This window comes from Pan paniscus, chromosome 11, assembly GCF_029289425.2.
Source record: "Pan paniscus chromosome 11, NHGRI_mPanPan1-v2.0_pri, whole genome shotgun sequence".
Classification (NCBI taxonomy): Eukaryota; Metazoa; Chordata; class Mammalia; order Primates; family Hominidae; genus Pan; species Pan paniscus.
In genome coordinates this window covers 24,854,003-24,978,260 of record NC_073260.2, presented here as the reverse complement: position 1 = coordinate 24,978,260, position 124,258 = coordinate 24,854,003, and the positions used below count along the sequence as shown (strand labels likewise).

Here is a 124,258-nt window from a genome sequence, read left to right as displayed (position 1 = left end):
GGCGTGGTGGCGCATATCTGTAATCCCAGCTACTTGGGAGGCTGAGGCACGAGAATCGCTTGAACTTGGGAGGCGGAGGTTGCAGTGAGCCAAGATTGCGTCACTGCACTCCAGCCTGGGCGACAGAGCAAGGCGCCATCAAAAAAAAAAAAAAAAAGAAGATCGCACAGAGCCACAGTGAGGAGGAAATCACAAACTTCCATGGCTGAAACGGCCTGCTTAGTAACAGTAATAATAAACTTTTCTTGATCACTAATTATGGGTCAGACCTGTTGGAAGCTCTTCTGCTGTTCAGTCGTCTCCTATGAGGTAGGTAGGTATTATCACCACCGCCCCCAAGTATATTCTTGTCCAACTCCCCATCAGGCAAGCATGGAAACCCAGCCCGAAGACGGACAAGAACTTTTCCAAGGTCCCGCTGTGAGTGCAGCACAGACATCATACCTTGTCCACCACACACACACCTTGAAGGATGCACGGTGTCCAACTCACCTGGGCTCTTTGCCCCAGCTCTGCCACTTGCTGCCAGTGAGCCTCAGGCAAATGGGATTCATACCCACATCTTATGCGGTTGTTGAGAGTAAATAAATAAACATAATGGCAGGCCCGTCAGAAATAAATCAGTGGTACTAATTTAAAGAGCACCTTGACCGACCCTATTAACACAAGAGGGTTAATAAGTCCTGATGCAAGAAGAGACTTGCCCAAGGTCCCTCATCCAGCTGCATCCAAAGTTGAATGCTTTGGAGTTTTTCCTCCAGGTAGAAAGCACTTGCCAGTTCCCCAGGTTGCCTGCTACTCCCTAGACACATATTTAGTAGTAAGTTTAGCAGCAGCTTCTACCCACTAAGGGCCTGCTCTGTGAAAGGGGCAAACATTTTAGCTAATCCTTCTGGGCTCTGGCCCTGGAATGTCAGTGTAGGAAGGGCCCAAGGTGTTTTTCCACACAGGTCATGGAAGTGAAGTGTTTTTCTGGGTTTGAGCAGCATGGCGGTCCTGACTCTTGAACAGAATGGGGAAACTGAGGCTTGGTGCATTGTGTAACCTGCCCAGCATTCTCCAGCAAGGGAGAAGCAGACCCTGAGACTCCATTCCCCCCAACCCCCACTTTGGCATCATGAGTAAAAATGTCAGGGTCACAGGTACATGTGGCCAGGATGGACCTCTGACAACCCTCCCCCCACTCTCCCAGTACTTGAAGCTGCCTTAGCCCACCACATTGGGCCCTTCAAAAGACACCAGGACAGGTGCAGGAAAGAGCAGACCCAGGCTTAAGGCAGCTGTGGGTCCAAACTTGTCCTCCTTAGCTGTGTGACTTTGGACAACTAACTGGACCTTTCTAAGACCACTTGCAAAGGAATGTTTTTAGGTTAAAAGTTCTACTGGGAGGGGAACCCACACACTTAATGGGCTACAGCCTCAGAGTCAGGCCCAGGAATTCCAGAAGCAACAAGTCCAGAAACTCATTCCTGTCCTACTCCTTCCAAGTACAGACATGGGGCTGTGACTAACAGCTGCTGGGGGTGGCAGCTCCATTGTTAGTTTCCTATGGCTACTGTAACAAATTAAAACTGCACAAATACCTTCTCTTACAGAGGGCAGAAGTCTGAAATGAGTCTCTCTGGGCTTCAGGTCCAGGTGACAGTAGGGCAGCTTTCTTCTGGAGGCTCTTGAGGGGAGAACCCACTGCCTTGCCTTTCTCTGCTTCTAGTGGCTGTCTACATTCCTCAGCTCGTGGTCCCTTCCTTCATCGTCAAAGCACATCACTGCAGCAACCTGTTTCCATCATCACACCTTGTCCTCTTCTGTTACATCTTTCTCTGCTTCCCATTTATAAGAGCCTGGTGATTATACTAGGTCCACCCCATGTCAAGACTATAATCATGTCCGCAAAATCCCATTTGCCATATAAAGTAACATTCCAAAGTTCCAGGGATTTGAATCTGGGTATCTTTGGGGGCCATTATTTAGCCCACCAAACCCATTTTACAGATGGGAAACTTGAGGCTCAGAGAGGTAAAATTACTCGCCCATGACCACACAAGCTTTGGAGTTGAATGCCAGGAGATCTGAGGCCTAACGAAGCCCTCCTGCTGCTAGGTGGGGGGGTCATTCCCTGCAAAGGGTCAACAGCACCCTGTCAGGGGATGGCAGGGGTGCCTTCTGAAACACCAGCTGCCTCAGGGGAATCCATGGCTCAGGTCTCAGGTGGTCTGCCCAGGCTGGAAAGAGAACAAGGACAGCCAAGAACAGGATCTGGGACAAGAGCATGGAACCAACTGTCCCTAACCCACCTCTGGCAGAACTCTGGACACAGGACTGGACAAAGCAGGATTTCTCAAACTCTTCCATCTTCCAGACAAATATTGAGGACAGAAGGAATGAGCACTGGGGCCGGGACTGAGGCCGTACAGTAGACCATGTTTGCAACCTTTTCCTCCGAGCCCATCCCATATGTTTTGCTCTGACACCCGCTGTCCTAGGCTACTGGAACAGCTTGACCCACATAGGTAGAGAGCAGGAAGTGATTGGGAATTTATGGCCTCTCTCTGTAGGCTTTGTCTAAAGACTGACAGGCATCAAAGTCCAGCCCTCTGGCCTTGAGTGGAGACAACTCTAGGCCTAGTGTACGCCCTGGGATCCTCCTGGGATCAGGCTGAAGCTGCCTTCTGCAGACTTTGCCTGAAATCTCACCTTCGCTTGGCTTCCTCCCCTTCCCTGTCCTGCTTCCCCACTTCCTTGCTGGTCTGCCCTGAGGGCACTTCTTGACGATTGATTGGGTACAAATCCTTATCTCCAAGGCAGCTTCTGGAAAGGAATGGGCTGCATATGAGATTTAAAACATTCATGCACATTGTGCATTCTGCCTCATAATATACTTGTGGGTTTTAATCTAAAAATATTATCTGTAAATACTCAAGTTTTGCCTTCAAGCCTTCAATTACGAGGCTCCAAGATGTGAGTGTGGCTCAAGCACCCCTGCATGCCCCACCGTGTATCCCAATTGGAGCCATGCGGGCAGTCAGGGTGGTGGTCTGTGGTGCTCTGACTGCCCCCACCTGTCCTGCCCACCCCTCCCCACATGGAAACCCCAGCCACACAGGTAAACCACACAGCACGCTGGCCTCTAACCTTGTTCAGATTTCTTTATTGAAAAATTAAAGTCATAAGCTCTGTATATAAATACAATGACACTGCTGGTCACCTGCAAGGCCTCTGGGATAGGCTGGGGGTACAGAGGGAAGCTGGGGCCTTGGAGTCCCCAGGGGCATGGGGAGGGAAATAAATAATAAACACCATGGGGGATAAGGAGCCAGGAGGAATGGGGGTGTGAATGGGGAGGTGCTCGATGCTTATTTGTGGCACTAAAGGTCTTGCAAGATGCCCCCGACTGGGGGCCGTGTCCATGAATTCTCAAGTGACCTCACTTTGGACAAAGGCTCAGGCATCTGGGGATGGGCTGGATCCTAGCTGGAGGGGGGACAGCAGTGCCCCCAACCCAACCTGGAGAAACCAGCACTCTGCCCTTCCTTTTCCTTTCTTCCTGTCTTGCAACCCACTTGTCCTGGGCACCTACTGTGTACCCAGTACAGCACCAGTTCCTGACCTGACCTTCTGTCTGCCTTGTCCTGCTCTCTTCCTCTCCCAGTTCTGTCCAGTGGGCTGGGATGGAGGGGGGATGTCTTCCTGCTACCCTGGCCATGCAGCCCCAACCCCGCAAGGAGCTTGATGAAGCCAACAGTGGGAAGGGACTGGGACCAGGGGCTGGGCAGTGGTGGGAGGCCCTCAGGCCTTGGCCTCTAGAGCATCACATTGAACTCAGTGACCAGAAAGTCAATGTAGTCACGGTCCTTAGTCTTGAAGGCCTCGGCGATAATGCGGGCGGCCTCCCGGTGCTCCTTGCCCCGAAGCGTCAGCCCATTCACTTCCAGGATCACGTGGCCCACCTTGAGCTGCCCACAGTTGTGAGCTGAGCCGCCTCTCTGCAGGGAGGAGACACAGGGCATGGGGTGCCCAAGGGTTAGACGGGCCTGGCTTTGACCACCAACTGGGTCAGTCCCAACACTGCCAAGCAGGCAGCTACAATCTGAGTGTCCACTTCTCGGATTAGGAAAGCTGAGGCCCGGAAGAGCAAAGGTGACATAAGCCTAGGTCTGCCCCTGAGTGCCGTGTTACCCATGGGAGTCACAAAACCCTGGAGATGCTGAGAAAGGGCCTTTCGGGGGTAGGGAGAGATGGCAAGTGGGGCCCCTGGGGACATACCTGAATAGTGACAATCCTAGGCAGGGGCTGGCGGGTGTTGGCGCCACCCTCGATGGCGATGCCCAGGGTGGCCGCACTTTTCTTCACACGGACCAGAGTGGACGTGGGCTCCAGAAGTCCAGGCTGTGGGTATTAGGAAGGACACCACTGAGGCCTTCGCAGTTGGCAGGCCTGGCCAGGGGGCTGGGCCGGGCCGTGACACCACCCTGGGTCAGCAGAGCTCAGGCTCCAGCCCTGTGTCGGGAGCCTCAGGTGTGCCACGCACTAAGCCAAGCACTTGTGTTCTTGGCTCTTTAATCCTCACCAAAATCCCCGAGGCTCAGGAGGTTAAGGAGCTTGCCTAAGGCTGTCTGGTGGTGGCATCAGGACTTGAATCGAAGCCTGACTCCGAAGACTGTCTCAGCCACCTGGCCATGTCAAAACTGAGAGGAGCTTAAAGATTCCCAAGACCAATCTCAGCCTCAGCCCCTAGTGTCAGTGCAAAGGCAGAGCTGAAACTGGGCCTCCAGATTCCTAATCCAGTGCTCCTCCAGGACGTCCAAATCCCTCCAGTTATAGGGAGCTCACTACCTCCCTTTGTGGTCACTTGCCAAGCTGAGCCCTGGTCCCGGGACCTCCCATTCTGTACCTGGGGCCCGTGTTCCTCTCAGCCCTCTGCATCCTCCTCCTCCTGGCTCACCGGTTTGTTGGCCCCATCTGTGGGCCTCTCGTTCCGAGGCAGCTCCTTGCTACTCCTGCTCTTGGTGGACGCCGACTGCCTTCCTCGGCCTGGGGCGCTGGCCTCTGCCTCGCCAGCATCCACACCACTGTCCTCGCTTAGAGTCTGCCCGCTGTCCGAGAGCTGGGAGAGCGTAGAGGCTGCTGGAGAGGGGAAAAGGAAGAGAGAAGCAGCTTATATAGCTGGGGTCAGGGAGGGCTGCCTGGAGGCAGTGATGGAGATGGAGGCTGGAAGGCTGGGGGAATTCCCCAGGCAAAGATGGGGGAAGGAATGAAGAGATCGTGGGGCCAGAGGGCAGGTCCACTCCCTGCCACCCTCTCCACCTACTCAAGACCTGTCCTTTCAACCAGACCTGGTCTGAAGGCTGTGACTTCCAGGACATCTGCCTGGATCTCCCAGTTCCCAGCCACTGGCATAATGATAAAACAGAGGTCAGGAGGCAAACCTAGCCCACAGATGTGGGTGTTTCCTTTGTTTTAAAACTCACATAATGCTATCAATTTTTAATGATGAACCAACACATTCAAATTAGAAGATTTCATATAAGTAATTTCTAGTTTCCCAAGAATAAAAGAGAAATTCCACCACACCTGGCCTGAACCCCTGCACGGCCCCTGCCTGAGCCGAGTGGTGGGCACATGCCCTCCAGCCACCAGTCAACTTCACTATGTGTGTAACAGCCTGGCCCCTGAGTTTGAGACCCTAACTTAAGAACACACACTCTGGAGTCTGGCAGGTCAGGTTTGAATTCCCACTGACCAGCTGTGCAAGCCTGGGCAAGTAACAGAGCCTCTTTAAGCCTCCTAAGTTCTCCTTCTAATACAGAAATGATGGTGCCTAACCACTGGGGTGATTGTAAAAACTCACAGATCTGATGCATAGAATGGAGCAGTCCAGGGAATAGACTTGTGCTAGACTGCCTGGCTCCAGGGTGTGGGTTCTTAACCTAGGGTTTCAAACTCAGGGGCCCGGCTGTTATACACATAGTGAAGCAGCGTGGGTTGACTGGTGGGCTGGAGGGCATGTGCCCACCACTCAGCTCAGGCAGGGGCCATGCAGAGGTTCAGATCAGGTGTGGTGGAATTTCTCTTTTTCTCTTGGTAAGCTAGAAATTACTACTTTCTCTCTCTCTCTTTTTTTTTTTTTTTGAGACAGGTTCTCACTCTGTCATCTAGGCTGGAGTGCAGTGGTGCAATCTTGGCTCACTGCAACCTCTGCCTCCTGGGTTCAAGTGGTCCTCCCACCTCAGCCTTCTGAGTAGCTGGGACTACAGGTGCCCACCACACCTGGCTAATTATCGTATCTTTAGTAGAAATGGGGCTTTTAGCAAGTTGCCCAGGCTCCTGAGGTCGAAATCCTGACCTCAAATGACCTGCCCATCTCCGCCTCCCAAAGTGCTTGGATTACAGGCATGAGCCACTGCACCCAGCCAGAAATTACTACTTTGTATGTCTCAGTTTGTTCATTTGTAAAATGGAGATAATAATAGTACCAACCTCATAGGGCTATTGGGAGGATTAAACGAGTTAATACTATAGGCAAGGCCCTTTGAACACTGGCACAAAGTGCTTATTGTTAGTATGGCTGTTAGCTCTTATTATCCCTGCATGTCCAGCTCAGCGCCAGCTCTAGAGACAGCAGTGATCCATCTGTGACAGCCCTGGGTCTTCTCACCACGTCTGCCTGCTCTCCCTCAGCTGCCTCCCCTCACTAGGCTGTGAGCGCCAGAGCCCTGCATTTTGCATCTTGGTCTGTGCAGGCGCTCAGGGAATGTCCTACGGGGCCTATGTATCACTGTAGCCGCAAGATGGCAGCAGAATCCAACAAAATGCTCCCAACTCACTCACAGGCGGGAGCTCCACAGCTTTCAGGGTGGGGAGGCAGGCTCTGCCCTTCCCTCTACCCCACAGCCCATGTCCTCTAGCAAACCGGGGCACAGCGTCAGCTGGCCTCCCCAAGATCCTTCCTGCACCCTGACCCTAGACCTGCCAGGGGTCCAGAGACTGCCACTTCAGTTTCCACCTTTCCCCCCAGCATCTACTCCAGGCCAGGCCATGGGGGACAGGAAGGGAAGCCACCCCTGCCCTCCACGAGTTCAGTCCTCCTGGTGAACACAGGGTGGCCAGGGTAGGGGGAGCTGGAGAAGGCACCCCGACGCTCGCAGCAACCTGGCAGGACTGTCACTGTTATCTCCATTTTATGATGGGGAAAGCAAGGTGTAGACGGCAGCTTGTCCACAGTCACACAGCCAGTCAGTGGCAGAGCCGGGATTCAAACTGGGGTCTCCAACTCCCTTCGCCACTCTGGCCCTGAGCCCCCTCAACAAGTAGCTGGTCCCACCCTTCACTGTGTCATCAGGTAGACTGACCTGGAGAGGACAGGGACCCCCAAGGACCACAGAGCCTGGCCTTGCTGTACTCACTGCGCGTCTGGGGCAGCGCCCTCACTTCATTGACGTCTGGCTCGCTGTCGGGGCGGTGGACCTCCACCATGACAAAGTGCTGGTTTGTGCCTGTCTGGTCTGGGTGGCCAGAGGGCGATGGGGGCGGAAGGCAGCCCCCAGCCACTGTGGCCTCTGCAGAGGGGCTTTTCAGGTGCGGGGGTGACTGGACCCGCGGGAAGGGGCCGATGGGGTGTTGGTTGACCAGGGCCAGATGGGCGTCCAGCGGCCTCTTGGAGCTGGGGTTGGCAGGGGAGACGGAGGCATAGATGGGGGAAGAGGGCAAGTCCTGTGCACAGGAGGTCCCTGGGGTGGGTGCGGTGCCCGCTGGCGGGCTGCGGTTCTGTGGAGCCGAGAAGACAGTGCCCGAGCAGGAAGGCGTGGAGGAAGGTGGCTGGAGGTCCTCTCTCCCCAGCTTCCTTGGCTGGCCTAGTGGGCGGTCGTTGCCTTGGGCCAGAGGTGGTGGGGGAGGCAGTGGCTTGAAGCTTGACAGCCCCTGGGAGGTGGATCTGACATCATCCTGCCAAAAGACCCAACAGGCGGAGAAGGAGTCAGACCCCATCACGCCTGGAAGAGGGGAGGCCGAGCAGCTGAGTGGTGCCAGGCCCAGCTGGAATTCTGTCCCCACTCTAACTGCTCTTGGCCACGCTGCTCTGAATAATGCAACACCTGAGTGGAAAACTTCTCCCCTGCATCTCGGCAGCTGATAAGCGTTGGGATCTTGGCGGGTGTCTCTGGGGACAGCATCATTACCTTTGGGAACTGAAGTTCTTGGCATCGGCCAGAGCTTGTCACAGGGAACAAGACTTCATTAGAGACACGATGAAGAGGATGGAAATACAAAAAATGCATTTATTTGGCTTTTCTTTTTAGGGGGTGATCTTGAGTACTAGAGGCAAGAGGTATGAAAGGACTGGAGAGAGAATGGACAGGAGGAGATGGATACATGGGCTGGGGTGCTATGTGGCCCCAGGCAAGGCACAACACCTCTCTGAGTGCACCTCTGGGCAATGGGGAAAAGCACACCTACCCAGCAGAGGTGGCGTGGTGATGTCAAAAGCCACGTGAATACTGTTAGCACAGTGTCCGCGCCACAGCAGGTGCACAGTGAGGGGCAGCTATGGACACTGTGACTACCATTCCCCTCTGCCTAGGCCAACACCGGACACCTGCACAGCTCCAACAACCTTCCAGTCACCATCCTAAAGGCTTTACTTAATTAATTTACTCCGTGCCACGAACTTATGGGGTAGGTATGCTATGATCATCATCCCCACTTTACCGACGGGGAAACTGAGGCACAGAGAGGCTAAGAAACTTGGTCAAAGTCATACTGTGGCCAGCCAGCCTGAAGGCCCCGCCTGAAGTCACCAGAGGCAAGTGATCCTGGTGCCTGCTAGAGATACTAGAATGGTGAGCTTGTGCACAGACCTGTAGCTGGGTGTGAGAGCTCATGGCAGAGGCCTCTGTCTCCTTCGCCACCCTGTGCCCTTTCTCCGTGGCTGTCATGGAGAGGAGAGAGCCACCAGGACCTGAGCACACCAGGGAGAGCAGAACCAAAGGGCCAGCCAGGGCCTTACCACGGACACATCTGGGAGGGCGTTGATATTGCCCTGGACAGCCTCGCCAGTTTCCTCCAGGTCCAGAGTGTTCTAGAAATGGACGAGAAAGCAAAGTGAGCAAACAGAAGCTGACAAGGGAACACTGGTTTGTTCTCCAGCACACCAAAATTGAGGAAGTCTTAGGACACCTCCACGTGGTTCATGTGAGCCCTGACATACCTCACTTCATCGAAATTCACTTTACCCATTAAAATGAAGGTCAATTTGCCTGCTGGTCACTTTGAAGTTAAGTTTTCTTTGGGACTTTCTGATCATTTTCAGGCATCCCCTGAACTGCCAGAGATGCTGGGGCATCTCTAGCCTGGGCTGGGAATTCCTGGGTTTGGCCACGAGCGCTGTGCTCCACAGTCATGCCTCCAAAAGCCAAGGCCTCTCTCCACCACTTGCTGATGAATCCCAGGAAGGTGTGAAAATGGCAAGAGAGAAGTGGATGGGGAAAGTCTCTCCCTTTTTAAAATTCTAATGGTTTTAATCCCAAGGTGGTGGTTTAAGGTTTAAATGGGCCTTATTTTGCAAAAAACGTCTATTTCTTTCTTCCCTTCCCAATTCACAAGAAGAAACCCAATGCCTCCTTAAGTGACACTGGGCTGCCAAAAGGCCATTTGTGGGCCGTCTATGGGGGGCCCATCGGAGCTCCTCTCTGAGCTGGGCTCTCTTGAGGGCTAAGGGGGCCAGTTCTCTCGGCCCTAGAGCCCAGAATGGAAAAGAGCTTCCACCACTGTGATGATTAGCTTCGCGTGTCAACTTGACTGGGCTAAGGGATGCTGAGATAGCTGGTAAAACATTATTTCTGGGTGTGTCTGTGAGGGTGTTTCCAGGAGAGATCAGCATCTGCATGGGTGGACTGGGCAAAACTCACCCTCCCCAATGTGGGTGGGCCTCATCCAATCCACTAAGCGCCTGAACAGAACAGAAAGGCAGAGGAAGGGCAAATTTGCGCGCTCTTCTAGAGCGGAGACATCCATCTCCTCCTCCCTCAGACACCGGAGCTCATGGTTATTGGGCCTTTGGACTTGGACTAAAACAAAACCACCAGCTTCCCTGGGCCTCCGACTTGCAGATGGCAGATCAGGGGACTTCTCAACCTCCATCATTGCGTTGGCCAATCCCACACAATATAGTATATCTGATTGCTTCTCTTTCTCTGGAGAACCCTGCTGGCTACATCAACACTTGGCTGAGGTCTCAACTGCAGTGCTCATCAGTACTGAGCAGTCTCTGAAGCTCCAGGCTGATAAGGGGCTGGGGACACAGAGGAGGTGGGACACCAACCCTGCCATTGGTAGCTCAGAGACAATGGGGTCAGTCGACAAGCAAACAAGCAACAGGGAGACTGCAGAGAGAGCATCCAATGGGCAAACACAGGCATATAATGCAATCGGGGGAGGGGTTACCACGGAAGGCTTCCTGGAGGACGGGGCACAACTCAAAGCTAGGTCTTATGAGTGAGCAGAGCAAAGAAGGGAACGATAGGTGTTTCAGACAGAGGAAAGGGTGTAAAGCAGGAATGGAGATAGGATGTTTGAGAACCCCCGAGCAGCTCCACAGAAGTCAAGCATGGAGCTCTTGCACTTAAGCCTGAGGGCAGTGGGTTGCCATGGAGATGTGGTCAAGTTTGCCTTCTACGAAGATCCCCTTTGCTCACATCCTCTCCAGCCAGGCTGGAACACCACGGATGTGTCAGCCTTCACACTGGCTGTTGTCTCTGTCTGCGACTCTTCTGCTTGGCTATCCATCCACAAGGCATGCTGTCGCTCACCTCCAAAACCTAACCCACCTGTCACCTGCTCGACAAGGTGTACCCTCACCACCTCAGCTAAAATCGTAACCTTCCCCTCACCCCACTCCACCTTGCTTTATTTTTCTCCTTCTCATTGATCACCATCTCCACCCAGCAGCTAGGGAGTCATGCCAGAAACACATGTCAGGTCTCTCTGCAGCTCAGGACCCCCAAGGGCCTCTTCATCTCAGTTGGAGGAAGTTCCAAACCCTACTCATTGTGCCTACATGACCGGGCCCTTTCCTGCTACTCCAACATCACAAGCTCATTATTGCCCCAGGGCCTTTGCACCTGCCGCTCTCACTCTGCACCACACTGTGGTTCATTCCCTCACTTTGTTTAGTTCAGACCTCAGCAAGGCCCTCCCAGAGAAGCCCTGTCTAAAACAGTACTGCCCCACCCCCATCCCTGTCTATCCCGTTCCTGCTTTGGTTTTCTGTGTAACACCTATCACCATCTGACTTTATACTCTTTGCATACTGTCTGTCTCTCCCAATAGGATATAAACTCTGAGAAGGCAGGACATGCAACTGCTCGGTCCTCACTCTCTCCTCACTGTTCAGAACAGTGGCTGCTGGATAAATGTTTATGAAGCAAACTGATGAATCCATGAATGAATGGCAGGATGGATGAATGAATGAATCAATCACTCTAGCCATCACTGGAGGAGGCCAGAGCAGGCAGGGAGTTGAGGGGGGTGGTGCTGCAGGTCACTGCAGTGAGCAGTAATGAATGTCTGAGTGTGAAGGCAGCAGGTGGGGACAGAAGGCACTCCTGACGCCATACCCCTAAGACAGCGAGAGGCCAGTCATGCCACACATATCCCCATCTCGACCCACAAGATGCTGGCTCGGGCATTCCGGGTCAGAGCCCTGCAAACCCAGAGCTCCTCATCTGGTCCCATGATGCTTCAGGGGCATAGTCAGGCAGGGGCAACTGCCCCCATTTCCCCACAAAGTTGAGGTTTACATGCAAACCTTGGTCCTGACCTGTTAACTGCACAACTGCCTCACAGGAATCTGCTGCTGACAGCCCCTGTGATGCAAGCGCGGTATGTGGTGGTTGGGGGGATTCTTTCAAAAGGGGGAGGGTGATTGGGCTGCTCTCTCACTCACTGATTAGTGACACTGGTTCTGGCTCTGCCAACTCTGAGGCTTCTTTGAGCTCACACCCAGTTCTGCCGCTTGCAGCTGAGTGATGGTAGGTAAATCCTTCCTCTGTAAAATAGGTTAACAGCAATACCTGCCTTAGGCAGTGGACATGTTAACACTTACAAAGCACTCAGAATAGGGCCTGGCACAATGTACGAGGAAGGTGACTGTTACGTGCATTGGGAGACTGGGAGGCCTTGCAATCTGCCCCAGCAAGAGAATGAACCGCGAGACGTGTCCTGGCCCATATGACAACTAGGATGGAAAGGAATGGCAGCCCTCTCACACCACCTCCCTCCTCCAAGACCATAATGAGTCCAATGCTCCCTGGAAGTAGTCCAGCCAGGCGCGTTAAGGTGAACAGTGAGGCAGTGATTGACATGCATTCACTTCCTCAGGCTCAATATTCATAGTCCTGGTGTCAGCAGGAGGCACAGAGACGGGTCAGAGCCTCAGAGGTATCTACAGCAAAGACAAGGGGAGCCTCTGCCACATTCAGGTGGAGCCACTGCCCCCTACCCCAGGAATTCGACCTGCAGCTGATCCTGGGGGAAGCTGGGGTTGGACTCAGATGACAGTACATGGTAGGACCAATGCCGTGGGATCCTGCCCTGCTCTGGCGCATCAGGGGCTTTGCACATTCAGCTGTGCAGGAAGCTCTTATCAGGCAGCCATGACTTTCCAGGGAAGCTCAGGGAGGGTGTGACTTTTTCCCAGAAAGGGTATTAGAGAACTACAAAGGACCTACTGTGTGCCAGGCCCCGTGCTGGGTGTTTTACTTATATTATCTCATTTGATCCTCCCAATGACCCTGTGAGGCAGGCACTAGGACTGTCCCTTGTCACATCGATTACACCTGAAGTTCAGAGAGGGAAGAGACTTGTCCAAGGTCATCTGACCGTTCTACAGAAGGTGAGGTTTCTAACCCGGGTCTGGGTCACCCCAACGCCCATACTACACTGTCCCAACCCCAGAAATGAACAGGGCCTTGATGTCATAGGAACCTGAGGCCCCCATGACCAACCCTCTTGGAAATGAGAGAGAAGGCAGCCATAGCTGGCCCTGTCCTCAGCCTCATTCCCTGCTACTAACTGCATCCTGGGGACATGGCAGGTGGAGGTGGAGGGTTGGGAAGGTGAGGGGTAGACGAGGGATGAATATCCAGCCCTGTCGGGGAGGCCTGAAGTGGAGCAAATGGCAGACGGGTCGGAGCCCAGCCCTCTGAGCCCAGCCCTGCCAGACTCCATCTGCTGAATCCAGACGCTCAGGAGTCCCAAGTCCCCAAGCCATGTTCCTTATGCATCTGAAATAGCTGCAGACAGCCGGCTAAGAACCTGGGGGATGCGTCAGCAGAAACGCCTGCGGAACGGGCTTCCAGAGGAGGCTCAAGGTCAGAGCTCATGCAGGAGCTGGGCCTGTTCACTTTCACCACCACCCACACACAATCACAGCCACCTGGGCCCCCTCCCCCTGTACCCACTGAGGCCAGAGCCTCAGTGAGGGCATAGACCTGGCGGCTCCATTAATCCTGCCAGATGGGACCCTTCACCCACTCTACAGCTGAGGTGACTGAAGATCAGAGAGGGAAGGTCATCTGTCCAAGGTCACACAGCAAGGACAGGGCAGAAAGCTGAACTCTATTCAAGGCCCGACTCCATATCCCCGACAAAAACCTGCTTCCCATAAGAGCCAAGATGACCTGCTGCCATTGTTCTTCCACCTCCTTCCTCAAACCTGTGGCAGTTCAGCAAATTCCCTTTTTTTCAGAGAAAAGAACCCCTTATTTCCTGAGTTGGCCCAATCAGGGCCCAGGTATCACAGAAGTGTGGTCTTGGGGAACTGTAAGGGGATGAAATGAAGAGGGGCAACCTTTGCGGGGTGGACTCAGGGGCAGGTAAGGCTCCCCTGCATGATGTCAAAGCCTGAGGCTGCCTGGGCACCGCGGGGCCACCTCAGCAAAATGCAGCTTCTCCCTCCTAGCCCTTCTCCTCCCCTCAGCCCAATTCCGGGTTTCTAGGCCTCCTTCCCCTCATTACAATGGGAGGGCTGTTACATAAAGGTGCTATTTCCAGCTCTTTGTTCGTCGGGCTTCTGTACTTCTGTCAAGCCAACAGGGTCCCCCAACTCCCATCCCAAAATGCACCAGAGGCCTAAGGCTGAGTGGTTCTTTCTTCATTCTGTATGTGGGGAAACTGAGGCACTGAGTCACAAAGGCCTCTGGATATTCGCCAGTGGGGGCCTAGATTTTGCCTGAAGGGGCTGCTGACAGGAAGGGAGATAAAGGCAGAGGGAGAAAGAGATTAGAGGGAGAATAACAGAAAAGAGAGAAAACAGAAGATTCAGCAGAAAAGGCACAGGCGGAGAGCAATGTAGAGAAACTGAAGAAGCAAAGAAAAGAGCAGGGCAAGGCCGGTGGCACGGCCAGAGCTGGGCTGGGAAGAGGAGCTTGTAATCCCAGGAAAGGCTACGGGGGTAGGGAGATGGAGGGACAGGGATGTGAGCCAGGAAGTCCTGGCATTCCTGGGGGGCAGCGGGGCTCCCCAGAGTGAAGGGTCAGGGGCCAGGGAGCCAGAGATTTGTGGGACAAGACCCTGGAAGTGTCAGTCATGCAGGTGGCGACGGGGAATCATTGGACCCGCAATCTCTCCAAGCACAGGGTAGGGGTGTAAGTCTGTGGGCCAAAGGGAAAGGTCAGAGGTGCAGAATGGGAGAGAAATAATCCTGAAAGCAGCTAACTGGGCCCCGCACTGGCTGGTGTGGCTGAGATCACAAGAACAACCTCAACACTGGGCCAGCACTGTGCTTTTCTACCAGCCTGTCTATTCTGGCTATCATATTTGACCGCCAAATCACAACATTAGGGAGCTCTCTGGGAAGCTTCTGCATGAAGCCTTCCTGAGATGGGGCAGAAGTCACTGCCTCCTTGTAACCAGGCCTGTGCCCTGCTGAACAGACCAGGCTTCCTCCTGCTAAGCTGAAACCTGCTCCACGCCTCCCTCCCTGTGGTCTTAAGAAAAGGACGTCAGTGGAAAGAGAGAGTGACCCAGAATCTCTAGAAGGTTAAGGCAAGCAGAGCCCTCAGGATAAGGCTGGAAACCAGCGCTCCTGGGAGGGAATGCAGGCACCCGAGAACTTGGCTGGGGGAACTGTTACATCTTCATTTCCATTAACCTCTAACTGAAAGGCCACGTTTCCTTTCATTGCTAACAGAAGCAACAAAGCCTCAGAGGAACTGGTCATGGTCACCCACAGAGAGCACTGATCTTTCACGTCACATTCCAGCTGCTGCAGATGTCACAAAATCCCATTTATGCACTTCTTGGCTTCACAGTTACAGCAGTTACTGACTCACTGCTCAACCCTGTTATTGCTGTCCTAAAGTAGCATGTTTTACGTTGTGTTTTCATATTCTGAAAATTATATCAGGTATTTCCTGATGTAATTTGTCATCCTATGTATTGTGTTTTATTTTAAACATTTAAAGCTTTATTCTAAGAAGGGATCCCAGCACTTCACCAGCCTGCCAGAGGGGTCTATGGCACAGAAATGAGGAAGACCCCCAGTCCTAAGTCAGTGCTTTGTCCAAGTTCCCCTTTGATAGCTTGGGAAGTCCTCACTCAGAGGGCAGCTGGGGCCAGCCCATGTTCAAACAGGCTCTGACCTCCATGGGCTTGGCTCTGTTTGGTGGAAAGAGCTTCCAGCAATCCCAAGTTGTCACAGGGGAAGGCAGGTGTTCCATAAACTGCTACAGAGACAGCAAAGCACTGGCTGAGAGGAATGGTCCTATTCAGGCTCCAGGTAAAGCTGTGGCCGGCCTGAGAGGCTTTAATGCCTCTGGGCAAACTGATGATTCTGGAAGGTGCAGGGGGCACATGCTGAGGCCTCCCTGGGATGGAGTGGGCTCTTCTACTTAAGGAGAAGACACCTATCATCCTCGATATGCCCTCTCTGGGCACTCAGCAGCTTCCTGGGGTGGGGGATAGGAGGTCATCTGGACAGGAGCAACAGCCTCTCCTGGTCACCCGCATCCACCTTGCACCTCTGGGCTCTCTCCACACAGAAGAGGCAGCTTAAAAAAATGTAAACAGAGGGCTGGGTGCTGTGGCTCACACCTGTAATCCTAGCACTTTGAGAGGCCAAGGCGGGAGGATCCCTTGAGGCCAGAAGTTTGAGACCAGCTTGGGCAACATAATGAGACCCCCATCACTACAAAAAAATGTAAAAATTAGCTGTGCATGGGAGCATGTGCGCCTGTGGCCCCAGCTACTCAGGAGGCTGAGGTGGGAGGACCACTTAAGCCCAGGAGTTCAAGGCTGTAGTGAGCTACCCCAACAGAGACCCTATCTCTTAAAAAAAAAAAAAACACAAACAGGATCACATCACATCCTTACTCAAGATTCTCCAGAGTATCCCATGGTTTTAGGGTTAAACACAAACACCTCCCGCTCCTGACCCTCGCCCCTCTACCCCTCACTCCTGACACTCCAGCCCTACTGGTCTCCTTCCATTCTTCTGAGTGGCCATGTGCCAACCTGCTCAGGGCCCTCAGACATGCCCGGCCAGCTCCTCAGCTGTCTCACCTCATCTATTGCCTGGCTGTAGCCAACAACTTCAGATCTTAGCTTCAACCTCTCTCCCCAAGTACCCCAGACTGGTCGGGGCCCATGTATGTTCTCACACCACCCTTCAGCCCGCTTTATCAGAGTGTGAGTTATGGAGATGATTTGAGTTGAGGTACCCTCCTCCACTGGACTTGATCAGCTTCAAGAGCACAGGCTCAGCCCCTGGCAGGCAGGAGATGCTCCACAAAGGCTGCTGCATAGAAGAAGGAGTGGCTGAACGCATGACTGAAGGAATACATGGAGTTCCTCTCTTACCCCGCTCATGGATGGAGAAGGATTCTCTAAACCATCCAGGCTGGACCAAAGTCAGGATGCAGGAGGAAAAATAAGGCCCTTTGACAGTTTTCTACTTGTTTCTGGAAAAAAAAAGCTGGTTTGACAGTGAGGGGTCCCTGCAGCTGGAGGGGCCTGAGACAGGCCTGAGCTTCTCCCAGTTCACTGTGCTGCAGACAAGGAGGGAGGCACAGAGGCCATGGAAGGAGGCCAATGCAGAGAAGCACTGACAGCCACATCTACTGCCCCCTATTCACCTTCTTTTTGGGGGACAAGAGGAGGGAAGAAGGACAGTAAGGCCTTCAGGGGCAGGGATCCTGTCCCCAGCATCCTTGGGCAGGGGCTGGGAGCCTCCTTCCAGGCATATGACAGGGCTGGAGCACAAACTCTCTCAAATCCAGGTGGAAAAAGCCTGAGGTCAAGTCCAGGGCAAATTCCAGCTGCTGCCACCTGACCTCAAGGGCATTTGCTCCTTGAGTACAAGGCTGGCCTTGACCTCTCCAATCTCCTTTTCTCTACAATGCTCTGCAGTGCCTGAAATGCTTTGGCTATGTATCCTCACCCAAATCTCATGTTGAATTGTAATCCCCAGTGTTGGGGGAGGAGCCTGGTGGGAGGTGATTGGATCATGCGGGCAGATTTCCCTTTTGCTGTTCTCGTGATAGTGAGTAAGTTCTCATGTGATCTGCTTGCTTAAAAGTGTACAGGACTTCCCCCTTCTCTTCCTCCTCCTCCAGCCATGTAAGATGTGCCTGCTTCCCCTTCACCTTCCACCATAATTTTAAGTTTCCCGAGGCCTCCCCAGCCATGCTTCCTGTACAGCCTACAGAACTGTGGTTCAATTAAACCTCTTTTCTTCATAAATTTCCCAGTCTCAGGCGGTTTCTTACAGTAGTGTGAGAACGGATTAATACAGGGCCCTTTTCCAACCTTTGGAGTAGAAACAGAATGGGCTCCTCCACACTCCACACCTGCATATCCACTCCTGATCTCACTGAATCTTCAGAACAACCCAGACAGCTGGTCTTATCAGCCCACCGTACAGATGCAGAAATGGAGGCCCAGAAGACACAAGTCATCTGCCCAAGGTGACAAAGCTACTACTCTGGAAAGCAGAACCCGGCTGGTAGGATCCCAGAATCTGTGCAATTAAGCCCCTCTGCCACAGGCATGCTGGCACTAGATGAAGAATTCAAGAAATAACAGGCAGGCCTTTCTTCTTTCACTCTGCTCTCCCGGCCAACATCTTTATGGGGGAAATAATATTGTGTGAAGGCAGCATAAAATGCTCAGGGCTGGCTCTCTGTTAGACAAATGGAAAATCAACACAGTTTGTGAATGGGGGAAAGCTGGATCTGATTTCCTTTGATTGACTGTGTCTGCTTTGAGGGCAAATGGCTGCAGAGTGAGCCACATTTCACCTGGGATCAATAACCACACAGCATGATCCGAGGAATTCAGGCTAAATGGAAACTGGCTCCATTTGGGGCCAGTGTCTGGGGCATCTCGGTCATCGATAGCCAGCCACTTGATGTCATCTTGCCCAACTGAACACTAGAACAAAGAACATTTTCCTACCATGTGGGAGGCGAATGTTTAGAAGGCCGCATAGTAGAAGATAATCCTGCAAGTGGCCGGGGAGTGTGTGCTTTCCTTCCAGTTTCTGTTCCACACTTTCTGGGCCTCCATTTTGTACCAGCTCTCGCTGTTTATTGGGGAAGGGAAACCCACGAAGAGGTTAAAGCAATGTGACAAGTGATTTAGCAGAGGTATGAGGAGTGTGTGAGCTCCATGCAGGAAGGGATTTTGGCCATGTTATGTTTTGGGTTGTTGTCCACATTTTAGGGTTATTACTCAGCATTACTGCAGCAAAAGCTTACTAATATGTGGTGTTGTAGACCACATAGTGGCACTTAGTGGTGAATAAAGGTGATTATTTCAAGCTCTTTCTCTCTCTGGAGGAATGCTGCAGTCCTTGTTCAAATATACACAGAAGAGGTGGGAATATAGAGCTGTCATTCCTTGCTGTGCCTCCCCCAAATATTTTCCAGCACCTCCTGATGCAGAGAAGACTCTCAGAACTGGAGGAGCCATGGGGGTCTTCCGTGGTTGTACAGATGGGGAGACTGAGGCCAAGAGTGAGTGAGGGGCTTTCTTGAGAGCACACTGCCTGGGAGAGACAGAGTGGAGTACCGGTGTGGGGGTCCAGACTCCTAGGATGGGTCCCGGTGCCCTGTGTACTCTGCAGGAGGGCTTCCACGTGGAGGAGGTTTGTCCTGTGGCCACACATGCAGCCAACATGGGTGTGCATGGCTAAGGGACTCCCACAGTCCCCACCGGCAGGAAGGGTGGTACCTCCATCAGGTCTATAAACCACAGCAGTCACTCCTGAGGAAGGGTGAGCAAAAGGGCCTCCAACGTGAGACCTGCTGTGTGTGGGGGTGGGGAGAAGAGGGGTTCCCAGGAGACAACAGGGCAGGGGCTGACCCAGCCACAGGAGGAGCTGGTGCCTGCAGAACCCATCATCACATCTTTAGCAACTCAGGCTGCATGACCTTCCCAGGCCCTTCGTGGCCCACAGACCTCTGGGTGTGGCTGGTTCCTAGGAATTAACCAGTTCACCTTGGTACAAACCCACTCTTACCTATTCTCAATAATCAGGGGGATCCTGTTAAATCGAAGTCAGACCACATCAGTTCCCTGCTCTTACCTGCCAAGGACTCCCATCTCACTCAGAGTCAAAGTCCTCAGCACGTCTGCCCCCGTACTCCCTCTGCTCTGGCCTTATTGGCCGCCTGGAATTCTCTGACACTCCAGGTACACTCTTACGTCAGGGCCTTTGCACATGCAGCTGCTTCTGTTGGAAATGCTCTTCTCCCAGATGTTGGCATGGCTCTCTCCCTCACCACCTGCAGGTCTTGACTCAAGGGTCACTCCCTAACCACCCCACCCCTCTCCAGTCTCCCTTGCCTGCTTTATTTTTCTCCCTAGCACTTGTCATCATTTAACTTACTGTGTATTTCAGTTATCTATATCCTGTGTTATTGCCTGGCATTCCTGCTGTCTGCTCAACTCCATCGTGGAAAGGATTTCTTTGGTGTTCACCACTGTATCCCCAGAACCTCAAAATGTACATAGCACACAGTAAATGCTCAATATTTGTTAACAGAAAGGAAGGACAAGAAGAAGGAAGGGAGGAGAGAGGCAGATAGATGACGAAATGATGCTTAACAGGGAGCTGGTGAGATCCTTCAGGGAAGAATCACAGCCAGATGGCAGGGGTAACAACAGAGCTCAGAGTCAAGCAGGCCTGGGTTTGAATCCTGGCTCCATCACTCACTAGCCGTGCAACCTTGGGCAAGTTGCTTCTCCTCTCTGAGCTTTGGTTTTCTTCTTTGTAAAATGGGGATCACAGCAGTACTCACAACTCCTAGCTCCTGGGATGGTCAAAGAAGATACGAATGGAAAGCACTACCACAGTGCCATAGAGAACATTCAACAAATCTCAGCCACTATTGTTATTAATAAAGGCCCAAATTATGGGCTAGGGTCTGTGCTGAGCACTAGGGATAGGGACTCAATGGTAACCGCACGTGCGATCGCTGCCCTCAAGCAGTCAGCAGTCACATTGGGTAACTGGGAAACCTGTACAGGCTTTTATAATAGGACATATGAGGCAAGAGCTGTGACCAAAGGAAGCCCGGGGGCAAGAGGAGCCGTGGCCTGAAAGTCACTCCCCTTGGGAGGATCAGGGAAGTCTTCTTGGAAGAGGCAGCTTCTGAGCTGAGGGCTGAAGCACACATAGGAGACAGTCAGGTCATATGAAGTGGGGAGAAGAACATTCCAGACAGAAAGCACATGGCATATGCAAAGGCCAAGGGGTCTCTCAACATCACGGCACAGAAATTACCATCCTCATTTTACAGATCCTAAAACTGAGCTCAGAGAGGTGAAACCACTTCCTGAGGTCTCACAGCAAGAAAGTGGCAGAGCTGGGATTTGAATGGACAGGATTCTCACTGCAGAGCTCAGGAAACCTGATGACCTGGAAAGACAGTCAGCACCAATAAGAACCCCTGGTCCCCACCAGGACTGGGTGCAGACATACGGGGGTGGCAGAAAAGGCCACAGCCCCCTACCCCGGCCCCTGGTTAAGGGACTCCCACAGTCCCCACCGGCAGGAAGGACGGTACCTCCATCAGGTCTATAAGCCACAGCAGCCGCTCCTGGGGAGGAAGGATGAGCAAAAGGCAAAAAGAAAAGATACATCAAATAAATATTTAGGGAATGGGTGGGTGCAGCAACAACCCCTTCCCCAAATGCACACGCGCACACACATGCAAAATCCACACATTCTCCAAACCCCTTTTCTATTTACCTTGAATGCTTTGGGCAGGAATAATGGAGAGAGGGGAGGGAAAGACCCCACTGCCATGACCAGCATCCCTTCATTCTGCCTGCCTCCTTGAAGGAAACAGGGGAGTCCCCACTGCTCTAAAGAAAAGACATTTGTCCCTGCTAAAGGGCCTTCAGGAGACAGTCATTTACTTTGGGGCGAGGCTGGGATCCGTATTCCCAGAGAGAGAAACAAGCTCAGAGAAGGGAAGTGAATTGTCTGAGGTCACACCTGCTAATGAAATGCAGAGCTTCAAGGAGGGCCCTGTTTGGAAGCCTCGGTTGGAGAAGGCCTGGACTTCAGGGAGGCCCAAGCCCTGTGATGTCAGAGAAGCTGAATCTGTGGAAGGGAGCTCTGGACTGTGCATGTGGAGGGTACCTGGGTGGGATGAAGGTCAGGGGGGCGGTGGCAGTCCTTCAGCCTAGCACTTTCCAGACCCTCCACGAGTCCCCAAGGCCCTGGGTACAATCTCCAGGTAGTTTTCCCCAGCCAGGTGGGGCTGGGTCCAAAAGAACCGAGGCTTCACCTGCCCTCAGGGTGTGGCCAGCATTTCTGGGATGCTGGTACTAGCAGGTTACTCACCCTGGGCCCACAGGCATCCTCTCATTTAATCCTCCCAACAAGCTGGGGGAAGTAGTATCACTGCCCCTCTGCAAAAGAGGAAATCAAGGCACCGCGAGCTCAAGTGCCCCTTCCACGCTGCCTTTCCTGCTTGCACAATTTTCTCTTAGAATCACTTCCAGGAGCTCACCCTGGTCTAGGTGAGTCCTAATCCTGACATGCATGTGCCACCTGGTGGGCCATGGACTTTCACAGTCACAAATTCTGAGTCCTTCCCACCTCAGAAACTTGGGGAAAACCTTTAGGACCACTCTTTTCATCTGTCCCAAAAAACTCCCTGTATAAAACCACCCTATGGCCTTTCTGAGGCTTGCTTTCCCCAGGGTGCCCCAATTTGCAGTGAGAGCCCCTCTGGCAGAGCAGGGCCAACTTCCACAGCTGGGATCTGGACTGGCCCCAGATGGTGCTTCTCAGGTAGGGGAGAGCCCCCTGAGCTGGGACAAGGTTGCTGTGGGCCAGTGCCAAGCTGGGGGCTCCTGACCCCCGCCCCAGAGCCCTTGCCAGGCAAGATAGTCACCTGACTCCTGGCACTCCAGCCTGATTTGCCCTCAGGGCTTCGGGCTGCTGAAGTCAGAGCCAGCAAGGACCCCAGGCCATTTTATCCAGAAACTGAAGACCAGAAAGGCTGGGGCTCAAACCTAGACCTCCTGCCTCCCAGACCAAAACACATCCCACCCCATTCACTGAATATTTCATCTCTGATTCTAAAGGGACCATTGTAGAAGCACAGTCTGCAGTTTCCCAGGTTTTAGAGCAGTGGCTCATGGCTGCTGAGGCCTGAACATTATCAAGGCCAATCTCAGTGGAGCCTATCTTAGAGAGAAACAGTCATCAGGCCAAGGACCTGCACCCTTAAACCAGATCCTCACCTAAATGCCATATCAAAGTATGTGCTCAGAGCCTGGGGTGAAGGACAGCCTCTTCCCTGCCCCAGAAGTGATCTGCTTGTCCCAGAACATGGAACTGCCTCTGCTGCAGCCATGTCCAGCCCTAGAGGAATGCAGGGCGACTTGTGGGGACATCCCAGGAAGGGGATGAGCACCCTTGGAAATGATGGCAACTCAGGATGGGAGGGATAGGGGTAAAAGAGTATAAAGGAATCACCCCCAGAAACCCAGAATCCCAGGGCTAAAGAAAAGCCACACTAGGAGTTGGAGCTTGCAAAAGAGAAGGGTGCATGCTCCTGGGCCATTTTCTGGTGGCTGCAAGCTCATCCTCACTCATTAACCATCTGTGTTTGTAACCATGGCCATCACTGCACACCTCTGAGCTCCTGCTCTCCCACTTAACAAGACAGCTAATACCGTATCTACCTCCAGTCTGAGATTCCTCCAGAAAGAGCTCTCAGTTCAGCATCTGGGAGCAACCGCCTGCTTAAGAAACATTACTCTCCCCACTCCCTTTCCATAGAAGACTGGTGATGAATGACCTGACGGTGAGAAACAAGGGCATAGAGGAGAGCATGGGGCCAAGGCAGCTCTCCTGACCTCCAGCCCTGACTTTTCCACTGCATGGACCTTAATAACCAGTTGTTTCCCAAGACAGGTAACAATGCATATGCTCCTGCTCCTTCCTTGCAAACGTCTCCTGGGATTCATTTGCCTCCAAGCATCCAGGGGGCAGAACCATACCTTGAGATGGCCAGATGCTTTGCTGGGGGGCTGGTGAGTCTGCAAGAGAGTCACGCTGGGGCCAGGCATGGTGATTCACACCTGTAATCCCAGCACTTTGGGAGGCTGAGGTGGGTGGATCTCCTGATGTCAGGAGTTCGAGACCAGCCTGGCCAACATGGCAAAACCCCGTCTCTACCAAAAAATACAAAAATTAGCTGGTTGTGGTGGTAGGCACCTGTAATCCCAGCTACTCAAGAGGCTGAAGCAGGAGAACTGCTTGAACTGGGGAGGTGGAGGTTGCAGTGAGCCAAGATTGCACCCCTGCACTCCAGCTTGGGTGACAGAGCAAGACGCCATCTCGAAAAACAAAAAGAAAGTCAAACTGGGCTTGGGCTCCAGAGACAAAAGGGTGGCCTCTTGGGGAAAATAAAAATCACAGTCCAAGTTACCATGCCCACTACCATCTACTGAGTGCCCAGCGGGAGTGGGCACCATGCCAGAGGCATTCCCAAGGATTCTAATGATCTTTTTCTATTTGCCTAATTACCTACTTTTTTTTTTTTTAACCTTTCTCCCCCAGCTTCCCAGACTGCAAGCCCCAGGAGGCAGGGCCACATCTCTCCTATTCACCTGTTGTCCCCGAGAGCCCATGCCTAGCATGCAGTAGACATTCAACAACTATTAGGTTTTTACAGAGGAAGAAACTGAGGCTCAGAGAGGCAAGGCACACAGCTGGTAAGTGGTGGTGCTGGGATTCGAACTCAGGCTGGTCTCACTCCAAAGCCAGCATCTTAACTCTGCCCTGGCTACTAAGCCAGGGACAAGGCAGAAGAAGCTCACCCTGGCCGAGCTGACGGTGGTGGAGGTGCCGTGGCTGCCTGTGGATGAACCCGTGTCACTGTAGGAGACCATGGAGTAGGTGTCCCCAGCCCCGGGGCCTGGGGGCTGCCGCGCCTTCATGGACTCAATCTCACGCCTCAGCATCAGGTGGTCGAAGCGTTCTAGGTCTTGCGGGGAAATGGTGCCTCTCACCTCAGAGAGGAGTGAGAACTGGAGGCGGGGACAAAAGGGGCACTCAGCAGGGAGCGCTACTAGAAGGTGGAACAGGGGCCCTGCTACCCCCAAAGGACTGGCATGCAAACTTGACCCTGCCTCCCCTCCTTAACTGTCTGGCTCCCCAGTGCTCTCAAGAGAAAGGCCAAACACCGTCACCTGGACACCAGGCCCAGCATCATCTCACTCCTGCTTCCCTGTCACCTCCTCAGCAAGCACACGTGGCTGTGACTCCCTGGACACACTGCAACATTTCATGCCACAAAGACTCTGGCTGTCTGAAGCTTCCACCCAGAATACCCTTTCCAATACTCATCTCCAAATCCTATTTCCTCTGTTAAGTCTTCCGAAACATAACCCCTCCCAGTGGATTTCACCACCTCTTCCTTTGTACAGTTTCTGGACCTCAAACAGTTTGGAGCAGAGTTCTCAAAGCTGGTGGCACAGCACAGTCACCTGGAGGGCTTGTGAAGATGACTGACAGCTGGCTCCCATCCCCAGATATGAGGCGTTAACCAGCCTGGAACGGGGCCCGAGCACTGCTTTTAAGAGCAAACCAGGTGATTCTGTGCACTCAGCGTTGGAAGCCACTGCGACAGGGACCCAATCACAGGGCGCTTTAAATGTCTGTTTCCCCCAGGAGTCTGTGAGCATCCCGGGGGCGGGAGGCTGCCTCAGTCCCAGGTCTCTGCCCAGTGTTCAGTTCAGGCCTGACCCCTTGTAGGTTCTCAGCAAAGGAGCGGGGGCAGGGCAGGATGCAGAGCCCTGGAAATGCTGAAGCCAGTTGGGAGGCAGGGTGCGGGTCACCTTGGCGTGGGTGTTGAGCAGCTCGAACAGGGCCATGACGAGGGCCTCCACAGAGACGCTGCCGCCACGGTACTCATCCAGGTAGTAGGCCATGGTGGTGCGTTCCTGCTCGTTCAGCAGGTGCCGAGCCTGCTCCTCCAGCAGCACTCGTGTCTGGTTCCCCAGGCTGCTCAGGGTCACCTGGGAGCCGGCTGGGCCCTTGTAAAATCCTGGCTGCAAGACAGAAAGATAGAAGCCCAGGAATTCTGAGCTGCTCTAGAGCTGAGTGGCCATGCCACTCCCCCTCTGCCCTTCCATCCTGTCTAAGTGTGGTGTTTCATCTGTTATTCTCACTCATAACCCCCAGCACCTTGCCTTGATAGTACTATCTTTCTTAATTAGAATTTGTTTTGTCTTTACATCTCCTTCACTGAGTAAAACCCGCATGAGGGCAGGGACCTGGTCTGCTCTGTTTATTGCCATCAACCCTGGTGCCAGAGGTAGTGCCCAGAACCTAGCAGTCAGTCACAGATAAGTGGGCTGGGGGGTGGGCAGATAAGGGGCTGCCCAGTTGGAATGAGGTAGTGTAAGTCACTCGGCACCCTCTGGCTGGCCAGACCTCCTCACTCAGGGAGCTGTGAGGAAGCAGAGAATACCCCTTAGAGGATGTCTTACCTTGTTTATTCCTTCTGTTGTGAGATCGCCAAGAAACCTGTGGGGAAAGACACACATCTCCAGTTGTGCATTTGAGCAGATCAAATGGGCGTGGGCAAGGGACAGGCTGACTTGGGGCAGGAAGAGCAAAGCTTCAAGAGAACCATGCATCGTGGCCTCCACTCGCTGCCAGTTCAGTCTGGGGGCTACTCAGGGGTAAATGAAACTCCGGACAGACTGGCAGCATCCAGCCTCTCAATCAGCAGTGTGCACGGCACCTCCAAAACCACCCGAGGTGGGCTCCTGAGTTGTTGCCAACCCCGCAGGACCAGGCAGGTAACACAAGGAGTGGAGGGAAGAAATGGTGATTGACAGGCAACCTCAGGGTCAGGCCAACCCTCAGGAGCTTAGGGGCCGGTGAACTGGAGATCCCAGATGCAACTCGCAGGTGCGGCTCAGCTCCAGCCGATGTGGGCTCAGGCTGCCAGACTTCCTGATTTTTAAGAAGCATCCAGAAATCCATTTTTTTTTTAATAGAAAACCTGGTATCTTTCTAGATGTTGGCAAGTAACTTTGAAAATGTTTAATACTAAGCAGGTGAAAGGAAGGGAAGGGGGAGACACACACACACACAGAGACACAGACAGACAGACAGACAGACAAGCTCTGCAGTGTATTTGGCCAGGTGGCCACCAGGCTGAAATTTCTGATGAAGATCAAAAGGTGACACATTACACTGTTGGCAACTATGCAGCCACCTGGCAACTGGATCTCAGTTTATGACTTTAAGACCCTCTCACCCAGATTTCTTCATGGGATCCAGCCTGGTGGCCTCTGGCCAAATACACCCCAAAGCATCTCTCTCTTTCCCTCTCCCTCCCTCTCTTTCATCTGCACAGATCTGGGATGAGGGCAGGGTTATGGTCCCCACTTTTTGGATGAAGCAACTAAGATCTATAGAATGAGTTAAGTAATTTGGGGACAAATAAAGAATGAGACAGTTGGATGGTGTATTTCAGCTTTCCATGGGGAAACTGAGGCCAAGAGAGGAGAGGGATGTGTCCAGGTCATGTCCTGCCAATGGAAGGCCTTGGTGTGGGGACTGCAGGCTGAGAGGAGAGCCAGGGAGGTGGAGGGATGGGAGGCGGCTATCACTGGCTTTCAGAAATGGCCCTGGGGTCTGGAGATTGGAGCGAGCAGAGTGGCCAGACCCTGCCGAGTTCGCCATGGTCTCCCCAATCCGGGAACTGGCGATCCACTTGGTCTCGTCCACAGTGGTGCGGGCATGGGGCAGCCTCCCGACGTCCTTCACTGTCAGGATGAGGTGCCGAGATGACTTAAGCAGCCTGACCGCCTCGTCGTGTAGGATGTTGAGAAAGCTCCGCCCATTCACTTCTAGAATCTGGTCCCCAACCTGCCAAGATCACCACACAACACAGTCACCTGGGCTGTTTGCAGGATTCACACTAGGGACTTCACAGCCCAGATCCCAATTCTCCTCTGGGCCAGCCTGTCAAGGAGGTCATCCAGGATCAGAGAGGATGTGAGGATGCCTGAGGGTCACACAGCAAGTCAATAGCAGTGCCAGCCTTCTGATCCTGACCCAGAGTCCATGCTCTTGTCATCAAAAGGGGGCATGTCCCCATGACTCAGCAATGGCTTTGAGGGGTGGGTCTACGATGACATTCCCAAGCATCCCCTTATCTAGAAACAACAGTCATCTCAGGGCCAAGGTGGGCGTGAAGCTGGGGTAGGATGAGGCAAGCCATGAAGGTGGACATCCGTAATTTTCCTCCTACACTTTTACTTTGTTGAGGTTTTTACCTCAACCATGCATTCTTATATTACCTTAAAATGTAAACAACACTTTAATCTACTAAAAGAAACAGCAATAAATGAGAAAATTAGTTTTCCGTTAAAGCAGTACATATGGCTTAGATTCTTACAAGGAGGCAGCTTTATTTTGTAATTAAAAAAATATTTCTGGCAGGTACAGTGGCTCATGCCTGTAATCCCAGAGCTTTGGAGGAATGAGGTGGGAGGACTACTTAAGCCCAGTAGTTGCAGACCAGCCTGGGCAATAGTGAGATTCCATTTCTAAAAATAATAATAATAGCCGGGCACAGTCGTGTGTGCCTGTAGTCCTTAGCTACTTGGGAGTCCGAGGCAGGAGGATTGCTTGAGCCAAAGAGTTTGAGGCTGCTGTGAACTGTGATTGCACCACCATACTCCAGCCTGGACAACTGAGCAAGATCCTCTCTTTTTACAAAAATACTTTTAATGAAGGAATGTAAAAATAGAGGCAAAAAATAAAACTAGCCTTCCAATAAAAACAAATATGTGACAGAAATAGAAGGGGTTGAAAGGGAAGATGCTGCAGGGTATGATGGGACCGCACCTTTAAACTCGGGGTTCCTTTCACAAATGGGTCAACTGAGGTCCAAGGACGGGAAAGGGCTGCCCAGGGTCACGTGCCACTGAGGCCTTGAAGGGCAGCCTCATAATGCTGGTTATTCTTGGCTGTTTTTCCTTTTCCCCAGTTTCCCAGCCTGCTGAGAGCACATGATCAACTCCTGTAGGTTTACCCAGCATTTTTCAAAGATTTGGAAAAGGTAAGACAAATGGGAGCTTGGGAGAAAAGAAGATGGGATTACAAGGCTGAGAACCAAAACCCTGCTCCCCAGTTCCCCGGCTTTTCTTGAATGCCTCACCCCAGTTGGGAGTTTCCAGTATAGAAAGTGGTTACAAAGACAGACTTTACCTCTCCCCTCTGCACCGGCTTTGACACACTCAGGGGAGGCTTGCTGCCTCTGCCTCCATGACCCTAACAGAGTGGGGTCTGTGCTGCATTTCAAGCATTCACCACCATTTACTGCAATGCCTACTGTGTGCTGGGATGTGGCGCTGAGCAGGATAATCTGCTCTTGTTCCATTTAGCTCACGATCAAGGGTGAGCTCAGCTTTGCGTGATGACTGAGTTTCCCCATCAGCCTCTCCACACTGTATCCCCAGGGCCCAGCACACAGTAGGAATTAAAAAAATCATCAGATGAGGCTGGGCATCGTGGCTCACGCCTGTAACCCCAGCACTTTGGGAGGCTGAGGTGGGCGGATCACTTGGTGTCAGGAGTTCAAGACCAGCCTCGCCAACATGGCAAAACGCCGTCTCTACTAAAAGTACAAAAACTAGCCCGGCGAGGTGGTGCGCCTGTAGTCCCAGCTACTCGGGAGGCTGAGGCGGGAGGATTGCTTGAACCCTGGAGGCAGAGATTGCAGTGACCCGACATTGTGCCACTGCACTCCAGCCTGGCTGGGTGACAGAGCAAGACTCTGCTTAAAAAAAAAAATCAGATTAATAAAAAGACACGCATTTCCATCCATTCCAACTCCAGGACCATCTCTGCTGCAGCTCAGAGACGCACATTACACCAGCCTTCTTTGTCTCTTTATATGTTTTCTCCTTAATATCACCAACATCCTATAAAGTAGGTATCATGGCTCTCCATCTCACTAGAGAGGAAACTGAGGCTCAGAAAGGTTAAGCACATAGTTTGTGGTCACAGTGCTAGTGAAAAGGAGTGCTGATTTGCACACCCAAGTCAGGCCAGCACCAAGGCCCCTCTGCTTTCTACTGCTGGGCTGCTGCCCGGAGCGCTGTTTGGGGACCACGTGATATCGCTTCAAATCCAGCGTGTCCAAAGCTACTGTGCTGCCATCCTTTCCCTGACCCTGCCTGCAGCAGCCAGATCTGAAAACTTCATCCCATCATCAACTCTGCCTTTACCCCCCGAGCAGATCCTTCAGCAAATCCCGTCCTCCACCCCCATCAGCCCCCTGACCTCGGTTCCTACCTGCTCCCTCCCACGTTAGTGAGCTAGCATCCTCATCACTGTGCATTTACATCTAAACTGGCCAGACATAGTACCAGATTAATTTCTTTTTTTTTTTTTTTTTCTTGGAGACTGAGTCTCCCTCTGTTGCCCAGGCTAGAGTGTAGTGGCGCAATCTCAGCTCACTGCAACCTCCACCTCCTGGGTTCAAGCAATTCTCATGCCTCAGCTTCCTGAGTAGCTGGGACTACAGGTGCACACCACCACGCCCAGCTAACTTTTTGTATTTTAGTAGAGGTGGGGTTTTGCCATGTTGCCTAGACTGGTCTCAAACTCCTGAGCTCAGGCGATCCACGCGGGTTGGCCTCCCAAAGTGCTGGGATTACAGGCGGGAGCCACCGCGCCCCGCCAGTGTCAGATTAATTTCATCAACTTTTTGCTTTGATGACATCTCTCCCTGCTTAAACACCTCCCATGACCCCTCATAATCTAGGAGGAAGCAAAGCACTATGCCTAATGGTTTCAAAGACAATCAGATCTGGGTTCAAATGCTAACTCTATCACTTCCGTGCCACACGGCCCCTTTACAAAACCCACAATAGCTTTTGTGCCTCACTTTCGTTGGGAGTAAAAAGGGAGTCCTAGCCCAGGATTGTCCTTCTCCAAATATCTATAGTCAGCAGCATCTCAATGCCACATGCTTTCACCATGCCCCCAGCAATATCTGCAATTCTCTTTCTCCCTTTCTATGTCTCTGAGCTCCCCAGTTGAGAAGCCAGGGCCCCTGAGAACTTCGGCGTCTCCCTGTAAAGAGCGCGAGACAAGACCCAACACCTGGCTCAGGGCTTGGTACTCAGCAAGCACTCAATCAGTGCTTATGCATGCAGGTGTGGATACTGCCCTTCCCTATCTCGCCTCTGCAGCTCCCTCCTCCCCTCTCTCTCCCAGCTGGCTTTCTCTGATGTTAAGAGGCAGAGCTGTGCAGCTCTCCCAGGTACTCAGGCCTTACTGAGAGTGGAGGAGAAACTCATTCCTGCTGGGCTCACTGGCACCCAACTTGCTAAACCACCTCCCCACGTGGCAGCTCCACCTCTCATCTCTGCTGGGCAGGAATCTTCTCCGTTTCCACCTGCTGCTCTGAGCTGGAGCTGGCTGCACTCTTCATCGCGGAAGTGCTTTGTTTCCTTAAGTATGCCCCTCAATAGCTTTCGCTTTCATTGCGCTAAGGGCATCAATTTTAATCTTCCCTTTAACACACTTTATTTCATCCCTGCAGTTTAGTTAAAGGAACTGGCATCCAAGAGACCAGCTACGGAAGGGCATCCTTCTGTATGCAAGCCTCTTCCTATGGGTCCAGGCCAGGAGGGCAGTGAGGGGAGGGAACAACTCAATTCTATGAGCATCGACGTGGCCTTCTATGAGGCTGGGGGAAGGTTGCCAGATAAAATATAGGATGCCCAGTTAAACTTGAATTTCAGATAAACAAATGCTTTAAAAATATACGTATGTCCCAAATATTGCATAGGGCATATACATACTAAAAAACGTATTCATTGTTTATCTGCACTCAAATTTAAATGAGCATCCTGTGTTTTTATTACTGAAAATCTAGCCACCCTGGGGTGGAGGTATCAGTCACCTCTGGGACCAGTGGCTCTTGTGGGGGCTGATTTAGTGTTGTGGCTTCCAAACCTAGGTCACTTCCCTCACCCTGAGCCTGGCACCTGGCACTAATGCAACCTGAGTCGCAGGAATTACCCAGCATCCCACTTACTTCAGCCTCATCCTAGGCATTAATATGCGTGAAATCCCAGGTTGGCTGTGCTAGTCACATTGTCCTCATGCCTGTTAAGTAAATATATCCCTACCAGATTTGAAGAGGCAGCATAGATGCCTGTGCAATCTGCCTGGGGAATGGCTGTGAAATGGGAGTCACACTTGGGAAACCCTGACTTACTGGGGACGTGTAAGCCCATCTTCCCAATCTCTTTTCAATCCTCTCCTGTCTCTTCTTCCTCCAGAGCCTGTGTTCAAACCAAAGTGCTAGGTAGGACTGGCTTCAGGGTCTCCACAGGGCCCTCTGCAGCATGTGAGTTGGTTTTGAGTGGTTCCCATTTTTCTGTGTCCAGCTCTCTCCCTTTTCCTCTACTTGTTGGAAAGCTTCCCCAGGTCTAGGAGCCCTGTCAGAAGAGCTGTCTACACGATCACTGCGATGTAGAGTCCACAAACCACTTTCAACCAAGTCTGGTGTCTTCCCTGCTGCTAGTGTCCTAGTGCCACCCCGTGTGGCCAGTGGAGTGTGGAGTCCCATCCCTACATTGCAGCCTCTAGTTTTAAAGCCAGGCAACCGTGACATAGTAGCTGAGTGGCCCCACACAGCTCTCAAGTACAACCTGAGTCTCAGTTTTGTCATCTATAAGATGGGCATGATACTACCACTAGTTCCCAGGTAGCTGTGAGAATCAAATGGAACCACCCTGCACAGAGCCTGAGACACATCAGGCTTTCCATGGCTTCTCATGTGCTTCTCTTCCAGATACAGGAGACAGGTTCAGAGATGTTGAAGGACTTGCTCAAGGTCACTGGTCGTACTGGAAGTAATCAAATGAACCAGCCTTTGAGCCCAATCTTCTCATCTTCTTCCTACCAGCCTATGCCACCTTCACCCCAGCACAGCACTGGCATGCAGGAGATGCTTAGGAAATAGCGAATGGATGGGGGGACCCGGCCTTCCTCCTCTCTTGGTCTCACTTCTGTTTGTTTCCCCTTTCCCGTCAGTTGGTGTGAGTGAATTTGGAGGCAGCATGTTTAAAGACCTTACTCTCACTCTTTCCCAAAGGAAACTAAGAGCTCTGTTTGTTTGTTCATTGCAATGTGGCTTTTTCCTACCCACTGAAACCAACTCAGAGTTAGACGGCACAGGAAAATAAAGCAGAAAATAGAGGCAAAGATGCTGTATCCATCGGGGCCTTCCAAGGCGTCTCTTATAGATGCAGAATCCAAGGCCCAGAAAGGACAGGAACGTGTCTAGGGCCACAGAGCAAGGCAACAGCAAAGCCCAGACCCACAGCTAACCGTGGAAACACTCACATCCCTCCACCAGAGCTCACTGGGACAGGACGTGCTGGAGATAGGAGAGACAGGTGCCAAGTGTGATCGAGTGTCTAATATTGCTCAGCTTGCTTGCAGGGCACTGATGGGGAGGACAAGGAAGGATAAATGAATAAAGGCAGCTTTATTTTATTTGTCACCATGGGAATCCTATTTGTCACCACTGATGGAGGAGTGGAGGGTGGACCATGGAATGCCCTTCATTTTAAGGCAGAGGAAAGACTCCTCCATCATCCACAGCCCACTGAGTGACTGGCTCATGTTCAGACACTCTGAGAAGAGCACGGCGGGGCTTCAATAAGGACAGGATACCGATTTCCCTGAAATTGGCCAACCACCAGTAAGCAGAGAATTCAATTCCCTTAGGTCTGGGGCAGGCGCAGGAGCCCCAGGAGGAGAGGGGACCCTCGTAACAGCGGAAACACTCAGTGGACCTTGCTGGGTTAACGGAGCCCTCTTACTCTCCAAGAGACCTGAGGAAAATAATTTCATTGTTCTAAGCCTTCCTTCCCAAAATGGGAACAAGACCACTAACAGCTAGTGTGTTGTGCAAAGTACACCAGTGGCCATCTGGTGTGTGTTTCTGAGCACAGACCCAGGAGTCTCTGACTAATTCTACACTCTGCCACTTACTTGCTGTGTGACCTTGGGTAATTGACTTCACTTCTCTGTGCCTGTTACCTCCTCTGGAAAATAGAGATCATATCAGTACCTGGTTGACAAATGAGTTAATACATTCCCCAGTGTATCACCAACACTTAAAACAGGGTCTGGCACATAGTAGGTGCTCAATAAATATTTACTGAATGAACAAGTATAAAACACATAAATGAGTAGCTAACATACAGTAACCGCATGGGTCTCCATGGGGCCATAAATGCAATAAATGCATTTTTGAAAGCCATGCTTATCCCTGAATTCACCTGTTGATCACTCACCAACCAAATCTAGCAATTCTACCTCCAGGGTGTCTCTCAGCGCCACCCCCTACCTTTCCACCTACCTTCCCCAGGGCCCTGCCTCTGGCTTCCACTGACCTACACACGTTGACCACACCCATGAAACTCATATTTTAACCCCATTTTACAGATGAGGAAGCCGAGGACGGGAAGTAGAGTCATTAAGAGCTGGGATCTGGCCTTCATTCTACCAGCCAGCAAGGCCCCTGCACGAACCAATACCACCCTCTCCTTTAAGAAAAGCCAGCCTGCCCTTCCTCTACTTCTTACCCCTCCCAGCCCTGGGCTTTAGGCCATGCACTCAGTAGGTGCTGTATTCGTGCCCGATGAAGGGAAATGGCAGGAAGAACCTGTGGTGGAATGGCAGTAGCTTCGAGCTCCCTCGCCAGAAGTTGTTAGGAGAGAAGGCTGCCAACAACCTGATCCCGAGGCTGAGCTGGGAGACGGGAATCCATCCTCTCAGGCCGCGCGTGCACCTGTACCAGCCACGCTGGGAAGGGCCCGAAAGAAGCCGATTTCAGAGTTGCCTTCAGCACCCTCCCAAGCCTGTGTTAAAATGGATCTTGCGGCTTCAAGGGAGGACCCTGTTGGCTGCAGCATTATCACAAGGAAAATTCAAATTCTATTAAAGAGTTTTATTGCAATTATGAATCTTTAATAGTTTTCTATGTCAGGTATAAAACTTTAATGGGCTGGGTTTTTTTCTTTCATTACAAGTAAGCAATACAGTTTTAATGAGACATTAGTTTTTCCCAACAGTTCAAAAGTCAGTAAACCTTGTCCATATTTTGAAAAAGAAAATAAAAAGATGCAGGTAATTGCTAAGACGGTTCCTGGAGCAAGCTCAGGGTATGGGCTGGGTCTGGGTGAGCTCTTCACCCAACCCTCTCTGGTTTAGAGCTCTCACAAGGCAGAACCTAACCAGAAATGCTGTGGATGGACCCGGCAAGGCTAATGCACACTGACTCCCAATATGGTCCATGCTTCCTTCCGGTTCCCTCTTCTGACACTGGCAGATCCATTGTTAGTACCTGCTTACTCTATTCACCACACAGGAAGCCTCAATGAAGGCCTGCTCTAACCCAGCCATCAATCAAAACTGAGGCCAGAAAGGGGAAAGAACTTGCCCAAGGTCGTACTCTGAGTCAAGGTCAAACCTGAGTTCTTCCCACAGGAAAATCTGGCTTCCAAAGTAAACAGAGAAATTACAGAGGTCAAACACAGAAAGAATAACAACTACCAACCCCCAAGTGCCTTGCTTAGGCCAGCTACCTTGTACAGTTTAGCTCTAAACTTAATAGGCACCGCCTGAGACATGGAAGGGTCCGTGTTTCATAGATGACAGCAGTGAGGCTCAGAGAGGTGAAGCTACTTGCCCAAGGACACCCAGCAAGCAAGTAGCAGAGTGGGATTTGAAGCCAAACCAATTGCTATTCTGAGACCCAGACCTGCAATAATGGAAATGTTCTATAACTAGGCTGTCCAACAACTATTATTTACATTTAAATTATAATAAAATTAAAAATTCACTCCCCCAGTCACACAAGTTCCATTTCACTAGCCACATGTGACTAATGGCCACCATCCTAAACAAGCCTAAACACAGCCCCAGATCAAACCCCTGACCTTCTCCGATTCTTTCCTCCAAGCCTGGTCCTTCTCCGGGGCTCCTCATCTCATTGCTCAATCCTAAAATTCCAAACCCACTGGATCCATCATCAAGCCCAATGCATTTTCCTTTCCCTTCCAAAAGGACCCTCCATCTTCTCTAACTCCACTCGGATCCCAGCTGTTCTTGTCTCTCACCTGGACCATTACGACAGCCTCCTAAGTGGCCTCCCTGCTTCTACTTTCACCACCCTGCCCGATACTTTCCTTATGTAGAAGACAGATTCATTTAAACTGCAAACCTGATCTAGTCACACCCTCCTTTAAAATCCCCCAGTAGCTTCCAAGCTCCTCTGCCTAGCCTGAGAGGGGCCTTAGCGTCCGAACCCATCTCGCACCTTCCTCCCCTACTGCTTTTTTTCCGATCCAACGATACTTGCCATCTCTCAGTTCACTCAACAGATGGAGCCCTTTCCCCACTCCAGACCTTGGAGACCAGACCATTGTTCCTCTGCCCAAAACATATTTCCCTTCATTCCTCACCTGGATAACACCTACTGAATGTCCAGGTCTTGGCTCCAATGACACCTCCTCCAAGAAGCCTTCTCCAGCTCCAAGGCAGATATCACTAATCCCCCTCGCCCAGGGCACCCTGCAGCACTCACTCCCCACAGTTTGAGATCTTACTAGACTACAGGCAGAGAGTTCAAAGTCAGTGCGCTGCACCCCCTTGAATGGCACTGGGAAACACCTGACAAATGCCTGACGGAATCCATGAATGAATGAATAAACAATTAAATAAATGGATGAGCAGGCATACAAACAAGCTAGTCCCCTCCCCATTCTGGTTCCTGCAGACAGGCCGGAGACATTTTCCATTTATGTAAAGGTTGCATTTGACAAGGCCAGGGCATGTAGGGAGGCTGGGTACATGCAGCCCAGCTCTACAGGCTGCAGCAGGGAAGGAGCATTTGATTTTTACAATCAAAGGGAAGACAAAGAGGTAAAAACACAAATCAGTTTTGTTTTTGCAGGAATCACACTCTGGGAAATGGTGTACATTTAATCCAGCCCCTCATTCTGAAAGAAAGAAAACTAGGGTGAGAGGTAGAGGAGGGGTGTCACAGGTCCAAGGCTTCCTAGGCAGTTGGGGCAAAGCTGGACCAGAACCCAGTCTACCACCTGCTTCAAGATGCTCTGTAGACCTGCAAGAATCAAGTTCTCAAGCTCAAGTCCACAGCCTTCACAGACACAAACAGTGACCAGCTGGAAGATAAGATGGAAGGAAGGGGAAACCTCATTTATAGTAGCAACAGAAGAGAAAAAACTACCAAGGAATAAACTTAACAAGAAATGTTAACAACACCTATATGAAGAAAACTTCACACACTTCTAAAATACTCAAAATTACTCAACAAATAAAATATCCCCTTTTCTTGGAAAGGGTTCAGCATTATCCAGACATTGGCTCTCTCTCAGCTCACTTACGTATTTAACATTATCCCAACAAAAACATCAACAAGCTTTTGTTAGAAAAGTCAGCAAAAATTCATGGGGAAAAATAAAAATGCACAGGGAAGAGCCTTAAATGCATACTGCTAAGGGGAGGAAGCCAGTCTGAAAAGGCTACACACTGCATAGTTCCAACTATGTGATATTCTGAAACAGGCAAACTGATAGAGACACTGTAAAGATCAGTGGTTGCCTGAGGCTCAGGGAAGGATGAGAAGTAGAGCACAGAGGATTTTTAGAGGGGTGATACTCTTCTGTATTACACTATAATTTTTGATACATGACATTATGTATTGATCAAAATCCAATGAACTGTGAACCCTTATATAAAGTATGGACTAATAAAAATATTATCAATATTTGCTCATCAACTGTAACAAATGTACCTCTTGTACACTAACACAAAATGTTAATAATAGGGGAAAATGTGTTGGGGATGGGTTGGGGCAGAGGAGGTATAATGGGAACTCTGTAGTTCCCACTCAATTTTTCTGTAAACCTAAAGCTGCTCTAAAAAAATAAATCTATTGGCCCGGCATAGTGGCTCACGCCTGTAATCCCAGCACCTTGGGGGGCCGAGGTGGGTGGATCACCTGAGATCAGGTGTTCGAGACCAGCCTGGCCAACATGGTGAAACCCCGTCTCTACCAAAAATACAAAAATTAGCCGGGCATGGTGGTAGGCACCTGTAATCCCAGCTACTTGGGAGGCTGAGGCAGGAGAATGGCTTGAACCTGGGAGGCAGAGGCTGTAGTGAGCCGAGATTGTGCCACTGCACTCGTGTCAGCCTGGGTGACAGAGCAAGACTCCATCTCAAAAAACCAAATAAATAAAATAAATAAATCTATTAATTTTAAAACATAAAATAATTTTATTATTTAAATATAAAAAATAAAAAACTTTTTGCTATTTAAAAATAAAAACAATTTTTAAAATCTAAAAGTATAAAATGCAAGAACGGTTATGAGAAACCCTGATAAAGAAAAGCTACTAGAGAAGCTACCAGACACTAAAGCCTGCTCTAAATCCTCCGTAATTACACCAGGGTAGCACTGACTCAGGAGTAGACAGATAGGCGGTGAAACAGACTAGAAATAGGCCCAAGGACACACAACATTTTAGTGTATGATAAAGGTGGCACTACAAATCACTGTGACAAAGACAGACTTTTTAATATGCAGTAGTAGGATAAATGAGCAGCTATTTAGAAAAAGATAAAATAAATCATGCCCTCTATAAGACTAAATGCCAAACAGATCAGAGGTCTAAAGGAAAAATGTATTTATAGGCATTAAGAGAAAAAATAGATAAGTTCATCTATACCCTGGGCATAAGGAAACATGTAACCTGACTCAAATTCAACAAAAGAAAGGATTAATAATTAAATTAGATTTAAAATGTATAAAACTTTTGTATTAAAAAAACTCTATAAGCAAAGTCAAAAGAAAATGACAACCAGCATGTTATGGGCTGAATGTTTGTGTCCCCCCCCAAATTCCTACCCTAACCCTGAATCTGATTGTATTTGAAGATAGGGCCTGTGAGGAGGTAAATACAGTTACCTTCTAATCCAATGGTGGGGTCCTAATCCAAAAGGGTTGGTGCCCTTTATAAGAAGAAGAAGAGACACCTGAGTCCTCTCTTGGCCATGTGACAACACGGTAAGAAGGCAAGCCATGAAGATAGCCCCTATCAGGAACTGAACTGGCCAACACGTTGACCCTGGCCTTCCCAGCCTACAGAAATGTGAGAAAACAGAGTCCTATTGTTTAAGCCACCTTGTCTTTGGTATTTTAGTCAGCCTAAGCTGACTAAGACACATGGAGAGAACACTTGCAATATATACCACAGATAAAGGGCCAGTTAGCTCTAATATTTAAGGAATTCTTAAGTTTTAGGGGAAAAAAGATCCAAAATCCTGAGAGCAAAAGGATAATAAAAGACATGAACAAGTTACAAAAAAGACATTATAAATGGCCATTAAATATATGAGAAGATGTTCAACTTCACCCATAATAAGAAAATTGCCCAGCCTGGGGAATATGGTGAAACCCCATCTCTACAAAAAATACAAAAAATTAGCCAGGTGTGATGCTGCATGCCTGTAGTCCCAGTTACTTGGGAGGCTGAAATGGGAGGATCACTTTAGCCTGGGAGGCGAAGGTTGCAGTGAGTCGAGATTGTGCCACAGCACTCCAGCCTGGGTGAGTGAGTGAGACAGATTGGGTGCTGGGTGAGTGAGACAGATTGAGATCCTGTCTCAAAAAAGAAAAAAATTGCAAAATAAAGCTACATCAAGATACCATTTCTCATCTATCAGATTGAGAAAAAAATTTAAAACTTTACAGTGACCGTCAGCTATGGAGAAACAGGCACACTTTTACACAGCTGGTGGGAATTCAGGATGGTCCAACACTTAACGGAATCCCACTTTCTTTTTTTTCTTTTTCTTTTTTTTTTTGAGACAGAGTCTCACTCTGTCACCCAGGTTGGAGTGCAGTGGCGCGATCTTGGCTCACTGCAAGCTCTCCCTCCCGGGTTCACGCCATTCTCCTGCCTCAGCCTCCTGAGTAGCTGGGACTACAGGCGCCCGCCACCACGCCCGGCTAATTTTTTGTATTTTTAGTAGAGATGGGGTTTCACCCGTTAGCCAGGATGGTCGCTATCTCCTGACCTTATGATTCGCCCGCCTTGGCCTCCCAAAGTGCTGGGATTACAGGCGTGAGCCACCGCGCCTGGCTAACGGAATCCCACTTTCAAAAATTTACCCTGAAGATATATTTCCCAAAGTGATAAAATACATATGCACACAGTTACTCACTGAAGCACTGTTTGTGACTGTAAAACACTGAAAATAACCTAAATGTCCATACAGACGAGAACGGTTGGATAATATATGGTACAGCCACACAGCAGAGTACACACGGCTGTCGAAAAGAATGACAAAGACCTCTGTGCACTGACATAACAGGATTTCCAGGATACAGTGAAGAAAATTAAGTGCAAAAGAGTATCTACAGCATGCTATCTTTTATAGAAGAAAGCATATAGATATAAATCTGCTTATTTTTACAAAAAGAAACAAAGAGGAATAAACCAAAAACTTATTTGGTTGCCTTTAAGGAGCAGGTGAGAATGGGTAGAAGGGACGTGGGGAGTCGTACTCGGAGTGTACCTTTTTGTATAGTTTTGATGTTTTAGTACTTAGAAAGTAAAATTAAATCAATAAAGATGGGGGAAACCCTATTCAATGCCAGCAAAAACAAATGAACCTTGTTCATATGAATAACATAATTCAGCTGAAGTGGGAAACAAAATAACTAACCCAAGTAACAGACTGCTTTGACCATAAACCCTCAGTTTAAGGACAAAATAAACTGCAAACAAATCAGAAGCTCTACTTCACATGGCAATTCTGAAACTACTTTTGTGTCTTGTAAAATTGGGCAAATGGGTAAACACTTAAGGTAGGTTCTTGATTTCTCACTGTTGAAGAAATGGGAGAAGCTAGGAAGAACCATGTAATGTTGGCCTAGAAGAGGAGGTATCAGTATGAGTGAACTCATGTTTTAGACAAATATTGAAATATCTATATTTCATGTATATCTGTATGTACACACACATACAGATATATGTGTGTACACACATGTAAGAATATGAGTGTGTATTATATGTATACAGTCGACCCTTGAACAATATGGGTTTAAACTGTGTAGGTACACTTATATGCAGATTCTTAAATATACTGGAATTTTTTTGGAGATTTGTGACAATTTGGAAAAACAGATGAGCCATGTAGCCTAGAAATATTGAGAAAATTAAGAAAAAGGTATGTCATGAATGCATAAAATATATGTAGATAGTCTACTTTATAATTTACTATCATAAAACATACACAAATCTATTATATTTATTTATTTATTGAGACGGAGTCTCTCTGTCGCCCAGGCTCCAGTGCAGTGGTGTGATCTCAGCTCATTGCAACCTCCGTCTCCTGGGTTCAAGCGATTCTCCTGCCTCAGCCTCCCAACTAGCTGGGATTACAGGCATGCGCCACCATGCCTAGCTAATTTTTGTATTTTTAGTAGAGACAGGGTTTTACCATGTTGGCCAGGCTGGTCTTGAATTCCTGACCTCAAGTGATCCGCCCACCTTGGTCTCCCAAAGTGCTGGGATTACAGCCGTGAGCCACTGCACCCAGCCACAAATCTATTATTTTTAAAAGTTAAGAAGAAATTTTTTTTTGAGATGGAGTCTCACAGTGTTGCCCAGGCTCAGTGCAGTGATGCAATCTTGGCTTGCTGCAACCTCTGCCTCCTGGTTTCAAGTGATTCTTCTGCCTTAGCGTCTTGAGTAGCTGGGACTACAGGTGTGCACCACCACACCCAGCTAATTTTTTTGTATTTTTAGTGGAGATGGGGTTTCACCATGTTAGCTAGGCTGGTCTCAAACTCCTGACCTCAGGTGATCCGCCCACTTCGGCCTCCCAAAAAGTGCTGAGATTACAGGTGTAAACCATCCTGCCCGACCTAAAAAATTAAGATTTATCAAAACTTACATACACAAACCCTTGCAGATAATACATGGCACCATTCACAGTCAAGAGAAATATAAACAAACATAAAAATGCAGTATTAAATCATAACTGCATAAAATTTACAGAAGTACACACGGTAGTACTGTAATAATTTCATAGCCACTTTCTGTTGCTAGTTCAGTGTGCTCAAGTTTTGAAAGTATCAGCTTAAAACGCCGTGTGCCGCTCATCATCTCTGCATGAGCAGTCTGTCTCTGCAGTAAATTGCATATCATAGTAAAAAGTGGTCTCTCGTGGCTCTCATATATTTTTCAACATATTTTGTGCACTACCATAAAGCTTGAATAACACCATAGGATCCCTATGAAGTGCCACTAGTGATGCTGGAAGTGCTCCCAAGAAGCAGAGAAAGTCATGACATTATAAGAAAAAGTTGCATGGCTTAATATGTGCCACAGATTGAGGTCTGCAGCTACACTCGGGCACCATTTCAGACAGACGATTCATCTGGTAAACAGATGATGTAAACTTACGGAATCAATAAATTCAGTAAGGCACTATAAATGTATTTTCTCTTCCTTATGATTGTCTTCATAACATTCTCTTTTTCTAGCTTTATTGTAAGAATATGGTATATAGATATATAACATACAATATATGTGTTAATTGGCTATTGGTAAGGCTTCAGGTCAATAGTAGGCTATCAATAGTTAAGTTTTTGGAGAATCAAAAGTTATATGTGAATTTCAACTGTGTGGGAAGGTTGGCACCTCTAAGCCCTGCATTGTTTAAGGGGTGACTGTGCGTACAAATGCAGGCATGTATATTTCCTAGCTTTGTCCACTAAAAGCCCTGTTAGTAATGACACCTCAGTAGCAATAAGCCCATCTAGCCCCCAGATCTTGATATCTAAATGCCATTCCCCATTGAGAAATATCATGGCCTAGTGGAGAATGGCTGGTTCCAAGGCTGGGCAGGAAAAGTACAAGATGAGCCTGAACCATCTTCTTGAGTCAGAAAGTAAGGAAATTCTCTAAGAATGACAGATGCATGTCAAATGGACACAGAAGCCAGGCTGAAGGCTCTGCCATATCCAAATCTGGGACACTCTGAATATCAAAGTAAATAATGCCAATCATAAATAACAAAGTAAGAAGGCATGAATCCATATTTGTACTAAATAAATAAATCACAGGATAAAGCTCCTCTCTACAGTAAAATAGCAAGTGAGTTTTTTAAAATTTTGCGAAACAACTGAATCAGGCAAAACTAGTAGGTAAATTTTGACACAGAACAGAATATTTACAGTCTCAAAATATCACCTGCAAATAAGTTATTATAAAAGGAAAAACAGTACAGAAACCTGGCAGACATTACTTATCCAAGTGATCAGTGTTACCCTCACTAATAACGGGACAAACTAACATCACAGGACCCACCAAGGACCTGACATCAAAGCTAGCATGATCCTGCCAAAATGCATAAACTAATCCAATCATAGCAACCATCAGACATCCCAAATAGAGAAACATTCTACAAAATAATGAGCCAGAATGTTTCAAAAATATCAGTGTCATAGGAAGATAAAGAAAGGCTGAGGAACTGTTCCAAATTAAATGAAACTAAACAATCATAAAAACAAAATGCAACACGTGATCCTGGGTTGGCTCCTGCACTGGGAGCAGAAAGAATTGCTACAAGAGGACATTATCGGGACAAATGGCAAATGCTGGGGCTATGCAGATTGGATAACAGCATTGTACTGATGCTAAATGTCCTGATTGTGACCATTGTTCTGTGATTATGTTAAGTGAATGTCCTTGTTCTTAGAGAAAAAAAATATTGAAGTATTTAGGAATAAAGAGGCATGAGATAGACAACTCCAATGCTTTAGACGGGAGAAGAGAAAAATAGATAAAGCAAATGTGGCGAAACATGAAAAACTAGTGAATCTGGGTGAAGGGCTGATATGGTTTGGATATTCGTCCCCTACAAATCTCATGTGATCCCCAGTGTTGCAGGTGGGCCTAGTGGGAGGTGTCTGGATCATGGGGGTGGATCCCTCATAAACGGCTTGGTGCCCTCCCCACAGTAATGAGTTACCAGGAGATCTAGTTGTCAAAAAGAGTCTGGGACCTCCCTGCTCTCTCTCTTGCTCCCTCTCTTACCATGTGACAAGCCTGCTCTCCTTTGCCTTCTGCCATGAGTGGAAGCTTCCTGAGGTCCTCACCTAAAGCAGTTGCTGGCACAGCCTGCAGAACAGTGAGCCAGACAAAACTCTCTTCTTTATAAATTACCCAGGCTCGGATATTCCTTTAGAGCAACGCAAAACGCACAAATACAAGGGTATATGGGAGTTCTTTGCAGTATTCTTGAAATTATTTCAAAATAAAATGATTTAAACAAAACAAAACAAAACAAAACTTCTAGGTCCAGTCCTTTGTGAGGAGTATCAGACATCAGAATCTAGAGGGTGTTTCCATTTCTGTGCTTCATAGCCATAAAGAAGGAAATTGACCTGCTCTTCCAAATACATGGGAATCCTCCAACTCCTACCAAGAAGAAAGCAGTACTGTTGCGGCCAGCACCAGACAATGGAAGAATATTAGACAAGAGCCAAGTGCCTCCCAAGGGGAAGAGCTATAATAGGTGTTGGCAATATTGTACACATCATATGAGTATTCTACACTGCTGGACCAATCACCACAAACTCTGGTTTAAAACAACACGAATTTATTATCTTACAGTTCTGGGGTCAGAAATCTAACATAGATCTCACTGGGCTAAAATCAAGATGTCAGCAGGACAGAGTTCCTTTCTGGAGAGTCTGGGGGACAATCCAATTCCTTGCCCTTTCCAAGCTACCAGAGGCCTCCTACATTCCTACTTTGGTAGCCCCTTCCTCCATCTTCAAAGCCAGCAACCTCGCACCAACAAGGCCTTCTTATATAGCCACCTCTCTGGTTCCCTCCTTCTGATTCCCACCTCTACTTCAACAACCCTTGTGATGACACGCGACCCACCAGGATAATCCAGGATCATCTCCCTACCTCAAGGCCAGCTGAATAGGAGCTTTTATTCCCTCTGCCATATAACCTAACATAGTCACAGGTTCTGAGGATTCGGATGTAGACATTTTGGAGGGTCCATTATTGTGCCTACCATATTTGTGGTAACAAAAACATGGTGGGCATTCATGAATAGCCAAACAGAACAGAATACCAGAAGGTCCCTGTACTAGTCCATTTTCACACTGCTGATAAGGACATACCCAAGACTGCGTAATTTATAAGGAAAGACAGGTTTAATGGACTCACAGTTCCACGTGGCTGGGTAGGCCTCAAATCATGGAGGAAGGTGAAAGGCACGTCTTACATGGCAGCAGGCAAGAGAGAAATGAGAGCCAAGCAAAAGGGGAAACCCCTTATAAAATCATGAGCACTCATGAGACTTACGACCACGAGAGCAGTATGGGGTTTCCCCCCACCACCCGGTTCAATTATCTCCCACTGGGTCCCTCCCACAGCACACAGGAATTATGGGAGTACGATTCAAGACGATATGTGAGTGGGGACACAGCCAATCCATATTAACTCCCCTACCCCAGCTAGATGAGGAAGGGTTAGTGGGGCATCTGGCACTTCACCAGCTGGAGCATAACTTGGTTGAAACTTGCTAAGAAGCATTTGACAAAATGGTGCAAAAACTTTTGCAATTTTACTGCTAGGAATTAACCCCAACCAAATAACCATGGTTATACAGAATTTAAATTTACAAAAAGAATTTGAACCCCCTCCAAAAAGTCTATGAATTAATGTTAGTCAAATACTGCATGGTATGTATATCCATACAGTAATTATTATACTGCCATTAAAAATGATATATAATATTTAATCACATATAATTATTTTTTCCAATTAAACTTAAAAAAATTACAAAACCAATATAATGACATAGTACAAATAGTCAAACAGTAAAAAGGGGGGTATATACAAACTGTAAAAATCTCCCCTCCGAAACCCCCTTCTCTTAAAAACGCATCTCCATTCCTGAAATCTAAAGCCCCAGGATCAGTTTCTTGGTCATTTTCTCAGGGATTCTCTTCACATATACAAGTATGTATAAATAAATATATTCCTCTTTTTAAAAAAGCAAAAATGGAATTACATAACCATACTCTGTAACTTGCTTTTTTTCACTTAATATTTTGCAAAGGTCTTTCTCACATGAAGGATCTGAATGCTATATATATATATATATGCACACCTCTACTGGCAGGATAAATGCTAAAATGTTATGGAAGGTGGGGGAAAGAATACAGTCTGATCCCAGTTTTGCTGAAATATTTTATCCACATTATATTCCATGTAGACATAACACACTGAAAGGTTATACAACAAAATTGTGGCACTAGTTTTCCCTAAGTGTAGGGTTTTCTCTGTTTTCTACAGTGAACATACTTTACTTTTGAATTCAGGTTTTCTAATATTATTATTATTATTATTATTATTATTATTATTATTAGACAGAGTCTCACTCTGTCACCCAGGCTGGAGTGCAGTGGTGTGATCTCGGCTCACTGCAACCTCCACTTCTTGGGTTCAAGCGATTCTTGTGCCTCAGCCTTCCAAGTAGCTGGGATTACAGGCATGCACCACCATGCTCAGCTAATTTTTGTATTTTTAGTAGAGATAGAGTTTCACCATGTTGCCCAGGCTAGTCTCAAACTCTTGACCTCAGGGGATCTGCCCGCCTTGGCCACCCAAAGTTCTGGGATTACAGGCGTAAGCCACCGCACCTGGGCTCTAATGTTATCTTAATATTGCCTATCTAATGTGGTCTTCAACTGTGTTCAAGGGACTGGGAAGAAATATGCCAAACTGTTCATAGGAGTTGCCTCCAAGTGATCAATTCCAGGCAATTTTAATTTCAAGTTCTTTATTCATGTTCTGCACCTCTTCAAATTGTATACAAAGACCAGACTGTCAAGTGTAAAAAGAAAAAATTTCCACAACTAAATGAAAAAATTGTGGGGAGACAAGCCATAGCACAGGCCACCATCATCTCTCCCGCCTTCTCTAACACCTCCCTCTATGTTTGGGGGTCTGGGGTAGAGTGGGTCTAGGCCCTCGGTAGATATGCCGTGCCATGCTGGAGAAGAATCTTCTTTATCTCACCCAGTCTGTTCCATGCCTCTTAGTAATTTGGGATAAATCATTTCTGCCCCACACTGGGCTCTGAAGCCTGCTGGCATAGATAGGCTTGGAGGCGTTTAATCTCCTCTGGAAAGGTCCTCTGAGGTTTCTCTCATTTGTTGCTCCTTTTAAAACCTGATTTCAATTAGAAACAGCTAAATGCCTGACTTCAAGGGAATGGTTAGGTAAATTATAATTTAGCCCCAAGATGGAATATGATTATGCAACTATTACAAGTTGTACCCATAAGTTTTTATTTACATGGGAAAATGCAGATAAGAATGCGAAATGCAAAGCAAGCTATATGATAGAAATCATGTCAAAGAATACAGAGAAGAGAATGACAGAAACTACATCAAGATGCCAACAGATGGAAACAACCCAAACGTCCATCAACTAATGAATGGATAAACAAAATGCGATATCACCATACAACAGAATACTATTGTCATAAGAAGGAATTTCCTGGTAGATGCTACAACATTATGCTAAGTAAAAGAAGGCAGACACAAAGACCACATATTCTATGATTCATTGATATGAAATGCCCAAAATAGGCATATCTAGAGAGACAGAAAGCAGATTAGTAGCAGTTTTCAGGGAGTGAAGGGAGGGAGGAATGGGGAGTGATGACTTCGTGGGTACAGAGAGTTTTTCAGGGGTGATAAAAATGTTCTGAAATTATATAGCAGTGACAGTTGCACAACCCTGTGAATATCCTAAAAACCACTGATTTGCACACTTTAAAAGGGTGAATTTTATAGCATATGAATTGTATCTCAAAAAACAAATGATGGTAATAAAGGCTGGTTTTAGAAGGTAGGATGTCTGGGTCCTTCTACTTTCTGCATGTGTTTGTGTGTATTATGTATTGAACTTATTACTTTAGTAGCTGGAAAAATAAAACTCAAAACAAACAAAGGGTCTGGCTCAAACCTTTTGAGGTTTTTGGGCCAAAAGCTCTAGTGCAGAGCACCACTCAGTTCCCTGGACATCCCAAACTCTGAAAGCTCTTGCCTCCTTCCATCTGCCTTAACTCATAGCTCCTTGACTTTGGAAGGAATACCCTCACTCACTCCTAGTGCCACGTGCATCCCTAGGTGCGTCTAGCCAGCCAGGAGCTCTTGGAAAAGCTGTTGGAGCATGTCTCCTTCCCTACCCCTTCCCCCTCCCTCCCCAACTCTCCTCTCTGTCAGCCCCTCAGTCCCTCTCAGCCCGCCTGCCCGTCCCTGACCCCCATGCTTCTGTGTCTGTGCTCCTGCCAATTCTTCCTGGAAGAGCTAGCTCTTCCTTCACTTCTCTGCCTGGCATAATCTTCCACATTCAATGCCCCAACCAGACCGCACTCTTCACAAGGGCAAAAATCATGTGTTTTCTGGCTCATGTTTACATGTCAGGCACATAGAGAGGCTCAGCAAGAACCTGCTAACCAAGAGAAGTCCAGCTCAAGATCCACTTCCTCTCTGCAGCCACAACCAGCCCCTCTCACCTGGACTGACTGCTCCCACCTGAGGTCCCAGCACAGGAAGGGCCGTGCAGTGGCCACAGGGACTCGGAAGCAGCCTGCCTGGCTCCACAAGCCCTGGCTGTGTCACCTTGGGTAAATCATTTAACCTCTCTGAGCCTCACATCGGTAAACAAGGGATGAGCACCCTTACCACAGGGTTGCTGTGAGGGTAAAAGGACTGATATATACAAAGTGCCCAGAATACTGCCTGTACATCAGAGATGTTAATTGTTATCCAGTTATCAGGTAGTACTCCTATTAAGAGCATGGTACTTCTTCACAGGTCTGACTTTATTACAGTTTGCTATTTCCTCCTCCCTCTTCCTCACTAGACTGTCAGCAATTTGAAAGCAAGACCCCATGTGTTGTTCATGGACCAACTGTGCTGTGGTTTGAATGTGTGTCCTCCACTAAAACTCATGTGGTATTAAGAGATGGGACCCTTAAAAGGTGATTAGGCCACAAGGACTCCACCTTTCCAACTTTCTGTCTCTCTCTGTCACTCACTTTCTCTCTCACACACTTTCTCTCTCTTTGTCTCTGTCTCTCTCTCTCCCCCAGCCTTCAGAACTGTGAGCTAATAAATTTATATGCATTTTAAACTGCCCAATCTCAGGCACTCTCTTATAGCTGCTAAAATGACAAAGATGAGTACTATCAGCAAAACCTAGGAGCCTGTGAGAAACGCAAACTCTCAGGCTCCATCCCAAATCTACTGAGGCAGAGTGTACTTTTCCAAAAATGGCCACAGCAATATTTCGAGTTTCATGTGCCCCCTAGGGCCCTGTCACGCCATCATAAAGAGTAGGTCAAATTGTGTTCCCCCAAAAATATGTCCAAGTCCTAGCCCCCAGTACCTGTGAATGTGACCTAATTTGGAAATGGGGTCTTTGCAGGTGTCATTAAGTTAAGGATCTCAAAAAGAGATCATCTTGGATTTAGGGAGGATTCTAAATCCAATGACTTCTGTCCGTATAAGAGAACGGACAGGGAGATTTGAGCCACAAAGAAACATGCAGGGAAGAACACACGAAGGCAGGGGCAGAGACTGGAGCGACACTGCCACGAGCCGAAGACCACCAGGAACCAGCAAAAACTGGAAGAGCAGTCGGAGGGATGAGTGTGATCCTGCTGTCACCTTGATTTTGGACTTCTGGCCCCCATAACTGAATACATTTCTGTTGTTTTAAGCCACCCAGTGTGTGGTCATTTGGTATAGCAGCCCTAGGACACTCACATAGAAAGAAGGGCCTAGTCCCCTCTCCCCCTTGAAACTGCCTGGAGTTGTGACAGCTTTAAACAAAGAAAGCCCAGCTGAGGGATACTCTGTGCCTTCTGAAACTGGGCCATCAAAAGAACACAGCCTCCACTCACCTCTCTCCCAGCACCTATCCCCTGGAAAGCCCCCCTAAGCCACCATTCTTAAAGGCAGCCCAAACTAGCACTGTGGAAAGATGACAGGGAGAGGCCCATGCAGGAAGCACTAGGGCCTCCAGCCCATAGCCAACATCAACTTCCAGGCACAGGAGGAAACAGGCTTCCAGATGATTCCAGCACCCAGATGTTGAGTGTTCCAGCTGCGGCTGCAGACATCATGGAGCAGAGACACGCCACCCCTGCTGTGCCTTGTCACTTCCTCACCCACAGTACCTGGGAGCATAACTTGTGGTTACTGTACATCCCTAAGTCCTGTGGTGGTTATGCGGCCACAAGAACCACATTTGCTGAATCATAACTGGCACTGGAAAAGGTCCCTTGGGAATCTGTATGCATGGTTAAGTGCCCAAAGCACTGCCCCATATAGTTACCTACCTCTCCCAAAGCCCTTCATGTTTCTATCCCACAGCAGAGGCTGAAGAAATGTTCACTGGTAATCATTTCCCTTATGAAAGAGGGGACCGTGCTGACCTCAGATTCAGTAAACCATATGCACCCACAAGCAGGCATTTAATTTGGCATGACCACATGTAAAGCCAGAAGGGCAACCAATGACATTCCCGGGGCCAGTCAGCTCTTCAAGCCCCTACCCTATTCCAGGACCTTTGTTCAGCCACTTGGGAATGAGATGAGAAGGAAAGCCCACAGCCATCCCCAGCTAGTAGCCTCTCTCTGGTGGACAGAATGGTTCACAGGGACCCTGAGCACACGAACAAATGATCTCACCTTTTCCTGTGGCCAAGCTGCAAGTGAGCTCTGCTCTAATGGGCGTGCCCAGAGAAATTAAGTCTTTTTGGCAGCAGCCTGCCTTGGCGCAATTACCACCCTACCAAGGGCCGCTGTAAAGACCAGGCCAGAGGACTAAGCATCTCGAATTTCTGCAATTGATTAAACACTCATTCAGAGAGGCCATTTCAAAAATCCAACTAAGAGAGTATCATAAGGAAGGACTGAGAAGGTGGCACAGCTGGGGGCGGGTGGGGAGCAGAGGCTACAGCAATCACTCAGCCTGTGGCAGGTTCTTGGGAAATAAATCACCTTCCGGCTCCTTGGGAAAGACGTTCATCATCAATGTCAATTCATCAGCTATCTGAGCATCGCAGATGTAACTGCAGATCAGTCTTGCCACAAGCAAATCGCTTAGACAATTACAGCTACCATTTTTTTTTGGTTGCTTATCATGTGCCAGGCACTGGGCTAGGGATTTTATATGCATTAGCTCACGTTGTCTTCACAATATAGTACCTAGGATATAGGTGGTACTATTATTATCATTATTATCAAAAACTGGAATCTACAGGAGCTTGGGAAGCACTGCTCCTCTATAGTCTCTATGAAGGAAGCAAGAGCCAACTCTGAGGCTTAGGACTTGTGGACCCGCCCAGGAGTGAGAGGTGGCTACTGCACCTCAGGGATAGGCAGTCCCAAGGGCATGGCTCATTAGAAAAAACCCACTCCAGCAAAAGGTGCTGGTGGGGAGGCAAAGCCCAGATATCTGAGCTGAACCTCAGCAAGGACAAGGAAATTGTCATCCTACCTTCTGCTGAAAAAGCCTAGGGATTTTTGAAGCCCCAAAGCAACCAGGTGCTGGAGAGGTTGCTGCTCTGCCACAAGTCCTCGAAAGCAGGGGCTGTGTGGGGCCAGGGCTGGAGTGCCAAAGAGGGACAGGCAGGATTAGCCTCGAGTTTATTCCATCCCAGAGGGACAATACAAGACTGTCCCCTAGCCTGGGAGGAAGGCCCCACTGTGAAACTGCCCTGACCTGGTGTTAGAGGACAGAGCCGAGCCTGCAACCTTGGCCAGCCCCTTCCTGGCAAGTGGCCATGGGCAAATCACTTCCACCTTCTGAGCCTCAAGCAAGACTCATGCGGTTACCTTACAAGGTTATACTGAAAATCAGGAATAATTTTTAAAGCTAATTAAAAAAATACTTTTATCTGCATCAAGTGCTTGCTAGAGATTCTCTGGCTACATCTTCACCATGTCCCAAGAGGTATTATTACCCCAGCTTTACAAATGAGGAAACCGAGTCTCAGGGTGATAAAGTGACAAGACAGGTTTTACACACCATGCAACACCACCAGGGAACGTCATCACCGCCCCGGCACACAGTAGGTGTCAGAAGTAGCTGCTATTGTTATTATTATTAGTTCCCCCCCACCAAAAAAAATACTTTCTGCTGAGATACAGCTTTAGTCATACATTTTCAATTAAATAATTTTAAAAATTGAGCTAGGCCCATGCTCTCATGTGGGAATGACAGACATTGAATCATCTGGGCCACGGGTCCCCCTTTTCTGCCCCATGGCAGACACAGCGCTAAGTGACTCTTAGCATTAGCTAACTATCCCTTCTGGCAGAGCCCGGCTGCAACCACACAGGTACAAACATGTGTACAGGCGCACTAATGAAATGGCATTGGCATGCAAGAGATCGATGACTTGCTGCCCTTGGGAATGGAAAAAGCACTGGATATGGGGTCAGAAAAACGTGGGCAAAGCCCATCCAAGGTAAAATAGAAAGTCCTTTGCCAGTCTGAGGCACTAAGACTTTGTGCTCAGCTGTCCCTGTTGGCATCAGCACAGAGGTAAGGCACGTGGCCTTGGGGAGCCCTGCCTTTGAATCACAGCTTCTCTGCCAACTAAAAATATGTTTTAGGGCAAGCTGCTTAATCTCATTGAGTCTCGGGTTCTTTATCAGTGAAATAGGCATGATGAAACTCAGGAGATCCTCCTGGGGCTGCCAAGAGGACGGAGCAAGATGATTCCAAGGAATCACCTGGACAGGGCTGGGCCTGCAGCAAATTGTCAATAAATAGTTGCTTTTGTGGCACTGTTATTATGGAGACATCAGAAATATCACTGTGGGGGTGTGTGCGCATGAACACACACACCACACACACAGGAAAACCCCAAGTGAAGACCATTCGCTCCTCCCTAATTTTCACAAAGCAGTAAATTCAAGCTGCCTACAGGGGAAGGCCCTGCCCTGTGTCCCTCCCCCAGTCTGCCTGAGAACCACTTCACAAAGAGAGGACCCATATAAGTTCTGTAAGAACCTCTGGGGTTCACCAGAGAAGGTATGAGGAGAGGGAAGAGATGAGAATGGGACTTCTGTGACTAAGTGCTAGACCCACCTGGGTTTGAATCCCAGCTCTTCTTCCTATTAACTGTGTGACCTTGGGCAAGTTACTTAACCTCTCTGGGCTTCAGCTGCCCATCTGTAAAATAGGGATAATACCAGAGCCTCCTTGCAGGGATGCTGGCAGCATTAAATGATTCACTGTAGGCACAGTACTCACTAAGCACCATGGTGGGACAGAGGGCGGACTCCCAAAATGCTGGCAATTGCTGTTGTTATTCCTGCACGTTAGAAATAACTAGAAGACTGCTCGCCCTAATGACTTATTTCTGTTATTACTATTTCCTCAGCAACATAGGAAAGGTAAAGAATAAAAATTAAAATAAAAAAATGTATCATTACTGTTTCCTGTTATCACCACTACCCTCATGCTGCTGTATCTTCTGCCATTTTCACCATGCTTTTACTTAAACACATCCTGAATGGCCAGAAGAATCCTCCGGGTTCCAAATCTAAAAAGCAGAGTGTGCAGAAACATCGGGCAGGTGTCACCAACATGCTGACGGCAGAGAACCGGGCAGAAGTGGGGAGAGCTGGCTGCCCGGCTGCCAAGGGGCGTCAGCCTGAGTTTCCATCACGCAAATTCAGGGTTATAGGGCTAACAAGGGAGGTTCTGGAGCCAGATCCCCATCCCAGCTCCACCACCTCCTTGTTGTGTGACCTTGGGCAAGTGATGCCCTCTCTGAGCTTCAGTTTACTCATCTTTCAGTGAAGGATGGTATGGCACCTACCACGGAGACTGTTCAGGGATTTGTTATGGTGGAACATAAAAAGTGCTTAGCAGGGTGCCCAGCCTAGAATAATCACTCAGTGGATATTGGCTGCCACCATTTCTCTTACCAGCACAACACCTGGGGCACCAGGATTCTTTGCTGCCTTCTGTCTCCCACTCCCACCCTCCCCATTCAACGTAATTTCCATGCAGAGCATGATGCAGACACAAATCTAGGTGCTGGTGCTCGCTCTGTCCATGGGTTGCCAGCACCTGGTGCCCACCAAAGTGCCTGCAGTGCTCCAAAAACGGGAAAGACTCACTGGGCCCTGGGGCACCCAGGGAGGGACAGGGCCACCCCCTCTGCCGCCATCAAACAGCTCTCTCCAAGCCCCGCTGCTCAAGGAAAATGAAAACACAAGCATGCTCAGGAGACATTTTGTAGTTTCTCCTTCCCGCATTTTTTTCTCTGACAGCAGAAGGGACAACATTATAGATTTTGAATCACAATAGGAAAAAATGATAATACGAAGCCCGCAAAAATACACATTTGCTACATTTTTGTGCTTCTACTTTTGAGAAGGCCCATCTCAATACTCTAAAATGGCAACAACTTAGTCAAAATCTTATAAATTAGAGATGTCAGGTTTTGAAGAAGGGAAGCAACTATCTAAGAACTCGATGGTTGAATCATAAAAGGAACAGAATAAACAAGAAGGATCCCAAGCCACTGTGTACAGTAGGTCAGACCAAAAGAGATCTGGAAGGACATGACACCTGCTGACAGCTGTCACATCCCGGTAAATTATTTCTCTTTTCTACAGCTAGCAAGTATGATTTTTGCAATTGGAAAACACAGTAAAGATTTTAAAAAATATGTATTACGCTCTGCTAAGGGTGACAGCCAGAATCCGCCACTGTAAACTTACTATTTTCCCTTTATAATTATGAAGTACACTGATAGAGATATTTTGAAACCACACACAGAAAATCCTTTTTCTGCTTAAACTCATGCCCACATTTTTTTTTTTTTTTGGACAGAGTCTGGCTCTGTTGCCCAGGCTGGAGTGCAGAGGCACCATCTCGGCTCACTGCAACCTCTGCCTCCTGGGTTCAAGTGATCCTCCTGCCTCAGCCTCCCAAGTAGCTGGGATTACTGGTGCCTGCCACCATGCCTCCATGCCTGGCTAATTTCTGTATTTTTAGTAGAGATGGGGTTTCACCATGTTGGCCAGGCTGGTTTCAAACTCCTAACCTCAAGTGATCCACCCGCCTTGGCCTCCCAAACTGTTGGGATTACAGGCGTGAGCCCCCGCGCCTGGCCAACTGATGCCTACTTTTTAGCATCTACTTATGATTCTTGCCCACAGAAATGATTACCAAAATGTAATGTTCTAAGAAGGGTGATTTTCTATTCCCATGTTCCTTCTATGTTTATTAATGGGAAAGGGAAATTCCCATTCTTCCTTAAGGAAGAATTGTCCCTTCTCCCTCATTTATCTATTTATTCAGTTAATTATGTTATGACACTATTATGGCCTCATGGATGCTTATTTTATTCTCCTTTGCCTATAGGAAGTGCTTTTAGGTTGGCTTCTGTGCACATTTGATATGCTTATTTATTTGTTTGTTTACTTTACAGCATGTCTTTACTTTCTGGCACAAGAAATCCCAGGTTCACCTTGTTTGTTTTCCCTGCCCTAGACCTGGAATCCACCACCCCTACAAAGAGCACTGGTTCCTTTTATTTGAAGAACAGTATTTAGAAACCAAGATCCAGGTGCTAGGTGTACCCATTTTTATTGGGGTGTCCCAGCCTACAGTTCCTTCTCAATGGATAGAGGAACAGTAAATATGTATAATGACTCATGCATGCACACATACCCGTATCTGTATGTATTCATCTCTGTGTATATACATACACAGTATTTTTTTCTTTTGGTAAATGAGTCCACACTGATAAGGCTGATTCTAATCCCAGAATCAAAGGGTTTATTCTATCTTTCCCCTTCCCTTACTTATAGCTTTTTCCCAGAGTAAGAATCACCTAAAACATAGTTACATACTTTCTCCACCCTAAGTCATTTCAGAATTCCTAATCCATATACTTTTTTTTTTTTTTTTGAGATAGTCTTGCTCTGTCACCCAGGCTGGAGTGCAGTGACGCGATCTCGGCTCACTGCAACCTCCACCTCCCGGGTTCAAGCGATTCTCCTGCCTCAGCCTCCAAGGAGCTGACACTACAGACATGCATCACCACACCTAGCTAATTTTTTTCTATTTTTAGTAAAGACTAGGTCTCCTCATGTGGACCAGGCTGGTCTTAAACTCCCCACCTCAAGTGATTCGCCCACCTCAGCCTCCCAAAGTGCTGGGATTACAGACGTGAGCCACCACACCTGGCCCCTAACCCATATACTTTTGAGGAGGGAGAAAAATTCCCAACTGAAGTACAGTGTTTATATACGACTCTTCTTGGTTTCTGTCTTATAAGATCGGTTGAACCAATGTTTCCCAGCTACTTAAGTCGGTTCCTTTCTTCTCTGTCCCCTTGCAGTGTGGTTATGGAAATCATTTGTAAGAGTTCTGCTGTCTTCATTCATCTCAGTCTGCTTTCTATCTTCCTCCCCGTGCCCGACACGTGCCCCCTCCCATACACATCCTGGTTGAGTTTTACAAATTTATATAAACTCACTCTGTGATGTACAGTTCTACGAATTTGACAAATGCAGAGTTATGCGTCCACCACTGCAATTCCAACACAAAAGTTTCCTGGATCTTTTGCCCATTTGGAGATGGTTTTTTTTTTTTAGAGTTTTTTTTTTACACATTCTCAATACAGACAGTCTCTGACTTATGATGGGTCAACTTACGATTTTTCAACTTCATGCATTCAATAAAAACCATACTTCAAGTACCCATACAACCATTCTTTCACTTTTAATATAGTATTCAATAAATTATATGAGATATTCAATACTTCACTATGAAACAGGCTTTGTGTTAGATGATTTTGCCCAACTGTAGACTAATGTAAGTGTTCTGATTTAAGGCAGGCTAGGCTCAGCTGTGATGTCTGGTAGATTAGGTGTATTAAATGCATTTTTGATTTACAATATTTTCAACTTACTATAGGTTTATTGAGATATAACACCATCATAAGTTGAGGAGCAACTTTTCAAGTTCTCTGTTAGAAATGTGATTGGAAAACATTTTCTTTTCTTTTTTTTTTTTTTTTTTTTGAGACAGGGTCTTGCTCTGTTGCCCCAGCTGGAATGCAGTGGCATGATCATAGCTCACTGGAGCCTTGACCTCCTGAGCTCAAGTGATCCTCTCACCTCCGCCTTCCTAGTAGCCAGGACTACAGGCATGCACCACCATATGTGGCTAATTTTTTTTGTATTTTTTGTACAGAAAGAGTTCTGTCATGTTGCCCAGGCTGGTCTTGAACTCCTGGGCTCAAGCAATCTGCCTCCCAAAGTGCTGGGATTACAGGCATGAGCCACTATGCCTGGCTGGAAAATATCTTCATTCTGTGGCTTGTCTTTGTATTCTCTTAAAAGTATCTTTTCATCTTTTCAGGCATGGTGGTGCATGCCTATAGTCCCGGCTACTTGGGAGGCTGAAGTGGATCACCTGAGCTTTGGAAGTAGAGGCTGCTGTGAGCCGAGATCTAGCTGCTGCACTCCAGCCTGGGCAACGGGAGTGAGACCCTGTCTCAAAACAAACAAACAAACAAACAAAAGTATCTTTTGCAGAGCAAGAATTTTTCATTTTAATAAAGTCTATTTTGTCAATCTTTTATTAGCCATGTTTTGTCTAACCCAAGGTCACATAGATTTTGTATTATATATTCCTCTAACAGTATTATAGTTTTGCATTTTACATTTTAGTCTATGATTTATTTTGAGTTTTCATATAAAGTGTGAGATTGAGGTTCATTTGTTTGCATATAGACAGCCAATTGTTCTAGCACCATCTGCTGAAAGGACTACCCTTTCTCCAGTGAATTGCCTTTGCTCTTTTGCCAAAAATCACTTGGGTATATTTGTGTGGGTTTATTTCTGGACTCTATTCTGTTCCACTGATCTACGCACCCAGCCTTTCATTAACACTGCCCTATCTTGTTTACTGTGGCTTTACAGTAAGTCTGGGAGTCAGGTACAGAGTCCTCCAATTTGTTCGTATTTCAGAATTGTTTTGGCTCCTCTGGTTTCTCTGTATTTCCATAAAAAAAATTAGAATCAGCTTGTAAATACCTAAAAAAATATATATAGCTTCCTGGGATTGGAATTGGAATTGTGTTGAATCTAGATCAAATTAGAAGATTTAACATCTTCATACTATTCAGTCTTGCAATCAATGAACACAGATCTCTCCATTTATTTAGGTTTTTTTTTTGTTCTGTAATTGTCAGCCTGCAGAAACTACACATATTTTGTTAGCTATGTATACCTAAGTATTTTCAGCACTATTATAAATGGTACTGTTTTTATTAACTTTGGATTCCAGTTGTTCATTGCTAGAATTGATTTTTATATGTTGGCTTTTGTATCTTTTGACTTTGCTAAACTCATTTATTAGTTCTGGGAGGTTTATTGCAGAGTCTTTGAAATTTTCTAGGCAGATGGTCAGAGTTTTATTTTTTCTTTTTGGATCTGTATGCCTTTTATTTCTTTTTCTTAACTTATTGCACTGACTACAATGTCTAGTATGATACTGAGTAGAACAGTTGAGAGAAAAATTTTGCCTTATTTCTATCTTAAAGGAAAGCGTTAATTTTTCACCATGAAGTATGTTAGCTGTGGGATTTTCTGTGGATACTCTTCATCAGATTTGATTCCTAGTTTGTTTAGAGAGTATCATGAATGTATGTTGAATTTTTAAAGTATTTTTCTGATCATATGGCTTTTCTCTTTTAATCTGTTAATTACATTGATTTTCAAATGTTGAAACAGCCTTGCATTCCTTGTATAAACACTCTTGGTTGTGATAAATTATCCCTTATAGAGATTGCTGGATTTGATTTGCCAATGTTTAGTGGAGGATATTTCCATTTGTGTTCATGAAGGATAGTGGTCTGGGTTTTCTTTTCTTATAATGTATCTAGTCTTAGTATTATATAATGCTGGCTTCATAAAATGAGTTGGGAAGTCATTCATGAAAGTGTCTGGGCTTGAGTTTTTTTGGGGGAGATGATTTAACCATAAACTCCATTTTTTGGACATGTAGTATATAGGATATCTATAGGTTATCTATTTTTCTTTCTTGAGTGTTAGTAGTTTGCGTCTCTCAAGAAATTGGTCCATTCATCCAAGTTGTGGAATTTAAAGGCAGAGAGTTGCTTGTAAGGTGCCCTTATTATGTGAGTTTTTTTTAACTGTCAGGAATTATATAAATGTTAAGACATTATTTTTGTCACCTTCGTTAGGACTACCATAAAATCAGCCATAATCACAGAATGAAATACACTTAAAGGATCCTTATTAAACAAATATTATATAGTAACTGATGTAGTTTGGATGTTTGTCCTCTCCGAATCTCATGTTGAAATGTGATCCCCAGTGTTGGGAGGGGGCCTACTGGGAGGTGTTTGGGTCACGGGGGTGGACCCTTCATGAAGGGCTTGGTGCCCTCCCAGAGGTAATGAGTGAGTTCTTGCTCTGTTAGTTCATGTGAGAGCTGGTTGTTTAAAAGAGCCTGGGACCTCTCTTACTCCTTCTCTCACCTTGTGACACACCTGCTCCCTTTTCACCACCTGCCATGAGTAAAAGCTTCCTGAGGTCTCACCAGAAGCAGATGCCAGCACCATGCTCTTTGTACAGCCTGCAGAACCATGAGCCAAGATAAACCTCTTTTCTTTATAAATTACCCAGCCTCAGGTATTCCTTTATAGCAATGCAAAACAAACACAGTAACCACACCCCTTCCTCCATGAAGAAACAGGAAGCAGGTGTGGAGAGTCTGTCAGGCTTGCTCTCGCCTCCCAGAAGCATCAGGATGGAATCAGCAGACAAAGCCAAACTGCCTGATGGCAACGGGGCTCTATGCTGGGGGCCCAGAGCTCTGGGCCCTTCTCTCAGCCAGTCCTTTCCTTCCTTCTGGCCCTCAGCATCCCCATGTGTGAAATGGAGGGTTGGCAGCTGAGATCTGTGAGTGTAGACTGATTCCGGCCATCTGCCCTCCATCAGGGAAGAGCTGAAGATGGCACCTAATGTCCAGAGAGCATGCGTGATGAGCAAACCTCACTGTGGGCCAGGCTGCTACCCAGCCTCCTTTAGCCCAAAGGCAAGCATCTCTGAGAGACAGGGTCTGATTGCTCAATTCACAACCTAGGTGAGTGGGAAAACCACTCACACTTCTCAAACAAAAATGCCTGCTCTGTGCTGTGTTCAGGCCAGGATGCAAAGGAGATAGTGCTCAAGATAGGAGCTTTGGAGTCAAAGACACCTGGCTCAGGGCCTGCCTTCTCCACAGTCACTTCTTCAAGACAAGAACAATTTCCCGGATACTTACTATGTGCCAGGTGCTGTCTTGGGCAGGGAATATGATGTGTAAAGAACATTCATTCTTTACCTCATGTAGCCATGATCTGGGAGAAGAGACATTCATTAAACAAGTGCTCCCAATTTATAGATGGGTTAAGAGTTTCAGCCAGGCATGGTGGCTCACATCCGTAATCCCAGCACTTTGGGAGGCCAAGGCGGGCGGATCACTTGAGGTCAGGAGTTTGAGACCAGCCTGGCCAACATGGTTAAATCCTGTTTCTACTAAAAATACAAAAAAAAATTAGCCAGGTGTGGTAGCAGGCACCTGTAATCCCAGCTACTCAGGAGGCTGAGGCAGGAGAATTGCTTGAACCTGGGGGTGGAGATTGCAGTGAGCTGAGATCACGCCACTACACTCCAGCCTGGGCAATAGAGCGAGAGTTCATCTAAAAAAAACAGAGTTCCTACCTCCTAGAGCTGGGTAGAGAGAGATGGCACATATAGATCACCTGCTGCTTGGTGCATACTTAGCACAGGGGTGCTGTCCAGAGACTCAGTCCAGAGAAGGCAGGTGGGGAGAACAGACCCTGGCAGAAGCCAGTACGTGGAGGGGGCAGCCCCAGCTTGGCTGGCTTCACCAATGAAGTCGATATGGTCAGGCTCCTGGCAAAGCCCAGCACCCGTGACAGACCTGTAGAGCAGCAGGTCATCCACACAGTCACTGAAACATTGTTTCTGCACCAGACACTGGATGGGCCTTCATTAGGACTGCCATAAAATCAGCCATAATCACAAAACGAAATACATTTAAAGGATCCTTATTAAACAAATATTATATAGTAACTGATGTAGTTTGGATGTTTGTCCCCTCCGAATCTCATGTTGAAATGTGATCCCCAGTGTTGGAGGTGGTGCTGGGAGGCTACCGTAGCCACAAGCATAGCAGTGACCCCAAGATTGGGACATTCATGAGAACAGAGATCCTGTTTCAAGGAGCCTCAGCCAGGATGGCAGTTGGCCCCCAGGAGCAGAAATGAAATGTGCTCCCACCCCTGGGGAAACTCAGGTGTGGAGGCCGTGGGCCAGGCAAGATCCAGGAACCACACTGGGCTTGGGAAGCTTGGTGATTTCTAAGAAGACTCAATGTCCTTTATTTCCTCTCTCTGCAGCCTTTTGATATTTAATCAAGTTAGGGGTGCTAGGAAGGTGGCAGAGCAAAGCGTATGACCTTTGGAGGGCCTTAAAAGGCCAGGTACTAGATCCCTGTGTAATCCCCGGGAAGCTACTGCACCTCTCTGAGCCTCAGTTGTTCATGTATTAAATGATGTTATTAATGTCCGCCACAGGGCTACCGGTAGGATGAAATAAAAGTGTACCTAACATGTTGAGTACAGTGCCTGATTCATAATAACTGGTTAATAAATGGCAACTGCTATCATTATGATTAATTTCAAATGCTAGTCTATCTCCGTTGTCCTTAAAGGAACAAAGGAGGTTTTGTGGTCCATTCTTTGGTGGGGTTTGAAGCTGGGGGGCAGGTGCAAAGAAATAAGAGAGATCCGAAGATAAACTCTCAAAGGGCTGTTAGCCCCCACTGGGGGAGTGGGAAGGTGCCAGGTTCCACGGGGCCTTCCCAGGGCAAATGCTGAGAACCTGCCTGACCCCCCAAGTGCTTCTCCACTTAGGGCAGTGCCGTCCTGACATCCCCCGCCCCAGACTCAAACCAGGCGCTTCAGGAGCTAAGTGGGCTGAGCAGCTGGAAGCAAAGCAAAAGGCACATTTTTTCTCCAGGGAAGCTCTGCACAGCAGCAAGGAGCCCTATTTACAAATAAAACCTTTTCTTGGCTCCACTGCCCACATAGCCAAGCCCCTTTATTCCATTTCAATATGCCTAATTCCACTGAAAGTGCATTGGCAATAAACAGAATTAATCAGTCCTGGATGCCCAAGTGAGTGTAGGCAGGTGTTAGCATATCCAAGGGGCCTTGGAGGGGAAAGTACAATAAACGGCAGGAATATAAAATGCTTTACTGCGGAGGGGATTGAAGATAGAAAGGACTTTACTGAAGGCGGGCATTTTATGAGCAAATAAAGCCTTTGATTGCCTGCAACTGAGAGGCAAACTAAAGTGAGTGGAAACTTCTACGGAATATTTTTTCTCTGCCTTGTTTCCGAATGGAAATTGCTTTATTGTTGCTGTTTTTAAGATTATAAAAGGAATATTTACTCCATTCAGACGCCGCCTAAGGACATAAATAAAGTGAAAATCATCCCTCATCTTACCACCTGAGATAACCAGTGTTGACACTGTGGTGTGTGTCTGGCATAGATGTTTCTCTATGCATATTTTTGCATTCATATAGAATACAGATGAAATCCTGTTAGCTATGTGGTTTTGCAGCCCGCGTTTCCCACTTAATAACAGCCCACGGACATCCTTCCACATTAATAACTGCAGATCTTGATCATCGTCTTTTCACAGCTGCACAGTCTTGGGTGAATTACATCTCCTGTGCGATCAGGCTGTTTCCTCAGCAGCATTGCCCAGGCATCTTCTCCCCACCTGGCTTTCCACGTTCAGCCACATGGGCCTTCCTCTGCACACTGGAACACTTCTTTCCACTTCAGGGACTTGGCATTTGCTGTTCTTTCTGCTTGGAATTCTCACTTCCTCTTTCACATAATTAGTTTTGTTCTCTTTTAAATTTCAACCGAAATGCTTCCTCCTCCAGGAAGTCTTCCCAGATATCCAAGACCAGGGTTGGTCTCCCCTGGCGTACACTCAATTGGTTCCATGTGCTTTGCCATCTTGGTATTATTACAATTGTAACTAAATACACAGTTGTGTAATTTGTTTTTGTTTTTCTTACTAGAATATAAGCTGAGGAGGTCAGAGACTGTGTCTGTCTTGCTCAGAAGCTGCAAAGTACAGTGTTAGCTTAAAAGAGTCATGAGTATATATACTCACAGACTAAATGGAAAGAGGAAAAGCAAGGGAGAGCCACAAACACATGCTTACATGGAATGTCCACATCCTTCCACGCAAAAGAGGGATCTATCAGCTGGTTACTGGTTTTGGCATCTCTTTGTAAATATGAAAACTATAGGTGAAACAGAGTGAAGAACATTCCTGGTGTCTGGGCACCCTCTTTGTGCTGGCTGCCAGGAAGCTCAGAGCCAAGTCTGTGTCCCGCCTGTAGCTGGGTCTGTCCCACAGAGCAGGGTGTTCTGGAATATCACTCATCCAGGCTTCATCTCTTTTCCTGTCCCCCATTTTCCTTCGCCCCAATTTCCTCCACTCATTCAAAATTTTTGCTCTATGTAAAGAGAACTCTCTGCAACTTTTCAGGCCAGGAAACTGTACAGATCTAGGAGAAGTTCTCGGAGATCATCTAGCCCAAGTGTCCAAGCAGGGAGACTGAGGCCCAGGGAGAGGAAGGACATGCCCACCTTCACACAGCCGGTCAGTGGAGGCCCCAGGGCTCCTGTCCTTCCCTGCTCAAGGCAACCCCAGGCTCTGTCAGGCCTCGGTTTAAATAACAGCTCTGATAACAGAAAGAATTTGATCTTGGGCAACTCAGTTTAAATCTATAAGTCTTGGTTTCTTCAGCAGTAAACCGAGGACTGACAGGCACTATACCATAGTAGTTAAGAACGTGGACTCGGAGTTTGCTGGAGTGAGTTAAAATCTCAGCTCTAGCACTTAGCTGGGTGGCCTTGGACAAGTTGCTTAACATTGCTCCTAAATCTATCATCTATAAATTGGCGAGAAGAACATTCTTTTTTAAAATATATCATTGCAAAAATTGTGTAATAATGAATAAGAAGTATTTAGCTCAGTATGTGACATAGTAACTGCTCAATAAAAGGGTAAGAGGATAATAAAAAACACCACTCATCAGTAATCAGAGAGAGAGGGCGAGATGCTCAGTGCTCTCAGGCCAAGACCTAATGTGTTGTCTCTCTGGAATGCTCCCTCTCTCCCTTTCTCTTAATGTGGATTTAATCAGAGGGTACTCACCACCAACAACGTTACGTAAGCTGGTCATGCATTTATGTCACCAAGGACACTATGGCACCACACAACACCTCTCAAGGAGGGACCAGAGGAAAACTGTTCTGAGGCCTCAGAAGGAGGAATAACTAGGCTTTTCAAACACAGCTGGTCTGTTTTCCTCTTACAGACATCACTGACTTGCTTCACTCTCTGTGTTGGCTGCCAGGAAGCTCAGAGCCAAGTCTGTGTCCTGCCTGTAGCTGGGTCTGAACCCCCATGCAGCAGGTGTTCTGGGAAATCACTCATCCTGCTTCATCTCTTTTCCTCTGCCCCCATTTTCCTTCTCCCCAGTCTCCTCCACCTATTCAAAATCTTTACTCTGTGTTTAGAAACTGTCTCTAATCTTTACGTTTTTGGGGAAAATAAATGGCATTTAAACTTCATACAGACTAAATGCAATGTGGTATGCTGGATTCACTGGATCCTGGAACAGAAAAAAGACATGAGTGGAGAAACTGTGAATAAGGCCTGTAGTTTGTTTAACAATATTGTACTGATGTTAGTTTCTCGGTCTTGACAAATATACCACGGTTATACATGATGTCAACATTAGAGGAAGCTGGGTGAAGGATAAACAGGAACTCTCGGCAACTTTTCACTAAGTCTAAAATTATTCCAACATAAATTTATTAAATAAAAATTCCATACAGAATATTGTCAGATTATTTCCCCCTGGAGTCCCAACAAAGCATCACTCCTACCTGCTAAAAGCAAAGCAAGCACCTAGATTCAACACGTTTCAGAATCAACTAGACCTGGCCGACACCGTGGAACATCTCCTACCCATCTGGCTGGCCTGGATATGTGCACAGTTCTAGAACCAGACTCCTCATTCCTGGATGGGAATCCTGACTTTCCCTCTCATTGGCTGTGCAACTCTCCGAGCCTCACCTACTGAGCCTGTAAAATGGTGCTCACCAAAGGGTAAATGCTTGAGGGGATGGATACCCCATTCTCCACAATGTGATTATAACACACTGCATGCCTGTATCTAAACATCTCATGTATCCCACAAATGTACACACCTACTATGCACCCACAAAAATTAAAAATAAAGACATAAAATGGTGCTCACAACAGAACCTACTTTCACGGGAGTATCATGAGGTCAAACAAGTTAATGACAAAGCACTTGGAAGAGCATCTGGGAAAGAAGACACACGATCCATGTAAATTACCATGTCTATAACAATGATGATAATGATGTTTGTCTGAGTCAATCTGGGCTGCTATAACAAAGTACCATAGACTGGGTGGCTTATAAGCAACAGAAATTTACGTCTCACAGTTTTGGAGGTTGGAAGTCCAAGATCAAGACGCCAGCAGGTTCAGTGTCTGGTGAGGGCCCACTTCCTGGTTCATAGACTGTGCCTTCTTACTGTGTCCTCATGTGGTGGAAGGGGCGAGGCAGTTCTTGGAGCCTCTTTTATAAGGGCACTAATCCCATTCGTGGGGCTCCACCCTCATGACCTAATCATCTCCCAAAGGCCCCACCTCCTAATACTATCAGCTTGTGGGTAAGGATTTCAATGCATGAATTTTGGAGGAACACAATCTGTGGCAATGTTTACTATAATAATAAGAATTCCCCATTTGATCTTTGCAATAACCCTGAGAAAGGAATGTTACCTATTATTATTATATAGTAAAGGGAAGCAAGGTTAAACAAGTTAATGATGTAAAACACTTGGAAGAGTAACTGGGAAAGGGGAGACATGGTAGATGTTATGTCCATAATGATGATGATGATGATGATGTCTGTCTGTCCCTTTGGGCTGCTATAACAAAGTACCATAGACTAGGTAGCTTATAAACAACAGAAATTTATGTCTCACAGTTTTAGAGGCTGGGAAATCAAAGATCAAGATGCCAGCAGGTTCAGTGTTTGGTGAGGGCTTACGTAGTGTTATTATACAGGAAAGGGAAGCCCAGACAGGTGGAGGGACTCTCCAAGATCACACAGCTATGAAAGCAAAAGCAGCAAAACTGGGACTTGAACCTAGTCTTCCCTACTGCAAACCCGGAGCTCTTCCCACAATGCCTGTTTCCTAAGAGAACCTGACAGACGTATCGTCTCTGTACTCCAGCCTGTCTGCCATGACGTGGCTTGGTAGCCACATGTGACCTTTTCTTCTTGTCTGCATGGAAAATGAAATCTCCCGATATTAGGGCATGCAAGGAAGGCCCTTTGTTACAAAGATACAACCTCATCATGTGCTTCATTCCCCTGGCTTTGCACACAGACTAGGCATCCATCTAGTCAGTCACCAACAGTCAGACACGCATGGTCCTTTGGCCAGCCACTCCCATCCTTCCCCTTTACCCATCCCTCTCTCTCACACTCCCCATGGCCTGGCTCAAAGGCCACCTGTGCCATGGTCACCACTCCACATCACTGCTGCTGTGGCATCCCTGGCATCAGGATTTAGCCCAAACACATGGTGCTCTTTAATTTGGTGATTGGTGTCCTGGGTCCAGCGTCCCCGTGAGCAGTCTTGTCTCTCTGAGCAAGTTCCCGGGCTACCCTGCAGCGTGCTAAGTGAGGGCTTTGAAATTCAGACTGCTTAAGTTCAAAGTCTGCTCCGCAACCCACCAGTTGTGTGGCCTGGGACAAGTCAGTTTAACCTCTCTATGTCTCAGTTTCCCCAACTGGAAAATGTGGGTAGTAATACCCTACCCCTCAGGGTCACGTGAGGAGTCAACTAGATGACATGTGAAAAGTGGACCACAGACGCTGGGCACACAGTTAGCCCTCTTTAAAATGGGAGCCAGTAATACCATTTCGATAACTGCTGGTTGTCTGGATTGAATGCCAGGCCTGAAGCTGCCCAGGGCACCCCCAACCCAGCTTATCACTTTCTCTCCTCTTCCCTCTCCACGCATCGTAACAAACCCTGAGGTCAGGGCCACCACAGGCCATCAGCAGTGTTTGCAAAACAGCAGCACGACAAGTTCGCGCTGGCCTGCTGCCCACACTGCGTAGGCGGCCACCCCGCTGCTGCTGTGAGCTGTGAATTTAGAGGTACAGCAGCCAGGGAGGGCTCCCCAGCTGGGACCAGTCCTCAAGGTGGGGTGCTGATTGCTCTGCTGGAGGTCTATTTAAAATCAGCAGCAAAGAGCTCCATGCACAGAGTTTTCCCTCCCTCAGGCCCTCCCTCACCTTGAGCCCGCTGCCTTCTGCTTCAGAGCCTGGGTCCACGCCAGTGATGTAAATGCCAAGGCCGTACTCAGCTCCCCCACGGATCGTGAGGCCCAGGGACCGGCCGTCCCCCAGCACCAGGTTCACCTGTCAGAGGGAGAGGATAACATTAGAGGGACTGGAGGAGCCATCCCTTCCGGGGACAGCAGGCTGCAGAGCCCCCTCTCGTACTTTGAAGAGCGCATCTTATCCGGCTGGCAAGGAGGCCCAGGCCAAGGCTTGGAAGATACCCTAGAACATTCCAGTTCCTGCCCCAGCTCTGCCTCTGACTTGATGGGTGACCTTGAGGAAGCCCCTCACCCCCTCTTGGTCACAGTTGCAAGTGTAGTGGGGGGAAGGTGCTGAGTGAGATGGCCTCCGGGATCCCCTCAGGGCCAACACCCGGGACTACTCAGACACTTCGCTCATGTTCTTCACGCCACAGTGGCCACGTTCACCTGAGGCTTCAGTCAGGGGGTGACTGTTTGCGCCCCGGGGTCTCAATTAGGCTCCATCTGCCCTCCTTAGGATCAAGGCTCAGGCCAGGTCAGGGAAGCCACCACCCTGCTTCCCCAGGGGTCTCCTGTCACCTCAGGGGTCTCCTGTCACCTCAGGGGTCTCCCGTCACCTCAGGGGTCTGCCTCCCCAGGGGTCTCCTATCATCTCAGGGGTCTCCTGTCACCCCAGGGGTCTCCTGTCACCTCAGGGGTCTCCTGCCTCCCCAGGGGTCTCCTGTCACCCCAGGGATCTCTTATCACCTCAGGGGTCTCCTGTCACCTCAGGGTTTTCCTGTCACCCCAGGGTTCTCCTGTCACCTCAGGGGTCTCCTGTCACCCCAGGGGTCTCCTGTCACCCCAGGGGTCTCCTGTCACCTAAGGGTCTCCTATCACTTCAGGAGTCTCCTATTTCTCCTGGGGTCTCCTGCCTCCCCAGGAGTCTCCTATCACCTGGGGGGGTCTATTTCTCCTGACGTCTGCTGTCTCCCTGGGGGTCTTCTGCTCTGCCATCCATCCTGAGGGACCATGATGGTCCCTGGCTCTACATACATAGGGTGCACGCACTAAATGCAGTCCCAGTGGGGGGCTTGGAGATGAGACAGACACAGTCCTGCTCCTGAGGGGCCCGCAGTCTAGTGGTACGGACAGTCAACATGCCTTCACAGTACAGTGCGAGCAGTGCATGACAAAGTGGCTCGAGGGCCACATGGGTGCAGAGAAGGGGCAGTGGTCCTGACTGGCGTGGGGGGTGCTTCCTGGAGAAAGTGGCATCTCTGATGAGAAGGGAGAGTGAGCGAGAGTCAGCCGGCGGTGGGGAAGGGAAAATGGAACATTCCAGAATGTGGGACGGCTCAAGTCAGTGCTCAGGAGAGTAAGCCCTGCCCGGAAGGAGGTGAGTCGCAGTGGCCACAGCAGGTGCTGGGGGACAGGGTGGGGCTCGCGAGGACAGGCAAGGGGTGGCTGCGGGCAGATTCTAGAACGGTTCCTAATCCATGAGGGAAGCTGCAGGAACATGCAGGTTAAGTGTGTCTCGGGTATGAAAGAGGGATTCATGGAAAAGAAAGCAGGGGACCAGAATAGCTGAAACCTAGCCCAAAGAGACAAGAAACACCTGGCCACAAGACCCAGTGACAGGTAAGGGATCCAAAGAGAGCAGAGTGTGACTGCCCACGGGACAGGGAGCGGTGGGGGAACCTTCAGGCACCAGGAAAGACACATTTCATTAGGGAAAGCCATCCAACCAGATTTCTATTTCGGAAGTTATTCGTCCAAGAGTTATCAAGTGTTCTGTGCCCTTTAAATGTGTTATCTCATTGAATTCTTCAACCACCTTGGGCAGAGGTGGTGAACAAGAGAGACTCAAGTCCCAGCTTCCCAGGGGAGGGCACAGCTGTGTGACCTTGAGCAAGTTACTTAACCTCTCTGTGCCTCAGCCTCCTCACCTGAAAATGAGGATGACAATAATATCTGCCTGTCTTATAAGGTTACCATGAAGAAGATCAAATTAAGAGACAAGTGAGAGCATGTGGCCACTCTCTGGCCCCCAGCAGATGCTCAATAAGTATTAGCTACTGTTGGTTCTGTTGCACACATGACAAGTCTTCTTGGGAAACCTGACAATGTCACACAGTCGCAGCCAACTCGTGGCCAAGTCAGACCTGGGTTCTGTCCACCTCTGAAACTCCGAACTCTTTAATTTGCTGCTTCTCTCTGGGACCCTATCTGGGACCACTGCTTGGGAACAAAAAGCAGTGGCTTTGCTCCTATTGGTTGCCAAATGATGTCAGGAAAGAGTCCAATAGACAGTGACTCTCCAGGGTTTGGTTCCAAGATGGCAGACTCTGCGGTTTGTCAGGGTGGTCTATCCCATGTGGGACGGTGCCAGGAGGGCACTGCTCTGTGGGATGGGCCCAGCTGCCTTAGTCCAGGACCAGCCCCAGTTTGCTCCTCAGACAGAATGACCACATTAGTAAGGAGGGCCCTGGTGAGGCCCACAGGGCTCTGCAGGGAGCAAGCAGGAGACCCACATGCAGCCACTGGTTAGACAGATGTTCTGGAAACAGCAGGCTCTGCGGACACTTGAGGTCAGACTTGGGAACAGTAACCCAGCCCCCATGATCTGACCCATCCTGCCCCAGTACTGTGCCAGCTCCAAGGCTTGAGCAGATCTGAGGGGACCTGGGTTCAAGGCCCACCCTGGTCCCTTGTCACAGGCAGCTCTGCATATTTGGGAGGAAACCGCATGGTGGTTAATGCATGTTCAGGCTCCGGAGCCAGACTGCCAACTTGCTAGGTGTGTGGCCCCGGCCAAGTTGCTTCACCTCTCTGTGCCTCAGTTTCCTCATCTAGAAAATGGGGAAACCAGTCACGCTCACTTCCTTGGGCTGCTGTGAGGGATGAATGGGTCCATTTGTGTAGAGTGCGTAGGGTCGTGGCTGGCACAGGGAAGCACTAGAAAACAGTGGCTGTCGTTATCCTCACAGTGGCATCTCAGCCAAGCCAGCAGGTGCGACCTGGAAAGCAGGTGTGGCCTTCCTGAGGGGAGATGATGACTGTGGGCTGCTGTGCAGGCCGGGACGACCATGTGGACATGAGCCAGGCTGGAGTTCCATCTAAATGCTTTCGAGCCTGGAGTCTGTGCTAGGCCTTGTGCTGGGTCACTCCAGAAGCTCAGGAGTCACCGGGTGGTAAGAGAATGCTGAGAGGAAAGAACAAGGCCACCCAGGACGGGACACTGCTCCCCCTCCAGGACCAAGGCGCTCCTCCCCAGGGCAGCGAGTCTCTCCTCAAGAACTGCCCTAGGCCAAGGGAGCACCTCACCAGGGTCACAACCCTCCCTGGAGGCAGCTCTGTGGCTAGTGGCTGATGGCGGTGGGTAAAAGCCAGCCCCTGCCTCAATTCTGGACACCTCTGCAGGCCATCCCAGCTCCAGAGCTCCCTGTGGGACCTGCCGAGATCCGTGCTGAGAGGGCACGGCAGCCCTGCCCTGTGTCCCTCACTCCTTTGCCAGTGTTGACCCCAGGGCACTGCCGCCGCTGTAACAAATCACCACAGTCAGAGCCTAAGAGCAACACAGATTTGTTATCTGACAGTTTGGGAGGTTGGAAGTATAAAGTGTGCCAAAAGGACCACACTTCTCCTAGAGGCTCCGGAGGAGAACCCGCTTCCTTGCCTCTTCCAGCTTCTAGGGGCCACCTGCATTCCTTGGTTCATGGCCCCATCCTCCATCTTCAAGGCTGGCAGCACAGCATCTTCCAATCAGTTGCTCTCTGCTTTTTGCATCACGTCTCCCTTTCTCTGACCTCCTGATTACATCTTACAAGGACCCCTGTGATGACACGGGGCCCACCCAGACAATCCCCCATGTCAAGACCATCACATAGTCACATCTGCAACATCCCTTTTGCTATATAAGGGTTCCACTCACAGGTTCCAGAGAGGAGGAGGTGGACACCTTCAGACTTGAGGATACACTTATAATCCTTCTTCAGGCAAATCTTTGTCTCAGAGTCTATTCCCAGGAGCCCAGCCAAAGGCAGAGCTCCCCAGAAATACGACCAATGAGACTTGAAGGCTGGGGCGGGGTGGGGAGGCAGCCAGGGACAGAAGAGGGAAGATGCCATTCCAGGAGCAACAGCATGTGCTAAGCCCACACACAGGACAGCGTGCAGCCCCGAAGAGTCACCACACGGGTCCTGTATGGCCAGAGTGTGGCAGGAGAGTGGGGGAAATGGCTGAGATTCACCTCCCTGGTGAGGGTGCCATGAGCCAGGCTAAGAGGCTGGGCTATGAGCAGGACAGTGACAGGCTCCAAAGTGGACTACAGGAAGACTCCTGGAAACGGGAAGCAGGAGAGGGGTGACTTTGTAGAGATCCCCCATGAGAAGTGGTGGTCTTACGATGGTGGTGATGTAGGAGGAAGGTGGGGTTCAGATCAGGGACAGAACAGAGAGGCTGGCTGAGGACACAGTAGGCAGCTCCTGCCTTGATCCCCATTCCTGCCACGCCTGGCAGAGCCCCCCCTCCATGCTGCACCTTAAGGCCTTGGAACAAGCCAGGCCCGGCCTGGGGTCTACACACCCAGGATCTAGCCCAGCTCCTTGGGTGACCTGCAGTCAGTCCCCCGCCCCACCCCACCCCACCGCCGCCCCCACCCCGGGGCCCTTCCAGCTCCAGGACATGAAGATCCCAGCAGGGAGAGAGCCAAGAGAAGCTTGGGCGTCTTTGCAGTCAAGCCCAGGAACACGCAGATGGCAGCCCATGTCTGCAGCAGCCCACTCTGAATACTAAGGATGAAAACAAACCTCCCCACCTCCCCGCCACCTCCCCATAAATTCTTTACATCAGAATAAAATGAGTCTTTATCACAGAACTGTAATAACAGTTCTATCAAGCACAGGGTAATCTGCCTCCATCACTTGCTGAAAATTCAACCACCATTTGGCATGAATCGGAATTCATCTATGGGAAAGCAAATGACACTGTAAGAAGCAGCCTGGCCCAGTGAAAATAACACCACTACTGCTAATAATATTAATAGAATAATAACTCACAAAATTGGTCACCAAATGTACTGTTTCCTATGTCCCAGGCACCGTACTCAGCACTTTATATGCATTACCTCATTGAATCCTCACTCCTCCTCTATGGTTTTGTTGTTCCCCACTTTCCAGATGAGGAAACTGAGGCTCAACTCTCACTGAGGGGTGAAATGATGGGGCTAAGATTCACATACCCAGCCGCTTGGCCTGCCTGCAGTGCCTGGGCATTTAACCAATGCACCACACTGCCTCTCACCGGCCTGAGTTCAAGTCTTGGTTCTGCCCCTCACTCTTGGGCACCCTTGGGAAAAGCCCTGTTGCTTCTCGGATCTTCAGTTGCCCAGTCTATAAAAAGAATTGTGCAACCTGCCGGGGGCCAGCACTGCCTGTGGCCAAGCCAGCAGCCATCTCCCTTCCTGCCTTGCCACGGAGCCTCGACTAGGTCCAAGAGGCAGCCGGAGCAGCTCCAGGAGATGACACCAGCCTAGGTTATCCATTCCCTTATACCAGGAACTGGAATGCATGTAGGTAATTCTGGGCCAGTTTTGGCCAAGAGGCATGGTGGGGGATGTCTGCTAGGGGATTCTGGGTAAGATTCTCCACTCTGAAAAGACAGGAACACAGGAAGAGAAGGGCCTCCTGCTCCCTCCACCCACTCTGCTTTGGGCACAGTTGTGAGAGGCTGTGATGGCAGGAGCAGTGGCTGCCATCTTGCAGCTGTGAAGCAATGAGCCCAAGGCAAGAGCCAACAACAGGAAGGAGAGACTCACTCCCTAGCAAACCAGAGCTCGGGCTGCCCAGCCCTACACCTCTGAAGAGTACAGTGAACACCTGAATGTGTGTGCTCCTAAAATACAGGCTTTCTGTGATCCACAGCCAAAAGCACCCCTAACTGATAGTGCCATCCAGGGCTGCTGTGAGGATGAGGATGCGTGGGCTCCCAACTTCCACCCTTGCTCCTGCCATCTACCCTCCATCCAGTAGCCTGGACAGTCCGGCTGGAACCTCATATGCACCTGGTCCCTCCTCTGCTCAAAGCTCTGCCATGGCAGCCATCTCACTCAGAGGAAAGTCCCCAGACTCGGCCTGGTTGCCCATGCCTGCTGCCTCACTCCTCTGTAATCTCACAGGTCTTGCTGCTGCTCCTCAAGAGGCCCTGCTCACCTGCCTGAGGCCTCCAGACACCTGGAGCACTCTGCCCAGATAGGATAGATCCGTGTATGATCATTTCCTCGTCAGCTTCAGACCCTTTCTTTTGTCACCTTCTTAGTGAGGCCGTCCCTGCCCCTTCTCTTAACACTGCCCCACGCACACACCACCCTCCCATGCCCTTTCCTTGCTTGGTTCCCCCTCGTTTTACAATAGACTGTATATTGTTTCTTTTCATGCCCGTCACGGTCCCCCCACAACACACTAGAGCGTCAGCCCTTGACAGCGGCCAAGGTGTTGTCTGTTCTTTGTTCACTGCTGTATCCCCAGTACACACAGCAGGCCCATTATAGGTACTTGGTACATATTTTGGGGGAAAATACCAGTACCTAGTCAGCATTTAGTAACTGATGGTTGTTGCTGGAATTCATTACTATGTCCAGGCACTGTGCTCTGTGCTTATAAGCCTTGATTATTAATCCTCGAAACAGCCTCACATGGCTGGCGTGACCATCCTCCAATCATGGATGGGGAAGCTTAAGTGACTCATCCAAGGTTAAGTGGCTTGCCCAAGGTCACACAGTCAGGAAGTTTCAAAAACAAGCTTCAAACCCAGTGCTGCTGAGCCCAAAGCCCCTGCTCCTTGTGTTCCAGGCTTGTAGCAGCCTGAGCCGAAGGGCAAGTCCCATCTTGTTTCTGTGGCTGCTAGAGACACATGAGCTTGGCGGAGCGGCTGCTTCTGCTGCAGCAGGGTCTAACTGCTCACTGCAGAGTAGGGGACCGTGGGACAGGGACACTGCAGTGGAATAAGACTTAGGAGGTTCTCAATAAAGCTCATGGGCAAATGACCGGGGAGGGGTGAAAGGGGCATCTGAGTTCTACAAATAGCTGTTCCTGCCCGCATCATTCCTCCGAGCAGATTCCAGATGCTGACCAAGATGACTGGTGCTGTGTGCAGGCAGGCTCTGCTGTCTCTCCTGGATGGAGCCACCACTGTGGCTGTGCGAGGGCCAGACCCAAAGAGCCAGAGCCAGGGGACACTGAAGGGACCAGGCATAAGCCTGAGATATGAGCCTGACCTGTCCCAGCCACTCTCTAGCTGTATGACCTGGGATAATTCATGCAGGCTCTCCAGGCCTCCATTTTCATCTCTGGAAAATCAGAATAATGACACTATCTGTAAGTATTTTATAGGACTTGCCTGCCAGTCAAATGATTCTACAAAACCACAGTGAAATCTGAAAACTGCAGTGAAGAGATAAGCCCCTGGGAAGCTGTGCTTCTATCACTCTGGATACTGGTTCATCGCCACATTAACAACCCCATCTCCAATAAATATGGGTGATAGAAGTGTAAGTGTGGTACGTGGAAGCAATAGAAGCAGGAGACGCAGGCCGCCTTCTGAAAGCCCATCTGTGAGTTTCTGTTGGATGCTCTGCAAGGGCCCCAGGCTGAGCCATGACACCTTCACAGTCAGAACTCAAGAACAGGTGATCAGTCCTGCAGCTCAGACTGGATCCTCTAGCCTGCAGAAGGCACGGAGAAGGGAAGGCGCCTGCCTCAGAGGAGGGTCTGGAAACATCATGCTTATTCCCTCCACCCCAAAGACCCCACGGCAACACACTCGCTCTCCCATCCCGATGCAGCCTCCTCCCCTGGGTCTTCCTTCCTTCTCTCCTGCCACCTCTGGCCCTGTAAGCTGATTCAAGCCATCCTCCATTTCAAGCCATTTCAAAGAAATGAGTTCACCCCACTCAACTTAGGAACAATCTCATCCTGAATATGCACACAGGAGAGAGTACTGGAACCTTCCCCCAAGGTTCATTTTCCACCTTTGAAGTTCACTGTGACTAAAACAAGAAACATCATTACTGGCTCCAGAAGTTCTTTGTGTTTTTACTTAGCCACTCTCACCCCTCTTGAAAACGAGCTTTGCACACCTTCTTTTTCATGGTCTTGCTAAAGGTCTTTGCATACCTAGAATTGATTTTGCCTTGCCCTCTTCCCTCACCAGCTAAGAGAATGCCCAGCAAGTCTCTGTTGTCTACAGAAAAAAAGTGTCCCCCACCCACACACATTCCCAGCCCAGCATCTCAGCCTACAGGAGCTAACTCCATTCTACTTCTCCAACCTTGTTTCACAGCCAAAGGAATCGCTTAGGAGCTGTCTTGCTCTCTCTAACCTCTGGATATTGTCATGCTGTTCCCTCTGTCTGGGTCACCCTTCCCTTCCACTGCCACATGTCCAAACCTAAAATGCTGCCTCCTCCAGGAAGCCTTCCCCAATTTCTCTAGTGGGCAGGACCTCCCTTCTCTGCACACTACAGCACTCTCCCTGTCCCTTTCAGAGGACATGTATCACATTTATACCTCATAGAATGTGCCGGAACAAGTCCTGTGCCACAAACTTGCCTCCTCACACTGGGGAGGTGAAATAGGGGAATGGTTAGGATCAAGAGCTTAAAAAGACGCAGAATTGACCCTGCCCCTGGACACCGCCACGTCCCTGCTGTGACCTTCAGCACTGTCATCACGTTGCTAAGGCATCACATAAAGGCCCAAAGTGAAGACAGATCAGGAAAAAACTCATACTACCTCACACCCACGAGGACAGCTACTCTCAAAACAACAGAATAACAGGTGCTGGCCAGGATGTGGAGGAAGAGGAACCCTGGTGCACTGTTGGTGGGAATGTAACATGGTGCAGACACTAGGGAAAACAGTATGGTGGTTCCTCCAAAAATTAAAAATACAACCACCATATGCTCCAGCAAGCCCACTTTGGGGTATGTATCCAAAAAAATTAAAAGTAAGCAGAACCAAGGTTTGAACCCAGGCAGCCTGGGACCCAAGGTCTTACCATCCCTGCCACACTGACGCTATCCCACTTAGCCGCCCCCCATGACAAATTGATTCTAGTTTATGAGAGCGATAGAGGCTGCGGGTTAGAACAACATGGGAAGCCATACAGTGAGCACTCTGCACCCTGCCTCGTTCACTTCTGAGGATTTGACAGTGATTTAAGAGCAGCCACGTCTGACTCCCTGAGCACTACATCTGTTCTTCCCTCTGTACTTTGTCTTCAGCCTCACGGGACAGGTCTCATACCACAGCACAGAGAAGGACACTCCTGAAAAGGGCTATAAAACTATAACCAGCTCCAGGGGATGGCATAAGGATTTTCAGGGGTAACTTGGCTACATGTGTGATTTTTATGCCACTATTGCCCTGAGAACCCACTTCCTGAGAGGTATACTTCCTCTGTGGAGGTTATGGTTACGAGTCCAAGAGTCTGGCCGTGGCTTTTTGGACTATCAGAAGATGGGACCAGGCTGCTGGAGAGAAGAGAATCAGACCCCACCAGGCCCCTTACCCAGGATCCAGCAGCCAGGGATCCAGAGACATCAGCCCATGCCCCTTCCCAATAGGGAAATGGGGTTTCCACACTGCGTCAGGAAGAGGAGGAACAGGGAGGAGGGTAGACGCGCCAGTCTGGGGCTGTGGAATCTGGGACGGCCTCTCTCTGGGATGGTTCAGGGTGTCTCCTGCCTCCTTCGGTATCTGGGTCCTCCCTGGAGAATGATTCATGCAGCCTCCACCTCTGCATTATTTTATTCTTGAGACAGGAGCTCACTCTGTTGCTTAGGATAGGGTACAATGGGGCAATCACAGCTCACTGAAGCCTGAATCTCCTGGGCTCAGGTGATCCTCCCATCTCAGCCTCCCAAGTAGCTGGGACCACAGACACATGCCATCATACCCGGCTAATTTTTTAAAAAATACTTGTAGAGACAAGGTCTCACTACGTTGCCTAGGCTGATCTCAAACTCCTGCGCTCAAGCAACCCTCCTGCCTCAGCCTCCCAAAGAGCTGGGATTACAGGTGTGAGCCACTGTGCCCAGCCCCACATTCTTATATGAGTTATTCTGAGAGTCCCAGAGGCACCTTACCTAACCCCCACCCTCCCATCTGCTCAATCCTTGCAGACACTGGCTTCAGTATTACTTCAGGGCCTTTGCACATGCTGTCCTTGCTGCTTGGGATTTTCAGTCCCCGAATGGCACATGGCAGCTCCTTCTCCCTCTCTAGGTCTCAGCTCGGAAGCCATCTCCTCAGAGAAGTCCTCCCTGATCACCTCATCCAAAACAGCCCGTACCTCTTTGGCACTTTCTACCCGGCTCCTGATTTCACTTCCTCCCATCAGTTTGCACTGTCTTAATTATCTTGCTCACTGGTGCTCATTTTGGGATTATTGTCTCACTCTTCCCACCACCTCCAAACTCTGGATGCTTCCCAAGAGCAGGGCCCCAGTGCTCTTGTCCACTCCCATAACATTGTCAGGCACCCAGGTGCTCAGCAAACACTAGGAGACGTGCTGGCTGGGCTGTGGTTGCCACAGCGCTGAGCCTCAGGTTCCTCATCTGCAAAATGGGGAGGACGACACCTACCTCCCAGTGTGGCTGCGAGGAGGACTCAGGAAGACACTGTGAGCACAGGGCTGGGCACACAAGGGCTCTCCATCAATGATAAGCTCAACTCACCCCATGCCCTGCATAGAAAAGGGGCTGAGAAAAAGATAAAACAAGTTCTGTGCCCAACACTAGACAGCTGCCCTTGATCATGACTCAATAACCACTGGCAGCATTCTCTCAAGATTGTCAGAGAACAAGTTCCCTGGTGGGGAGAGGGTACGAGCCCACCCAGCCCTGGCAACCTTGACGCGGCCCGGGCTGCTGTGGTGCATACCAACAAGCTACCTGCTGCCGCTTGCCTCCAATAGAAGCTGCTGTGATCTCTGCCGCGTCCTGCATATTGACGTTTGAGCAAAGAACACAAAACACATTAAATAAATGTTACAGTCTTATCGACAGGAAAAGGAGAGCTGAGAAAGAGTTTCCAGAGGCATGGCACTTGGCTCGGAGCCCCAAGCCATGTGGCCTCCTGGCAGTCAATGTTAATGTCCTACACACCAGGGAGCTGCCTGCAGGAGCTACGTTCTTGGTTCCAGGAGTAACCAAGGGGTGCAATGCAAACAGCACCCAGAGAGAAGGGTAAGACATCAGGGACCATTTCAGCCTTCCTGTGTTTCAAGAAACAGTCCAGGTCTGGGGTCAGGAGGGCTCCATAGGGGACATCTATTGGTGTCCCTGCCCCCTTCTGCAAGTTAGAACACCCCACAGTGCTTTGGGCAACCGCCCCTCTCCCACTGGCTACAGTCTTGGTGGTCTTGTCAATCAAAGTCCCTAGACATCCCTGCCAGCCCGTGAGGTGCTCCCTCATTGGGAATCTTCAGGGGAAGGACACTGAGAGCAGAATGGTGGACATCCCCCTACTGCAGGCTGCACCCTGAGATTCTCGGCTTCAATTCTGGGACTGCCCCTGTCCTTCCAGTACATCCCTGCTCTGTAAAATGGCCAGGGCTGGTTTCTGTTACTTACGCCCAAGATCCACACTGCACAAGATTCCCTGTGGAGCAGCAATCCTGGCCACATTCCTGGCAGCTATGTGTGGCCATGCATCTGGGTCTAGGCCAGTGGGAAGTTTGGTGATCTTGAAATTAAAGAGATGCCTCTCTTCCCCTTTCCTGGGAGGTAGAAAGGGGACCTGATGTGGCCCAGCTTCAACCACGAGAAGGGGCAACACCCTGGGGAATGGAAGATGGAGGGAATCTGGGTCCCAGGATAAGTCCTGGAGCAGAACTGTCCCCCAGATGAGACTGTCCCTCTATTCTGTTACATGACGGAGAAAAAAAAAACCTCTCATTTAAATCACAGTATTCAGCCGGGCATGGTGGTGCATGCCTGTAATCCCAGCTACTCAGGAGGCTGAGGCACAAGAATTGCTTGAACCCTGGAGGCAGAGGTTGCAGTGAGCCAAGATCTCGTGACCGCATTCCAGCCTGGGCGACAGAGTGAGACTCTGTCTCCAAATAGATAAGTAAACCAATCAATAAATAAATCACAGTATTTAAGCTCTTTTATTGTGGCAGCTTAGCCTGTATTATAACATACACTACACAGGTCAAAAAGAAAAGCAAAGAAAAAACACCACCCTTCAGTACGGACTTGAGGGAAGACAGAGCCTGGACAGAACCAGCCTCTTCTTGCAGCCTCCAAGCAGCTTTGCTGTTCTGGGTTTGGAGGGAGAATATGGTGTCTGAGAGGCTGGTCTCCTTTCCCCACCCCACTCACCTTTTTCTCATCCCTTCCTTGCAGGAGGTGCAGGGTGCTCCTCCGGTCACCCTCCTGCTGTCTCAGGACACCACCGTGGGGCTGGGGCAGGCCCGAGGGTGGGGAGATGCTGCGGCCCTGCGGGTCCACCCAGGTGTAGATGTGGTTGGTGACGTAGCCCCCGGGGATGCGCCCTGCTGAGTACACAGACAGCACCAGCTTCTTGGAGCCCTTCAGAGCCTAGGGAGAGAGGGATACACAGGTTAGAGGAAGGGAGGTGCCGGGGGTGTGGAGGAACACCCTCCCCTGGCCCAGACCTTGGTTTTTCTCAGGAGCCCCACGTGGAAGAAGAGGCCAGCCCTGAAGTCCCTTTCCTTCTCTAGCCCTCGATTTTGTCCTGTGAAAACAAGAACATCTGTCCCACCCCTATCCTGAAGTGGTCCAAATACAAGAAATATGATCTTTTAGGATACCTCTGTGGAGGAGTTCGCATTGCAGGCCTGACACTGTTATCCTCAGGAAGGCTCGTGTACAAGGCCGGCCTTTGGCTGGCATCTCGGAACTTGGATTTGGGGAGTGTCCCACCATTCCCTGACTGAGAAATGTGGCTCATGTGCTTAGACTGTCTGTAAACAGTGTGGTTTATGCTCAGCCTGCTTTCCTCCTGGGAGTCTGGAAGGTGGGTACAAGTAGACAGGGTCTATGTCTACCAGCCCCCAATAAAAACTGTGGGTGCTCTCTAATGAGCTCCCCGATAGACAACATTCCACACCTTTGTCACCATTTGATGCTGGAGGAATTAGTGTGTTCTGTGGAACTCACAGGGAGGGGACCCGTGGAAGCCTGTGCCTGGTCTCCTCTGGACTCTGCCCAATGCACCCTTTCCCCCTGATCATTCTGCTCTGTATCCTTTGGATGTAATAAACCCTAGCCACGGACAACCATATGCTGAATCCTGTTAGCCTTTCTAGAGAATCACTGAACCCAGGTGTCATCTTGGGGACCCTGATAAAATACCAAGCACAGAGTCGACAGATAAAAACAATGGTAATAGCAATCGCTTAACATTTATAAAGGGCTTGTATGTGTCGGCCACTCTGCGCTGCACCTGATATGCATTATCTCATGAAATCCTAATGAAATCCAATGGGGGAGGGGGACTGCAGAGGGGAAGGACGATCTCATTTGTCAGATGAAGAAATGGAGGGAAACTGCCTGCCCACACAGTGAGTAAGAAGTTCCTTTCTCAGCCGGGTGCGGTGGCTCACGCCTGTAATCCCAGCACTTTGGGAGGCCGAGGCAGGCAGAGCACCTGAGACCAGGAGTTCAAAACCACCCTGGCCAACATGGTGAAATGCTGCCTCTACTAAAAATACAAAAATTAACTGGGCGTGGTGGTGGGCACCTGTAATCCCAGCTACTTGGGAGGCTGAGGCAAGAGAATCACTTGAACCCTGGAGGTGGAGGTTGCAGTGAGCCGAGATCGTGCCACTGCACTCCAGCCTGGGCAACAGAATGAGACTCCTTCTCAAAAAAATAGTAATAATTAATTTAAAAAAAAGAAGTTCCTTTTTTATAGCAACTAATTCTGAGTGTGGAACACCATCTTTATTGTACATTTCCCAGTCTTCAGATGGAACCACCGTGAGGAGAGGCAAGCCCAAAACTCTACAGCCTGGGGTGGAAGCTGAGGTCTGCCATATTGCTTCACCACAAGGCGCCTGCAGCTGAGATGAAGACATTGACCCAAGGAGACACTCACTAAGCACTAGGATTAACAATAAACATAGCCTGTGTTAGGGACTGAATGTATTTCCCTCCAGATCCATACGCCGAAGCCCTATCCTCAATGTGATGGTACTTTGGAGATGAGGCCTTTAGGGGGTAACTGGAGTTAGATGAGGCCATGAGGGTAGGAACCTCATGATGGGATCAGTAGCTTTGTAGGAAGAGAGAGAGAGTTCTGGTCTCTCTTCCATGTGGGGACACAATGAGAAGATGGAAGTTTTCAAGTCTGAAAGTGGGCCCTCACCAGAACCCGAGAACAATGGCACCCTGATCTCAGACTTCTGGACTCCAGAACTGTGAGAAATTAAATGTCTATTGCTAAAGCCACCCAGTCTATGGTATTTTGTTGTGGCAGCACCATCTGGCTGTTTGAATAAATTTGAATTCACACACACTGAAATTTTATGCTGCCATTGAAATCCTATTTACAAAGGTTGTAATGCCATGGAAATGTGATATATTTTAATGTTAAGTGGGGTTAAAAGGCTATAAATCATGTCTTATAGTATGAAGTCAGTTATGTTAAGAGAAAAATCATACTGGAAAAACAAAATGAAACAAAACTGAGAAGTAATGTGCCAAGATGCTAGCAGTGCTTCTCTCCGGGTGGTAGGATTATGGGTGATTATTATTTTGCTCTTCCTGTTTCTCAATATTTTCCAAATGTTCCACAATGAGGTCACATTGCTTTCAATATCAGAGAAAAAAAACCAATATGCCTAAGAAGGGGGGTGAACACTTAGCTCTCTGCGTCCCCCAAGCTTGCCCCAATTTGCACATACAGCTCTACCAACTCCCCAACACTCTCAACAGACAAACTAGACCCTGGGCTGAGCTTTCAAAGACAGGAGGGAGCCCTGGCTAGGCAAGGCCTGTGGGAAGAGGCAAGTCCCTGACATTTGAGCCTCTCTCAGCAGAGGAAGGGTGAGCCAGGAGGCACCCAGGCCCTCAATTCTACAGCTAAATCCCAGTCCCCAGTGGAGGGATAACGAGGATGGCGTCTCTCCAAAATTCTGCTTTTAAAAAAGATTTTTGTGAAGATGCGCAGGGTAAGATTTACAGTATTCTTTTAACATTCCCCAGGGCTCCCCTGGCGGAACAGTCGGGAAAATCAAATCCCTGTTAAGGTGAAGAGGCAGGATGGAGAAAGCCTGAGACCAAGTGGGCTTCCCCCAGAGCAAAGTGGAAAGTGGTTCACGGCACAGGAGACGTCAGCAGAAGCCTCTGAGGCCACCACGTCCTCCATGGCCCCTGTCTTCCTGACCTCTCTTTCCTCTCCCTCTCGTCTCTGCCCCCTGCTCCCTCTTCCATGAGGGCACAGCTCCCTGCTCCAGTGCTGTTCCGCCTGGCCTGCCTCCTTCTCTGCTCCTTCCTAGACAGACTGCAACACTACACCACAGCATTCATTCAACAAGGGCTGACCAAATGCCTACTGTGTGCCAAGCCTAGAGGAAACAAAGTGGGTCTATCCTCATGACAGGCTGCAGCCTGGTGAGAAACAAGGAGGCATCACCCAGCACACATCAGGTCCTCATGACACTTATGCCTGGTGAGGAACAAGGCATTGCCTGGCACACAGTAGGTCCTCATGACACTTGAGCCTCGTGAGAGACAAGGCATTGCCTGGTACACAATAGGTTTTCATGACACATGCCTGGTGAGAGACAAGGCATCGCGTGGCACACAGTAGGTCCTTATGACACTTGAGCCTGGTGAGGGATATAGCATTGTCCTGCGCACAGTAGGTATTTGTGAAACTTGTGCGTAGTGAAGAGCAAAGCATAGCCAGGTCCATAGAAGGTCTTCAGGACACATGCCTGGTGAGAGACAAGGCATCATCTGGTGCACAGTAGGTCCTCAATGATGCTTGCAGCCTGGTGAGAGATAAAGAATCATCCGGCACACAGTAGGTCCTGAAAAAAGACTGCCTGATTGATTAAGAAAGTAAATATTGCCCCCAAAAGAAACCGTTAACATCCACAGGCATTCTCCTGCACCCACATCTAGTCTGGAAGGTTATGCTCAGGTCAGGAACAGAGGAGTGCAAGTGGAAAAATCACACGTGGATTGTGGAGACAGAGAAAATGGGATTCCAGTCGCACTTCCACGGCTTACCAGTGGACAGTCCTTGGGCCAGTTGCTTCCCCTTGCAAAGCAGCATGTGTGAACTGGGGAGAAGGACAATGCTCACCTCCCAGGGCAGCGTGGGTTAAATGAGACAATGTGCATAAAGTTCAGAGCCTTCTTGGCCACACAGGAGGAGCTCAGCAAATGGCAGAGCCCACTCCCCTCCCCCTCAGCATGTCTGCATGGAGATCGAAAACCATGCGGTAGCAAAACGTTGACCAAGGAGTTTAAAAAAAAAAAAGTGAAGGAAAGAATAAAGAACAATGCGCAGAGCATCATTTGTATTCTTTATCACCAGCAACAGTAGAATCCTCTTGGTCAGTTCTATAAATAGGCCAGCAGCAACCTTGAGAACGGAGAGGAGGTTAATGCCCTTGATGAGAACACCACGGAGAGCCAGCGCCAGAGAGGGCCTGGGCCAAGTCACTGAGTCTCCCACAGGCTGCCCACCCCCAGTATTTTACAGAAAGGGACCCTGAAGCCCCAAGATGGGAAGGGAAACATAGGGTTCAGGAGTACAAGAGGCACAGCCCAGGACGCAGGAGGCCAGCCCTGGGTCTCCTTCCCCTCTGCGCCTCAGTTTCCCCATCACAGGACTCTGAGATTAGAAACTCAGACAGCCACTCAAGCGTAGACTATTCATCTACCTCTGAAAATGACTATTCTTTAGGGATAAATATGGGCTTTTTCTGGGTCTTGGAGAGCAAGTATATCATCATCCTCTACTGCTTTTTTATATTTCTGGCGAAACTGATGATAAACAAGATTCCTGAGACAGACTTTCAACATCTACGCAGGCTCTTGGGATATGGTCTTGGTGCAGTGGCCATCAGAATCCTGCAGGAACAGCTCCATCCATTGCTGTTTAATGCCACTAAACTGTGTGTGGGTCATGCAGGGAAGGGGAAGAGGACGGTCTCTGCTCCTACTGCCTTCTTGTCTCCATTTCTACAAACCATTGCTTGCTTATTTTAAAGGGCATCATTAAACAGGAGAGTTATTTCCTAAACAAAGCTGGTAATGCTTTCTCCCCTGTAGCCACCCTGCCAGCCTTTCAAACTCACCCACCATTGCTACCTTGATCCCTGAGGCTCAGGCCACCTGGGGGATCGCAAGATCCTCACCCATGGTTACGTGCACCAGACCACTCATTTTACTTCTCTCACCAGAGCAGCCTACAGAGTGAGTAGCCTTAGGCAGCAGAGCTTGAGCCTGTGAGACAGAGACCCAGCAGGTCCCTGTTGTGCCATTAGCTTGATGGGTGTCCTAGGGTTACTTCTCCCCTTGCTAGGTCTTGGTTTTGCCCTCTGGCAATGAGCAGGTTGGACTTGTTTGCTAAGATCCTGTCCCAAGTTAAACTTCTATGTCTTTCTGATTCAGGGCTGTATTTAGAAGGAAAGACTGTATTTGCTCTCATGGTGGTCACAGGTCATTAAAGTAGAGACATTAGGGGCTCTGGGACACTCAGGGATAACTCCAGGCAGGCTGAGGGTTGCACCTATGGGCACCTGACTTCTGGGCCTGGAAAACTGTCCTCAGTTTCTCCCATCCCAGCAGTGAGCACTTGAGCTATGCTGGCTGGTGTTGCTACCAGGTCATTGAACCAGATCCAGAGCCTGGGGGCTCTGAGGTTCCACAGGGTTTAAGAAAACACCAGAAGGACAATTGGAGCATCTCAGTTATGGCGGGATGCACACCCCAACTCGGCACTATCAGCAGCAGCAGGAATTTTGACAGGACTTGAAGGCCAGAGGGCTGCCCCTCCAAGGCCATGGCTGTGTCCTTGCTCTTTGTAGGAAGCTGCCTGCAGGTGGTAAGTCACATCCAACACATCCATCTGCACATTGGTGACTCTCCATCAACCACACCCCTCTCTAGCCATGACAGCTCCACAGGATCCACCAGTCTTCCTGAATCAATGGCATATTAGCTGTGCCACCTCACACAAGTTACCAAACCTCTCTGTTCTTCTGTTTTCTCTCCTACAAAATGAAGATCACCATTCTCCTTTCTCTTTACTTAGAGGAGCCCTATTAGCACAATGCCTATCACTGAGGAATTCAATGAGCTACGGCTGAAAAGGAAAATTGCAAGATCTGGGGAGAGCCCACCGCATGCAGGGATGGTCATTAGAGTGCTGTGTTCCCATACTTGTTATCACGTGTTTACTGGTGAAACTTGACCCTGGGGCATTCCACCAACTCAAATCATAGAGAAATCTCGATCTGACCCAGCAGATGGCACGACTAAGATACTATCCATCACCAGATGACTATTCTGGCAGCACGTTATGATTATGGAAATGTAAATTATATGTGTATGTCTTCAAACTTAATAACTTGCTACTTGGATTAATGCTCTCAGGAGGCAAATTTGCCTCACTCAGCTCTTTGGAGCCAACTCTGAAACCCCAAAATCATAGACAGGCTGACATGATTCTCTGCTTAGCAGAGGAGTGAGAAATAGACTGGAGAGGGTCACAGTGTAGGGGGACTAACGGGATGTGTTAACACGGCAGACGCACACATGCTTCTGTGTTCAAAACCATACACCAAAGGCAAGCATGGGGTGGACCTCAAGGTCACAAGACTATCAGATCACTGTGCTGAGAAGCACGTGCAACAGAGATATTCCAAAAAAGTCTCAAGCAAGGACACGTAATGATGAGTCACCCAGCTTATTTCAGGGTGCAGACCTCAAAGGGCAAGGTTTTCTCTTTTCGGAAACAGAGACTCAACAACAGGAAGGAGAACTGGTCTAAGACCCATCTTAGTGACCCAGAAGGGAAGAAAAAATTATGCATGCCTGCTCTTCGCAGCCGCACCTTGCCTAGCTGGGGCTTTGTGTGTTCAGACACACCGGACAATGGTGTTGGCTCTGTAGATGACTTGCTGTGTGACACTGAGCCAATTGCCTAAACTCTCTGTGCCTGTTTCTATATTTAAAAAGCAATTGCTGGTCAGGCACAGTGGCTCAGGCCTGTAATCCCAGCACTTTGGGAGGCCGAGGCGGGTGGATCACCTGAAGTCAGGAGTTCGAGGCCAGCCTGGCCAACATGGTGAAACCACGTCTCTACTAAAAATACAAAAAATTAGCTGGGCATGGTGGCGGGTGGCTGTAATCCCAGCTACTCAGGAGGCTGAGGCAGAAGAATTGCTTGACCCCAGGAGGCGGAGGTTACCATGAGCCAAGATTGCACCACTGCACTACAGCCTGAGCTACAGAGCGAGACTCCGTCTCTAAATAAATAAGTATATAAATATCAATTGTTGCCTGGGCACAGCAGCTCAGGCCTGCAATCCCAGCACTTTGGGAGACAGAGGCAGGAGGATTACTTGAGGCCAGGAGTTCAAGAGTAGCCTGGACAACATGGTGAGATGCCACAAAAAATTTTTTTTAATTTAAAATTATCCAGGCATAATGGTGCGCACCTGCAGTCCTAGCTACTCAGGAGGCTGACTTGGGAGGTTTGCTTGAGCCCGAAAGATCGAGACTATGGTGAGCTATGATCGAGCCACTGCACTCCAGCTGGGGCAACACCGCGAGATTCTGTCTCAAAATAATAATAAAATTAAAAGCAACTGTTGAAAAGATTTAAGAAACTGTAAACTGCGTATACAGTACCTAGCACATGGTAGGTACTAAATGCATGCTAATTCCCTTCCTGAGGCTGCCAGTTCCTTCTCCCAAACACAGGTCCCAGAAATTCTCTAAACCTCGAATCTATATGGACACAAACACGTGTCCCTCAACTTTCTTCTTTTTAAGAAACATCCTTCTTTAATCCACATTTCCTCGTATCTGCGCTGCCTTCAACACTCAGCTCCTTTCCCACGACCTCCAGAAAAGCTTCCCAGATTGTGGCTGACTCTGTCCTCCAAGAGCATCCAGCACACTTCTGTGACTGTGCTGCCGTCTATACCACAGGCTGTGAGTCACATTCGTGATCTTGTCTTTAAGACTACAAGACAAGTTCCTTGAGGCACATTACATGTTCTGTTTCCTTTAGAACCTCTCCCTGCTCATTTTCACTCGTTTAGCCAACCATCCATTCATTCATCACTGAACAAGATATTTAATGAGTTTTCTATATGCCAGATAGCCTCAGGAATCTGTTCAAATTAGGACACAGAGCAGTGCTCTTTCAGATCAGTAGTCAGGCAGACCACACTTCTCCACTTTAATGTGAGCACAGACACATTAGATACACATGGAATTTGGAGAGACAAGTGAAGAAAGTGTGGTTAAGAGCCACAGCCCTGGAGGTAGGCTGTAGGAATTCCATCCTAGCTCTGCCACCTGCCAACAGTAACCTTGGGCAAGTTACTTACCCAATCTGTGCCCCAGCTTCCCAGGCAAAAAAAAAAAAAAAAAAGAGAGAGAGAGAGAAATAACATAGGTATTATCTCACAGGGTAGTTCTGATGATTAAATTAGTGTGTGTGAGTGTGTAGAGTGTGTGTGTGTGTGTGTGTGTGTGTGTGTATATATATATTATATATAGTGTTTAGCACCTGGAACCTAGGTAAGAGATACCAAAAAAAAAAAAGAGAGAGAGTGAAAGAGATAACAGAGGTATTATCTCACAGGGTAGTTCTGATTATTAAATTAGTCAATATATATACAAAAAGTTTAGCACCTGGAACCTAGGTAAGAGATACCAAAAAAAATTTTTTTTTTTTTTTTTGTCTAACAACAAGAAATTCTGGGTACTGTAGAGAACTCAGTACCCAGAACCCAGAGTGGAAGTCTCAACCCACCACCCATGGTAACAACTGATATGTGTTGATGTCTGCCCTTCCTGACTTGCTCTTGTACTTTATAAACACGTATATATACATATACAAGCTTATCATCTGATTACATAAATCAACTCACAACTGAACATTTTCTGCTCCATCTTTTTTTCCACTAAAAATGTATTTTGAAGATCTTTTCTTACCAGTTCAATGACATAAAGCTCAACTCTTCCAATACTCCATCCCATTCCCTGGAAGGGACTCACCACTACCGAATTCTCATTCTCCTATCAATGGACATTTAGGGTGTTTCTCATTTTTTGCTAGCACCATCACCTGCGATGAACATCCTTGTATGTGCCATCTTGGGGCATACATGCATCTAATTCCCTAAACTAGAGAAAAATGGAATTCCTGAAGCCACAGGCAGTGAGTCTTTATTCACAGACAATCACATTTCTTTGCCAGTGTCCCCTGGGGCATGCCTTATCCCTTTTGTAGTTCCTGTATCTACCTGCAGGGGGAAGCACTATGCCATCTGGGCCTACAGAGGACCTGAATTCCCCTGACAATGTGGACAGGGCTGGGTGGAGGCCTCGCAATGTCCTTCTCCCAAGGCAGTGCTCACTCTGGTGGAGAGATCCACACTCCTTCGTGCTTTCTTCCACAGTTTCCAAAAAGCTCCCAGTTTAGGCAAATCTTGGCTCTATCTTCCAATCATCTGGGGGCTAAATCTTGGGCCCTAAAGCACTGCAAAGCACCAAAATGAAAAGGGTAACCTGGTGGTGTCTTAGCGTGGGAACTCCCTCAAAAGGGTTTTCCAGTGGAAGGTACAGTTGCTAGAAAGCCATTCTCAAACAGTGTTCAACCCCTTCCTAGCTATGAGACTTCAGACAAGTTACTTAACTTCTCTGGCCTCAGTGTTCCCACCTATTAAAAGGGGCCATAACGCCTATGCTCATGGAGCTGTCATGTAAACTGAATGAGGGCCAATGAGAAAATGTGCACAAAGCATCTTGCACTGGGCAGGGCGCACAGGAGGTGCTTGGCAAATAGTGGGTAGCATTAGTAACAGCAAAATTACAGCGATGATGTCACATTTTATTCTTCCCACTGCACAGATGAGGAAAGCGATTCTAGGTGGTGAAGTGTCTATGCACGGTCACAGAAGATAAAAGGCAGGGCTTTTATACCTCTCTCCTCGCTTCTCTCCATTGCCCTCTCACCAGCAGTTTAAGGGGATTCACACCCCCTTAAACACCAGGCCAATCCTACACCTTGGCCCAAGACAGACAGGGGAGGGTTTTTAAAAAGGACATGGGCCTCACAGGATGTAAACAAAAGAAATTCCCTTAGGGTCTTGAACCCCGAGCAGGTGCTGTGTCCAGCCACATGGACTGGAAAGTCCCTTCCCATTTAGCCCTGCTTTGAGGGAGGACAGAAATTGGTGATGCGGACTCTGCCCCAGTAGCATATTTTAATGTCATGAGAAAGTAAAACCCTAATTAGCACTCTGTCTTCCAAGCTCCTTCCATCTGTACCATTTTCATCTGTGTTAATTACCTCTTACAGGGACCACTAACTGCAACAGCTTCCCAGCCTCCTCTCTCAGCCCAGTCACTGCAGAGCAACCAGAGAATCCTTATAAAACATACGTGGATTCTGATCCTTCCCTGCCCCAAACTCTCCCCATTGCTTCTGCTATAAAACTCCCCACAGTGCATCTTGGGCCTGTGCGCCTGGTCCTGACGCCTGGCCAGCCTCATCTCCTGCCCTGGCACCTGAACTTTCTTAAAGGATCAAGTACTCCAAGCTCTTTTCCACTTCAGGCCTTTGCACGTGATGCTCTGTCCCTGAAAGTACATATCTCAACATACTTACTTATGCAAATGATTATTTTATTATCTACACTCTTCTCAGTTGACCAGGAAAGCAAGAAATTGTTGTGGCTTGATCAGAGATGTATCAATAAATAGAAAACATAGGAGATGGTAAGAGATTCCACATAAAGAGACAGTGAAGAAATGAAAGGATGCTTTCTTCTTGGAATTGAACACCAATAAGGAAATTTACCTCTCCTGAAGTTACCAATGATTTCTCTAGTAGAATGGAAATAATCCATTAATTTCTCCTTTTGTCTTGGTTGCTAGGGGGCTCAGAATTCAATTTCAATATAAATACTGTTCCTATCAAAGGCACCACACACACATACACACACACGCACACACACGCGCGCGCACACACACACACTTTCCAAGATCACTTCTGATTCCTCTACCTTTTTAATGAAGTGCTTTTCAGGTTAACTCACTCAATTACTTTTGACTTAAGTAAGAATCTTAATTATAAATGTATTAGCAAATAAGCAAATGAGATATGTAAAGTTTAAAGAGGGGGTTAAACTACACCATTCACATGGTAGATGCTCAATAAAACCACTGCTGAGTGAATAAACACTAAAATCGAAGCACATTTCTAGAATTAGATACCTTTTCTATGCAGCTGGAGATGGAGATCCTTTTTACAGATGTTTGGGCAATCATTCTGCTTTCTCCTCCTACCTCTCTCCCTCCACTCTATAGAAAGGCTCTGCAGCTACTGAGTTTGGTCTAAGAACACATGTCATTTGTAAACATTCTCTTAAACAAAAGTCCAAAAATTGTTATTCTTACATTATTTTGGAATGATGACATAACTGGGCAATGGTGAGGTAAGAATTCTGTTTCTCAAAGAACTGTGGCTTCACAGTAGCATCCTCAGCATCTGTGTGCTCATCGGGGAGCCAGGACCCGCGACACAGCCATGCCACGACATGGTCCATCTGCTCCGGCTCTGTGCGGCCATCTCGCTTCCTTGAGCTGCTGCATCCCAGGGTAAATCGAGTGGACCACAGAGCATTGGTGTGAACTCATCCAAGACCCCATCCCTGAAATGCAGCTCAACATAAGGATCATTAAATGAAATGACAACATACGTCAAAAAGAAATGCAAGGAAGCAGGTGATTCGACAATTGAGGAAATGTGAATACACAAGGATAAAGGCCAGGGGAGATGGCAGAGAAATGTACGATGTCCAGTTAGAAGGATGGGAACGTGGGTGTCTTCTCCCCTTTTCTGGTTTTCTTTAATGCTATTTAAATATGCCTTTAATTTGGGCCTCACGAAGTAGGTTTTTAAAAACCAACGGGCTGGATAGGAGAGTATTTAAGGAAAGAAGAACATTTAAAGAAAAAGTTTTTTTAAAAAAAGATATAAAAACCAACTGTTCATTCCTTCCACCCTCTTTTCTTTAAGAGTTTGACCTTCTCTGAGGGTTCAATGTAAGGATGCAGAAGGAAACCTTTGCTTCCATGCTGGGAATGCCGGGATCTCAGAGGCTGGAAGAAAGACCTGACATTTTAAAGTCCCTGCTCTCCACTGTCATTGCTTCTAAATGTCTGGATGAGTTAAGGCTGTGTGAAAAGAAAAAAACATAAACCTTCAAAGAGAGGGATAAAATCCTGACCTTGGGAAGAATGCTACAAGAAATTTGCAACAAAGTGACAGATAGGCTGTCCACCCCTTTGCAAAACAACTCATAAGGACAGAACAGATTCCAGAAAGATATTGATTCCTCTTTAATGCAATTCTTCAATTATCCTCAAAGCCTGGCTTTTAGTCTGTTATAATTTAAGTAAATTGCTTTATAAATGTTCTTTTAAGTTTTGTCTGTTTATTCTTTTTTTTTCTTTAAGGAAGAACAAGATTCTCAGAGTCATAAATATATTCACTCAAGATGAGCCCCAATGGGTTTGCAATGGCGCATTTTGTTGTCTGGGATCGATGTCCGAAGCACAGAGATCCATCAGGAATATCTGTTTATATCCATATCGTTTTCTCATTCCATGAATAGATACGTTGATGGGATTTAGTCTCCTCCCAGACTCTTGATAGCCCTGTGCCTCATCACTTTCTGACAATTCTCAGTTGAAAAGGTGATGGGCTTCCAATTTAATTCAAGCTCAGATGAAAAATCTGAATTCAAGGTGGATTAATCAGCCATTTCCTAAAAACCTACTCAGCCGATGTCTGAAAAATAATGATAGATTTGATGACACTGAAATGCAAAACTCTTGTGAGAAATGGGCATAGGATATCAGTCAGTTATGCACGAAATATATACGTGTAAATACATGAACACACACACAAACGATAAACATGTAAAAGAGTTTAACTTCACTGCAACATGGGACAGAATGAGGGGATGCAACGGAGGCAGGTCGGAGCCGCTGCCATCACCATGACCTGTGGTAACCAGCAAGAGCTCCTCACCAGAAGAGTATGAAAAAGCAGAGCGCGCCTCGGTTAAGGGAAAGCACCAAGATGACAGGCTTTCTGCCGCCACCCGCAAGCAGAGGGACTTGGAGATCATGCAGCAGAAGGAGAAAAAGGCAAACGAGAAGCAGCGGGAACCCAAGTAGCTTTGTGCTTCGTGTCCAACCCTCCCGCCCTTTGCCTGAGTGCCTGGAGCCAGTCCCACCATGCCCGCGTCTCCTCCTGCAGGGCCCACAAGTCCCAGCCCTGATGGCTTCCCTTTGCCCTGAGTCTGCAGCGGGTCCCTTTTGTGCTTCCTTCCCCCATCAGGTGGCCTCTCTCCTCCTGGGTCACTCCCGGGGTGACAAGGTTACCCCTTCCCAGTGTTTTTTATTCCTGTGGCGCTCACCCCAAAGTATTAAAAGTAGCTTTGTAATTTGAAAAAAAAAAAAGAGCTTAACTTCACTATTTAAGTTATGTAAATTAAAACAGGATACCTTTTTGTCTAACAGATTGATAAAAATGGAAAAGAAATATAATACCCAGTGTCGGCATGGCTGGAGAAAAATGAAGAGCATCAACTGCTGTTAAACGCTGCTGAGAGGGAATATACAAAACAAATTCCGTCCCGGGGCAGTCTGGCAACAGTTAATCAGAAGCTTTAAAATTGTGCCTCTCCCCCGAGCCAATGCCACCTTTAGAAAGACAGCCCAAGGAATTATTAGAAATGTGCTTAAAGATGAATGTGCAGGGATGTCTAAAGCAGCAATATGGATAATATTAAAAAACAAACTAACAAGAAGAAATTAGTTAAATAAATCATGTACCTCTTCACTACGATATATTATGCAATCATTAAAAAATCACAGTGTAGAAACATTTATCAAGGTGGGAACACAGTCATCATACATCGCTTGGTGTAACGAATAGGCTAGATAACGATGCTCAGAATGGCAGCTTTGAGAAGAATTCCCAATATAAATGCATACACAGATGCACACAGGGTATTCTAATTGTCAATAGTGATTATTTCTGGCAGGTGAGTGGGTACAATTATTACTGACTTGGGGAGGGTCTTTTGGCATTTTTCTGAAGTTTTCAAGTTTTAAAAATTAAGTCCAGGCTCAGCGTGGTGACTCACACCTGTAGTCCCAGCAGTTTGGGAGGCGGAGGCGGGTGGATTGCTTGAGCCCAGGAGCTCATGACCAGCCTGCGCAACATGGTGAAACCCCACGTCTACAAAAGAAAAAAAAATAAACACACACACACAAATATATATACACACCACACTGGGCATGGTGGCGCAAGCCTGTAGTCCCAGCTACTCGGGAGGCTGAGGCAGGAGAATTGCTTGAGCTTGGAAAGTTGAGGCTGCAGTGAGCCAGGATCGCACCACAGCACTCCAGCCCGGGTGACTGAGCAAGGCCCTATCTCAAAAAGAGAAAAACAATTAAGTCCATATATGTTAGGTAATTAAAATAAAGAGGCCCGGCACAGTGGCTCACGCCTGTAATCCCAGTGTTTTGAGAGGCCGAGGTAGGAGAATTGCTTGAGCCCAGAAGTTTGAGACCAGCCTGGGCGACACAGTGAGACCTCATCTCTACCAAAAATAAACACAATTAGCCAGGTGTGGTGGTGCACACCTGTAGTCCCAGCTACTTGGGAGGCTGAGGCAAGCAGATCACTTGAGCCCAGGAGTTCAAAGCTGCAGAGGGCTGTTATCGCGCCACTGCACTCCAGCCTGGCCAACAGAATAAGACCCTATCTTTAAAAAAAAAAAAAAAAAAAAAAAAGTGGGGGTTGGGGGGTGGGGAGAAAAAACGTTTTATTTAACAGCCTAGACAAATTCCTCTATTCCATCTGTTTCCTATGACCAAACAAAATGCCCCTTTAACTTGTCCAGTCTGTGACAGCAGAGTTAATGACCACCAGCCTTTCACATGAGGCCCAGGAGAGAGACCCTCCTCTCATCCTTGAAGTGTGCTGATCAGGCAGTGTAGACAAATTCAGAGACTCCACCATTCAATGAGATAATTTCACAAGTCACCAGTTATCTATCAGGGAATTTCCACAGACAACGTACAAAATGAAAACCTGACAAAGGTCAAGGCACGGTGAGAGAGATAAGAGAGAGGAAAAGGGAAAAAAACAAAAAGGAAAAAGTGCCCAACGCCACCTCTGTCCCTGAAATCTAGTCAATAAAATGCATACAGTGTGCCCAGGGGAGAACAGGGAAGCTGCAGCCTAGGTTTTCTCATCAAATAGCTACAAAGCCATTTCCACAAGGAAAAAACTCAGGGAGGAAACGCACATTTACTGAACTCCTGCTCTTGCCAGCACCACGCTGGGCTGTATGCCGTGCTTCTCCGTTAGCAGCCAGCCGAGAGCCCTGGCAATGAGCATGCACTTTGGAGGCCAGAATACCTGGGTTCAAATCCTAGTCCCACCACCCCTGACTGTGTGCCCCTGACTGTGTGCCCGTGATGGGTCACCTCCTCTTCCAATTCTCAGAGTCCTCTCCCGGGGGGGTATGGTGAAGTGTCAGTGGGGGATTTACATGAAACCCACACAGAGCTTGTGATGTCACAGAAGATTCCCAGTGGTGGTGATATTTTTTAGTGCGCTAAGTACTGTAAACATCTTGTGCGTGTTATCTGTTTTGTACCTTCTACATTGCCAGGAAGAGCAGCATCTGGTAGGAAAACAGATCCCAACACAGGAGTTTGAACATGGTAAATGATCATCAAATGTTCAGACCAATAGATGCACCCAGTGCTTTAACACATTGTCTGCATAATCTTCAGTATCCCCATTTTAGAGATGAGGAAACCTGAACAGAGAAGGTAGTAACTTGTCTGCTACTTTACTATTATTCCCATCACAATTTCACTGAAGAGGAATCTGAGAATCAGAGAGGTTAGGAAGCTGGTTCAAGGCCCCACAGCTAGAAAGTGGCAGAGCCAGTCTTGGAAACCCAGGGCTTCGGAGCTCAGGCTCGAGCACTGTGGGGCATCCCTTCTCTCTGCTGTTGGGGCAAAGATGCAATCCCTCAAGTCAACAAAACCTAGGTGTAAATCCTGGCTCTGTCACTTTCCACCTTTGGGATGACTGGCAAGTGACAAACTCTTGGCGATTTTGGAAAACAAAGTGATGAAAATGATACCTACTTTAACTTCACAGGGTGATTATGAGGCTTAAGTGAGTTTATACACATACACTGAAAACAGTGTCTGGCTCATTCTAAGCCCTCTATCAAAGGTTATTATCATACAATGAGCAACAAAGAAAAGAAAACACCAAGAAATGCATTATCTGTGTCGTGACAGAAGTGAGAAAGGCCATGACACTGGGGGCTGGGGGGGGTGGGTTTCAGGAGAGAAGAGCAGGCTCCTCAGGATGGGGACAGCGGCAGAGGTGAGCAGGCAGGTCCTCTGGAGAGGACGTACTGAGGTTGCACCTAACAGGATAAGTGGTGTCAACAGGTGGAGAGAGTGAAAGCCTTGCTTCAGAGGAGGGTATGTTGCTTGCTTGGCCAAGAGTGGACACAACTTGGGGAACAGGACTGCTGGTAAAGATCAGAGCATGGGCAGCCCAAACACCAGGTTGAGGAGCTTGGCGTCTGCCCTGCAGGCTCCCAGCTCAAGAGCAGGGTTGTAGGCAGGGCACAGCTTCATGAGATATGTATTTAGAGAGTGTACCCGGTCACCAGGATGGACATCAGACCGGTGGGCAGACGAGCAAGACAGGAGACAGAAAGGCTGGCCAGGAGGATGCTACAGTTCGGCAGTGCTGGTGGCGATGGTGGTGACGGGGAAGAGGGAGGTGTGGTCTGAGAAGTGCTGGAAAGAAGTAAAGCCTGGAGAGTCCAGCCTCCCTGGGGCTGGTGCAATACTCAAGTGGGAGAAAGTGGGGAACAAGAGCAGGGGAAATATCCACAATTTAAGAGCGAGAGAAAGCACAACGAGAAGGCAATTAAAAAATAGATAAATACACTAAAAGGAGGCACAGATCCCGTGCAGCGACAACAAGGCTAGAAGATGGGTGGAGATGCAGACATTTGGGGAAAGAGGAATTTGAGGGAGAGCTGTACATGTATATGGACCTGAGAAGCAGACTTAAAAATCTCAGGATTGGAAGGACTTGCAGGAGGAGAGGGGCTCAAGAGAGTCAGGGAAAATTTGGGAGAAATGTATGATTCTCTAAAGAGAAAGAGGAGGGAGGCAGAAGGAAAGAGATGAAGAAAAGGAAAAGGGTACACTGGGTCCAAACACTACAAAGGATGCCACCCCTCCGTCCAGGGACAGGAGGATGGACATGGCAGAAGGAAAATCCCTCCCCTGACTTTCAAAGTTTTCCTATCCACATGGGAGGTTAATTTCTGAAAGCTGGACCACGTTTCTTTTCTTAATCAGAAACCTCTTAATGAGACTTTGTACACCTTTTCAGATGTAGCTCAAACAAATTACAGGGTTTTTTTTTTTTAAGTGCAAAAGCCCATGTTAACAAATCACCAATTTCACCTACATTAATTGCTTTAATGGGCTCTAAAAACAGCCACCTCCTCTCCCTCCTCATCAGGGTCCCTGGGGAGGCCATCAGGGAAGGTTGCTGGGAAACGAAGTTATGGATGCAGCTGATCCAGGGGACAATGCTGTCACACTGTGGGTCATGCAACTGTCTGGTATGCCACCCACATTGTTATAAGGCCTCACAGATAATCAGAAGGGACGGTGGGGGGACACAAAATTCTATTCAACCACCAGGCTTTATTACTGCTATAAAGCAAAAATGCCGATGCCAAAAGCCAGATAGGAGCAATTACATTTTTAAAGAAACTCTGTCTATGTGGGGATATTGACTACATTCAGTAAATGACTCTGCAATTCAAACAGCTACAGTGGATCACATGGGCCCTGAGTCCAGTATTTTCTTCCAATGCCACCTAAAAAAATCCAACCAAACAAACAAACAAAAAAACTAAGCAGGCATAACAGAAGACTTTCAAAGACAAGCGAAGGCAGTCCATACCATTTTTCATTACAATGCTTGCAGCGGGACCTCCACTGCCATATTTTCCAGACTTTTGATGTTCAACAGCAACAATGACATGTTTGTGAGGACTATGGGCCAGGTTTGGTGGTAGGATATCTGAGTAACAGAAAGGCAAAGGGACCTGCCCAAGGTCACAGCCAAGTTACACTGTCAGATGAACCCAGGTCCATCTCCAAAACCCATCTCTAACCTCTTGGGTACATACCACCCTTCCTCAGATTTTCCAGTATGTCAGTTGACCTTACACAAGTGGAATCTTGCTGCAAGATAGTTAAGGATGGGGACAGGAAAGGTTCACCTCTCTGGTCAAGTCTTTATGGGGATAAACAGTGTTGGGGATGGAGGAATCCTAAAGGAAGACAGTGTTTCCCAAACTTTAGCATGGTTAAGGCCTGGCTGGGGAGTTTGTTAATTCCTAAGCAAGCTAACATTGTAAATTACCACTTCTAAGGCTCTAACACACAGGTATTTGGGAATATCCTTTTTTACATCATTTTACTCTGTTCTTCCCTGCAGCCTACAGCTTTAGAATCCAGGAAAGAGGACATTTGGGGACCTGTTTATGGAAGGCTGATATATTTGCTTTGCATACAGAGTTGAGAGGATGCTGATATTAGGAAACTCAGGTGGAGAGAAAAAAAATCATGACGAAACTGGCTGCTAACTGAAGCAAAGCCACAGCCAATTTAGCAAAAGGAACACAAATTCTCAAACGGGGAAGGAGCCAAAGGTGCTGGGACTGTAAAGGAAGAAAAAATAAATCCATTTATGCATGCTCAGAGAATAAAGCAGCTTTTAAGCATATGTGTGGTTACTGGAAACTTGGCCTTCACCCAAAATGCTGGGTTTCTAGAAACCTGAACAGTTTTTGTTTTTTGTTTTAAAAAAAAAAAAGAAAGAAAAAGAAAAAAAAAAAGAAAGAAGCCCAAAAGCCAGAAGATATATCTCACCCAAAATTGGTTCATTGATTGCTTCAGAATGCATACATAATTCTATTTTGGAATCAAAGACACAATCAGGCTGCTGAAATAACTCACTTCTGGGGATGCGGTTTGAAAATTAAGAGCAAAGTGACAAATGAACTAGCTGAAAGGGTCTTGTAGAGTGGCTCTGGGCTTCAGGGGAGGAGAAAAGCCATTGAGTATCCAGGCACAGACCACATTTTTTTTTAAAGGTCTTACACTGAAATAGCAGAGGGTTCCAAATGTTGCCACACCTAGTAGTCATTTGCTCCCCACAGCCACCTGGGAAGGAGGCAGGTGGGAGGTAGTTATGCCCATTTCACAGCTCCAAAGACTGAGGTTCAGAGATGTCACGTGAACTGCCCACGGCCACAAAGCCAGCTTGGTGGTAAAGCACACACTAGAGCCTGTGGCTTTTTTCAGTGTTTTTGTCTAGCACCCACAACGCTGCCATACACAGACTTCCTTCAGATCTCACTCTCAGGAGCTGGGGAATTCTGAATTCACTAGCGCTGGATTAGGAGCAAGATCATTCCATTCATTCGGCAAATATTTATTTATATATTAAAGCACCTACTGTGTGCCGGGAGCTGGGGATGCGTGAATGAGCAAGGCAGATCAAATCTTGGTTATCCTGGAGCAAACTTGTAATGGGGGAGGCAGACCATAAAAAGACATAAAGAAATTTCCTTTTAGTAGTGACAAATGGGCTGCAGGACACTAAAGCCAGGCAAAAGGATAGAGGAGTGGGCAGGTAGGGGTACTACTTCAGAGAGGGTGGTAGGGATGCAGAAGCATGAGAATGTCACAGCACTGTAAATGCTGGGTGACCTGTGGCCACGGATGGGTCTCTATCCCCCAAGGACAGAGGTCATGTCCTATTCATCTCTGATGTCTAAGTATCAGCCACAGGCCTGTGTGTGGTAAGCACTGCTCAGAGAATGTATGGATGCATGTCTCCACTCGACGATGGAACAGGCTGAAATACACCACTCTCCCTTGATATGTAGGTCTCAGACCGCCCCCCGACCTTAGTAAGGTGAAGTCTCTGGGTGGTTCTTAAAAGGCCCTCAAATGTCAAGTACAAAATGTGACATCTGCCACACTTTCTAGTAAGGGGACTGGCTGGCATTGTCTTCCAGGAGGCTGACTACAAAATCCTTGGGCTGGGGTCCAAGCAGGGAGGCCACTTGGTTCCTAATCCCAATGGGGACCTTGAGCTCCCCAGTTCCATCTCCTTGAGCATGACCCTCCTCGCCTGCCTGCCTCCCCTGGGGAAGGTTAAAGGGAACAGGAGGGACAAAGCACCCAGCACATAGTAGGTAATCGTTAATGTCAGTCTCCCCTGTTCCCAACAGGCTTCCAATAAAGTAAAGTGCAAGTGCAATGTAAATTACATACTCCAGGTGACAATGATGTGTCAATGTAGGTTCATCAATTGTTGATAATGGGGGCGGCTAGCATGTGTCCACTATATGGGAAATCTCTGTATCTTCTGTTCAATTTTGCTGTGAACCGAAAACTGCTTTAATAAATAGTCTATTGAAAAAATAAATAACCACAAGTGCACTTGCCCCATGATGCTGCTTCCTGCAGCTGACATCAGGAACGCACGGAAAAAGAATGGAGAGAGAGTGATTCCTATTCTCTGCACCCTTTCCGCTTGCCAGGCTTTAACAGTAAAAGGCCAATGTCAGCAGCACAAAATCTTAAAAATCACCCCTACCCTGGGGCATGATTAGAAGTCTGCGTGAGTTCAGAGTTAATATCAGATTCTTCCTCAGGAATTTAAAAAAGAAGTCAGTTTTGAAAGATTTGTATTTCAACCTCCAGATACCTCCAGCCATTTAATGTCATTCTTTCCAATCAGATTCGCTGGTCCTGGCTGAGGATTAGTCTGGGGTCCCTGAGAAGGGTAAACCAAAGGCTTCCCTTCCAGGTCATAAAAGAACCTTGCAAGAAATCACCAGTTGGAGCCTAATCCCCTATGGACACCTGCTTCGGTGCAAAGCCCTTTGCAGGATGGAGGGGGGATTATGACTCCGAGGAGACTGTACATGTGCTTCAAGCTTGAGCAGTCAGGCACATGAGCGAGGGGCTGCAGGCGCTGACAGGTGCAGGCAGGCTGTGTACCGCCGGTGCGGCTGCCGGCAGGCAGAGTTGGAAAGCAGCAACACACGCACAATCCAATTGGTCGGGGGGTTAAAGAATCACACTTATCTTTGCAGCTCCAACCAACTGATGAATTGATGGCAAGTAATAAACAACGCTGGGTTTGTCAGCAGAGGAGAATGACAGGAAAACAAGACACTAGCGCTGGTGTGGTTCTATATCTCTTTCATGTCCAGCTTCAAGTCAGGAGGCAAGAATTTTCTATAAAAATACCGATTTTTTTTAAGGGCATTCTCTTCCATCCTACAAAATGCTTCTTTGATTTAAAGAGTAAATAACCAGATGAAAGAGGATTTTGTCCTACCTAGGCATTAAATTTTCTAAAACCTTGAGCGTCAGCTTGAGCCTACTAAATATACAAGACTAAATTAAAGAAATGGATATGCAGCAGCCACAAATCTACTCAATAATGGGCTTATTAATAAGTGAGCTTTTCTACATGTCATTGCTGGCAGGACTCACAGGACCCAAGAGTGAAAACAGGGCCAGAGGAAGGTCTGTGCACGCCATGGTGCCACGGTTTCCAAACTGGACACAGGAACGAGACCGGGGCAGAAGCTACATTTCAGACATAAAGTTGGAAGAGGTAATAATTTGCAATGGCTTCAGCTAACCATGCACAATGGGAAAAGGACAATTGTGTCATTTAGAACGTGCTGGACTAAATATAATGTCTTATATTAACATGGACAGATTCTTTCCAGGTTATTATGCAAAGGGAGGGAGGGTGCAATCACTCTAATTAAATGAAATTACCGTTTTTAACTTCTGGAATATTTCAATTCTAATACGCTCCTTGAATCCACCCATGGGGGTGCTGAGGCCATAAGGAAGCCGTTTAATTTTTATTGAGATGAAACACACACATATATGCACATATCCCAGCAGTACCCTGCTACCCTGTGTTCTGCTACCCGCATAACCAGGAGATTCAGAAGGCAAGTGAGCAAGTGAATTTGATTTTGAATGCTCCCAGGGCGGTGCTGTTTGTGCCAGAATCCTATTGTTTCCTCATTTGCTCTGAAACAGCACCAGGGTTGGTGTTTGTGGGTCAAGAGACAGCAGTCAAGCTCTCGTCAGTACAGTGTATAACCCATTAATTTCCTGATATAGTAGGATGCTACACAAGAGTGCCAAGATCCTCATCTCCCAATCCTTAGCCAACTTTCCTTATTCTGCCTTAAATGAAAGCAATTTCAAAAGAACAAGAAAACATCAGATTAGACATTCTAAATGCCTTCTGTGTAGCACATACCAAGCAAATCACAGACTGTCCAAGCTGGAAGGGATCTTGGACAGCTCCTGGCCCATCCACCCTGGAACCCAGAGAGGGTCAGTGACTTGCCCAAGGTCACACAGGAAGTATGCAGCAGGGCCTAAGGCAGCATCCCTGGTCTGTGGACTCTCTGGCCAATTTATCAAGCACATTTGGCTAAAAACCTTTGAAAGGTCTACTTTTTTATTATTATTAGTTTGGCTCCTGTTCAAGATATTTTTTCAAAAATCAAACATTTCAACATAATTGCAAATAGTCCATGGCTTGCCTTATCTGGACCTGTCACTGCTGATTTTGCAAATGGGTTTCAAGAGAGGGGTGGAAGCCCCAATGGATATAGGATCAAATCCTCACTGAACTGCTTCAGGTAACAATGGATGCTTGATTAATCAGAAAGAGAAGTGGAAAAAACTTTGCTCGACCCACTCTTTAAAAAGCTGCAACATTCCTTTATTCATAAATTATTAGGTAACTTGATTCCTAAAATTTAATTTAATTTTTATTACACACACACACACACACACACACACACACTGAATCTCTCCGTTTGGGAAGCTCAGAGGATCTCCTCCCCCTCACCCCACCTTCCATCGCAGGAAAAAAATATTGTTAAGACTGAAAACACATCTTCTACTAAATGCAATGTGGTATCCTAGAATAAAATAAGGACACAGGCAGAAAAACTGGTGAAATTTGAATGAAGTCTGAAGTCCAGTTAACAGTAATGTACTTTTACCATAAAATCCCCGACATGGTGACTCGCAGCACTGCAGTTTACAAAGAACGGCTCCCCGTGGAGAAATCCTGGTTAAGGGCAGTCTGTGCCTAGTAGAAAAGCTGGGGCCTCTTTCAGCTTTCAGTTAAGGGGCTTTTCGCTCTTAATTTTGTGGAAATGTGTCAACAGTTCTCCAGGTGTTCTTTTAAACTGTCCCTGAAACTACACGAGGAGTGCCATGGCCTCGGGGAAGAAGTTCCGCCTCCTCCGTTTTAAATTCCACCCACCAAAGAAAAGTCTGTCCTCTTTTCCTCCTGGGGTTAATGTAACACAAAGCAGCCATCATTTTGCCTGTTGCTTCTGAAGGGTCCAAAGGGTCCACGTCAGGCAGGTTATGTGTCCCGCCATGGCTAGAAGTGGGGTGACCCTGGGGCAAGAGCTCATTTTGCCAAAGTAGCCACCTCTGTTGGGAAAATGACAGTCAAGAGACAGAGCTGCTCAGCTCACACAGGCTCCTGCGCCACAGGCTCCCACACTTAAAGGACAGCTCTGCTCCTGTCAACCTCTCCCTTGCCGGCAAGGGTTTATTCTCAGGCTTCAAAAACTACGACATGGAGAGTTTAGGTTTTACTCTGGAAGCAGCAAGAGTAAACAAACAAGCTAAAGGCTGGTGCTGCTCTGAGTCACAGTTTAACAGCACCATGGTGTTATTGAGGGAGATTCAGAGAGAAGATCTGGAGCGGGCTCAATGAAATGGTGGTGGGGGAAGGCGGGGGTGGCAGGCGGGGAGCACTGCTGGTAAACTGAAACTCACAGCCAAGCAGCTTGACCTTTATGGCACAGCTGAGTCTGGGGTGCAAATTGAAGGGACAGTCTGCGTTTTGAATGCCCAAGGTAACTGACAGCCTTTCCAAAGCATATCACCTTATCACCTTGTGACCGTTAAGTTACCCAAGTCTTTTTAAATTGCCACTAAAACTGAATCCCCATTTACAAATGATCATTTGCCTCAAGTATCTTTAGTGCATAAATTTATCATCTGGGAACTCCAGACCCTTTAAGGCCAAGGCTAATGGACTACTTCTTTATAAATATATGGAATGCTAAACAAAGGGAAAAGATTGATAGAGGGGGAAGAGGAATTGTTGCATGGAAACTCACAACGAGCTTTGCCCACTGCACCCTGATGCAGTATAAACCGATCGGCCTTTTTTCCAGAAGCTGCAAAGAAGTTTCTGAAAGCCTCAAGGGCTTCCTCCAAAGGGGTCGATGGGCTGGGAAGCAAATGAGGGAAGCCAACATCAGGTGCACAGCCAGGGAGACGGCTCAAGACTCACCTGGACACAGGCCACTGAACGGCACTCAGGAGGAAGTAGTCGTGGGCCTCTGCTGCCTAGGAGTTTCCCAGCAGCCAGCAGGCCCTCAGCTGGAGTTCAAAACATCTGCGCTGGCGGGGAGTGGGGGTTTACAGAACAGTCCAACCCCCTGAGAAGCATTTCTCTGCAGAAGCAGAGCATGTGTCCCTTTTCCCCCAAACTCTTCACTTCTTGTACGCAAAGGAGGTCGGGGGAGGGGTGAAGGGGGAAAAATGCCTGCAAAGGATCCATGAATCCACCCTGGACCCAACACTATCCATCATACTCCAACTGGTTTTCAGTAGCCCTGGGCTGTAGATCAGTAAGCACACACACTCCTTTAAAAAGCATGATTAAATCCCTGGAAGCCTGTTGTCATGAGGTTATATTTCTCAATTAACAGATGGCAGAAAGGACAAACACTCTCAGGGGCTAGGGAATTTATTTTTTACATTCAGGCAGGAGTCTCATTTCCAAAAAGGTTAGGGACCGCTTATTTGGTCCAGTGGCCCCATTTTCCAACTGGAGAACAAGAGGTCCTGAGAGGGCAAGTGACTTGCTTCAGGATACACAACCTGGTCCAAAAACAGCAGCGTCAAGCCAGTGCACTGTGGATCACACAAACGGCCTCCTCAGGCCACTTAAGAGCTAACAAAACTTTGTTTCAGGGAAAAACAAAAAACAAAAAACCACAGAATGGCAGTAGCAAAGGCCACCTAATTATGCCAAGCAGAGATTTTATCTCTTTTAATGCTCATAAGAATCCACAGCCCTATTCACACATTGTAACCACACATTTGCTCAAGTATTTGTTACTATCGCCTGCACTAGCCTTTAAGCCTCACAAAGGCAAGGGCCATGTCTGTGCAGAACTACGTTCCCAGTGCCTGAGAGCTATTTGCTCTGTAAGCTATACATTCCTGTTTTAAAGTATTTAAAAAAAAAAAAAAAAAAAAGCCCAGAAAGGCCAAGTGATTCACCTAAGGACACACAGCATGGAGTTACTGAAAAAGCTGTGCCACTCTGTCCATACTCTGCCCCAGACTCTCTCCAAACCACAGCCTTACCTTGACGGCCTCCGCGTGGGTCACCCGGGCCAGGGATTTGTCGTTGACGCGCAGAATCTGGTCCCCGACCCGCAGTCCTTCCTTCTCAGCTAGAGAGCCTGGTTCCACCAGAGACACGTAGATGCCCACGCCGTGCTCCGAGCCCCCACGGATGCTGAAGCCCAAGCCCTCGTGGGCCTTGGCACGCCGCAAACTCACCAGGCGCACCTCCCCTGGCCCCGCGCCGTCGGGGCCGCCCCAGGCGGGCTGCCTGTAGGGGGTGGTGGCGGGCAGGTAGAGGCCCTCGGCCGTGTATTGGTCGAAGAGCAGCTGGTCGGAGCGCGGGATGACCAGACGAAGCATGGGCAGCAGGCGCCGCTTGACCGGACTATCCAGCAGCACGCGCAAGGTGCGGACCAGGTCGAAGACGTTGCGGCGCGCGTGGTAAGCGTTCAGGCAGTGGGTGAACTGCTCCCGCTCCGCCTCGCTCAGCAGCGCGGTCAGCGCCTGGTGCAGCTGGCGCACGTTGGCAGACAGTAACCGCAGCCCCGCGCCCCCGCCGCCGCCCGCCCCGGCCGCCGAGCCCAGCGAGCCGGTGGAGGACGAGCTCACCGACAGGCCGTCCAGCGGCGCGTTCATCTCCACGCCGAGGCCGGGCCGGGCTCTGAGCGCGCGGGGTGTGGGCGGTGCCGCTGTCCTCGCGGGTACTGGCGCGACAGCTGGATCCCCGGGAGCGCGGAGACGACGGCTGGAGCCTGGGTTTGGGGAGCACGGGTACAGTGGCTGGATCCTAGGGGGTCGCGGAGACCGCTGCTAGAGTCCCGGAGGCGCGAAGACGGCGGGGGTCGCGAACCTGGAATCCGGGGGACGCGGAGACGTCGGCGGGTTCCTGAGAGACACAAGAGTTGGCTGCTGGGGCCCGGAGGTGGCGGAGACTGCTGCTGGAGTCCGGGGGGCGCGGGGTCAGCAGCTACATTCTGGAGGGCACGGAGACGACGGGTGGCTGGAGTTTGGGGGCGCCGCAAAGCTGACCTGACTGCCCCGTCACACCATGCCCGGGGCTCCCCCAGCCGGGCGCCCGTTCCTAGGGCTGGGGGACCCCAAAGTCAGAAGTTGGGGCGGAGGGCGCTCTAGTCCCAGAGCACTCCCGGGAGTGGCAGGCGGTGAAGCGGCGCGGGCGTCCGACAAGGGGTGCGGGGCATGTCCGGGGCAGCCCCGGGATGCAGCCGCCCGGGAAGCCTCCGCGCCTCTGCGCCGCCCGGCCGCAAGCCCGGACTTTGCGAACTGTTGAGCCACCCGGGCCGAGTCTTCCAGCGAGTTCCGACGCCGTCTCGTTGCCAGCCCGGCCCGGGCCCCGCCCCCTCGCCCCTCCTCCTGCCCGCCCCCTCCCCCCCGGACTCCTCAGGAAATGACGTCCCGCCCGGTGCGCCTGGCCGTTGCCTGGAGACGGGGTGAAACAGTCCAGCCCCAGGGAAGAAAGGGGTGAACGCGGCGATAGGGGTGGGAGGAGCCCCCGCGTCCCCTACCCCGCCGGCAGAGCCGGGAGCGGGGCTCAGAAACAGCGCTCTTCGGCGGTCGCAGCGAGTGCCGGCACCAGGATCGCTTTGGAGTAATTAGCCGGCTAGCTAATTCACAATTCGGGGGGAAATCGTCAAGTTTTTTGTTTGTTTGATTTTTGCTTCCAAAATACTGGGCACTTCAGTCTCGGTTTTCTTCCTTACAATGTGGCGCTCCCCTCCTGCACGCGCCCTGACATGACAAATTCCAGGGTTTATGTGGACGGTCGTTGGCCACCTACTGTGTGCGAGAGACGAATACAAGCATAGACTGCTGTCTGCCGGAGTCAACTCCGTGGCAGGGATGGATCAGGCTGGACCCCTTCCCAGTCTCCATTGCAAGGGAAAAGCCACTTTCAGAAATATTATATAAAGTGTACACCCCACGCTCGCACACACACATACAAATGAGCGCATATAAAACTGGTGAAATCTGAGTAAGGTGGGTGGATTGTATCAATGTCAATGTCCTGGTTGCCATCGTGTCAACATCGGGAGAAACTGGGTGAAGGGTACATGGCATGTCTATGTATTATTTCTTACAACTGCATTTGGATCTACAATCTCAAAATAGAAATTAAAAATATACATATTTGAAGTGGCTTGGAGAAAAATCTCTTCTATGCTCTCCCATCCCTAGGCAAAATGGGAAGATACACCCAGGTGTGCCCTGGAGTCGGTCGTCACCCACCCAATCCCCCAAATAAGATTTAAGTAAAATCCTGTGCTTTTATTCTAATGGGGAGCTTCATAGTGCTACACACACACACACATACACACACACACCCTACCTCACACACATCCCTTCCAACCTGAGCTGCCTCTCCTAAGCTACTCTTCTATGTATTTTTCGTAAAAGTCTTCCAGAATTTCCATTGCAGAGCCAGCTGACATCTATCCAGGGTAGGGCAAGATGGAGGAGTACCTGGAGGATTTGGTTTGTGGTGGACCCAGAAGGATAGATCATTCATTTATTCATTCGTTTATTTATTTATTTATTTGGTCGCTTTTCATTCAACGTTTTTGAAGCATCTGCTCTGTGCTGGGTCATGTGCTGGGTGCTGGAGACCCAGGGGAGAAAGATCAAATAAATAGAGTTAAAAACCAGTGTGATACCTGTTGTAATGGCGAGGGAGCCCAGGTTTAGGAGAGGAGAATATGGTAAGGACTTTACTGAAGAGGCGACACCTGAATGAAGAACCTGTAAGGAAAACGGACTTTCTCCTCTAGACAATGGGGAAGAGTGGAAAGGTTTTCAACACTGCTGACTTAATGCATTGAGGCTAGGAATGGAAGCTGTGTTTTCCCTAAAGATCTTCAATTCTTTACTTCCCTAAAACAGACATAGGTTAAATTAATGCCCAATAAACATATTTAACAGTGTGTCTGAGGAAGATTTTTTAAAAAATAGCCAATTAGGCTACCTTTGGCCATCTGTCTTAAAGCTCTGATCTTAGCAGTTAATGGTGTTTATCCTTATTCCTCCTTTGTAACTGATGTTGAAGCCTTTCATGCAACTAGACCAAGATGTTTAAGGAAAAAAAATCAATCTTCTCCACCCCAAAAATGTATTAATGACATACCTCAAAATGCCACCAAGCAGGGCTTAATTGTATGCAGTTCAGGTTTCCTGCTAATGTGTTTCATGCTCAGCTCTCACTTAGTTTGTTTTAATTATAATTACTGTGATTGGTTTGATAAATGCATCCCAGGAGCTAAGATCCCCAGTCCCAACATTTTATTTCTGTGCAAAGGATGTTTTCAAGAAGGTGTTTTGCTTTAGGCAGCAGAAACCAGGCTGCATGCAGTCTTAGTAGAACAAGAAACACTTTCTTCTGCAAACATCAGAGACCGTCTGAAATGCTGTGCTGTTGTTTAATTTCATAGAGGACGGTTTGGGAGGGCAGATGATAGAAAAAGAAATCGTTGGAGTTTCTTCCATCCATCTTACATAACCACCTTAGTATCAGTTTGCACTGTGTCCCCTCAGGCAAGAGGCAGTGTGTAACTGTGCTCAAACCTCCAGAATCCTATTTCATGTATGAAGATGTTTGTCATTCAGAAATAAGCTCTTGGAAATAAATGCTTCAGCTTCTGAGGGCTGCACTGCAAGACCTGGGAGAAAAACCTGAGTACACAACTTGGCCTTGGTTGCATACTGCCCTCTTCAGAGGGAAAATATTATTCTCCCATGCATGCAGCAGGCTTCCGTTTGCTTTCTTCACCAAAGCCACTTTTAATTGTTCATTAACGCTCCCCAGCTCTGGCCAGTGAATGCCCTTCCCTTCCCTTAGGAATGTTCCTGGAAACTTGAACACACTGGAGCAGTAGCAAAGACAGAAGGAAGAAGAATAAATTGTGTTGGGCATTTTTCTTTTTCTTTTTTTTTCTAGACGGTCTCATTCTGTCACCCAGGCTGCAGTACAGTGGCACGATCATGGCTCACTGCAGCCTCCACTACCAGGCACAGTATCCTCCCACCTCAGCCTCCTGGTTAGCTGGCACTGCAAAGCCTGGCTAATTTTTTGTATTTTTCATGAAGACAGGATTTCACCATGTTGCCCAGGCTGGTCTTGAACTCCTGGGGTTAAGCAATCCATCCACCTTGGCCTCCCAGAGTGCTGGAATTACAGATGTATGTCACCACAGCAGGCCAGTGGTTTAGTTCCTATGTGTTGGTTTTAACCAAGAAGTTGAGCTGCACTCTGGATACCAGGCAGAAAACCATTATTCCAGTCTCAGAGCTTCCCTTTAACTAGTTGTGTGACCCCACAGCAAGTGGCTTCACCTTTCATTTGTAAAATAAGGCTCCCAAACGTCCTGCCTCCCCAACGTCCTGCCTCCCCAGAAGACAACTGCAACCTGTATGTTTCACGTTCTGTGCAGCAAATGAAAACATGTTGCAACTCATAGAGTAACATAGAGTTATTTTCCCTCTTTGTTATGTCAATCTTAAAAAGCCTTTTGCTAATAAATATTTCATAGTCATTGGAAGTGTCTCTCCTTTCCCTTTATCTGCTGGAATGTACCTTTAAAAGCAATGGAGATGAATTTGAGATGCCTTTGCCATGGGACATACAGAAAAATAAAGCTAATGTTTATTGAGTGTCAAACTGTTTTAGACACTTGTATTTTAACTCATTGTGTCCTCCCACTACTCTGTAAGGGAGATACCATCATCATCACCACCATCATCATCATGCTCCTGGTGAAACAGACAGGACATTGAGACAAAGGGAAGTAACCATACCCAAATTTACAGAAGTAGTGAATGGAAGAGTTGGGATTTGAACCCAAACAGTCTGGCCGCAGAGCTCCTACTTTGAACCCCTGTGCTGTGCGATCCCCCCAATGTTTGGCTCAGAAATGCTGAACCGTCTCGTATCTCTGCTGGGGCTGGTATGAGGACCACATTTTCCCATGGATGGGAATGGTATGAGGGTCACTCTTTCTCTAGAAAATTTGGCTGGGAATATCAAAGGTTAAAAACAAGCTACATATGAACGATTCCTGTTTCATAAGCTGACATTTTGTGGTGGAAGGAATGAACAGGGGTTTAGTCAAGAAGATGTCACTGGGAGAGATGGAGAGGATCTGGGGATGCCCCAGGGTTCTTAGCCTGATAGCAGGAGGAAGAAGAGGCTCAAGGTTCTCTAATGCCGGGTGTCATAAGGAACCTTTTCCAGCTCTGGGATCCCTGGAGAAAGGATGTTAGCAACTGGAGTTATCACTTCTGCTCCAGGACCACAACCTTCCTCTTCCTTGCAATGTCAGTGGGAATGATATCAGCAACGAAAAGAGAAGCAGTCGCCTCTATGAGCAGTAGATAATGCAGACAATATTGATGGAAGTGCAGGGAGATAAAAGAAAGGCGAGAAAAAGAGAAAGCACAAAAATATCAGGAAAAGAGGAGAGATACCGGTATTTATCTTGGCCTAAGTGTAATCTCCTGAGTCTGTCTCATCATTATGGAGAATCATATTATGTTTGTGCAAGAAAGGGAGTTAGAGCACAGAGTTGATCTCCAGGTTCAAATCCCATCTCTGCTATTCACAACCTTTGTGACCTTGGGCAAATCACGGAGGGCTTTTTTGTACCTGAGTTCCCTTACCTCTAAAACAAGGACAGTTGTGCTGTCATCAGTGTTATTGCAAATATTGATTTTGCTCTTATATGGAAAGTGTTTTTCAATATGACTTGCACATACCAGGTGCTCCTACAATGCTTGACACACTTCTCAAAGCTCTTACCACACAAGAGCACCTCAAGGGCGAAGCCACAGCTCCTTTATCTCTCTGTGCCCAGTGTTCAGCCCAAGGATGAGCCCACAGTAGACCCTCAGCAAGTATTTGCTGAATGGTTCCTTAGACTCCTCCCTCTCCCACTCTTGTATTACATATGGGACGCTCAGGGGCCAGAGAAGGTTGCTGTCTTGCCCATAGCCCTGCCGGTAGCCAGTGGTGCCTGTCCCAGGCTTTTTCCTCCAGGAAAATGTGTTGAGTGATTGCAGAGGGCTAAGCACTTTATAGGCATTGTTTCTCTTAATCCCTAGAATCCTGTGAAAAGAATACTATTATTACCACCACTGTACAGATGAGGAAACTAAGTGTCCAAGCTATGAGTTGTTTCTCCAAAGTCTGCTCTCACTGCATCTTATAGTAAGACAGGTGGAACTGAAGCCAATTTCTCTTATACAGCTTTGGGGGAAATAGCAGACTATTATGATAGCAAAAATAAGTTGCAGGGAGCTGATTTGTGGGCTGGAAAGAGGCAGAGCAGTGGAAGCGACCTTATCAGGCATGTTGTGCTGTAATCCAATTGCTACGAAGTCTGTTAAGAGCATCTTAAATCAGGGGATTAGGTATTGGTTACACTGGGACACTCACTCCAACACCAGCTCTGTTCTGATTAGAGAAGCCCCTAGCAAAATCATCCTTGCCATGTACACATCAGCATGGTTCACTGGGGCATCCATTCATGCATTCATTCCTTTCATTCATTCAGATGGTACTTAGGTCCCTCTGCTCTGCCAGACTACATTCTGGGGATTCAGCAGGAGCAAGACCGCCATGGTCCCTGCCCTCCTGGAGCCGATGGTCAGGAGCTGTCTCATTGTGTGCATCAAATGTGATGATGGGTGACTGGATGCAAGCCCTGTGAGGTGTGAGGTAAGGGTCCCAGGCAAGGCTTCCCAGCTGGCATCCTCTTATCTGAGCCTCAGCCTCCAACCCATTTCAGCATCAGAGCACTATGGTCAGTACTGCAGATGGACTTGGTTAAATAATCCCTGCTTATTAACCTTGGAGGAATCACATAATCTCCCTGAGCCTCAGTTTTTTCATCTATTAAAAAAAAAAAAAAAAAAAGAGCTTGGCCGGGTGTGGTGGCTCACGCCCGTAATCCCAGCACTTCGGGAAGCCAAGGCGGGTGGATCACCTGAGATTGGGAGTTCGAGACCAGCCTGACCAACATGGAGAAACCTCGTCTCTACCAAAAATACAAAAATTAGCCGGGTATAGTGGCACGTGCCTGTAATCCCAGCTACTCAGGAGGCCGAGGCAGGAGAATCACTTGAACCAGGAAGTCGGAGGTTGTAGTGAGCCGAGATCACACCACTGCACTCCAGCCTGGTGACAGAGTGAGATTACTCCATCTCCCCACAAAAAAAAAGAGCTTAAAGGGGGTGGCTGGAAGGTTAATGAAGAGAACATACGTAAAGCACATTGCACAGTGGCTAGGAAGTGCGTAATGGAAACTTGGAAAAGGTGGGAACATGGAACAAGGGGCAGCTCTGGGCTGGTTATAAGAAGTATGGTACTTTGAGAAAATCGCTCCTTTGCTTTGCCTTTCTATATAGCTCCCATCAAACATTTTTTTAATAGTGAGATGTCTCACTTTCCATGGAATTGCCTCATTTTCTCACTGATCCTTAAGGAAGCTTTTTTCTTTGTTTTGTTTTTAACTTTAGCCTTCAGGGCATTATGAAAATGTAATGCTGTTCTTGGACCCTCTGTATAGTGTTGGTCAAGTTCATTCTCTCCAGCTTCAGCCTTCCCATTTGTACAATGAGGGGATTGGAGGTGGTGGTCTGCAGGCCTCTCTTGCTCTAAGGATTATGTTTTTGTTTCTATAGCAGAGGAGGAGGTAGGGGAAAGGAAGAAGAGAAGGACAGGAGGTAGGGGGTATGAAACGTTTTCTGGGAGTTCTGGGCTGAGACAAATTGAGAATTCTGTCCCTGGCTCCACAGCTGACTGATGACTCTTCCTTTGACTGGTTTGTGGCTCTTAATGTCTCTTTGTCTCTGGGTTTCAAATAGCAGCTAATGGTCCTAGCTGCCTTTCAGCCAGTTTTGTGATTTTTGCTTTTGACTTTGACCATCTTCAAAGACACTCGACACACATTTTTATTACATTTACAGGGCCCGGCGTGCCCAACTACTTAGCAAATTGTGTCAAAGAATCTATAACTGTTACGGAAGAATGCTTTCTGTCTGCATTCTTCTTCATTCTTTGGAAATATGATATTCTCATTGACCTTCTATGAAGGTCACAGTAAATGACGTTTCAACATCCTAAAATTATAGTCTTTTTTTCAAAGCCAGGTGGAATCTTAAAGATCTATTCATCTTTTTCATTCGACAAACAGTTTATCAAGTGCCTACTGTGTGCCAGGCACTGTGTGTGGGCTGAAAAAGCTGAACTCTAGTCATTGTTCTTATGGCTCTCATCTAATTGGTAGTAACATATAAAGAATAATACTGGCTGTGTGCTGTAATAAAGTGTATTAGTAACCTGTTGCTATGTAACAAATTGTTACTCACTTGATTGCCTAAACAATATGCATTTATTACATCCTGGTTTCCATGAGTTAGGAGTCAGGGCAATCGTTAGCTGTTTCCTCTGCTCAGGATCTTGCAGGGCTGCAATCAAGGTGTTGGCAGGGCTCTGTTCTCATTTGAAATCTTCACATGGGGAGGATCCACTTCCACGCATGCAATCGATGACAGAGTCCATCTCTGTGACAGTACGACTGAGGGCCCACCTTTTTCCTGGCGGTTGGCTGGAAGCCTCTCTCTATTTCAAGAAGTTACTCACGTTTCACCATGTGGTCCACCCACGCTAGTTGACACCTCGAAAACCACAAGGGGGTCTCTCTATCTGCTAAGATAATGCCTTATACAACATATTGTAATCATACGAACAACATCCCATTGTTCTCATTGACCTTCTATGAAGGTCACAGTAAATGATGTTTCAACATCCTAAAAGTATAGTCTTTTTTTCAAAGCCAGGTGGAACCTTAAAGATCTATTCATCTTTTTCATTCAACAGTATATCAAGTGCCTACTATGTGCCAGGCACTGCGTGTGGGCTGAAAGAGCTGAACTCTACTCAGTCTACTTTATGTGGCAAAGACACATAAAGTAACCTAAGCAAGGGAGGGCCATCCCATCACCTTTACTTTATTCTATGGGTTAGAAGCCTGTCTGTCTACACTGAAGGGGAGGAGAATACACATGCGTGTGACTCACTGGGCGGGGGGGTCCCCTTAGGGTGTGTCCATCACACAGAAAATGTCAAAGTATAACAAGAGACCAGAGGAAGAAGCAACAGATTCTTCCAGGAGAGGTCAAAAAGACTTTCTGAAAGAGGGAACACTTGAAGGATGACACCTGAGTGAGTAAAGGGTCACCAGGTGGGCAAAGTGGGAAGGACACTCTAGGCAGAGGAACAGCGTGAGTGATGACACAGAAGCAAGAAAGAATGCAGTATGTTCAGGAAACGAAGGAAGTCCAGCATAACTGAACGTAGCAAGTAAATGGCCGGAGATTTGGCTGTAGAGGAAGTGGATTATGACAGACATGGAATGCTGGGCTAAGCAATTTTGACCTTATTCTAAGAGCAACGGAGAACCATCAACTGGCAGGTGCAGGTTCTGATTTTTCCTGGAGGAGTATCAGGCACCTTCTCTAACAGCCCTGAAAGATTTATAGATGCACTTGGACTCCATAAAGATCCACAGTGACAGTAGCACTTCTTCAACAGCATGATAGACATCAGAGCTTGCTAAAAATATGTCTGAGCCACCACAGCGTACCAAACCACAGACTGTTTATGTAGGAAGGGGCTGTCAAAATCCATATAGGCCAATGACTGCCTTTTCTCCTCACTGCAGTTTGATGCAGTTTGGCAGATGTGGCAGGCATCAGAGTCACACTGCCAGGGGTTTAAATCCTGGTTCTGCCACTTGCCAGCTTGAAAGACCTTGAATGACTGACCCCTCTGGTTCTGTTTCCTCAGTCATTCAATGAAGGTAACAGAGGATGCAGTGAAGAGGAAATGCAGTTATATATGCCAAGCACTCATTTGGCATACAGTGTGTGTGTTAGTTTGCTAGGGCTGTGTATTAGTCTGTTCTTGCACTGCTATAAAGAAATACCTGAGACTGGGTGATTTATAAAGAAAAGCGATGTAATTGGCTCATGGTTTTACAGGCTGCCCAAGAAGCATACTGGCTTCTGCTTCTGGGGAGGCCTTGGGAAATTTACAATCATGGTGGACAGCAAAGGGGCAGCAGGAACATCTTACATGGCTGGAGCAGGAGGGAGAGAGAGGGGGAAGTTGCTACACACTTTTTTTTTTTTTGAGATGGAGTCTCACTCTGTTGCCCAGGCTGGAGTGCAGTGGCGTGATCTTGGCTCATTGCAACCTCCTTCTCCTGGGTTCAAGCAATTCTCCTGCCTCAGCTTCCTGAGTAGCTGGGACTACAGGCACACGCCGCCATGCCCGGCTAATTTTTTTTGTATTTCAGTAGAGACAGGGTTTCACCGTGTTGTCCAGGCTGGTCATGAACTTCTGAGCTCAGGCAATCTGCCCGCCTTGGCCTCCCAAAGTGCTGGGATTACAGGCATGAGCCACTGCACCTGGCCAGTGCTACACACTTTTTAACACCCAGATCTCATGAGAACTCTATCACCAGAACAGCACCAAAGAGATAGTACTAAACCATCTGTGAAGGATCCACCCGGATGATCCAATCACCTCCCACCAGGCCCCACCTCTAACATTGGGGATTCCAATTGAACATGAGATTTGGGTGGGGACACAGATCCAAACCGTATCAGGCTGCCGTAACAAAATACCATGGACTGGGTGACTTAAACAACAGACATTTATTTTCTCACAAATCTAGAAGCTTGAAGTCCAAGATCAAGGTGTCAACAGGGTTGGTTTCTTCTGAGCCCTCTCTCCTTGGTTTGTAGACAGCCTTCTCCCTGTGTCTTCACATGGTCTTTTGCCTGTTTATGTGCCCATGTCTGTGTCCAAATTTTCTCTTCTTATAAGTCATATTGGATTAAGGCTCACCCTAAAACATCATAACTACCTCTTTAAAGGCCTTATCTCCAAATATAGTTACATTCTGAGGTCCTCAGGATTAGGAATTCCACATATGAATATGAGGTAAGGGAGGACATAATTCAGCCCATAATAGTATGTATATTCCCAACTAATGTTAGATGCTTCCTCCTCCAGCTCCAATTGGTGAAAATCTTTATGTCCCAATTCCAGGCACGACTTCTCAGGCTCTCCTATCCTAACTATTCTATGAGAACTAGTTTGTGTCATGAAAAACCTTCCATAAGGACGTGCATTTGTTCCTTGCTCTGTGCATGACAAAAAACAAAAAAACAAAAACAGCAACAACAGCCCTGGTGCTATCCTAACACTGTTGGAATGTGCCTAACGAGTCACTTGAATAACCTTTCTTTAATTTAATCCAATGGCAGTAATTTTCTGGAACACACCGTTACAAGGGAGCAGTATGATCTCCAGGGCTTTTTGTTGTCTAATTAAAAGGCACTGTAGCAAGAAGGAGTTTGCAGTTGCCTTTCAGAATCTGATTTTGGAGTTGGAGAAAATGAGGATTTTTTACTGGACTGTGAGGAGGTTAGGAAGGGTGGCCGGCCCAGGGAGACTGTGGAAGCTTTTGCTGGTCATGTGGCAAAGGCTTTGTGCCATTGTTTTTGCTTGTCAGAAAAAGCCAAGGTCACTCCACTGTCTGGGAGTCCTCTTTCCTTATAGGTGATGGACAACGAAAGCCTGACCATGGGCTAAGATCCTCACTGGCTGAGGAATTTCATGGGGCAGGGGTGGCTGCTGATCCATTTACAAAATTAACTCATTCATCAGCACTGTCTTACTGAACATTTATTAGGTGCTAATGGTGGGCATAAAGGTAAAAATAATTGACATTTATAAATATCTATAGATTACAGGTTCTTAATGTGGGGATCATGGCTTCAGAGCACCTGTGACGTCTCAGAAGTTGTGCACCGTATCTGTGCTTGTGTGCGTATCAATGTTTCATTTTTCTAAATTCTGTGGTCCATGACCAAAAACATTGAGACCTCCTTATTCTAAATAATACTTGCTTCAATTTACTGAGAGCTTACTTTATCAGATACATTATGTTCCTTTCTTCATTTAAGACTCATGTCAATTCTCCAAGAATTCCTGTATCATCCCCATTCAACAGATGAGGAAACTGAGGCTGGGAGGCTAAGCTTTTAAAAGGCAAAGCTTGGGTTTCATCCAGTCATACAAGAAACTTTTATTGAATATCCCTGCTCTAGAGGAAGAGTTAGACAACTGCAATACAATGAGGTGGGTGCTCCAATAGAGGAAGGTAGATGGGGCACAGAGGGAGCACCTGACCCAATGTGGAGGTTGGAAGTCAGGAAAGCTTCCTGGAGGAGTGAATGCCTGCACTGAGTCTTAAGGAGAAGGCAGGTAAAAGAGTTGGGAAGGGGACTCCGGAAGTGAAGACTAATTTGCGTCTGGGAGTGTGCCAGTTCAAGAAGGGAGAGAAACACAGAAACATAGATCTGACCAAGGTCTTCTTTTTTTTTTTTTTTTTTTTTTCAGAAACCTCATTCAACCAGTAAACCTCAGAAATGATATTCAGCCTCACTTGTGATCAGAGAGTTGCAAGTTAAAACAACATTGAGATACCATTTCGCACATACCAGATTGGCAAAATCAAAATAACTGACATTACCAAGTATTGGCAAGGTTGTGGTGCAAAAGGAATGTGCTTCAGGGCTGGTGGGAGTATAAATTGGCAGGACCACTGTGGAGAGCTGCTTGGCAGCATCTAGTAGGCTTGAAAAAATGCCAACTTTAGACCTGGTAGCTCCGTATCTTGGTATATTTCCTGGAGGAAACTCTTACACATTTGTACCAGACATGTGTCCGTTGGTTTCTGCTATGTAACAAACCATCCCAAAATGCACGGTCTAACCATCACCGGTTTAGCTCACACTTCTGTGAGTCAGCTGAGCTTTTTCATGGGTCTGCGGTCAGTTGGAGGCTCAGCTGGTAGCTGAATGATCTAGGAAGCCCTTACTCACTTGCCTGTCAGTTCGCTGGCAATTGGCTGGGGCTACAGGAGCAATTGGTCTACACATCCCTTGTCATCCAATTGATGTCACAATTAACACCTTTGCCTGGGAGATAGGAGATGCCTCGAATAAATGGGAGCTGAAATCACACTTTCTGCAGGATGAACTGATAACATGAATTAGAAAAACGCAGCCTTCAATTGCTTTTCTTTTCCTTGTAACAGTTTTATTGGAGTATTGTTCAAGTACCATACAATTTACTCACTTAAAGTGTATAGTTATATGGTTTTTGATATATTCCCAGTTGTGCAATCAATTCTAGAACATTTTCATCACCCCCAAAAGAAGCCCCATACCCTCTAGCCATCATCCCCCATAATCAACCCCCAGCCCTAAAATGCCACTTACTTACTGTGTCTAGAGATTTGCTTATTCTGGACATTTTATACAAATGGAGTCATTCAATATGTAGCCTTTTGTGACAGGCTTGTTTTTTTTTCTTTTGTTTTGTTTTTGTTTCTGTTTTTGTTTGTTTGTTTTGAGATGGAGTCTTGCTTTGTAGCCCAGGCTGGAGTGCAGTGGCATAATCTCAGCTCACTGTAAACTCTGCCTCTCAGATTCAAGCCACTCTCCTGCCTCAGCCTCCCATGTAGGTAGGATTACAGGTGCCTGCCACCACATCTGCTAATTTTTGAATTTTTTTATTAGAGATGGCTTTTCACCATGTTAGCCAGGCTGGTCTAGAACTCCTGACCTCAAGTGATCCCAAAGTGCTGAGATTACAGGTGTGAGTCACCGAGCCTGGTCTTTTCCTTTTTTTTTTTTTTTTTTTTTTTTTTTGAGACAGGGTCTTGCTCTGTCACCCAGGCTGGAGCACAGTGGCACCATTATGGCTCACTAGCTCACTGTAGTCTCTACCTTCTGGGCTCAGGCAGTCCTCCTGCCTCAGCCCCTTGAGTGGCTGGGGCTACATGTGTGCACCACCACACTCAACTAATTTTTTTACTCTTAGTAGAGCCAAGGTCTTGCTATATTGCCCCGACTGGTCTTGAATTCCTGGGCTCAAGCAATCCTCCTGTCTTGGCCTCCCAAAGTGCTGGGATTACAGGTATGAGCCACTACACCTGGCTGTGACTGGCCTCTTTCACTTAGCATAATGTCTTCAAGGTTCATGCATGTTGTAGTATGTATCAGAACTTGATTCCTTTTCATGGCTGAATAATATTCCATCATATGTCTTTGCCACATTTTGTTTATTCATCAGTTGATGGACATTTGGGTTGTTTCCACCTTTTGGCTACTATGAATAATGCTGCTATGAATATTTATGTATATGTTCTTGTGCAGACAAATGTTTTCATTCCTCTTAGTTATATACCTAGGATTAGAACTGCTGAGCTGTTTAACCATTGTTAACCATAGACACCTCTATGGTTAACCATTTGAAGAACTGCTAGACTGTTTTCCAAAAAGGCTGCAATAAGTCTTAGAGTTTATAGCCTTCAAGAGTCAACCTTTTGAGGCCTTTCAATCTAACATCTACTTGTGTTACTTTCGGTTTCTTCCTTGTTGTTATTGATGGTTTCATTTCTTTGTCAGCTTTCTACCAACCAGCATTCAGATGCGATGTGGCTTCAGGCCCAGAAAACTCACAGTTTTGGGGCAGCTCTGTCTATTCCACCCTTTGGACTCTGAGGCCCTGACAAGATTGAGGAACTGCAGCTCTCTCGCCTGCACACTTTCGCTGGCTCATGGGGAATCTTTCTGTTCCCAGTTCCATTTCACTCCTGTTCCCTCTACTGTAGAGCCTTCCTTAGCTCCGCCCTCTCCTCCACCCAGCCAAGGGATGGGGGGTTCCTGGGGGTCATCCAACCAACTCTCCATTTCTTGCTGGGGACTCTGAGGCAAGATAGGGTGGTTGTGGTGTCCTAGGTTAGAAAATAAGTTGATGGCAGAATTTGACAGAATTCCAAGTTTCTTTTTTTCTTCTTATTATAGAAGTAATGTGTGCTTATTGTACAAAAATTTGAAAATAGATGTAAATAGATGCAAAAAGAATAAAAACACATTTTTTGGAAAAAGATCACCCCTAATTCCCCCCACTATAGAAAATAAATGCAAACATTTTGGGTGTATAGCTTTTATTTATGTAATTATCCATTCATTTATTCAGTGTGATATTGTGATTTATAATAAGAAATATATTTTTTGGTCTTTGACCCCAATTCCTGACACAGAGCTGCTAATCCCTTGGAATTTCCTGGATGATAGAAGCATATTTTGTTCTAATGAGGCAGCTCTTAGTGGGTTCCTGAATGGAGGTGGTCGCCAGAAACATGAAACCGTGATTAGAAGCTCAGAACTTTCAGTCTCACACTGCCTACCCGTATCCCCCAGGAAGGGAAGAGGAGCTGGAGACTGAATTAATAATCTACCATGTGATAAAACCTCCAAAAAATCCCTGAACTATGGGGTCCAGAAAGCTTCTAGGTTGCTGAACACAGGAAGGTTCTCAAAGGGTGTCAAGCCCACAGAAGACGTGGAAGCTCTGCACCCCTTTCCCACATACCTTGACTTGCGTACCTCTTCCTCCACTATTTGTCTATATCCTTTGTACCATCCAGTATAATAAACTGGTAAGCATAAATACATGTTTCCCTGAGTTCTGTGAGCTGCCCTGGCAAAGATCAAAACTAAGAAGGAGGTTGTAGGAACCTCCGATATACAGCTGGTTGGTCAGAAGCGCAGGTGATGGCGTGGACTTGTGATTGGTGTCTGAAGTGGGTGGCAGTCTTGTAAGACTGCACCCTTAACTTGTGGGGCTTGTGTTAACTCCAGGTAGATAGTGTCAGAATTTAATTGTATCGTACGACACCCAGCTGGTGTTGGAGAATCCATCTGTGTGGGAAAAAAACTCACATATCTGGGGCCACAGAAGTGTTAACTGTGAGTATAAAGAAAAATTCATTTTTCCTATACACATTCAGTAAAGGTTTATTGGGTGTCTACCAATTGCTAAGTACTTTATCAAACCCTGGGGACTTTTTTTTTTTTAATATACGTAGGTATGTAAATATATACATCTTTCCCTACAAAAATGGAATCATCATTATATAGATATTATATATAATTTGAATTTCTCTATCATACCAACAATATGTGGTCAGTCTTTTTCTATGGCAATGCAAATAAATCTACATCATTCTTAATGACCATTTAGAGTGTACCATGATTTCTTTAAGGAATCCTCTGTTATCAGACACTTCAATATTTTAACTTTCTCTTATTGTCAGCATAGCTATAATAAACAATCTTTTGTCTTCTTAACCCTTCAGATAAATTCATAGAGACATAACAGCTGGCCAAAAGTATATTCTTTTCTAGAGGCTATTATTGATACTTTTTGCCAGCACCTATCAAAAAGACTTCATAGGTAGCGTCTCCCATCAGGAGTATGTAAGAATGCCTATTACCCACTCCTTGTGAACATTCTGCTAAGCCCTGGGGAACTTATTCTTTTTATTCTTTTCCAATTTGAAAAGCAAAAAAATTGGTTGTATGTGTTTCCTTGGGCTACTGTAACAAAGTACCACAAACTGTGTGCTAAAAAGAACAGAAAATGTATTCACAGTTCTGGAGGCTAGAATTCTAAACTCAAGGTATCAGCAGGGCCATCCTGCCTCTGAAACCTGCAGGGAAATCATTCTTGGTGTCCTTCTGGCTTCAGGTGTCTTCCTAGCTTCTGGTGGCTTGCTGGCAATCTTTCGTGTGCCTTGGCTTGCAGCTGCATTGCTCCAATCTCTGCCTTCATTGACATTCGGCTTTCTCCCTGAGTGTCTCTGTCTTCACATGGCCAGCTTCTTATTAGACACCCATTGGCCAGGCACGGTGGCTCATGCCTGTAATCCCAGCACTTCGGGAGGCAGAGGCAGGCAGGTCACCCAAGGTCAGGAGTTCGAGCCCAGCCTGGCGAACATGGAGAAACTCTGTCTCTACTAAAAATACAAAAATTAGCTGGGTGTGGTGGCACATACCTATAATCCCAGCTACTTGGGAGGCTGAGGCAGGAGAATCGCTTGAACCCGGGAGGCAGAGGTTGCAGTGAGCCAAGATCAAGCCACTGCCCTCCAGCCTGGGTGATGAGAGTGAAACTCCTTCTCAAAAACAAAAAAACAAAAATCAACAAAAAATAAAAAACACGAAACCCATTTTGTTGGATTAGGGGCCAGTTCTACTTCAGTATGACCTCATCTTAACTAACTGCATCTGCAATGACCTTATTTCCACATTTCCAAATAAGGTTACATTCTAATAAGATACTGGGGGTTCGGATTTCAACATACCTTTTTCTCCTTTTTTGGCAGAGGAAGACGCAATTCAATCCATAATATTGGTAATGCATGACTTTAACATTTGTTTTCTGTCCCAGCTACTCAGGAGGCTGAGGTGGGAGGATCATTTGAGCCCAGGACTTGGAGGCCAGCCTGGTAACGTAGCGAGACCTTGACTCTTTAAAAAAATGTTTTTTGATTCCTGAAAAGATTAAGCATTTTTCCATATATACCTTTGTTCATTTTTCTACAATAATCTTTGTCTTTATTTACTTTTAAGAACTCTTTACAAAATAAAAATATTCACAACTAAACCCTAGGCTCTTTTCCTCTTTTACTCAATCTCAAACACAGCAAAATGTGTCCAGACTTTGGAGTATTTTTAAATTGTCAGAGTATAGCTTGCCTTGGGTGCTGCTCTCTGCCTACTGGCATGGGGAAAGAATCCTCTTCTTATGGCCCCAGCTGGGGAATGTGACATTTGTGACTTCTGTATTAATCAAAATAGGCTAGATTATGCCACATTAAAAAAATGACCCCAGAAATCTTGGTGGGTCACAGCACAAATATTTATTTCTCACTCAGACCACATGTTCACTGCAGGTTGGCTAAGACCCTGCCCTGCACCATTACTCCAAGACCCAGGCTCCTATTGGAGCTCCCATCTGGGACATTAGCATCAGGAAAACAGAAACTATACTGTGACTTTAGCAGAGAGAATTTAATATAGGAAATTGTTTTCATGAGCACTAGAGGAATGAAAAGTCAACAGAGAACAGTGAGGGAACACTAAGAGTTAACTGCAGGAAGGAAAGACCAATCCCAAGCAAAGGCCACCCCTAGATTTGGGGGAATGAAGGGAATAAATTGGGATTATCAGAACCTAGCGACTTAGAGGCAGGGCTGGCCACACAGAGCTGGTACCCAGATCTCTGAAGAGGTGGAGCTGCTCAACTGGTCTCACAGGAGGTGCAGTAAGGCTGGCTTTGGGAGGGCTGGAAACTGGAACCAACTACTAGTGCCAGGAGCAAGGGCTGTTGCTATGGAGACACTGACAGGATCGGCAGGCAAACAGGAGTGAACAAGACCCTTCTCCCCTCTCCTTTGCTTGCAGCCTCTCCCCATGCTCACTGATGGCAAAACCAAAAGGAACATCAGACAAAAGAGCCTCAGCATGGCAGAGTAGAATATAGAAGAGTGGACAGAACTAGCTATATGGTGGAGGGAAGGGGAGTGTGATGAACCAGGCACTATTCGGCAAGTGTCATCAGAAGTGACACCATCCACATCCCCTTGGCCAGAATAAGTTAGGAGGCTAAGCGCTGTTGTCATTAGGCAGGAGAGTATTATCCTCCTCCATAAAGGGGCCTCCAATATTACGAACGGTAAATACAGAACGGTCTACCAAGATTTCAATTCGGCCCCCAGATTCAAACAGGCTTTCACCTGGTGAACATCTATCTGGTCACCTGTAGTTGGAGCTTCCTCCTTTGGCCAGTGCCTGGTCAAAAGTACTCTAAGGTTTTGTTGCTCAAAGTATGGTCCAATAGCAGCCGCCTTACCTGGAATCTCTTGAGAAATGCAGATTCTCAACCCCACCCCAGATCTGCTGAATCAGAACCTGCATTTGAACAAAGTCCACAGGTGATTTGTGCACATTCAAGTTTGAAAAGTTCTTCTCTCTTGAACCTGAACCAAAAGGAGAGTATGCCTTGCACATAAGCCTGGGTAGGGTTTGTTGGTTTGTTTGTTTGTTTGTTTGCTTGTTTTCCAACCATCTGTATCAGCAGCCTTGAATTACACTCAGTCTCTCTTAGGTTCTGGAGT

At 47.9% G+C, this 124,258-nt stretch overlaps 1 protein-coding gene and 1 pseudogene across 4 annotated transcripts; one reads left to right on the top strand and one right to left on the bottom strand.

Moving 5' to 3' along the window:
• Positions 1 to 3,128: 3,128 nt before the first annotated feature.
• Positions 3,129 to 112,353, bottom strand: WHRN (whirlin). Of its 4 annotated transcripts, none has more exons than XM_014346270.4 (12): positions 105,165 to 112,353; positions 79,641 to 79,859; positions 67,246 to 67,371; positions 27,204 to 27,406; positions 26,014 to 26,050; positions 25,360 to 25,572; positions 24,340 to 24,549; positions 9,002 to 9,073; positions 7,404 to 7,941; positions 4,943 to 5,121; positions 4,264 to 4,386; positions 3,129 to 3,983 (listed from the first exon to the last, which is right to left on the bottom strand). In XM_014346270.4, the coding sequence occupies exons 1-12, from the start codon at positions 105,780 to 105,782 to the stop codon at positions 3,801 to 3,803; spliced, it is 2,721 nt and encodes a 906-aa protein (XP_014201756.2). In that variant the 5' UTR covers positions 105,783 to 112,353; the 3' UTR covers positions 3,129 to 3,800. The 4 variants fall into 4 exon arrangements, with proteins under 4 accessions (XP_014201756.2, XP_063449996.1, XP_034784810.1 ...); XM_063593926.1 differs by having other exon boundaries at positions 4,943 to 5,124; positions 105,165 to 112,349; XM_034928919.3 differs by lacking the exon at positions 105,165 to 112,353 and adding an exon at positions 104,080 to 104,186 and having other exon boundaries at positions 4,943 to 5,124.
• LOC106635134 (small EDRK-rich factor 2-like) lies at positions 92,552 to 93,248 on the top strand (annotated as a pseudogene).
• Positions 112,354 to 124,258: the final 11,905 nt, after the last annotated feature.

Bases quoted from the DNA above. Each gene is read 5' to 3' on its own strand.
- WHRN (XM_063593926.1), bottom strand. From the start codon at position 105,782: ATGAACGCGCCGCTGGACGGCCTGTCGGTGAGCTCGTCCTCCACCGGC. The intron at 5,125-7,403 runs GTGAGTACAGCA...TCCCCTCTCCAG, and splicing joins GGCGCTGCCCCAGACGCGCA to CAGCCTCTACGCTCTCCCAG. The intron at 3,984-4,263 runs GTATGTCCCCAG...TCCTCCCTGCAG, and splicing joins CTAGGATTGTCACTATTCAG to AGAGGCGGCTCAGCTCACAA.